At 47.4% G+C, this 107,835-nt stretch overlaps 3 protein-coding genes across 6 annotated transcripts; 1 reads left to right on the top strand and 2 right to left on the bottom strand.

Moving 5' to 3' along the window:
• Positions 1 to 23,129: 23,129 nt before the first annotated feature.
• LOC144719003 (TBC1 domain family member 9B-like) lies at positions 23,130 to 52,560 on the bottom strand. Its single transcript, XM_078594720.1, has 24 exons — positions 52,234 to 52,560; positions 46,932 to 47,042; positions 43,681 to 43,799; positions 41,982 to 42,225; positions 40,752 to 41,199; positions 39,819 to 40,026; positions 39,345 to 39,626; positions 38,865 to 38,963; positions 38,204 to 38,354; positions 37,515 to 37,729; positions 36,725 to 36,842; positions 35,999 to 36,072; positions 35,585 to 35,695; positions 35,092 to 35,192; positions 34,701 to 34,830; positions 33,240 to 33,338; positions 31,983 to 32,051; positions 31,324 to 31,639; positions 30,870 to 30,935; positions 30,007 to 30,099; positions 27,079 to 27,162; positions 25,018 to 25,101; positions 24,672 to 24,772; positions 23,130 to 24,157 (listed from the first exon to the last, which is right to left on the bottom strand). The coding sequence occupies exons 1-24, from the start codon at positions 52,349 to 52,351 to the stop codon at positions 23,177 to 23,179; spliced, it is 4,422 nt and encodes a 1,473-aa protein (XP_078450846.1). The 5' UTR covers positions 52,352 to 52,560; the 3' UTR covers positions 23,130 to 23,176.
• Positions 52,561 to 59,057: 6,497 nt separating this feature from the next.
• On the top strand, positions 59,058 to 75,962 carry LOC144719002 (cleavage and polyadenylation specificity factor subunit 6-like). Its single transcript, XM_078594719.1, is given in 11 exon segments — positions 59,058 to 59,144; positions 60,258 to 60,482; positions 65,656 to 65,759; positions 67,888 to 68,027; positions 68,652 to 68,867; positions 70,003 to 70,400; positions 70,402 to 70,772; positions 71,764 to 71,900; positions 73,198 to 73,351; positions 74,623 to 74,807; positions 75,187 to 75,962. Coding segments are annotated over 10 exon segments (1,989 nt in total). The 5' UTR covers positions 59,058 to 59,084; the 3' UTR covers position 74,807; positions 75,187 to 75,962.
• Positions 75,963 to 86,139: 10,177 nt separating this feature from the next.
• Positions 86,140 to 107,400, bottom strand: LOC144719001 (bestrophin-2-like). Of its 4 annotated transcripts, none has more exons than XM_078594718.1 (11): positions 107,309 to 107,400; positions 106,258 to 106,345; positions 96,946 to 97,102; positions 95,780 to 95,874; positions 94,323 to 94,556; positions 93,133 to 93,287; positions 91,519 to 91,596; positions 91,165 to 91,317; positions 89,621 to 89,701; positions 88,957 to 89,111; positions 86,140 to 88,141 (listed from the first exon to the last, which is right to left on the bottom strand). In XM_078594718.1, exons 3-11 carry the CDS (start codon positions 97,095 to 97,097, stop codon positions 87,166 to 87,168), a joined length of 2,079 nt encoding a protein of 692 aa, XP_078450844.1. In that variant the 5' UTR covers positions 97,098 to 97,102; positions 106,258 to 106,345; positions 107,309 to 107,400; the 3' UTR covers positions 86,140 to 87,165. The 4 variants fall into 4 exon arrangements, with proteins under 4 accessions (XP_078450844.1, XP_078450842.1, XP_078450840.1 ...); XM_078594716.1 differs by having other exon boundaries at positions 106,258 to 106,412; positions 107,309 to 107,380; XM_078594714.1 differs by lacking the exon at positions 107,309 to 107,400 and having other exon boundaries at positions 106,258 to 107,301.
• Between the last annotated feature and the right edge of the window lie 435 nt (positions 107,401 to 107,835).

The following is a 107,835-nucleotide window of genomic DNA, read 5'->3' as shown; positions in this document are numbered from 1 at the left end:
TTTTATTCAGCCTGGAAGAACGATGATGGGTAGTGGAGATGACTACCAACTGGGATTAATGCGCCCTATATAGAGTACATTCATCTTTGGTGTTAATGTATGCAGATTTTATGAATAACAGTACTGTGCAGTATTCAAAATTATAATTACAGGTACTGTACTCTGTAGCATAACGTTATCAAGGCAGGAGGGACCCTCTAAGCAGCAGTGCTTTGACAGGGATGACAATCTAAATGTACTCTAATTAAAGTATTTTTTTAAGGTGTATGTTCCAGTAATGCATACAAACATCATAATAATCTAAGTAGGATTTGTCAAATGCTTTTAAATTTTACTCTATCCTTGTCTGAGATTGTATCATTTCATTTTCCAATGCCGTGTTAGGAGTTTCCTTAATTATTGTTGTATATTACAGCATATAATTGATGTAATTAATATAACTCTACCAATGCAGTACTGTGATACTGTAAGATATGCAATGCTTTCATTACTTCTAGTAGAGAACTTAAACCTAGGTACCGTACTTTTTTCCATTACAATGTTTTATTCGCGTTGTATTAACACAGCAGTATTCATACAATACTGGACAATGTATTAATATATTATACCACTGTATTTTAACACAGGAATACAATCATTTTTTTATATGATTTCTGTTATTATTGTCAATCTTAGAATGATTCTTAGCTGTATTATGTGTACTGCAAAATGTATTAATCCTGTATGACAATTTTTTTTATCTGCATCACAGTACTGTACAATATTCTAAAACTGTACATTAAATTGACGATGCACGTTTGATCAGGAGCTACTATTTTCATCTTTACGCAATACCATTACTTCAGTAACAAATTAATCACGGATTTAAGGGCAAATTTCGCAAATTTGCGATGTCTGTAAAGGTCTAAACCACGCAACCTTAGGAAATCCAAATGCAATATTTGCCTCGTCTACAATAGAGGGTTCAACATTTTAAAAGCGGATTATCGTGACTATGAAATGGAATCCCTTATGCACATCCGTGCTATGGTGTTGGATAGCAATTACTTGCGAACACCACGCAATGTGACGGACGCTTTATTTGTGGCATCAGATGAGTTAAGAGACGCCAGTCACGCAGAGAACACCTACCTACACACACACATTATGAAATATCCCCCCGACTGCACGTGTGCTATGGGTTCGAACAAAATTATGAAATACGTATTTTGAGAATTAAGAACATGCACGTGTGAAAAGAGGGCCCTTTAGTTGAGATAAATGCAGCCAATTAAAACCCCCATCTATTGTTTTTTTTAAACTGAGGGTCAGGCATACTATTAGTGCAGTGTAAAATTAACAGCGTAACATAAATGCTGGTTGAACATTAAAGTTATTTCAGTATTACCAAGACAACCTTTACGATGAAATCCAGAGCGTGTAAATCGTGAACACAAGTGCACAATGATAATTGTTTTTTTACCCTTCTATCTGGCAACAAAACTGACACCTTTTTTTACAAGGAGTCATGTTTACATAGACCACAATACCTGCAGTCATAATGCAAACAAAAAACATAACTCTGATAATGTGCACTGTCCTTGAAGTTGATTGGTCCACACCCGAGACAGCTTTCCTTAGAGCCTAGTCTCACATGGTGTTGGACCAGATGACGCCAAAAGGCGCACAACTCAAAGACAATGCACCATCAGAGTATGAGAGCTCGGGGTAAGCATTTACACCATTGGAACCTCATTTGCCAGTAAAAAATATGATAATTGTTTTTTTACCCTTCTATCTGGCAACAACACTGACACCTTTTTTTACATGTGAGACAAGGCTCTAAGGAAAGCTGTCTCGGGTGTGGACCAATCAACTTCAAGGACAGTGCACATTATCAGAGTTATGTTTTTTTGTTTGCATTATGACTGCAGGTATTGTGGTCTATGTAAACATGACTCCTTGTAAAAAAAAGGTGTCAGTTTTGTTGCCAGATAGAAGGGTAAAAAAACAATTATATTTTTTACTGGCAAATGAGGTTCCAATGGTACAAGTGCACAATGTGCGTGCTAGACACGGGCATTGCACTATAAATGATGCACAATAATTTATAGTTGTCCAGTATTGCACATGGATTCATATGCATAGCATGTAGCTACAGCAGTTCATACCGTGCGGCAATCCATGTGACAGTACGAATTAAGCCACTGCACTCATACCCGTATAGAGACAAAGACATCCCCGTAAACACACATTCACACTCACTCCACACTTCTACAATTAGACAAATACATCCATAGCCACATGCACCACACAAGTGCACCGTTATGGTTGATGAGCCATTTTGCTATGCGAGACATTGGCTCTCACCCATATGCAAAGCGAGTAGGTTTAGCAATTGATAAACACCATCACCACTACAACCCATCACTACATAACCACAATTATCATCAATGAAATCCAACACCACTGCAACGAATCACTACATAACCACCTATTCACACATTGCCAAAAACAACCATCACCATGAACAACCTATGCCATGACCACCAACAACCCATCACTACAAAACCACTATAATACCCATACATAACCAAGTAAACCCATGATCTAACCATCACAATTACCCATAGCAATTGATAGGGCAGGGGCCTATACTATTCGTTCGTTGATAATGTGCCTACGTTGTAATACGAATATGTTGAACAATACTGTACTAATTTATAGAATGTCAATCCACTGCTGGATGAGGTGGTTGTCTGGCGTTCCACTCGTATATGTTTGTCAGCAGCATTTGTTTAAGCGTGAAGATACTTGAGAATGGCAAGCGCGGTCCAGAGTTTTGGTGATTTATTTAATACAGGGTCTATTTTAATGTATGCACTACAATACTGTGGTCCAATATATATTTTGCTGTATTCGACTATCTAGGTTCCCACGATACACCAGAGTGTTTTGCAAGAGAGATCTGGAATGAGGGAAAATATGGTTCAGGGTACAGTACAACAATTAATTACAAAATAAATCCGTGCAAACGTAGACAATACAGGACAACTCCCCTTACCCTATTATCTGCGAAATGTTCACGGACAAATGGGAGTCACGTGGCTAAATGTATCCTGTTATCCATCATGTTTTGTGATTTGTGAGAAAATTAAATAGATTCGCGGATACAATCGCAGATAAATGAAGTTTGTCCTAGACATGACGGATACACATGTACTCAATTTAAATATTGTACCGTGCGTAACACATATACAGGGGCCACGTGGTGGGCAGCAGAGGGCAGTGCACGCACATTCCATTGTTGTACTCTACCCCTATGCGTCCCACGTGTTCTCCCAAGCGTTCACCAACCCACACTGACCAGCGTGGTAAAGTATGGGGAGGCCCTCATCCAGAAATGGGTGGACAAAAGGCTATTATTATACACGTCTTGTCGTTCAGTACCTGTACTTGACAGTTGGTTACCCAATAAAGGAGACCAAGAATTAGATATTTTTTGGGTCTTTCAGTAAAGCCACGTGGAAAGAAAAAAAATCATCAAAATAATAACAATATCACGACGTTTCGATCACAACACAAGCAATCGTTTTCAGGTGAAAAAAGAGGCTTTACCGAAAGACCCAAAGAATATGAATTCCTGCAGTCACGAAAGCTTTAAGTCAAGAATTAGATGTTTATATTGTACTGAGATGCCTATACTGTACGTACTAAATAAGGACAATTGTGAATTAGGATACAATTCACTCCACATAAGGACACGCAAATTAAAGATGCAACCCTCCAAGTACTTGTTCACGCCACTGCTGGTGCAAGGGCCCCTACTGAAAAATAAACTAATTTTATTGTACCAGGTAAGGCCCTCAGAGCTAGACAGTATAGCTTTATTTTCAGAAGCGACCTGACCACGAATGATAGCTCAACGAAGTGGCTTATCACGTGGAAATGTATATCAGCCAAATACTCTAACCGCATATTGATTCTAAATGTGGAGGCTCCTGTATACCAGGAGAGGTAGTTAACATCATGCGACCGTGGCACTTGATGGCGCTCCAGAGAAACCCCCTCGAGTCTAGAAGGTTAGATGGTCTATTCTTCCATGCCGGCAAGACGTCTTGGCATAGGAATGAGTACCCACACTTGACCCCACACCACGCAAACTGCAGATCGCGTGGTGTAGGTACGGTGCGAAGGAAGTTCAACATACCGTACATACATAGATCAGACTATGGCATTGCTCATTTATACTTCTGTGTGGACAGAAGCAGGGGGATTTAAAAAAAATACCTTCCATTAGTTCACCTGCTGCGCTGAGAGATCGAATCAAACCGGTGACATCTGATTTTCTGGTCTATGCACGATTGATGCTGGATATAACCACATTTGCTCATGTGATTTGGAACTTTGATCCTTACCCATGTATCGATAGTTACATTTTGATGCAAAATTTTATTGAAGGACCGGATGCTGTCTTGGTGTGGTCTGGGACTGTTTTTGTTGTTTTGCTGCCTTGCCCAAGCTTGCATTTAGTGTTGAAAATCGTCAGGAATTTATGTACTTCTGCAATTTATACTGATATACTCGTGGCTCGCTTACCTTTTCTCTATTTTGTATTGTTTGTTGTTGTAACTTGCTGACCTGCCACAATTCCTCCAGTCTAAATAAAGATTCCGATAACTGAATTGACCGCTATGAACCAGTGGTGAAAATTCTACATTACCTTGTAATCAATCAGCCTCCTGACCACTAACTGCTTTTCTAAAAAGTTATACCCATTTTATACACTCTAGACTTGATTATAGACTGAGTCAAACGATCATTTTAAACTCAGTTTGTATTGCGTATACCAAAAATGTGGGTTCAATCTGCACCAACACATGTCACGTACAATAGACACACATGGATTTTAAATACATGTATAAAGACAAATATCCCCCGTATAGCCTTGACAGATTGTTGGGGCAATTGCTGTTAGCGAGCAACTATGAAGGCTGGCACGGCACACGAGGGGGTGGGTGCACAACACCACGCCCGGCCGCCTTTGTCTCCCCAGAGACGATGTTTACACACTACACCAGGTACTCATTTAAGGCTGAGTTGGCCTAGGGGAGGCCCAGGATCGGTTCAGATAATTGCTATCACTGGTGGTGACAGTGAGCTGGAATCAAACTCAGGTCCCTTGGTTCGTAGTGCAGCACGCTAACTGATACACTACCACTCCCCACATACACACATCTATACATACACACACTTAACACACACGTGTGCGCGCACACAATGAATTTCAACACAAAACCCCATGCAGGCTCACAGATGGGGAGTTCACGTGACCTACATTTGAGACTGAAGCCATATCTACCACAATGGCCCATCACAATTACAAACCCATGCCATCACCACTACAACCCATCACTACATAACCACATTTACCCATTGCCAAACATAAGCCATCACCACTACAACCCATGACATCACCAAAACCCATCACTACATAACCACCACATTTACCCATTGCCAAATATAACCCGTCACCACTATAAACCCATGCCATCACCACTACAACCCATCACTACATAACCACTACAATTACCCATCATGAATTTAATCCATCAGAAACAATCACATTTACTCATCACTAATCAAATCCCATCACCAACCACAATCACCCACAACCCACGAATATTAACCCATCGGTCAGTACTACAATTACTCTACTGTATTCACCAATATGTGTAAGCCATCAAGGGAACCTGCAATAGCTAACATCAGTGGCGAGCCATTTATGAACCGGTCCTGGGCCCACCTTCACCAATATACACTCACCAGCGTGTTTAGACACTGTAAAAAAATCCACGTAACTAACATAGCACTGGAGCTGTAAAAAGAGATAGTATAAGCCATCATCACTAAAACCCATCACTATAAGACCACTGCATTTACAAATAACCACTACAACCCATCACTAACCACCACATTCACCCATAAACATAATAACCTCGGACCACTACATCCCATCACCACCACACAATCTTCTCTACAACCACCACAATGACCGGGCCCTTCGTTGTTATAATCCATGCCAACACATCACTCTCACAACCCATCACAGCACAAATCCTACCCACTTCTCGCCGCAAAGAACACAGCAACATCATCATATCCATCGACATAAACACACAACTACCCATCATTACGTTCTTTAAAAAATCTCAACCCCAAATACTGTATGACTCTTAACCCACCACACACTGTCCCATTACCACCAGTCACCATGACAACCACAGCTACCCCACATGGCAAAGTCAGCCGGCACTGCAGCCACCACCACCATCACAATGATCACCTACCCATCACCACAATTATACAGGAACTACCATTACCACAATTACCACCCCCACGGCCACCAAAAAACCCACGGCACTCACCGCAACCACATGACAGTACCACCATCACAGCCCACAAATTTGAACTGCCATTACCACAGTCGCTACCACAAGGCAAAACTGCATCACCTCTGCCACCATGAGCAAACACCCAACACACCAATCCTCCACTGCATGTGGCACAGAGACACGTGTGTTGTGGCGAGTGTACATGCGTGCTACATGTGTGTGTGAAGGAAATAAAAAGGCGCAAGCCTTGAACAATCACTTGGTGATACCGCTGCTGGTGGTGGAAGCACCTCCCGTTAGAGGGGGCTCTGGGGGCCAAATCTTCCACGATGTGCCACGTCTTGGAAGACGACGATGGGAGGATACCCACGCAATGATGCAGTGCAATTGTGTGTATGCAGTGAGTTGGATACCACGGGTGTCCATTAACAATGTGCTGCGTCAGCAGCAACAGGGCATGGGTATACACCTAATTAATACAAATGACTATGCTGGTTTTTTTTATTTAAATACGAAAGACGATGTTATCAGCATAATAAAAAAGATCGTTACTGTATGCCCAAGAAGTGTGATGTTGTACATGGTGTTATATATTTTTACACATCAGAGCTGTCTAAACATGTGTTCACATGTATGTGTACACATGTATGTGTATGGGGAGCGGTAGTGTAGCGGTTAGCGCGCTGCGCTATGAACCTGGCGACCCGGGTTCGATTCACGCTCACGGCTAACACCAGTGACGATTATCTGAACCGGTCCTGGGCCTCCCCTAGGTCGACTCAGCCTTAAATGAGTACCTGGTGCGGTGTAAACATCACCACTGGGGAGACAAAGGCGGTCGGGCGTGGTGCTGGCCCACCCACCCCCTCGTTCGTGTACCGTTCTGGCCTTCATAGGTGCTCGCTAACAGCACTTGCCCCTACAGTCTGTTAAGGCTATTTGGGGTATCTTTGTACAGAGGGCCCTTTTCATAATCCACTGCTGTACACATACGGTGTACAGAGTCTCGACTTAAAGCTTTCAGGACTGCAGGAATCCATATTATTGGGTCTTTATGGTGTACACAGTATATAAACTTAGAATTGCACGTGTGTGTATACTGTATAATTAAAATAAGTGCTCGCTGACAACACTTGCCCCAAACAGACTGTTAAAGACGACACAGGGGATATGTTTTTGGGACTAAAAATGACCACACACGCAATGTGTTGCCTGTGTGACAAACACTGTACACAATGGAGCAGCACATGCACACAAGACCGCGTTACATACCTAGAAAAGCAATCACAAACGGCACGTGCGTACACAATTTCACATCGCATCGTGTCCTACTGCATGCCACGTGCACACAACGAGAGCACGTGATCATTTGACGCGTGGTCACGTGACGCGTGGCACGTGACGGTATATTTGCAAGTGACGGTATACTGCACGTGCACATACACCGTGCGGGGGATACCGTCGTACTCATAATACATAGCGTACCTATTTACTGAATTGTGCTCAACAGTTTATAGTGATGTGTATTATGCAATTGCATACTGTATGATTGCAATGCATTTTAATATGCAACACTATGCTGCAATTAAGTTTGCACTGTACAGCATAGCCATCGTGATTACTTTAAATTAGTACGTACTTACAGGATGTTACGTATACCGTGAAGTATATATGCTCATAGCATAGACGTGCACTTATTACTGAAATTAATTGCACACACGCACGCACGCAATATTGCGTTGACACATTTCCGAATTTGGACATATGCACACAAATACATACCTGTATGTACATTTTCCCTGTAGCACCCTGATGTACGCACACACACGCACTGATACATGCACAGATGCAAACACAACACACACAGATGCATGCAAAATTAAGCACGTTTTTACTCAATTGTATACTTTCCATGGAACGCATGCGAACGTATCTTCTACACATACACGGCGACTCAAAGATCCTTGATGCATACCGCATATGAAGCATAATTTAAACACTCGCACAGATGCACTGCATACAGATTCAACGTGAATTGCAGGTCTGATACACAAGGATACGTACATACATTGATGAGACGTATACATCAAATACATACACCTAATTGCCCACTTGTGAATTACACACGAATGTATCAATTATTATTTTATGCACGCAAAGATGCATTACAGTAATACACAGATTCAACATGACATACAAGCAGGCACATTTGATCATGCATGACGAGACCTGACGTATACTGGAGATGCATACAGGACACACACAAGCACGGAAATGGCACACGGCACACTGATACATACGTGATAGACACACTGAGCACACACAACATGATACACCACACACACACTGTACGCACACGACACAAAGACAAAATTACATACACAGATAGATACAGGGCACGGCATGGCTGGATTGGTTGATAATGGTCCACGGTTCAGACGTGGAGACGGAGCCATGGAAATGGATCGATAAAACATCGTGAGAGGCCTTCATCCAGCAGTGGATAGATTCCGAGTTGACCACGATGGCATGACACGAGCATGTGGTACACGCATCTCACACACGTGCATCACACACACGTGCACCACACACGTGCATCACACACACGTGCATCTCACACACGTGCATCACACACACGTGCATCTCACACACATCTCACACACGTGCATCACACACACGTGCATCACACACACGCATCACACACACGTGCATCACACACACGTGCATCTCACACACGTGCACCACACACACGTGCATCACACACACGTGCACCACACACACGTGCATCACACACACGTGCATCTCACACACACACGTGCATCTCACACACGTGCACCACACACACGTGCATCACACACACGTGCACCACACACACGTGCATCTCACACACACGCATCTCATACACACACGCATCACACACACGTGCATCTCACACACGTGGATCACACACACGTGCATCACACACACGTGCATCTCACACACACGCATCACACACACGTGCATCTCACACACACGTGCATCACACACACGTGCATCTCACACACACGTGCATCTCACACACACGTGCATCACACACACGCATCACACACACGCATTACACACACGTGCATCACACACACGTGCATCACACACACGTGCAACACACACACGTGCATCACACACGTGCATCACACACACACGCATCACACACACGTGCAACACACACACGTGCATCACACACACACGTGCATCACACACACGTGCACCACACACACGCATCACACACACGTGCATCACACACACGTGCATCACACACACATCACACACGTGCATCACACATGTGCATCACACACACGCATCACACACACACACGTGCATCACACACACACGTGTATCACACACACGTGCATCACACACACGTGCACCACACACACACGTGTGATACATTGGCACACTGTAACAATTACACACATATAGCTTGCGCACTGACTTGATGACGTGATACCACGAAACGTACAGTGATAAATCACACTATTCATTGACAAGTGATAAGAGCACATCATCAGCCATGATCAATCCACTGCTGGATAAGGGCGTCTCCATGTCCCATTGCTGATTTGGCACTTACAGAATGATACACCACGCACTGAACTGACACACAGATACAATGGTACATAACACTGGACGGACACAATGATACACTGCATTGACATAATGCTACATCACACACCGATATAATGATGCATCACATTGAATTAACACACAATGATACATCACATTGAATTTACACACTGATACATCACATTTAATTGACACACACAATGATACATCACATTGAATTGACACACTGATACATCACATTGAATTGACACACAATGATACATCACATTGAATTGACACACAATGATACATCACATTGAATTGACACACAATGATACATCACATTGAATTGGCAGACTGATACATCACACTTAATTGACACACAATGATACATCACATTGAATTGACACACAATGATACATCACATTGAATTGACACAATGATACATCACATTGAATTGACACACTGATACATCACACTTAATTGACACACAATGATACATCACGTTGAATTGATACGCAATGATACATCACATTGAATTGACACTGATACATCACATTGAATTGACACACTGATACATTGAATTGACACACAATGATACATCACATTGAATTGACACAATGATGCATCACATAGAATTGACACAATGATACATCACATTGAATTGACACACAATGATACATCACACTGAATTGACACAATGATACATCACATTTAATTGACACACTGATACATCACATTGAATTGACACACTGATATATCACATTGAATTGACACAATGATACATCACACATTGAATTGACACACTGATACATCACATTGAATTGACACACTGATACATCACATTGAATTGGCACACTGATACATCACATTGAATTGACACACAATGATGCATCACACTGAATTGACACACTGATACATCACATTGAATTGACACGCAATGAAACATCACATTGAATTGACACACTGATACATCACATTGAATTGACACACTGATACATCACATTTAATTGACACACAATGATACATCACATTGAATTGACACACAATGAAACATCACATTGAATTGACACACAATGAAACATCACATTGAATTGACACAATGATACATCACATTGAATTGACACACTGATACATCACATTGAATTGACACACTGATACATCACATTGAATTGACACACAATGATACATCACATTGAATTGACACACTGATACATCACATTGAATTGACACACAATCATACATCACATTGAATTGACACACTGATACATCACAATCAATTGACACACTGATACATCACATTGAATTGACACAATGATACATCACATTGAATTGACACACTAATACATCACACATTGAATTGACACACTGATATATCACATTGAATTGACACACAGTGATACATCACATTGAATTGACACACTGATACATCACATTGAATTGACACACAATGATACATCACATTGAATTGACACACTGATACATCACATTAAATTGACACACTGATACATCACATTAAATTGACACACTGATACATCACATTCAATTGACACACTGATACATCACATTGAATTGACACAATGATACATCACATTGAATTGACACACTAATACATCACACATTGAATTGACATACAATGATGCATCACATTGAATTGACACACTGATACATCACATTGAATTGACACAATGGTAAATCACACTGAACAGACACATACACCACGATACATCACACAGATGAACTGACTCAAAATTATACATTACACTGCATTGACACGCAATGGTACATCATATACTGAATTGGCACACAGATACATGACACATCGAATTGACACTCACGGTGACACAGCAATACATCACACGCTGAAATAACAGTGGCACACGGTGATACAGCACACTGTATTGACACAATGACACATCTCACGCTCGATTGACACAATGAAACATCACACACAAATTGACACAGTGGCACACATTGATACATCGAACTGAATTGACACACACACACACAATGATTAATCACACGCTGAATTGACACACAATGATTAATCACACGCTGAATTGACACACACAATGATGCATCACACGCCGAATTAACACACAATGCCACACACTGCATGAACACAGAGTGACACATCACACACAGATTGTATGTGGCACACACACACACAGACACGTGTGATGTTGACACATCCACACCGACCTTGTATAAAAAAAACGTCGCCTTCTCGCTGGTGGCTTCCTTCCTCCTCACTCCCTCGTCTCTGTGTAATCGTTCATATATAGATATAGGAAATTCATTTGGATTTATTTCAAATATATAAATAATTGCTTACATTTATTTGTAACGTTTACAAATTTTTTTTTCGCCCTCCCCTCTCTCTTGGCTGCCGACAAACCCACGATTGTTTTTTTTTTCTCTCTCTCTCCACTTTCACGTAATAATTTATTTTTCGTATTAAAAACCTGCCTGGCCAGGATTTACAAAACGCGACCGAATCCCACCACCCCCTCGCTGCATCATCGCCCCGTGTGTCTCAAGCCACTCAAATGTTTGTTGCTCTTCCGATGGTGACGACGACGAAGACGACGATGTTGGTGATGGAAGAGGAGGAGGAGGGGGTGTTTATATAAAATAGAAGCTAGCTTGGACGTGTCTTCCGTCCCTCTGTGATGATCTCTCTCTCTCTGCTGACCGGGATCTTCACCACCACCACCCACCCCCTCCCCAATGGTAATCCCCCCCCCCCCTACTACCACCACCACCACGCCGCCAAATCCTTGTTCATACTACACCACGAGGTGGCGCACTAACGTCGACTACCGATTCTCATTATACTGCTCGGTCATTGGAATCGATTCAAATTTAGGCGATATTCCCCAGTGCGTTTGCGTCGATTTCGATGCGTGCTCTCTGTAAAATGGATCGATTCCCTGGATAATTTAACGCATTTGGTGATGCTGATGCTGCTGCTTCTTGGTGCACAAGGAGTAAAATAATAACCCAGCGCTGTGGCCCTTAATAGGAGACGTTTCGGGCAATGGCCCTTCTAACATAGCACATGATTTCCGTCGTAGAATGAATACTGCTGGGGTGGAATACGTGGGAATATGCGCTTAAGATGAGTAGATTGGACAGCTCCCTTTTGCCAATGCCCTTTCAGCATCAGAATATTTAGACTGGAAAATCCTGAGCCACGAAACTCTTTTTAATAGATGTTTAATAGAAGTTACAACATGAAATAATAACCACAATGATCGGAGTGCAAAATAGAGAAAATGGTAATCAAGTTACGAAATATTAATAGTTATGAGTCCCATTCATCAAGCCTTGGGCAAGGCAGCAAAAACATCAACAGTCCCAGACCACACCAAGATAGCGCGCACTCCCTAAATAGAATGCTACATGAACTTTGAACTATCGATTAGCAAATGTGATTGTATCCAGTCACATTTGCACAAACCTTCTGCTGAGTGAATCTACGCCATACGGAGTCCCGGAGAGGATTTCTGACCATACTTCACCCCGCTGGTCAGTGCGGGTTGGTGAGTGTAGGGGGGGGGGCATAGAAGTATAGTACAACAATGGATGTGTTTGCCCTGCCCTATGTTGACCGCCACCTAGACCTAAGACCTGATTTATGTATAATTATAATTGCCCAGAATTCTAATTGTAATTCCATTATAAAGTATTGATTTTGCAATTAAATTACAGTACAGTGCTATTATAAATTAATACAAGTGTCTGTATTTACAGACTACCGAATGATCATCACTCTGACTTTGGTGTGTGGAGGGGGGGATGATAAAAATTTGGTCAATTTTGTGGAAGGTCCCAACAGTTTTCGTTATTACGGATGGACTCGTCCCAGCCACTTGAACGTGGAATTTCCAACCCTGTCAGTCATTCGTGTTGCCTATAACCAAATCACCCAGGACCTGCGCCAAATTCCTCAATCTGGGCCAGATATTTTTTTGACCTGGACAGCGTTTGGGGTGGGCGACCACCTTGAATTTTAAACCAAAAAAGGCAGGAAAAAGCCACCGATGTCATCGTTGCTACGCCGGTGCTTCCCAAATGTCCATGCTTCGCCACCGGCACTGACCGGCGGTGGTGAAGTAACCTGCTAAGGAGTGCGTGGGCCCCTTCATCCAGCAGTGGATTGGCAAGAGAGCCGCTGCACGTGCATCGTTAACGACGCAATGGTCAATTGTTCGTGGGCAGGTAGTGCGACTCGTTTGGTGTATTGTTTTTAAATATTGACAGCATTGTAGGATTCATGATATTAACCGGATAGAAGTCGTGCCGTGTAATGTAATATCAGCTATTATATATTTGTTTAAAATGATACTGTTATTTTTCCGTCAATTGTAAACATCACTGCATTGATATTTTATTAACGTGTTGTTAAATAAATGGCAACGCCTTAAAAGTGTAATTTATGTATATTTTTAAAATCTATTTCTATTATATTTAAATATCGATATTTTATTTTGGAAATACAGCGCTGTAATAAAACCATTAACATTGCGATCGCCCGATTTTAAATCGATTCTTGAACTCTACGAATCGATTCCCGGCGAACCCGTCGTGCCGAGTGAACACTGACGTCATTGCAACCCGGATCGTGACGCTCCCGTATCTCGTGGTGACGTCAGGGGGACACGCAAATGACGTCATAACCCAACCGATCCAGATTGCGACGACATTGCGTAACTGAAAAAAAATGGTTGACATCGGAAAGCGCGCGTGACGTCAGGAGGAAAGTGGCCGATGCTCCCGTGCGGTGACGTCATATCACCAACAATCCCACCACTATATATGACCCAAAATACGACAAACATTTTTCAATAACTGCCTAAAATAGAAATGTAGGACAACGTTTCTGGCAATGTCCGAAACGAATTATCACCAAATAATTTGTGAACGACACTGCTATTAGTGCCAAGACAGTTAAAATAAAAAAAATCTAAAAAACCCACAAAAAACTAAAATCGTTCAGGAGCGAACAAAAAAACACATTTAGACTGATTCTGCGCAGTGTTCTAATTTCCTTGACAAGCAAAGCAATGCATGTCATCACGATACACAGTGACGTTAGAATAACGAGAATGTTACTGGTAGGAACCTCCTGGTTTACACCAGCCCACAGCTGATTATTGTGTCTGTCCGTCCGTCGTGCATCCAAAAATGGGAGGGGTGGGGCTGGGTGGAGAGGGGAGGGTGGGGAGGGGCTGGGTGGGGTGGGGCTGGGTGTGGAGGGGCTGGTCACCCCGTGGTGCCCTTATAAAACTCAACGTTTAACCTACTCACGCCGGCTTGTGCCCGCCCTCACAGTCGGGCATATTTGCGGAATACACCACGCCGCCGTTGACCTTGGCCATTGACCTACCAGCTCCCTCCGCAGGAATGTGTTTGTAATGGGGCAGTGCATTGGAAGTGGGGGGGGGGCAAAGTAAAATTAAGTCGAGGGCCAAATTTCCTCAACCACAAAACTCACAGTGCAGATACACAGGGGTCAAGGTGAGAGAGGATGGAGATGCCCAACAACAACCAAAAAAGATGGAAATGCATAGAACCAGAACCGGCCCTGGACCTTTGGGGGCCCTAAGCAAAATTTGGTTGGAGGCCCCTTTGATGTATGATTGTTTTCACCCACTAGCTAGCAGTGACTCTAGGGGGCCCTCTGCTGGCCACGGGGCCCTTTGCAATTGCAAGGGTCGCTTAGTGGCTGGGCCGGCTCTGCATAGAACCGCTGTGAAATCACGAAGACTAGAATGAAGAAATAATGATTAACAAAAAAACAACTAAAGCTTTAAATCGAAAAATGAACGAGGTTGTCAGAACAAACAATGGGATCATGAAACCAGCAAAAAGTCCACTGGTGATTGGTAAAGCGCGAGTGATAACCCTGAGCACGATGGAGCCATGACGAGTTTACTACTGCAATGAGCCAAGAATGTCTGTGTGTCCCGGGCGTGACGTCACTCCACGTCGGCCAGCCCCCCTCATTAATGATCATGATCGAGTGACGTCACTCCACATGTAGCACCCCCCTCATTAATGATCATGAAGAGGTGACGTCTTTGTGAGAGACGTCACCTGCTCATGATTTTTAATGAGGGGGGCTGGCCGACGTGGAGTGACGTCACCTACTCATGATTATTAATGAGGGGGGCTGTTAAATGTGGAGTGACGTCACCTGCTCATGATTATTAATGAGGGGGGCTAGCCGACGTGCAGTGACGTCACCTGCTCATGATTATTAATGAGGGGGGCTGTTAAATGTGGAGTGACGTCACCTGCTCATGATTATTAATGAGGGGGGCTGTTCAACGTGGAATGACGTCACCTGCTCATGATTAATAATGAGGGGGGCAGTTCAATGTGGAGTGACGTCACCTGCTCATGATTATTAATGAGGGGGGCTGGCCGACGTGGAGTGACGTCACGCGCGAGACACACTGACATTCTTGGCTCATTATAGTAGTACATTATTAACAGGTGACGTCTTCCAAATGGACACCTCCCCCTCCTGAATAATAATTAGATGATGACGTCACTCCACATGGTGGGGGCGAGGCGCCTCCTCCCCCCTCCTCGGCGTCAACTCACAACCCTCACTACAAAGGCAGAACCCTCACTTCACGTGATCTCCGTAGCGCTGTTGAGACATCAAAGTAAAAAGGACGTCATGATGAACAAGAGATTATAACCTTTACATGAAATAAGTCCGTGTCACCGCGCCCTTACAAACTGCACACGAATTGATGCGATGAATATATCACGTCGTGGTCTGATTTTCGCTTGCAAGTTTCAGATTTACTGCAATACACCAGTCCTTGGACGGGCAAAAGGCGAGTTGTAAATACTAAATAATCCGGATCTCTATAGCAAGGTGCTGGGGTTGGTGAAGGAGTAGGGGGCTCTGCACAGTGCTAGGGAGATATTGGGGGGGGGGGGGCTCTTCCCAGTGCTAGAGTGATATTGGGGGGGGGGGCTCTGCGCAGTGCTAGAGTGATATTGGGGGGGGGGGGGCTCTGCACAGTGCTAGAGTGATATTGGGGGTGGGGGGCTCTGCCCAGTGCTAGATATTGGGGGGGGGGGCTCTGCCCAGTGCTAGAGTGATATTGGGGGGGGCTCTACCCAGTGCTAGAGTGATATTGGGGGTGGGGGGCTCTGCCCAGTGCTAGATATTGGGGGGGGGGGCTCTGCCCAGTGCTAGAGTGATATTGGGGGGGGCTCTACCCAGTGCTAGTGATATTGGGGGGGCTCTGCCCAGTGCTAGAGTGATATTGGGGGGGGGGCTCTGACCAGTACTAGAGTGATATTGGGGGGGGGGGGGGCTCTGCGCGGTGTTTGGTGTTTGGGACAGTGACGAGCCTCTGCTCGCTGCTAAGCTCCAGGCAGTGCATATGGAACTTCAAAAGGAACTCCACATTCCTGAGAAACCTCCTCACCTGGCACCCAGACAAATAAACATCGGTGAGCACTCATTGAGTACAACACATCCTCGCACCATCGTTAAAAATAAACTCATACAAACTCAAATAACCTCAGTTTTAATGTCAGAGTAATTTTATTATGTAAATCAGTGGTTTGAAACTTGTGGTATTTGGAGGACTGACTCGTGGTGCACAAGGCCATGGGAAGTGGTCCGAAAAACTTGGGAATTTATTTGCAAAAAAACACAAATCAATGTAATTTATATTTTAATGTATCCGTGCGTGGTGGTCTGCGACAGTCTTTCGAGGGTTGACAGTGGCCCACTGGTCCAGGAAGATTTAGAACTGATGTTAAGCAACATTCTTTGGAATTATTCAGTTAACAGGGCCTCTCAATGTCACAATGGGGAAGAGCCCCAGAAGACGAGTTCCTAGAGCAGTGGTTCCCAACCAGGCGTACGCAGACCTCTGGGGGTACACGTAGCAATGTCCCAGGGGGTACGCGAGGTGATTTATAAATGTGAAATTATATCATACACGAGTCATTGGTGAATAATCATGTGTGAATCTGCCAATAGAAAATAACTATGATAAAATGTAAATCCATATGGTAACCTAGAATACAAAAGATATTTCTAAACTCAATGATTGTGAACCGTGTGTTTTCCAAGAGTAACCAGCGAGTGTGAACAAATGACGCAACGCATGCAGAACGTTTGTTGAATTTGTCTCTATTCACTAGCAGTTACTAGTTAGGATACCTCACAAAAGGCCAATTGGTTAATATATTGATGTTCATTATTCATACGTTTATTTCTCAGAACCATGTTGGGTCAACAAGGGGTAAATTAGCCAAAAAAGGTTTAGAACCACTGCCCTAGACTACTTTATAAGTTGCTTCAATTAAAATCTCTCATCCAACACTGAACCGTGGACCTTCCCGCTTTGTAAAGGGTTGTTCACCGAGTCAGTCACCTAAGATACTGCAAACGACAGCGAATCGCTGTGCGACGTCCAATTCTTCCAGGTGATCTCGAAGCGTCAGATGATGCCGAAGCGAGGAAGACGCCACATGAAGATGGGGCTTGGAGTCTTATGATATCTCAGTTGACAAGTTCTCACGAAGCCACATCTTTATTCAGCCGTCGTTACATCAATGTAGGACATATGATTACAAATACAATGACAATAAAGCAACCCTCTTGGCAAGGTGTCCTGGTTGTTTTTAACCGCTTGATGCTGTCAATCGTTGTAAGCCTTGCTCCTCGACCTCCTGGTGTTGTTGATGGGATTACAACTCCTGATACATAAAGATGGGAGCTCTTAATGAACCTCCTCCCCACAAGAAGGGGGCTTCAAAGTCCTGCTACTCATCCGTCCACTCAGTTGCAGGCCTTCTTCCTCAACTATCCACTCAGCTCCAGGTCTTCCTGCTTCTCTTTCACTTGGCTCCAGATGCACCTATTCCTCATCAGTCCAAATTTCAGGTTCGTCCACCCCTCTTTCAACCAACCATACACACGCATGCAGCCTTTACAGTCTCCCACCACACAAAACAAAGGCAGACCAGGAATTGTACTCTTTAGATATAATTTTAAGAGTTTAATTACCGTTCATGTGCCATTTGCTATGAATAACAAGATGCCGACATTAATATGATGTACAAAGAACCGTAATGATTAATAAGGTACGATGTTTAAAGGTGCATCTACACGAAGGTGTAGCGGTCGTGACATGCCCGAATGAACAATCCCAATGCAAGAGGTCGTCTGACCCCTCGGGAACCTAAGGGCACCCTAATCTTAACAACAGGCCATAAGAAATCTGAGGGTGCTAGTCTCGGCTGACCTATTTCCAGGCATTAGCAATGAACCCTCAGAATCCCAAATGTTGCTTCAGTATGGCACTCCTAGCCCAGGCAATAACACTGAACCTTAAGAATCCTAAAGGTGCTTTAAGTCCGACTCCGAACCTTGGGCCATAACATGAATCCCTCTTGTGCGTCATTTACTCAAGGCTGAATGCCACGTGCAGCAGCCACATTCGTCGTGTAGCACATGAGACACAAATTATGTTTCCACAAACGTTTTCTTTGAGCAAAGGTGCAGCCAGATCTGGACTAGAACCAGTCTAGAACCAAACCACGATCGCAAAAAGATCAGAGCCAGAGGGCCAAAGCTATAACTGGACTAAAACCAGATTGAAACATTAGGCACTGCTCGAGCTGGGCTGCATTTGAAGTCAGAGCAAGAATCACAATTGGAACCGGAGGTGGAAAATGGACAGAGCAAAAATTGGACGGAATTTAAAGATGGAGTTACAACTGGCTCAAAACAACACAGACACAGCAGGAGCAGAGACCACAACTGGCTTAAAACAAGACAGAGACACAGCAGGAGCAGAGACCACAACTGGAACTGGAGTCAAAGGAGCCTCTGTATCAGTCCACCATCTCAGCACCTCTCTCATCTTGCCCACCGCAACCCAGTGACTGACCCACAAATAACAAAATGTGCACAGGATAGGTTAGGGGAAGGGTTTTTAGAGACATGAAAGTACCAGTACAGTACCAGTTAGTGGGAGGTTATCTACTTGGTTAGGTGTAGGGCAACATTTGATTTCCCTCCTCCAAAGTGTAATGTTTGGCTTTTCAGCTGTGGGATTGCTTTTTCTTTTCTGGTGTTAACCTTTGCAGAGGAATTTGGGTGATCTTATGTCCGAGGCCAACAGAGCACACCGAGTAGTTTGACGAGTATTCGCACACCCTGTCGCTTGTGCGCCGGTATAAACCTCACCACAAGATGTGGCCGGCCCACAGGCCATGGGTTTCACACTCCCAGCTAGATTCTGCAGAGATTCTAACACAGCTTGTAATGTTGGGGCCTCAATGCAGCATTGGCACTGGGAAGGGTCTGGCCAAATTGGAACTGGTCACGGAAATAGGGTAAGGGAAGGCAGCATCGTCGGCCTTGACTCAGTTTGATTTTGCGCAGCATAAGTTTACTTTGAGTAGTTTGAGTGCTGGAGTCAGCTCCTAAATCAGACGCTAAGGCAGAGGCACAGAACCGCGGTGCCACTGTGCATGGGAAAGAAACAAAGCCGTTTGATGCACCATTTGAGAAAACCACCTGTGTGGGGATGAGGAGAAAAAACAATTAATCTCGCTTACAAAGTTGCAAAAAAATACATCAAGGTGCCGTATTGTTCAGAAAACGTGTTCAAAGCGGTTTGTATAATTTGCTTAAAAAGGCGTTGCTCGTGTTGCAGTGACCGTTTCTCTGAACAATGAGTGGTGTCAGGTGCTTTGCCTGATTAAATGAAAAATGTAATGGCTTGATGTTGCAGGCTTATGGATAGGTTTATGGCTAAGGTTGTAACCAGTTCTGGGAATAAGGCAAAGAAGGTGGCAGTTGTGATTATGGTGAAAGGTAATGCTTGAATTATACTCGTACGAAATTTTTACTTAAGGTTTAGAATTCCTCTTTAGGTTTAGGGTTATAGGTCTAAATGTGGTTAGTGTAAATGTGAGGGCTTTAATAGGGCTAGGAATGTGGCTATTCGTGTTAAAAATAGGATTGATTAGAATTGTGAACAGGACCTGTGTTTACATTAGAATCTGAACTGAAGGAGAGTGGTGCGTGTTGCGATGGTAGAGCAGCTAGTGTTCATTATAGAGCAAGAAAGATAGTTGGGGTAAGGTTTGTGGTTAGTGCTTGGGACATAAAAGGAACACACAACACGTTGTGTGTGTCCAGCAGCGTCGATCTTCGTGTAACATCACTGCGTGTGCGCGGTTACCGCGAGAGAAGCACACACGCCACCATGGATTCGCTTCCCATCAGGAGGTGCTCACCCACCTAAAGGAGCCAATAAACTGGAATTGGGAAGTTTTCAGAAACTAACAGATGAAAAAAAAAATTTCAATTGCGACTAAATGTTCTTTAGTTAACGGTTTGCATTCCCACTGACAAGTATTAACATGTGAAAGTTTACCCGTTTGACTGCAATGTCATGGTAACAGTTACTCTAACAAATTTTAGTGTTGAATTTGGAAACTTGATGACAGTTCCAGTGGCACTTTACAGATGAAGGCATGCTTGAATTGGTGATGATGATATGATCATCAAATCAACACTTCCCTCTTCATTTTACGTGGAGCTTGTGGCCGTAGCGGAAATCGGACCGTGGGCCATCTAACCGTGAACCGGCACGGGACGCAGAAGTGGTGGGTAAACTCCACCGAGCTGCGTGAGGTTTATCGGTCCACCGATGAACGCGAGTCTTCTGTTGACGACGGGGGCGGGGGCTGGAACGCGCGGAGCTGGGAGGAATTCAACCCCCTCACCTCACTTGAGCAAACAGCATTTTGTCATGGTGCAATTAACAATATCATCATAGTCTCTACGTGGAGACAATTTGTACGCTTCACATCACTGTTAATATTTACGATTATATCTGTACACGTTATCTCAGGTGAAATAAAAAACACAATTTCTATACGAGTGGGATTACTTGTTTTCTTTAACCGATAGTTAATTGTGATTAAGCAATTAGCTGATTACCAAAAAGCTCAGCTAAAATAAAACAAAAACAATGATCGCCGCAGCGTGCAGTTTTACGAGACAAGAAACACGAAAGGAAAAGTCACTGTGCAATTGAATCGAATTGAACCCTGTGAATCAGATCAAACTCTCAAACTCTCTCACTTGATCGATCTCCGAGATCAGATAATGATCTCAGATTGGACATTGTGAACTGTAGGCGAGTCACAGTTCATTCTCCCAGCGATTTCATGATTCGATTAAAGAATTACATTTCCGTCTACTTTTTACCAACTCAGTTTGTCTAATTTTGCAAAAAAAATCACTTTCTGTTAGCCTAAATTTAACATGAGCATATAATTAGCATATATTACCGAAAATGGTACATAATCGATTCTTACACACATGATTCAATGCAATTATGAGCACTCAAATCTATTTGAATGCTGAGTAAAAAGCTCTAATAAGAAGTTGATATTGCAGATCAAAGATATCCAATCGGACCAGTCTCCAAAAGCCAATCAATGTTGCATAATTGGACTTGCCTCCTGAACTCGATGAATGTTGGTTGGTCAGCAGGAGGGCATCGGCAAGGCAGTTGCACAGCGCAGATTATAAGAGACACATTTGCATTCCGGGATCTGGAGTAACTTCGGAGATTCTCAGGAAATTAATTCGGAATATAGAGCACGTTGCAGAATCTTGAGTAATTTACAGGATTCAAAACAACAATCGGAATCTGAAAGAACTTCTCGCATCTGAAAATACTTATGGTATAACGGCATCTGGAGAAAAAAAATTCCAGGGTACAGCGCAACTTGCAACAAGGAGATTAACATTTGGTATCCAGAGAATCTTCCGTTTCAAAGGCTATGACCACTAACAGAGAAACGTACAAAGTTTTGCAGCAAACCTAACATTCATTACATCCCGCCATTCACGATACAATGATCAACCCTTCTCACACTTTCTGCTGCGGTCCCACCCCTTGCCTCAAGACAATGCTACACAGACCTATCCTACGACCTTGGCATGAAGGGAATGCTGGACAGGACTTCACCAACACTGGAATGAAATGGAGGCCAAACTGAAGCCCTGATTGATTCAAGTTCCTATATTCATCTCCCAACTCTGCCTTTTACATTCTGACCACCCCCCTCCCCCCCTTAACACCCCCCCTCCTCCCCGTATACAATCTCCTCTCACTTGTCCCCCCTCCTCTAGCTTACCCAAACTTCTAAACCGCTAGGCTGGCAGCGAAGGGATCGGCAACACCGGGGCTTCCGCGACCTGGCGTTTTGCCGTCACCGGACTCTCCCTGCCCTGGCGACATGGCCCGGCCATCCCCGGGAAACCTCACGGCGTCGACGGCAGTGGTCGGGGATGGCGAGGGGCACTCGGGGATGGCACGGCCCGTCTTGGCGGACCGCACGCGCTCCATGAGGCTGCTGGGCGGAGGCGTTTCCTCAAAGAACGACACCAGCGCCGCCTCCGTGAGTGACGACGCCAGGAACTGCTCGAAGCTCACGGCCCACTCGCGGTCGGGGCGCCCGCGAGCCGGCGACCGCCGCGGCGGCGTCGGCGCTGCCGTTGCCGCCAACGACGATGAAGCGCCTGCAGCTGCAGGAGCGGCTCGAAGAGGGCAGGAGCCGTCGGTCGCAGCCTCACCCCCGCCGTTACCGCTGGACCGGCGCGAGCCCCCGGCGGTAGGTGCCGCCAGCACGACGGCGCCGTCGTCAGAGGAGCAGCCGTCGTCTGAGCAGGGGATGGAGCCGGCGCTCACGACAGAGTAGGACGACACCGACGTGTCATCCTTGGAGTTGAACTCGTCGTCCGACACGACGAGGTTGTTGAGCGACGCACGGTCGCGCTCGTCCTTGCGCGGCATCGTCGGAGCCTCTTCCTGGCCGCCCCCGATCGCAACGTCTGACGCCGAGGCCACTTCCTCCGCCATTTCGTCCACCATCCGGTCGATACTGTCGTCTGTGCTGTTCGCCGTGAGGTTCATCTCGGCGGCGGCATTTCCGGAGGAGGCAGCGTTGCTGGCGGTGGCTGCGTTGCCGGCGGTGCGGTTGCGGTGCTGGCTGAAGCGCTTGCCGACCTCGCCGAGCTCCAGCAGCAGGCTGGCCACCGTGGCGATGGAGTGGTAGAGCTGCTGCTCGTGTGGATGCTCCGCGAACAGCGAGTACAGGGACTTGCACAGCAGGATGAACTGCTCCTGTGGTTGGGTGGGGATGTTAAGGCGGCCAAGAAGGTGAGAGGAGGAGTGAGTGTTTGTGATTGTGTGTACTAGTACGCGCGCGCGCATGTGTGTGTGTCGCTCTTAAAGTGCGGTTCCCCGTGCACCTGTTAAGGCTGGGATTTTCAGAACATTCCAAAACAATTCGTTTTTTTTGGATCATCTGGAATTTTTGATATATCTTGACCCAATTTGCAAGATTTTCAGATTAGTAAGAAAATCGGGAACGCATTCCTAATTTGTACATGGACACGAACACCTGAATACACGCAATGTATCGATTCACTCCGCTGGAGAGGAATTGTTAAAATTCACATTTGCTATTAAATTCACAGATAAATTTTTGCCATGCATACAACGTATATGTATTGAAAATAATGTATGTTTACCTGCAGGTTTTTGACACGCGTTATCGTGCGCAGAATAATCGACGTGTACAGTCGCTGCACTGTTACACGCCTGACAGACACACACGCTGCAGGCGACAACGCACCTGGTTCATCTTGGGCAAGTCCTTGATGCTCTCCTTCTTGAGCTCTGTCTCCTGGGCCCACTTGCGCAGGTAGTAGCGGTAGTCCCTGGCCTCTGCTCCACCTGTGTCGGTGACTGCACGTTAGACGGAGGCCGGCGTGCGGCCTCGCACAAAGGAATAGCGATGATGATGATGACAATAAAGGGTGATATGACAATAATGATGAAGAACATGATGATAAAAAAGGTGATGACTTTAAAAGATTATGATGAAGATGCTGAGGATGATAAAGGTAATGATGAAGCTAATGATGAGGATGATGAAGATGAGGACAAGAACGATGATGAGGACTATGATGATGATGCACCTTTGTCTATGCGTGTGTTGTCCACACTCAAGGAGCCCTCAGTCAACTCTGCCAGGTGAGCGTCGTCCACGTCGCTCACCATCCCTGGGGTGCGGGCATCCGCGTACATGGTGCACGGACACGCGGGTACATGGATACATGGAGGGACAGACACACGGGTACACAGACACGCGGGTACACAGACATATAAACAAACGGATATGCAGACACGCGAGTACACAGATGGGTGAGTATGCAGACGACACAGAGGTCCATAGGTAGTCAGACACACGGATAGACAAACACGTGGGTAAACGGGCACGCAGGTACATGGGCACGAGAACATGAGGGTACACGAGCACAAAAACACACATGTACACGAGTACACGAACACATAGGTACATGACCACATGAACACAAGGGCAGGCAAGTACAAAAGTATATCGCACACACAAGCACACAGGTATACGCACATACACACAGACACACAGGCATTAGGCAAGGGTATGCAGGTACATACATGTACAGATGCAGACACACAGGTACAAACACACACAAGGACAAATGCACAAATGTACAAATGCACATTGGTCGGTGGATACACATGTATGCAGGTACTCATACAGGTGGGTAGGCAGGTGCATTGCACACACAGGGGTGACACCAATGGGGACACACAACGATTAACAGGTACATTTACACACACGCATGCACACAGTGAGATATAAACGATTCTAGCAAAGTGACAGACTGGCGTGTTACACGGAATCGGAGCGCGTGAAGAGGCATTCGCATAGAGCCCACAGGAGTGTGTTACCGGGTGCCCTATGCTTGTATGTACATGCACGGAGAGACACGCGCGCACACACACACAGAGCAACAGCAATAGCAGCAGTAGCGAGCGAGTGAACCGATGCAAGCGAGGTACGGGTAAGCATCGGGGTGACTCAGAAGTTCATTAGGAGGTAACTACGGAGCAGCGATTAAGTTATCCAGAGCATTTAGCGAGTGCCGAGGGCTAGTTATCGGTTTCATCAAAAGATAGTCATCTGGTTCAGTGTACACTGCCATCCAGTTCAGTAAGAGCCAGTTGTCTGGTTCAGTAGAAACTGTAATCTGCTAAGAGCCAATCATTTGGTCCAGCAAAACGTTCCATTAAGTTCACCAGAGGTGCTCATCCAGTTAAATAAAGGATGCTCATCTGGTTCAGTTGGAGCTAATAATCCGGTTCAGTGGGATCTGTCATTAGATTCACTTGAAACGGTCGCCCGGTCAATGCAGAGAGTGTCATTTGATTAACATATGTTTAGTCGAAGAAGGTCATCTAGTTAAGAGCTGTCCTATTGTAGTAGCTGGTTATCTGGTTAATAGCTGCCAACTGGTTCAGTAAGAGCTATAATTTTGTTCCATGTTACCCATTATCCGGTTCAGCTGGTCGGCATGACCTCTCAACAGCCTCGGTGCTCCTTGGTTAGGGCGTTACGTTAGTGAGTTAGTGAGCTGTCCCCACTCAAGCGTTAGTGTTTTCATTAGGTGATCGTCTCGAGGAGGTTATAATGCGGCAGCTGGGGTTGGGCGGAGGGTGCTCGGTGTCGGCTGGAGGGGATCAAGGGTTGCTGGGAGGAGGGGGGTTATTGAGGGAGGGGTGAGGAACCTTTTCCTTAGCGAGGGTCCCATGGGACTTTCAAATACCATTGCCGGGCCACACATCGGTTGACACTAAACATTGATCAGGCTAGGACTGTATGCACTGTGTTCTCAGCATGACCAGAAAAACAACAAAGGGTGACTGAGCACACTAAAATCAGAATCACGTTGTCGCCAGATTGAAAATATTCCCCTCCAGTACCCCGATTAGTGCCGCTAAGATGCCTCCAAGCGATGGATAAATATTATTGTTTGCGGGCCGTTTCAAAGTGGTAGACCTCACGCGAAGTGAGGTCGTGGGCCCTCGTGGGAAGCAGGTTCCCCACCCCTGGGTTAGGGTCAGGGGTCAGGTACGGGGAAGGTGGGCCCAGTGTCAGGTGACGTGGAGAGGGGGGGGGTTTGTGGGGTACGGGCGTGCGGTGGCGGCTGCGTTACCACGAGAGTGCCACAGTGCCCTGTGCTCGGGGGTGTTAATGTCGAGGTCGCTGTAAGCGTCGCCCGCCCGCTTGGGCACTCCCACTGGGCGTGCGGGGAAAATGGGGTAAGGCGGCGGCGGATGGGGGGGAGGGAGGGGGTGCGGGGGGAAGGGAGAGAGAGACGAGAGTAAGACAGGGCAATAGACAGGGAGCGAAGAAGAGAGGAAGAGGAGGGAGGAGAGCAGCACAGTCAGGGATTGCGGATCGGGAAAAGAGATGGAAAGGCAGAAAAAGGGATTCGTCTTCAAGAGAGGAGTTGAGATAGCGTGTAGGAAAGAGTGGGAGAGAGAACAGAAACAAGGGATAGAAAAGGCAGGACGGATAATGGAAGAGGGAGGCAAAAGTGAAGCGACGAGAGTGCGACAAAGGCAGAAACGCATGCACTCAGAAGAAGGGGACCAAGAGGAAGCGAGAACAGCAGAGAGACACAGGAAGGCACACATGCTTATGGGAAAAAAACGGTGCACAATTCTCTGTTAGCGTGAAAGCTAGCATGCAGCAGCACACTACGGCACAACTCTGCTCGATACAGGCACATGCCACGCCACAAAAATTATATTGAATCTTTATACAGTGGAACCTCGGTATACAACCGCTTTGGAATACGTCGAATTTGGTATACGTCGTGTTTTTTCGAGAAAAAATGTCTTTGGATACGACGTCTTGCTTGGGATACGACGCGCTTGCTAGAACTTGTATGGGTCGGGATGAGTCACCGCGTACAGTACCCAAAACAAAGCGAGAGGGGCGGGGTGGCGTGGGGAGAGGGGCGGGGTGGCGTGGGGGAGAGGGGCTGGGGGCGTGGGGGGCTGCCCCCATGGAGGGTGGAGCCCCGGGTCGAGGCGCGCGCGACGTGCGGGGTTGAGGCACGCCACGTGACCAGCGCAGCTGGCAGCAGCGCGGTCACGTGGCTTCTGTAGGCATTTTAGTAACAAGTAGTGTCTAAATTATTTTATACAATCCCATTAATGTATAATATGCCATATAAAATATAATTTCTTTCCCTCTGGAACGGATGATTTCCTTTCCCTTTATTTCTTATGGGAAAGATTCGTTTGGTATACGTCATTTTCGGTACAAGTCCTACCTTCTGGAACGAATTAACGACGTATACCGAGGTTCCACTGTATAGCATAATTTGCGCAAATGCAACACACATCGCTTCACAATCCGCAAGCAAAGAGCAGCATAGATTACAATGTTTTCGGCTAATTAATGAGTATTCATTACATGCCACAGCTGAGCACCGTACAGCACAACACACACCGGTGCACGGTACCTTACACTGCAACAGGACAGCACAACAGCAATGAGAGCAGCATATGATGGGAAGGACACGTCGCTAGAAGGGACAATTGCCGATGGTCGTAACTAACGATGGAGTGACAGCCAAAGGAGGGAATGCAACCGATGTGTGGATGTCCACCGAGGAGATGGGAGCGATCAATGCCGCTCATGTGCTGGTGGTGCTAAACGGATTTTAACATCGCAGAACCGTGAGAGATGGCGATGGCTTGCCGAGCCCTTCATCCAACAATGGATTGGCTGATGATGATGTGTTACACGCAAAGGCTGCCTTTCTTAACCTGGCTAGATTGTGTTGGACTAGGCGCTGTCATCGCGATACTATTAATACCTGTACTGTGGTCGTGGTGTAGGTCGCAGTGGTAAGTGTATGGGAGAAGCACACTGGGCGTTGAGCGTAACCAGGCAATGGCTCAATAATAACCGCTACTCAGGGCCAATGTGATACTGTAGGCTACTGCAAGTCTGTGAGTGGGTATAGCTCACTGATGAGCTCAAACGAGAGGTCACTATTATCACCATTATCACGTGACTTTGAACCAACAAGATCCCTCAGATCCTCTGGTTCCGATCTTTTAGTCGTCCCAAGGGCCAGGACCAAAACTCAGGGAGAAGAGGCCTTCTTCAGTGTGCATGGTCCTCGCCTGTGGAACAGCCTGCCAGCGGATCTGAGGGCTTTGCAATCATTAAGCAATTTTAAGTTAAATCTAAAAACTTACCTTTTTAAACTTTCTTTTACTTATTTTTTTTATATGCCTTCGATAAGAATTTATTATAATGGAATTTTGTTTGTATGGAAATTTATTTTATTGTTCTTGCGCTTTAATATTTTAACAATGTTTCATTTTATCTGTACAGCACTTTGAATTGCATCTTTTGCACAAAATAGTGCTATAGAAATAAAGGTTTTATTGAATGATTGACCATCACCACCACAAAGACCACCACACCTGTCACCACCACAATCACCATTACAATGACCACCGCCACCCACCACAAAGACCACACCAACTACCCACGACTGTCAGCTTCTCAAAGGCCACCACAACCACCGCAACAACCACCACCACGGGGACCGAGTGCTGTCACCGCTACCCCTCTACGACCATGTTAAGTCACCTTTGTCTCCCTGGTGCTGATGTTTGTATATTATTAATATATAAATTTATGGCTGAGTTGACCTAAAGGAGGCCCAGAACAGGTGTGGAAATCATGTGCCACTTCTGAGCATGGCGGGGAAAAGTTACACGATGTGCTAATCCACGGGTCGGCAACCAAAATAGCAAGAGCCATTTTTTCAAATTCTGTATAAAACTCACTATTTCAATATCCGCAATGCACGTGAATACAAGACGGTCCTTAATGAATAAGGTCATGAAGCAGTCCTTGGAGAGCCGCATGCGGCTCCGGAACCCCAAGATGCCAACCCCTGTGCTAATCCTTGTACCACTGCTCCACAGACACGCACAAAACGAACTATACACACAAAAAACCATAACAATGACACACACACACAACCATATACACAACCGCACACACACAGACCCTCCCGGCCCCACCGCGAGCAGGCCGACGCTCCTACCGTGCTGTGGGGTGCATGGCGTGATGTCCTCATAGAAGAATCGCGTGGCTTCCAGCGCTGACTCTGTCTCCTCGTGCTCCGAGGGACTGAGAGCTGCACAACAAAGACAAAGATCCCCCATATAGCATTCACAGATTTTGTGGCAAGTTAAACTACAAGTATTTAAAATAATTTTATGTTACCAAGTAAGGCCCACTGAGCTATAAAGCAATTTTTTGGCTTAATAAAGGGGCTTATCAAGTTGAAATTTATACCAACCAAATACACTGAACGCAAGTTGATTCTAAATGTGGAGGGAAAAACCGGAGGACCTAGAGAAAAATCTACGCGATCACGACAGAGAGACGCAGACTCCAAATATACAGCAGGTGTCATCAGGGTTGGGATCGAACGCACGTCCTCATGTATACCAGGCGAGGTATTTAACATCTCGCAACAGCAAATGCTGTTAAGCGAGCACCTACAAAGGTTGGCACGGCACAGCACACGAGGGGATAGGTGGCCAGCACTACGCCCGGCGATCTGTCTCCTGATTGGTGATGTTTACACAACGCACCAGGTACTCAGCTGAGGCCCAGAACGCAGTTCAGATAATCATCACTGAAGTTGGCCATGAGCTAGAATCGAACGCGGGTTGCCAGGTTCGTAGTACAGTGAGTTATTTACTGTGCCACCGCTATCCACACATATACATACATATACACATCGGTACGTGTACATATATCCACTAACAAATGTTCAGACACACTGGCAAAAGTTTACTGTATAAACAAACCAACATCAAGTACAAACCAATGTCAGCTTCAGTTGACCTCGCAAAGACCTAATGCTTACCTGGAAATGAATCAACACGACAATGTTACCTGGTGGAAGATGCAACTTGTAGATCAGTTTCAGCTTCTCGGTCAGGTCTCCATGGTACATTATCCCTGTTGAAAACACACACACGTAGGCTTTTATCTGTGTTACTGTTTGCGGTAGTACAGTGGTGAGCGGTAGTGCTATGGTGAGTGCACTGCGCTATGAACCCGGTGACCCGAGTTGAATTCCCGTTCACGACCAAAAACAGTGGCTAATAATAAAACTGGTATTGGGCCTCGCCTAGGGGAGACAAAAGCTGCCAGACATGATGTCTGCCACAAACCCCACCCGTGTGCTGTGCCTGCCTTCATTAGTGCTCGCGAAAAGCACTTGCCCCAACAGTCGTGAAAAGGCTATACGGGGTATCCTTTGTCTTTGTTGCTGTATGCAAATATCTATTCCAAGATTCGTTCACGTTGGGTTCCCCTCATCACCACGCTCGGTGAGACCGCTCACCGAGCGCGCTGACGAACTCCTTGAAGTTGATGAGGCCGTCGCGGTTGGTGTCGAGCAGGCGAAAGAGGCGCGGCGCGAGCGGCGGGGGGTGCGGCCCCCGCACCCACGGCGACAGCGCTGCGAGCAGCGAGTGGAGCTGCGCCGCATCCACACGGTACTGCTCTAGGTAGGGCAGACTCGGGTCGTGCCGCTCGCTGACCGGCACCGCCGTGCTCCCGCCGTCGCCATCACTGCCGCCGCCGCTAACACCAGCGCCGCCGTTGCCGGTAGTGGCGGCGGTGGCACTTCCCCAGTAACAGCTGCGCAGGTGCTCCCACTGCGGGGGCACAGGAGTGGGGGAATGGGGGGACCGCAGGGGGAAGCAGTAGCATAGAGGGCTGAGCAGCTGTACAATGATTCAAGTAATTCTCCACCAGTGGAGTGTGATGGCTACCGCTGAGAGAAAGCAGGTGAAGCTGACCGTGTCCAGAGTGTGATCTAGTGATGTACTTGGTGCGAGGGGTGTGGTGTGGTGCATGGGATGTAGCGAGGGGTACACAGTGCCCAGAGCGTGGTGTAGTAATGTACTTGGTATAAGGGGTGTTGTGTGGTGAGTGGTGGATGACGCGAGTGGTGTGGTGTGGTATGGTGATCGGCACAGTCAAGTGCAATGGTCCCACCTTGAAGAGCACAAAGAGTTCCTCTAGCTCTTCCAGAGTGAACTGAGTCTCAGTCATGATGGAGCGAACCTGGCACAAAGATACAGGCAAAGCGAAGAATAACCATACAGTTTGCACAGACTCTTGGGGCAAGTGCTGTTAGTCAGCAACTATGATGGTCTACATGGCGCAGAATGTCTGGTCGCATTTCTTTCCACAAGATTGATGTTCAAGGTCCTCATTTAAGGCGGAGTAGACCTAGGAGAAGAGACCCAAGACAGGTTCGAATATCACTCGACACTGATGTTAGCAGTGGTCGGGAATCAAACCTAGGTGGGCCAGATTCGTGACGCAGTGTGTTAAAAACAACACGGCCACTCCATTAACCCAGGAAAGCCTCATTGTGCTTCAAGGTTGTCAGGTTCAACTGGCGAATGCTTTGGCTTCTCGTGGGTGGAGTCCAGAGTACCCAGAGAAAGACCACACATGGGCGGAGGTACCGCTCGATTCAACCCATTGCTGTGGAGCAGTGGTTCTTAACCAGGGGTACGTGGACCTCTAGGGGTAACGTGGAAAAGTCCCAGGGGGTACGTGAGGTGATTTATAAATGTGTGAATTTATATCATATATGATGAAAGTCATTGGTGAATAATCATGTATGAATCTGCCAATATAATAAAACTACAATAAAATGTGAATCCATATGGTAACCTAGAAAAATATAAAAGACCTTTCTAAATGCATTGATCGTAAACAGTGTGGTTTCCAAGAGTAACCAGCGAGCGCTAAGAGATTACGTCATGCATGCAGAACGTCCGTAGATTTTTTTATTCGATTGCAATTACGAGCGTGTTAGGATACCTCACAAAATGGACAATTGGTAAAAATATGAATCTTCATTATTCATACATTTATTTCTCAGAACCACGTTGGGTCAGGCAAGGGAGTACTCGGTTGAAACACAATTCAACAAGGGGTACAGTAGCTAAAAAAGGTTGAGAGCCACTGCTGAAGTGCCATCTCCTGGCCACCTCGCAGCCCACGCCTACGACATCTGTCATTCCCAGGCAGTCGTGCATCCAAATATTAACCAGTAATAGCATCTTCCAAGTGTCTGTTCCGTTTATAAGATGTGATGGGATAGAGTACATTGAGGGTGATTGTATTATAATAGGCAAATTATGATTGACGCTATCATTTTAAGAACCCTAATCACTCTAGAGTTTGGTCGATGATGAGTGAGATGCTTGTGGTGGTGAGGTTGTTTGTGGGTCTTACAACGTTTCTCTTGGTGGTGTCCTCGAGGGTCTGGATGACTCTCAGACGTTGCCTGAACCTCATCTGCTCTATCACCTCAGCCCGGATGCAGCCGAACCTCTGCAGGCCACACCACGCAGCGCCGCACAGCAGTGAGTCACAGCTCATGGAACAACACCAGACTCGTATACTCATTCAAGTTTACTTTGTATCGCCAGGTGAAAACTTAACAGATCAGGATATATTATAATTTGCAAGAGTAACCTGTCCGTAGGGGGTGCTGATTGCTGTGTGTCATCCGAAATTAGTCATTTGCAGGTCATTTAACTTGACAAAAGTTGGACCCCGATGCCCACACACAATGGCATCATCTTGCACACGTCGGGGGATCTTTAACGCCCACTGTGAAGTGGATTGCGCGTAGAAATAATACTGTTACACCCACAACATTAACCAGGGCGGCCGCTGGATTCAAACCGTGAACCTCTGCAACAAGTGGTGAATGCGCTACCGCTAAGCCATGTCCCCGCAAATTAACCGCCACAGGGAACCAGCACCACAGTGACAAAGCTTCTCTTTACCTTTTCTCCCAATTACATTCCAACTGTGCCATTGGTGTCGTCACGAGATGAAGACATTTCCAAGCAGAACTCTGAGCTAGCAGTGCATCAACCTGTGTCAGAGATTGACCCCGAAATATGACAGCACTGAACTACTTTCGAGGTCACCGCAGAGAATGATTTCCGCCGGTGTACGTGGATGGCTATTCAACTCAAGTTGCTGGGATTGAAGTGCAAACCACTGCATCACCATTCCACACCCACACACATGTACATACAAATACACACGCGAACACTCTCTCACTCAAACTGAACACACACAGAAGCACACTTGCACACACCAACTCTCACACTTGTACAAGCACAAAACAACAGCCGCCATTCACCACTAAGTGGCAGTGACGTCACCGCAGTGCTTCTGCCAGGTGCACTCTGAGGCCACGTGAAGTGTCGAAGGCCTGCTGTCAGGTCAGTGGACAGACCCAGGTGCCATGGGTTGACTGACTGAGATGACTGGCAGATGCACCAGCTGTGCACCCTACTGTACCAACTTACTGCATTTTAGCCGCCCAGCACTCTGCTCGTTGTTGTGAGCATCGTTCCTCTACCCATGTCAGAGGGTGACTGCCTTTAACTGCCCAATAGCGTCCTTCACGAGCCTCCTCCAGAGGCCGATCTGGACACCGCTGGTACCAGTCATTGCCAAATCCACTGAGCTCCACATCCTCCTGTACCGCATCAGTCCATCTCTTTTCCAGCCTGTGTCACACCCATTTATACCCTCTATCCGGTCAAAAACACAAACACACTTGTGCGCACACATGCTCACACTTACATGCACTCACGCAGACCGGCACACACACACACACACACACCCGCACACTCACACTCATGTACACATGCTCATGTTCATGCCTCGGACCTCATAAGACGTGCGGATGAGCTGGAAGATGTCCACTTCCGGCTGAGGCTCGGTGTTCTCGGACAGCAGCGCGTGCAGATGCGTTATCGGTGGCAGCGTGCTGTCCTTGTTGGTGACACTGTCCAGGTAACTGCACGCACACGCACGCTTGTGAGGACACAAGAACTAACATAAACCCGCACGCACACACACAAAAACACGCACAATGCATTGGCACGCGCACAAGCATGCAACGCACGACTACGCACAACACAAATACGCTGACAGACATGACCAAAAGCACACGCGCGCGTGCACATAAATACACGTACGTACACACAGGCACACAATTACACACGTATGCACATACACAAACACGCTCACAAACGCGCGCGCACACCCATACACACACCTGCCCAGGATGGTCATGGCCTCGCCATCGTCGTGGCACGACAGCAGCTTGCCCATGTTGGCGTGCAGCACGGCCAGGGCCAGCTGGAAGATCATGCGCACCTGCAAGGTGCCGGCACCAAACACACAGCACGCGATAAACACCACACAGCCTCGAGTGGTGGGGTAGGTGAGTGGGTGGGTGGTTTGGGTGGGTGAGGTGGTGGGTGGTGGTTGTGTGAGGGGGTAGGTGGGTGGTTGTGTGAGGGGGTGGATGGGTGAGGAAGAGGGTGGGTGAGTGGGTGGGTGAAGAGAATGGTGGATTTGGGTGGGTGAGGGGAATGGTGGGTGAGGGAATTGGTAGGTGGGTGGGTGAGGGCAGGTAGGTGGGTGGGTGAGGGCGGGTAGGTGGGTGGGTGAGGGCGGGTGGGTGGGTGGGTGAGGGTGTGGGTGAGGGCGTGGGTGGGAGAGGGCGTGGGCGGGTGTTTGGGTGAGAGTGTGGGTGGGTGAGTCACCCCGTCCAGCATGAAGCAGTCGACCACACAGACGGCGCTGGAGAAGGGCAGCACGGACAGGAAGAGCGTGAGGAACCATGACAGGGAGATGGTGGAGATGACACCCAGGTCCTGTCAGGGAGGATCATCCGTATCATCACAACCATCATTATCATCATCACCACCGCCACCATCATTATCACCACCACTACCACAAACATTGACATGCCCCTCACCATCATCATCATCATTGCAATCATCATTATTCTCATCGTAATTACCATATTAACCATAATCATCACCATCACTGCCAACATCGTCATCCACATCACCATGCTCATTACCAGCACCACCATCAATGTCATGTCCACTATGAAGTTTGGCAGGACCATCACAACCAGCACCACCATCACTGGCGCTGCAGGGTGTGTTCACCTGCATCCGCTCGCACAGCTGGGGCAGGTGCTCCCGTGTCAGCTCCTCAAACACGCCCTGGTCCACAAGCGCTCCTGGATTCCGGAGCACAAAGACAAGACAAAGAACCACCCGTATAGCCTTAACAGACTGTTGGGGCAAATGCTGTTAGCGAGAACCTATGAAGGCCGACACGGCACAAGAGGGGGTGGGTGGCCAGCATCACGTCCGGCCGCCTTTGTCTCCCCAGTGGCGATGTTTACGCACTGCACAAGGTACTCATTTGAGGCTGATCGCCGTGAGTGGGAATCGAAACCGGGTTGCCAGGTTCATAGCACAACATGCTAACTGCTACACTACCGGTCCAGGAGCATGCACACACCATTACGCATGAGTACAGCATTCACACGCACACACACACGAGTACGCACGAGCAGAGAATACATACATGAGCACGCACGAGTAGAGGACACACAAGTATGCACATATGAGTATGCATAGAGTACAGCACACTCATAAACACGAGCACACACGATCAAAGGATACACACACGAGCATGCACGGATACGTATGCACGAGCAAACGTACGCAGTGTTTAAACTACAGCAGGTGTTTATACTACAGGCTGATGTCTGGAAGGATCAGGAGGCAGAGAAAACAAGCAGACGAAGCAGAATAAATAAATGAATGGAGCGGAAGAGACAGAGTAGAGAGAGGAGGTCATTCGGGTTGGGGTGGCGGACATACCGACGACGCGCGTGTTGTAATAGTCGGGCAGCATGCGCTCACACAGAGCCACCAACAGCCAGAAGGCCTCCTCCTCCTTCGTGTACAGAAGCAGCACGGACGTCACGATGTTCATGGCCTGTGGGCGAAGGGACGGAGAGGGGGACCCAGTCAAACCACTGTGCCGTGCAGCTCGCAGCATGCGCAGCGCAATGTCTGCTGCATTGCTCATGTCATTGTACATTGTGACTTTCGGGCGCTCTGTAAACATAAATTGCATTGGGCAGACAACACATTGAAAAAACAATGAATGCGATGCAATAAATAGCACTGCAGCACTGCAAACTGTGCAAATCATCACACAATGCAGTGCACGTGAATGCGTGCGTACCGATATATGCATGAATATATACTTGTGTGTGAGCGTACATGTGTGTGCATGCCACCTGGCAGTACTGTATCTGCAACAGGCGTTGCAGTGTGCGTGTGTTTGTGTGCGTTTGCGTGTGTGTGTGCGCCCATGCGTGCGTGGGGAGTGGTATTGCAGTGGTTGGCATGCTACACTACGAACCCAGTGAGCCGAGTTTGATTCCCGCTCACGGCGGGTCGACTCAGCCTCAAATGAGTACCAAGTGCAATGTGTAAACTTCGTTACAAGGGAGCCAAAGGCAGCCAAAGGCCGTGGTGGTGGCCACCCACCCCATCGTGTGCCATTCCAGCCTTCACAGGTGCTCGCAAGCAGCGCTTTGCCCCCACAAAGTCTATTAAGGCTACACGGGCGATCGTTGCCTCGTATCTGTGCATGCGTCACCTGGCAGTATCCGATGGAGGGGTTGCGGTGTGCGTAGGCAGTGAGCACACGGCGCAGCGCGGCGATGCCCATCTCTGACTGGAAGGCCGGGTGCTCGGGTAGCGAGCGGTGCAGGTCGCGCTCGATCTCGTCCGTCACGAGGCTCATGCGGCCCATGCTGCTGCGCACGAGCTCCGCGTAGTAGCCTGGGTACGAGTTCATCTCGTGGATCGCGCCTGCGCCACATCAGGCGACGTCAAGGTCAGTGCGTCGCACCTTTCAACGCAGGGCCACGCGTGGGTTTTTACGGTCTGGCCGCCGAATTTTTCTAGGAAGATGCAACGGTTTTTTTGTGTAGCCACGCTCAACTCAATCAATTGAAAAGTGAAAGCACACGACTGAAACCACCACAGATTACACCTCAATTCTGGAACACAATCCAATGCGAGAGTAGTTTCTACATAGCACAGTCGTAAACTGAGACTGCCTGGCATGTGACGTGTCTGCAGCATGGACACGCAGCTAACAACAAGTCAGGATTACTTTGCACGTTGTTCAGTTTGTTATCTTGAGTGCAATTTAGTATTTTTTCCAAAACATTTTTTGGGTTTCCACAATCAACTTAGTCAATATGTGCGGGAAGCGATATGACCGCCCATGCTAATTCCAAGACCGCCACCCCCCTCCCACCACAATCGCCCCACACGCACCAGAGAAGTGCATCCAGAGTTCCCCGCGCAGTGACTCAGGGATCCCGCGCATGACGAGGTCGCGTGTGCGCTCCGTGCGGTACATGCACACGCCGCGGCCAAACTCCGCAAAGTGGATGCTCCACGACTCCTCCTTCATCAGCTCCTTCGCCTGGGGGGGCGGGGAGGAGGTGGCGGGTGAGTGAGATGAGGTGGAGAGGAGGTCAAAAATAAGGTGGTAGGGACAGCAGCAGTTACAGGAAAAGTGACGGAAGCAGATAAACAAGAGCAACAGCAGCAGACAAGGAGCAGCAGAAGTGGCAGCAGTAGCAACGCGAGAAGCAACAACAGCAGAGCATCAATAGCACAAGCAATAGCAGCAAATAAACAACAGCAGCAGCAACACAAGCAACAAAACCAATAACAGAAGCAGCACAAACAGCAGCGAAGGTAACACAATCAGAGACCATGTTAGCAATTGCAACGACAGGACAGATTAACACATCACTGCTAAGACAACATCCTGTATTGAACCATGTGGGATCCCATAGAGCTGGGGATACCTAAGTCCCATGCAAAGGTGGAACTGGCTCAGTGGCGGCCGCGGGGGCAGCGTTGTGTGGCTGACGAAGTGAGGGGGTGGGGGGGGAGAGGTGGGGGGGGCGGTGCCCAGTGATTGTACCTGCTTGAGGTCAATGGTGTGGCTGTCCGAGCGGTGGAACATGGTCATCAACGCCTCCGTGGTCTCCTGGGGTGTGTTGCTGGGTGCTGCCCCTCCGTTCTATAGCAACAGCAGCAGAAACGGCAACAGCGATAGCAGTAGCAGCAACAACATGAGTGGTGGCATCAACAAACAAAAGGTGCCACGGAGCCAGAGAGCGGAAGACAGCGAGGAATGGTTATTAATGGTTGACTAAGGTTGGGGTTTCGCACAGTTATTTCTGCAGAAGGTTAAGTGAGCTATATTAACAGGATTGTGCAGTGAAGCAAAATCCATTGTTGTAGTGTACTATGCTCCCCACCTTCACCAAAACGCACCGACCAGCGCGGAAAATTATGATCAAATCACCCCGATGGCCCACACGGCAACACATGCACACAGCTATCGCTGCTACTTCACAACTACGTGGACAGCACCGGTGGGTATGCGGCAGTGGCGCACCTGACTATCCACGCCAGATGCCGCGGATCCAGCGTCAGCGGCGTTGGGCTGCGGCTGGGAGCCTTGCTGGGAGGACGGCGTGCCCGCGGTTGGCGTGGGGGCAACCGCCGCACCCTGCTGCTTGCCCACGGCGGAGCTGCTGCGCAGCAGCTCGGAGATGCGCTGCAGCAGGAAGGCGCGGTCGCGCAGGTTGGCGAAGAGGAAGTTGGTGCGGGAGCGCGTGCTCACGCTCAGCGGGCTCGGTAGCACACTCGAGCTGTCCGCCTTCTCCACCACCGTCACCTGGGGACGATGGGGCGACGGAGGGAAGGAACGAAGATGATGTGTTGTAACACGACCTCGCTCGTTCACTCGACAAAGGAGAGATTGGCTCGCCCATTTATCAACGCGCTCACTGGCTAAAAACGCATCACTCGCTCGCTCAATCACTCGCCCCTCCACTCCCTCCTACCCCTCTACCTCCTCCCTGCGCACCTCTCTGAGTGGGATGACGAGGCTGCAGAGGCCCTCCTCGCGGCTGGAGAAGCACAGGTAGTTGGAGGAGACGTAGAGCTGCCCGGCGGCGTGCATCTTGCTGAAGGGCAGCCACAGCGTGCAGTCCGTGTGTCCGTCGAGCCGCTCGTCGCGGGGCAGACGGAACGCTGAGCAGTATGCCTCGCTCTTCACGCGCGCATCCAGGTCTCTGCATGCCCAAGGGCCCGCACATACACACAAACAAGAGACAAGGATTATCCACGCATGTACACGCACCCAAGTGCACAAAACAAAAACCCATATCGCGTGCACAGACTGGTGGAGCAAGTGTTATTAGCGAGCACTTACGAAGGCGAGCACTGCACTCAAGGGAGTGGCGTGTTTTCCCACTGCTGATGTTTACCCACTGCATGCGGTACTCATTTAAAGATGAGCTGGCGGAGGGGAGGCCCACAACTTGTTCTGAAATCATTCACCACTTGTGTTAGCCGTGGCGAGGAATGGAACTAATGTCAGCGGGTTCGTAGTGCGGTGAGCTATCCATTGCTCTAGCACGAAGGCCCCGCCGCTCCCCACAAAACAAAGAGCTCCCCCATAGCCATACAGACTTGTTGAGCAAGTGCTGATTAGTGGTACGGCGCACAAGGCGGTGGATGTGGCTAAAACCACTCAAGTACGCAGATCAATCAACTAGTCACATCCAAAAGAACCTCCACTCCACCCACTCCATCCGACACTCTAAGCAACATGCTCAATGTATCAATTGTTATCGAGTCATTAATAATAAAATTTAAATACGTTACTCTACTTGTAATTTCAGCTAACAATGGTGTTGTAATTATAACGGACCCCACTTCTGCCCATCACCAATCCAGGACTACCCCGCACTACGATAGCAACAGCAGCGAGAAGTCACACAAGGCGGCGTCTCACCGCTTGAGCGCCGACACCTTGCGCGGGGACCTCGTGTTGCCCCCGCCACCCGCCCCGCCACCCCCCCCCGCAGGCCCCACCCCCCCGGCGCCGCCACCACCACCAGCAGCGGCCCCAAGGCTCCCGGGGAGGGACCCGGCACCAACAAGCCCACCGCCCGCACCTCCGCCACCACCACCGCCAATGCCGCCGCCGCCACTTCCGCCGCCTGCGCTGGCGTCCATCTGGGAGGCGCTGGAGGAGCCCGGGGCGGCGTCGCCGCTGTTGAGCAGGCGGCGCACGGCCATGTCGGCGAGACGCTCCATGAGACGGAACGTCTCACCCACGGAGAGGAACATGGAGAAGAAGAGGTCGCCGTCGCGCGTCGCCACGCGCACGCTCTCGGGCAACACCACCGTGGCGGTGCGCTCCAGGCACATCACGTCCGCCCAGCGCACCACTAGCTTGGCTGATGGCAGTGGGGCAAGGTTTGGAACGAGATGGGGGTGGTGGCAGTGGGGATTGAGTGAGAGGCAGTGGGAATATAATATGATGGCATGGGTGGATATGTTGGGTGGCATTGAGTAAGGACAGGAGTGTGTAATAAGAGGTGGCGGGTGGCACATGGGTGGCATGGGCCATGAGAAAGCAGCAATGGACATGGGGGGGGGGGGGGCATGAATAAGCAGAAAAATTCATCAGTAAACTTTCTTAGGTGAGAAGCCCATACCACAGAGCTACCTCTAAAATTCCTTCAAGTGATGACTAGTCTACATACCAGAAGGCAACATTTTCCTACCTGCTCTTCAACTGAAAGAATAATGTTGATCGCATGACAATTAAGCTGACATTTTAAATAAATTTAGCTAAATTAAGTACAGACCCAAACTTTGCGTGATTGGTCACCAAATTGAGACCATCATCAAGTCGCCACATTTGGGAACTCAGTTTAATCATAAATCTATAAACGTGTCTTGGTCTCTAGATGAATATCAATGTGCATCTATGGTTCTTCATGTGAGTTTATGGGTCTCTATGCAACTCATTGCTGATTGGGCTGAGCATCCTCTACTCACTACAGCTTGAGAAACCAGTTTAACTGTGGGCAGCTAAAACCTCATTTCAAACACTCTATATCAGCGGGTGCCAGTTCAGTGCTCTGACCTCTCAGCCACCGGGTCACCTCCACGCCACCGTAACGTTTAATTACGACCAACCCCAGGGGCGTGTGGGGTGTGGGACTGCACCCACCCTCCTTGCCGAGCAGCAGCGAGTAGAAACAGATGTGGTTGACGCTGAGGTAGAGCCAGCCCTGGCGCGGCACGCGGCCCTTCCAGTAGCTGCAGGAGTAGTAGTTGACAAGGCGCTCTTCCTCGGGCATCCCGAACAGCTTGCGGAACTTGGCCACGGCCTCCATGAACTTGTCCGAGTCCTGTTCGGCTCCCGCCGCACCGGCCGTGCCGCCGCGCTGCCGCCCCTCCTCTGCCATTATACCCTGTGATGCAACGGAGCGAGCGGATACATGGGTGAGCGTGTGTGCGACAAAAGTGGGAGCGGTGGCGGAGTGGTGGAAACACTGCGCGATGAACGCAGCGCCCTGATTTCATTCCTGGCGACAACTAATATCCATGGCGAGTGATATCTGAATCAGTTGTGGGCTTGCCCTTGGTCGACTCGCTGCCAGAGTTAGTTAATAGGTTCTTGCGAGCAGCACTTAGTCCAACAACCAATGTAGGTTATACATGGGCGCTGCAGTGGCGAGATGTTAACTACCTTGTCTGTTATGCAGGAGGTCGTGGGTTCGATCCTGACCCTAACGCCTATATGTTTGAAGTTTGCATGTTCTCCCTGTGGTTGCGTGGATTTTTCTTAGGGTCCTCCGGTTTTTCCCTCCACATTTAGAAAAATTGCATTTAAGAGTATTTGGCTGCTGTACATTCCCACATAAGCCACTTTGTTGAGCTGTCATTTGTGGCCAGGTCGCTACTGAAAAAGAGATACATAGCTCAGTGGGCCTTACCTGGTAAAATAAATAGTTTGAATAGTTTTTTTAGTTTAAATATAGGCGGTTTCTTTGTTATTGTTTAGTCTGTGACAAAGCAGGGAACAGCATCGCAGCAGTCAGTTAACTCAGAGTCCCGAGTTTCGAGCCAAGGCAAACCTTAGTGGTGCATGAAATCCGAACTGGTCATGTGGCCTCCCCTAGGTGGCCTGATTTGTAGTGTAGTGTTGTGGTGTTTGGTTTATAATGTGGTTTAGTGTAGTGTTATGGTTTCTCGTATAGCAATTGGTTTGTAGTCTCCGCTTCTTCTGACGCGGTTATCAGGCTTGACCACCTGAATGTGAAATTTTTAGTTGTTGCTCTGCATCTACATCAGCCATACGAAAGAAGAAGTTCATGTATCGTGTCTGTGTGTTGAACATGCACGACAAAGAAGTAGTCTTACAATTTTTCGTCCAATAATTGACGAATCACACCAGCTCTAGCGTAGTGTGTAATGTCGTGTGTGGTGCAGTGTGCGTATTGTGTTATTTAATGTATCTTTATTATGTGTCACTATTATGTGATGTAGTGTGTCAGGTTAAATTGTGGGGAGTGGGGGTGTCGTAGTTAGCGCGCTGCACTACAGATCTGGCAACCCGGGTTCGATTAGCATTCACAGCAAACACCAGCAATAATTATTTGAAGCGGTCCTGGGCCTCCCCTAGGTCGACTCAGCCTCAATTATTACTTGGTGCAGTGTGTAAACATCGCCACTTGGAAGACAAAGGCGGCCAGGCGTGGTGCTGGCCACCCACCCTCTCGTGTGCCGTGCCGACCTTCATAGGTGTCCGCTAACAGCACTTGCCCCTACAATCTGTTAAGACTATACGGGGGATCTTTGCCTTTGTGTTAAATTAGTAGGGCAGTAACATCGTGTGCAGTGCCATGCGTGGTTGCTGTGTCCACCTGAACTTTGCCCTTGACGAACTCCGTGACATCCTCCTCCGTCTCGAACACGCTCAGCGTCTGCAGCAGGTTCTGTTCCAGCCAATCCCAGTGCCGCGTTGCCTCCTGCCGAGAGCTTCCTGCACGGCACAGCGCAGCAACGCACTGCCTTTCCGCAACACCCAAGTATCCCTGGAACCCAGTGGCGCAGCATGGTTGGCATGGGCTCCGGTTCAAGAAATTAATTGTGTCAAATATCCCTTCTCTTCATAGCCCAGATCAGGGGTTGGCAACCAAAAAAACAAGAGGAGCCATTTTTTTGGAAATCGGTAAGAAAACTAAATATTTCTAGAGCCGCAACGAATGTGAATACACGAGACGGTGGCCCTGAATAAATAACGTTACGAAGCAATCCTTAAAGAGCTGCACGTGGCTCCGCAGTCGCAGGCTGCCGACACCTGGCCCAGAGCCTTGACCTCTGTTACCCACGGACCCAGGTGCAGTAGTACTGTGTGCATACTTAATGGAAACACCCATGTTTGAACCCCAAAACCCAATACCATAGTTATCTCAAAACCCAATTACCTTTGATCACTGAAACAGTCACTAAGGAACCCTGGGATTTCAGCAACACCCAGAACTCCAGAACGCCAGCGATCATAAATCCTCAACCCCAAATTGCCAGAACCCTGGCGATCAAAACCAAGGAATCCACAAACCCCTTCCACTCTCAGAACCCTTCAACCACTGTGAAGAGAAATTTAGAAAACGTGCAATTACGTATGTGAGCGTGAAAGAAAGTGCATGTACGTGGGTACACGTGCTTGTGGGGAGCGGTAGCGCAGTAGGTTGCGCGTTGTGCTACAAACCTGGCAACCCAAGTTCAGTTTCCGCTCACGGCCAACACCAGTGAAAATTATTTGAACCAGTCCCGGGCTTCCCCCTAGGTCGACTCAGCCTAAAATGAGTACCTGGTGTCATGTGTAAACATCGCTACTAGGGAGACAAAGGTGGTCGGGTGTGGTATTGGCCATCGATCTCCTTCGTGTGCAGTGTTGGCCTTCATAGGTGCTCGCAAACAGCACTTCCCCAACAGTCTGTTAAGGCTATACGGGGATTTTTGTATATTTGTTTGTCTTTGTATGTGAACTTTATCAGTAATATCGGAATCCTAAAAAGCTTGGAACCCCATACAACCTGACTCAGCACTCCAAATAAAAGCTGCTTACCGAGAATTTTAAGCATTTAAAAAAACACTTGAAGGATGATGATGTTTAAATTTAATGTGTCACAATACATAGAGGGAATGCTCTGCACAGATTGAGTTCGCGTGATAGACTAACTGAAGAGCGTTCGGTGAGGGCACGGTCGCATGATCCTCGGGACTCGTGAGAGGGCAACTGGGAAAATACATAACGACTAAACCACAGTACTTAGTTTTTGTTTCTATTGGAGTAAAATGTTTCAAAAGACACTCATTGAGGAACTTACTCAAGTTTTCTTCCTTCCTTTTCGCAGTTTTATTGTTAGACCAACTTCATGTACAGTAGCCCAAAGTAACATTGCAATGCATATGCAAGGCTCTATACAATGCATAAACCATACAAAATAATTAAAGATTTTCCAGTATTTATGTAAACTGCTGATTACTTCAAGGCGATGTTACATTTTATCTCCTGAAAATGCATTTTACATTGTGCCAAAATTGGAGGGTAAATTAATTAAAGACCCAAAAGCTCATCTGGAATGCTGGCCTCATTGATTCGAGACAATGATCTGAACCCCGAACGTGACTTAAGAAACCCAATGAGCACCCACACATAACCTGATGGGTTGTGTAGTCATTGACGATTGGGCAGAGACAATTAATTTACTACACTTGAGGGCCTAGTTTAATCTAAACTAAACTAAATTTTTTATCATGTAAAGCCCACTGAGCTATACAGCTATTTCTCAGAAGCAATCTGGCCACACATGATAGCTCAAAGAAGTGGCTTATCATAATGGACATTTATAGCAGCCAAAAACTCAACTCTTGATTATAAATTTGAAGGGGAAAAACCGGAGAACCCAGACAAAACTCCACGCGATCACAGGGAGAACATACAAACTCTAATTATATAGGCGTCAAGGTTGGACCAAACCCACGACCTCCTTATAGCAGGCGACATAATTAACATCTCGCCACTGTGGCACCCATCAGGGCCACTGTGGCACCCATTGTTGGCAGCGGAAACCTCGATTTGTACCCAGTCTCAACAGCATCAGCTCACCGAGTCTCTGCCCTCTAAAATCTCTGCCCTCCGAGTCATATTGGTACTTCAAGAAAAACAAAACAGTAATTATAAACCTGATTTTCCAGAACATTCAGCCTGGAGGTAATCATGGAAGAATATGGATGAACCGCCTGGGCTCGTTTTTGGAGGGAGGTACGGCAATGCCACCGGACATCCGAAACGCGCTGGAGTGTCCCTCAATTCTGTGGTCTGTGCGAGAAAAAAAGCCCATTCAGGCTTGTCTTCCCACATTATCTAAAATTTGTTTCTTTACTTATTCTTTTTTAATTATTTATTTTATACTTAACCTTCTTTTCCTATTATATTACCATTCCTGTTGCTCTATGTCCCCTGTACTGTTCTCATTCTGCTGTAATTTGCATTGATGACTACTTTTATTGATGGCGATATTGACAGGTAAAATAAACATTGATAGACTGATGCTGGGTGGGCACCAGGATTGCCTTAACATCGTGAAAGTGACACTGGTAGATCGTACGATATAAGTTCCATGATAACAGTATTGGCCGTTTTTGAATAAACATTGCAATATCATTGCTCTTTGTTTAAAAAATATTTCCTGAAAATTATTTGTGAAATAACAAAGCAGTTAACCATCTGAATAAATTATTACATTATCCCCATTAAACATGTTTATTTTCCTGCATCATAACTTAAAGTAGGCCTCAAATATTGTCACAGTAGACTTCACGATTTATTGTGTAACTTACCGCATTGTGTGTTTTAAGAATTATAGATCGTAATGTTGCAATGATTATACTTACAGCAAACTTGTGTTGAGTAAATTACAGTTGAATGACTTTGAACATAATCTTTATTCATGGTGAAAGTAAAGAAAAGCACAAAACATATGTCATGTACAAAGTAATGGGAAAGTGAGATCCTAAACATCTTCATATTGTGTTAATTGATTCGATATGGCATCGTGAAAAAACGATATCGTGGTGAACCTAGCGGGCTCTCGGTGGCACTCACCGGTAGCAATGGCCCAGTAGACCTGCGACTCGGGCGTCTGGTGCAGCACACGGTATGGGCTGATACGGGCGCTCGAGTCCAGCACCACGTCCAGGGTGCCCACCAGCAGACCTAGTTTGGGGCACGCGCAGACACGGACACACACGCACGCTTTTAACCCACACGATAAGGAGTACACAGAGCAGACTCGACAGGCCCTTGTACTACAAACCACTACACATCATACAACACAATTCCATGCCACTCACTACACACGACAAATAGTATTTTTGGGCAAGGGCTGTTAGTGAGCACCTATGGCTGGTGTGGCACACGAGAGGGTGGGTGGCCAACACCACGCCCGACTACACACCACCAAACAAAGACTAGGATCCCACGTATAGACTTAACACACTGTTGGGGCAAGTGCTGTTAGAGAGCACCAATGAAGGCCGGCACTGTGGCACACGAGGAGGTCGGTGGCCAGCACCACATCCGGCTACTGGGTGGCTACACTACGGCTCCCCACACTGCACCATACACCACACCACTACAAATCACTAGAGGCTGTACACACAGCAGACCAGCCCAATGATGTAAGCCAAGGGCAGGAATTGATCCACGTCCCTAGGTATGTTATATGCTACCCACTCACTGTACCACCACTGCCACAGATACATATTATTGTACATAGAGGCTCACAGAAATACACTCTGTACAGATGCATAATTGTGCACAGAGATGCATGGTAATGTTGAGAGATTAGAAGGATACAAGGGAATTACACAGGGGGTAGAATCCTATTTCTGGAGGGCCCTGCATTGGGATGTTACCAATCTGCTTAATGAGCATTTTTCACGTGGGAGAACTAGATTTGGAGTACCAGAGGAGACCGCACCGTACATAAGAGTGGGTAAGAGTAAACGCTGAGCACAGATAGATGCAATAATCCACTCCCGTTCTGCCACCTCCTGGACTCCTGACAGCCTATTATTGTTGTTGCATGTGTAGGATTTCAGGCACAATGGTGTATGGCACAAAAACGGCAGCCATTTGCCACTAAGTGGTGGTGACGTCAACACAGCGCTTGTGCCAGGCTAGGTGCACTTTAACGCCACGTGAAGTGTAAATGGCTCGCTTACTGTTAGTATTATGGGTTGAATGAGATGACTGCCATTACAACTGTGTCAACTTGCGTTGTAGCTTATTGTTTGTGAGCATTGCCCTTCTGACGTCCGTTGCTAGAGGGTGACTGTCTCCAACTGCCTAGTAGTTTCCGTTATGAGCCTGCTCCACAGAAGCCGATCTTGACATTGATGGTACCAATCTTCAGAAAGCCTACTCTGCTCCACATTCTCCTCGACCACATTAGCCCATCTCTGCTCAGGCCCGTGCACTGATCATTTAGCCCCTCTATCCAGCCAGACAAAAGGTCCTTGGGGATGCGATGGCTGGGCACAAACAGGGATCCACAGACATCCATGGGTAGAGAGGAAAGCATGGGGACATTTGCGGCTGTACAAAGACAAATGGGGATGTATAGATGTGCATTGAGGCCCACTGGGATGCAAGGCAAAACATGGGGGCATGGAGGGGTAAATGGGTAGGTACATACAGGAATGTTCTTGTAAATTATCATCACCATCATCACGATCACACATCAATCATAATCTACCGTCATTGCTGCCACCAGAGCATCAGTAAACACCGAGCATCCATCATCCTTCAATGTATTAGTGTCATCACTGCATCATCTTTTTATACGCTTGTTCGTCTGTCTGCAACGCACCGGGACAGAGGAAAAAAATAATTTGGCCCGGTGGGGAGCGGGGGTTTAGGGGGGGATGTTATGACGTCACATCACGCTGGTGAGGTGGAGGGGCTGATGACCTCCGAGGCAATGGGGCTGTTGGGGAGAGGAGTACTGACGCCACGCAAGATTGGGGTGATGTTGTGAGGTTGGGGAGGAGAGGTATGACGTCACGGAACGTTGATGGTATGTTGAACCGTGATCATCGAAGGCAGTGAGGAGAGGGCAGGAGTGATGACGTCACGCGACACTGACGAGTTGGAACAGCAGAAGGGTGATGTCGTCACGTGAGATTGGGGTGCGTTGGTGAGGAGAGCAGGTGACGTCAGACGCGGGGTTCCTGCTAGTTATCATTCATATATTTGCCACCGTTATTGGAAATCTTAATGGCAAAAAATCTGAATCAACAAACGACCAAAGTGTGGATGAAGAACACAAATAATTATCTGCGGTATCTGAAATGTTACAATCGTCGTCGTCATCACCACCACAACGAACCACACGCAACCCATTGGGAAATCACAACACATCTACAATGATTAGTGATTACCGAAAAGGAACAAACGCACAGTTATTTTTCAAAACACACATCTGTAGCATTGGGCATCATCAACATCACCACAAAAGGCACGTGTGTACGCTGAATACAGTGTGACAAATTGCAAGCATACGGTGAGAATAATCTAAAGGGTAAAAAACAGCACATACCAGCAAATGCTCCTGCACAAACATTCTTACCATCTATTCACTTCCGCCACCAGACGAGAAATATTATATATACAGCCCGTTGTAAATGCCCCCGCCACAACCCCGCACGCCTCGTCAGTCGTTTGGGTTGATTGACCATACTTCACCAGGCTGGTCAGTAAGGGTTGTTAGCCATTGGTGGGAATCGAACTCTGGTGGCCAGGTTCACATTGGCAGTGCACTAACCACTGCACCACTGCTCTACCATTACAGTCTCACCCTATATATATATTTGTTTATCTTACCAGATATCTTACCAGATAAACCCCACTGAGTTGTCATAGCTCTTTTTCCGGGCCACAAATGATAGCTCAACGAAGTGGCTTATCACGTGGAAATTTATAGCAGCCAAATATTGAACTCTAAACAGCCCGTGGATTCTAAATGTGGAGGGAAAAACCGGATGACCCAGAGAAAAACCCACGCGACCACGAGGATAAAACATGCAGACTCCGAATATACAACAGGCGTCAGGGTCGGGATCGAACCCACCGACCCCCTGTATACCACCAGGCGAGGGAGTCAACGTGTCACCACCGAACATTCCTCTCGAATTAATTGGCCAAAACAACACCGGACAGGGGCCCTCGTGAATTTGAGGTTTGAGACTCATTTCACTGGGTTTGCAATTAGGAGGAATTCATTTCATGCAAAAAAAGAGTAAGAGTCATGTGCCAGTCCACTGCTAGATGCACGCCGTGTCGGCCTTTGGGGTTGCAGCACCATACGTCCACGCGCTGGTCAGTGCCCAGCACATAAGCTCAGCAGCAGCCTATGGCACCTGTTATGCACAACTATCCAGAATCAATCCTGCTTGGCTTCCAAGATGTGACGAGATCAGACGTATCCCGGATGATTTAGTCTTAGGTCAAAATGCGCGTAACAGTTTACGATACATAAATATTTCTCATATTGTGTCCTAAACATTTAGCACTTAGAAATGTGTCTTTTAAAAGGTGTGTAAACATTTCCGCTCGTCTCGGGTGGGATCATTACTAAAGGTGTAATTTATCCATCACGTAGACTTTCACAATAACCTTCATTAAAAAGCATTGATGGTGATGAGCAATGGTTATGTGGAATTGATGGTGATGCCTGATGGTGATGATGATGCTTCCAGCGATGATGGTGATGACTGATGGTGATGATGATGCTCCCAGGGATGATGGTGATTTGTTTTGGTGGTGTTGATTGTGATGTTGCTGGTGATGAATTTTACGATGATACTGATGATGAAAACAATGATTGTGATTACTTTGCTAATGCAGCTGTTCATCGGAATAACAGTCGTTGCGATCGATGCTCGTGGTGCTGCTGCTGTGGTGATTCTAAGTGATGCTGCTGTAATGTTTTGCTCGTGCGATAATATCCCTACTGATGCTTATATTGGTGATGTTGCTGATGATGGTGCTCATGCCAATGGTGATGATGCAGGCGATGTTGATGATGGTGGTATTGATGCTGGTGATGGGTGTTGATTAGCATTCTGCTGGCGCTGATGACGATGCTTTGATAATCGTGCTGATAGCATTATTAGAACGTCTCGTTATGCTACTGTACTTAGAATGATAATATTGTCCATACTGCTATTTATGATGTTATGCTGCTGTTTCTCATGTTGATAATACTACCGATGAAGATGCTTCTGTTCCTGCAGGTAACAGCTGTTGACGACGACGATGATGATCATCGCGTTGACGCTTCTGCTGATAATGCTGCTTATGCACGACACGTATCACAATGTGGATGATGCTTGTTCCTGATGCTGCTGCTGTTACTTCTGTGGATGATGTTGTTAATATTGTCACTCACTGCTGCTCATGAGGCTGCTGCAGATGCAACTGCGTCTGCTGATGATGAAGCTGCTGTTGTTTTTGTTGCTACCTACTTGCGATAACCGTGATGCTTCTTCCCCTACTGATGATAAAGTTAATGCTGCTGCATTTGAATATGCCGATTATGATCTCGTTACTGATATTAATGGCATTACTGTTGATGATAATCATGTTGCTGCTTCGGATTATGACACTTTGCACGATTTAATGCTGTTGGGAATATTAATGACGCTGTTGATAACGATGATGATGCTTCTGTCAGTGATGATATAGCTCCTGGCGTTATTGCTCATTAAGTTGATTGTCCTGATGATTTCTTAAGCTCCTGTTGCTTGATGGCGATGATGCAGTTTGTGAAATTAGCACTACAAGGTGATGATTCTACTGCTGCTGTTGCAGCTAACAGTGACAGACACGAAGCTACTTCTGATGTTGCTGATATTTGTTGTCCTTCCCCCGCACCTCCGATTAGCGCGCTTGGCTCTACGTACGGTGCGAAAGAAGTTCAACACTTGCATGTTACTGTAACGAGACTGTTGCAGGCGATGTTACTCATGGCAATGACGACGCTTCTGTCCCTGCTCATGTTGATGGCGACGCTGCTGATGAGGCTTCTGCTTAATCTGCTGCTACTTCTGATGGTGACGATGAGGCTTCTGATGGTGACGATTCTGCTGATTTTTTCTGATGTCGCTGATAATGAGACCGATGATGATGACGACGATCCCTCAGTTCCTGTTGAATATGAAGCTACAGTTTATATTGCTGCTGATGATGGTGATGATGACAACGCCGGTGGTTAATGGAGCTTCTGCTGCGGATGACGATGGTGCTGGTGCCTGCTGCTGCTATTGTTGTTGTTATTATTGTTGTTATTGTTGTTGTTATTGTCGTGAGCTCTGGGCAGGTGTTGTGGGTGGGGGTAGGGGACCTGTGAGACCGCCTCCGTCGCCGTGGCCGCGTCGCCTCTGCATCAAGAAGTACGGGTTGGCGCGCTCCGTCACCCACAGCGCGTTCGCCAGCAGAACCTCCTCCGGCTTGAGCCACATCCTGGCGGCGAACCTCCTCGACGATCTCCCCCCTCCCCTCCCCTCCTACTCTTCTCACTCGTGGTTTATTTCGATGTTTTACACGGAGCTTTCATTTAAAAAATCACCTCCTTCGTGGCCTCGTCTCGGCCTGCCGAAGCCCTCCTCCACTCATCAGCTGGTCTCAGAGAGGGTGGGGGTGCGGAATCGATTCCCGTTGTTGCTTAAATCGAGAAGGCGATTCTTCCCATTGTCTCGCGGTGAGAAATGGAATCGATTTCTCTAACGTGGAATCGATCGAGGTGATTCAGGTGTTTTGTTGGTGTGTGGAATGCGAATCGATTTGTTGTAATGTAATCGATGTCGATTTTTTAAATTGGTTACAAAAAACATTTTACGCAATTTTTTTTTATTTTAGATTGCCAAGGCAGGAGATGGGGGCGATGTTGATCTCTCCTCGTCCGTCCATGCGCTCTCGAGGATTTGTTGCATCAGCGACAAGCCTTTGGGAAAGGCTTTCTTCCAGCAGTGGATAGATCACGACTATCATTATAGAATGTATTGGAGTTTTTTGCGTTGTAAATGTTTATGATTCAAGAAACACTTTTGAGAGTGACAAATCGATTAAATGGGCGAGGAATCGCGAGCTCGAATATTCTGGAATCGATTCACCGAGTTGCGATTCGCTCCGTCTCAAGAGTTATCGTGGGCACTGTGCACCACCAGAGGAATCGATTCCTCTGCGAATATTGCGAGCTATCGATTATTATGCCACGAGTGCTGCAGGAATTGGGAATACCGAGGGCATGGTGGCACACGCCACCACCTCGGCTCCCCCCATCGTCATCGATCATGGTCAATCCACTGCTGGATGGAGACCTCGCCAAACCTATGAATCACCACTCTCACGGACCTGCAATACCGCAAATCTTATCCAGCTCCTACGGCGTGCTATCTTGGCGTGGTCTGGCACTGTTTTGTTGTTTTTGCTGCCCTGCCCAAGCTTCATAATTCGGACATATATATTTAAAGTATTATTTACTTTATATTTCGTGACACCATTTTCTCAATTTTGTACGCCTATGTTTTGTATTGTTTGCTGTTGTAAATTGTATCACTGGACATATGTGCAGTCCAAATAAAGATTCTGATTGTGACCAAATGATTTCATTGCTCCGCCTTTATAAGTCTCAACACCCGGGTCATCTTCCCGCCGTATCGACATGTCTTGTTCAGGTTTCACTTTGGTGAGTTTCAATGATGCCATTCAGTTTCAGTTTTCATTTCATTTATTTGGTATCACCCTGTGAGCCATTCGGCTCTTGAATTGGGTGCAACCGCAACAAACAAAAACATGAACAAGAAACATCTTAAAGTGACTATGCGTAAACAGAAAAATCCAGGAAAAAACTGCAAAATATTCCAGAAAAAAGCACCGTACACCAACGCTGTGCAAAAATCCCAGTGGGATATAAGTCAAACAACAACAACCACAAGACAACTTAGATTAAAGCCATGAGTCTAACTCCGTACTAATACAAACAAACATGGCCAAACCAAAAAACTTTTCGAAATCACCAAAATAAAGCCATAAAAGCAATGTAACAGTGAACATAGGAACTGTGACTGACAAATACACGACAAAAACAACATGCACCACCAAACCCTGCAAGCCATAGCTGGCTGCATGAGTCACTCCACAACAGCAGGAGCATCAGTAGGAGTATCAAACATTTTCAAATGCACCTTTAACGATCAGCACACTAAATCAAAATACAAGATCATACTTTGCAGCGGTCATCCGGAGCGAAACATTTGATTTTAGGCCACTGAATATCAGTGACCATTAACCTTCGTGTGTTCCAACCCGCGTGTTCCTCGTTCTGTGTGCAATAATTCCCAGCAATATAGTTCCCTCCAGGTATCTTGTGACCCCCATTTCATTCTCTAAAACAATTTTTTAAGTAAAGTTTATTTAAAGGAGAAATGAATATGCGACGGGAAACATGTTAGGGGTCAAGTGGAGGCCACAAGACATCTGGACCACCGCTGTACACAATGGGAACAATAGCGTGTGAGGCTTCTCGATGTAGATTTTGAAGATTAAATGTTCAAGGGTGTGTACACAAGCCGCACGAGCATTGTTAGCAAAAAATACATACTCGAGGAAAACTTTCCTAAATGTGTCTTTCCGTAAAAAATTTACAAGGTGTTTTAAACAAGCCCATCGGCCACAGATAGCTCTTCATCAACAGCATGATGAAGCCATTACTATTAAACATTTTATTTTACGAGATAAGGCCCACTGAGCTATCCATTTTCAGTAGCTCTTTTTCGAAAGCGACATTGCCACAAATGATAGCTCAACGAAGTGGCTTTATATCACGTGTAATTTACAGCAGCCAAATACTCCAAAAGCGTGTTTCAAAATGTAGAGGGAAAAACCGGAGGACCCGGAGAAAAATCCACACGACCATGGGGAGAACATGCAACCTACACATATACAGCAGGGGTCAGGGTCGGAATCGAATCCACGACCTCTTGCATTCCTGGCGAGATAGTAAACATCTCGCCACCGTGTTTCGACAGAGTTCGAACCAAACAGTTTCGACAGTGTCCCATCAGCGGTCAGGTTTGCTTGAACCAATTGTGGCGAAGTGCATGGTATATAGACATTTTAAACATGGACCCTACTCTGTAAGATGGATCTGCAAGGAACTGATGCAAGATGGTATTTGTATGGACTATCTTACAATTGTCTTTGTGTGGCTTATGTGCATATTCAGGGCGGTACAGCTGTCTTGTGACCCCCCCCCCCCCCCATGAATTCTCTATAACTTAAACAATTTTTGAAGGTTTACTTAAAACAAAAATGAATGGGCAAAGGAAAAACAAATATGAGCAAACTCACTGAGGGTCACAAGACATCTGGAACACCCTGTGGAGCAAAACAACAGTAATTTGCCCATTGTACGGTACACGCGTGAAATTAAATCGATTCAAGATTGTGGTGCAGTGGAATCGATTCCTCGATTGCGGGAATTGGAAATCGTTTTGTGAATCGCGATTTCCTGGCCGGTGAGACGATAACAAACATCGAAATGTAAACAAAAAACAAAGAATGAGAAGAAACCTTTTTGAATATCTTGCAATTCATTCTATATACAGTAGTGGACGCAACTGCTGAAAGGACGTAAAAACAAAGGATGGAATTAACTTCCGGAATATACTGTCCTGTGCAGGCTGGTCCAGATGTCTTGTGACCCCAAATGTTTTCCCTTTGCACATTTCTGTTTTAAATAAACCTTTAAAGATATTGAGTTTTACGTAATTAAATGGGGAAGCACAATACATCTTGGCCACCCTGTACGCGTACAATAAAGGATGGAAGACGCATTATACGGAAGACGTTTATTCTTGAAAGCATTTTAACACGTGGGCTTTCGCGACCAATATTATCGTTAAATATTTTTTGGAAAAAGTGTTACTTTAAAGGATACGGGAACGCGATGTCTTGTTGCTTTGACCGTGCACATATAAACGGTACAACTGTTTAGGTTTTATTTTAGCACGGGTCAAAACCCATTGGGCAATAATTTCCCATTTTGGATGGGCACCTGGTTACAGAAGCCTGGTTACAGCAAGCAAACACGAACAAAATGATCAATTAAAAAACGGTGCAGGGTCAGGTTCCGAATAGCAAGGTCGCATATCAACACGGGACAAGCAGCACAAAAAAATAAAGGTTAACAACAACGCATTTGAAGCAAAAAAACAACTTAAAAGTCTGCAAAGCAGAGCCATACATTTCACGTACATTTTAAAGAGAATCTGAGGTCCAAAAGTGATTTAAAGTAGGACAAGATGCTAATCATTACTGTCCCAATCTCTACACAAACACTGGCTTGTTTAAAGTACAGAGGGGGACCTTCGACCGTAAGTAGATTGCAAGGTGCAGCATGCACGTACACACAAACGCACACAGCTGTTCTCATGTTTAAATTAAGTAGCCTCATGGAGGCAGTATAATTAGATTTAGATAATTAAATGCGTGGGGGCGGTCACAAGACATCTGGACCACCCGTGACAGAGTACACATCGTATGGTGCTGCTGCATTGGCACAAAGTAGAATTTTTAAAAACTCAACACCGTCATCACATCACCACACCGTGGCCTTAAATAAAACAGACGTTTCATAATCTGCGTTATGTTCAAGTCGTGGGGTTTATCTTCTTGGTTCTTTCGGTAAAGTCACGTATAAGGGAAATAATAAAATAATACAAATAAAACATAATAAAATTCTCACGACGTTTCGGCCACAACGCAAGCAGCCGTCCTCAGGTGAAGAACAGGGCTGTCGGAAAGACAGCGTCCGAATGAGCACCACCATGCTTGGCAGCGTATATTTAAGCTGGGTTAGAGGAGAGCGCCTTGACAAAGGAGTTTACATATCAACAGAGGAATTTAGCATATTTATGGAAAATGCAGATATGGGATTAGTCATTACTTGTGGAATGTGTAGGTGGTGGGGGGGGGGTCTCAAAGTCATATTATGCTCGTGTATTATGTTGGGTTTGTTTGCTCCCCCCCCCCCCCCCCCATTGCACACGGGGTTTCTCAAGGAACGTTTTGTGTTATCCCACGCGAAAATAGGAACCCAAATAAAAGTATATATTTTTAATGGGTTAGATCGCGTAAACATAAATGTGTCGTTAAACCCGCCACCACCAGACACGGCCAACTAGTAAATAAAACATGCCAATTCGTCACTAGTACAACACACCGGTGTGTTGGAGAGAAAATCCACAGCATTTACAATATGAGTACGACGTTTCGCCAGTAATTAAAACTAGCATCATCAGGCGGGCAGCCAGATTTGTGTAGAAATCTTCCTTCTGTTCGTTCCTTAGAGGGACAAATGTGATGGCGTCACTTGTGAAACCTTCACGTGCGAAGGGGGGGGTGGAGATGAATGAATGCAGTATTGTTGACGAATACTTTTGAAGAATGTCAACAATTCTGTTGTGATTGTGCACCACTAACAACCGCAGTATCACAAATGTGTTCGTGTCAAATATTGTAAACGCAAACTCGTTGAGTTTCCGTGAGGCATGAAAACAAAAGGATACACGAAGCATACTCTTTGGTTCTTTCGGTAAAGTCACGTATGCATAAAACAATAAATCACATTTATACCTACGTGACTTTACCGAAAGAACCAAAGAGTATGGATTCCTGCAGTCACGAAAGCTTCAAATCTAGATTGATACACGAAGCAGTATTTTTGTGGGTCTCCACATACAAAATTTTAAGAGGCATGATTTGGTCGTTAATATTGTTTAACTATTTTTATTTGACCAGGTAAGGCCTTCTAAGCTATACAGCTCTTTTTAAAAGCAACATAGTCACAAATAGCTCAACGAAGTGGCTTCTCATGTGGGCATTTAAAGCAGAATGGCTCGTTTCGAAATGTGGAGGGAAAACCCCACGCGACCACGGAGACGTGCAAACTCCAAATATACAGCAGGCGTCAGGGTCTGGATCGAACCTACGACCTCCTGTATACCTGGTGAGAGAATTAACATCTCGCCACCGGAGTTGCTTCAGACAGACCCAAAACATCAAGGGTCTAGAAACCGCAATATGAAAATTGTAATAAGAGCGAATACGTTTCTTAAATTGGCAATGTTATTGTTATAAATATGCGAGCTTGGGAAAAGTTACTGAGAGGGAATTTCAAAGACGAGCTATGAAGGACAACAAACCACAAGCCAAACATTTTCGGTGCACGTGGTGTGTGGTGGGGGGCATGGAGAGGCGGGGTTCCGGTGGATGTGGTGTAGTGGGGGCATGGAGAGGCGGGGTTCCGGTGAATGTGGTGGGGAGCATGGGGAGGCGGGGTTCCGGTGCACGTGGTGTGTGGTGGGGGGCATGGAGAGGCGGGGTTCCGGTGGATGTGGTGTAGTGGGGGCATGGAGAGGCGGGGTTCCGGTGAATGTGGTGGGGAGCATGGGGAGGCGGGGTTCCGGTGGATGTGGTTAAGTGGTGGGGGGCATGGAGAGGCGGGGTTCCGGTGGATGTGGTGGGGGGCATGGAGAGGCGGGGTTCCGGTGGATGTGGTGAAGTGGTGGGCACGGAGAGGCGGGGTTCCAGTGGATGTGGTGTAGTGGGGGGCATGGAGAGGCGGGGTTCCGGTGGATGTAGTGTGGTGGGGGGCACGGAAAGGCGGGGTTCCGGTGGATGTGGTGTGGTGGGGGGCATGGAGAGGCGGGGTTCCGGTGGATGTAGTGTGGGGCATGGAAAGGCGGGGTTCCGGTGGATGTGGTGTGGTGGGGGGCACGGAAAGGCGGGGTTCCGGTGGATGTGGTGTAATGGGGGGCATGGAGGGGCGGGGTTTCGGTGGATGTGGTGAAGTTGGGGGCATGGAGAGGCGGAGTTCCGGTGGATGTGGTGTTGTGGGGGGCACGGAGAGGCGGAGTTCCGGTGGATGTGGTGTGGTGGGGGGCATGGAGAGGCGGGGTTCCGGTGGATGTGGTGTAGTGGGGGCATGGAGAGGCGGGGTTCCGGTGGATGTGGTGTGGTGGGGGGCATGGAAAGGCGGGGTTCCGGTGGATGTGGTGTGGTGGGGGGGCACGGAATGGCGGGGTTCCGGTGGATGTGGTGTAATGGGGGGGGGCATGGAGGGCGGGTTTCCGGTGTAGTGGGGGGGGGGCATGGAGGGGCGGGGTTCCGGCGTGTGGGGGCCGTGTGAAGATGGCGGACGGCGTGGACCATATAGACATCTACGCCGACGTCGGGGAGGAGTTTAACCAGGTGCGGCTGCTCGCGCGCTCCTCGCGTTCACTCTCCCCAGGTTCCCCCCTCGGTCTTCACGGGATCGCCTCCAACCAACCCTCACCCACCCACCCCCGGGGTGAAGGGGAGCGAGATTGTGGGCGGTGGGCAGAGCGCGGCGAGGGAGTATGAAGGGAGGATTGTGAGCGGGAGGAGGAGGGGAGCAGGCGGGCTGGGCCCCGTGTCGGCCATCTTAGTCCCACACAAAGACGGCGTCGTCGTGTCCTCTCACCTCTCGTCCTCCTCTCAGTGGGTCCCCGCGATGTTCTCCGCGTGTCTGCGAGGCCCTCTCGTCCCCGCTCGCTCCGTGTCCGAGTGTCGTCTTCACGGCGGCGCGGGTGTCATGGTGCTCCGTGTCAATGTTATGGACCCTGTGGGGGTCACCCGTCTCCTCCCCTGGCTCCTGACTTAGGCACCTTGCGTCTGCAGATTCGCTCAGTCCACGCCGTGTGTGATATTTAATGTTTGCGTGCGTCCGTGTGTAGTTTAACTGTGGATGTCGGTCGGTGTGTTTCGTCTCATGAGCGTGTTTGCCGGAGCATGTTTAGCTGTGTGACTGTGCATTTTGGAGTCCGTGTTTATATTTGTCTCGCTGTGTATCGGGGCTGTCGCCACGACACTTGGCACAAATGGATCATCGATAGGCGGGTTTGTACCAAGGCTTGAATTGCCAGGGCTTGTGGACTGTTCTCAATGTGTACTGCCTGGCATGGGACGTTTATCAACGAGGGGGGCAAATTTACCAGCGCGGCCCATGCTTTGGAGTGACAAATATACTGCTCCAGCCAATCCGCATCAGTTGTGTACGGCGATGGTGGCCGCAGCGTAAATGTATGTCAGAGTTTGGAGGAGGGGGGGTGGGGATAATAATGCCATGGCCAGCGATTGCAGCACAGCTTTTCAGAGCCACTGCATTAACCACGACCATCGTCAGTCAAGTCAGTAGCAAGCGTCATCGTCTTTTCGAATCACACTGGCTGCCAGAAGTAGAAGCCCTTACAGCGTTGCCGGCCGCAGTGCCCCCCCCTCTTCACGGTTCTCCAGTGAACGCACGAAGCACCACTGTTGTGCTCGTCTCTTTTTCCCCCACAGGAGCAGGAGTACAGCGGCCACGACAACGTTGACCTTTACGACGACGTGATCGTCCCGACCGCGAGCAACGGCGAGGAGGCAGACGAGGCTGACTTCCAGGACTCTCTGACCCCGCTCGACCAGCCGGGGAAACACACCACCACCGTCGCCCTTGCCGGGGGCCGCCGTCTAGGCTATATCTATAACGGCAAGCGCGTGGCTCTGTATGTAGGCAATCTCACCTGGGTGAGTTTGATGGCTGTGAGCGCAAAAAAATACCACCGTTTGCGTTTGCACCGCCCTTTTGTAACTAACACTGGCCGGTCCATCTGTGTTGAACCTGAACTTTTCGTGATCGATTGAAGTGCACTTTATTTTCTCTCCCTCCCTTGTGTGTTGTAGGGAAACGCACCGGGGTTTTGTTGTTGTTTTTGAACTGCATGTGAGTAAGCCACTCAAATGTTAACAGAGTCTAATGAACGCGCCTTCTCTCTCTCTCAGGTGTTGATAACGAGAGGGCCCCTTCTTAAGCAGTTGTAGAGCGGTTCTCTCTTATGGATAGGTTCGCTCTTGCTTTGGGAATATGGAGGTTACAACTACCGACGAAAGGGCTGAGTCATTATATAAACATGCCCCATTGCTACTTTTTGGGCAAGAGAAGACTTGAAACAATGTTACCTAAAAGTTAGTACGTGGACATATATTTGAATTTACATGGCTTTTCAGTGATGTTTACAAATTGGTTGTATGAAAGCTATTTTATTAACACTTTTTGCAGTTTGACATATAATTCCTCCGCGTTTGATTTTAGATTACTTTATGCAACCATATGCACACTGTCGCATTGAGACGTGAATATTGTAATGTTTCATGTGTAATGTAGCAGTATACATAATACTGTCATGTTAAGATTATTGTGTAAATGTTTCCATTTGGAAACACTCGTGCTTGATTCACCAAAAGTTCAGGTCTCAAGTTATTTTGTAAATAAGTATTTGTTATTACAATATAATAGTGCAATGTTAATTTAAATATACTTTACACGAAATGTGTTTTTGCAATATATGCTGATCACAAGGTACCATATTCTGGGATTCAAATTGTTTTTATATAAGAATGTGAACATATCCTTAAAAATTGTTCGTGCTGTTATCATGACCAAAACATGTATAAGATTAATACTTGCTAAACTCCATCAAATATTTCAATGTCCATCAATTACAAGTGAACCAAGCTGAAACATTGTGATGTTTAAATGACATAGCACAATCATGCGGTCCTTTCGAAAAGTGTTCATGTTAATCTAAGCCTTGGATCATTGGTTTATGTACAAACGATTTGCGCAGAAACTCAGTATTTACGTGGTAATTGCCATTACCCTTTGCTAGCCCTGCTCGGACCCTGCTCTTAGAATGTTCACCAAAGGCCCTCTCACTTTCCGGTATGCGGTTCAACAAATGCAACTCAAATTTAGCTGATGCATTATTTGGTGGCTGAACATCTGGGCGTTTTTGTTTAAAGGGAGTAAGTTAATGGTGTGATTCCCGCTACAGCGGCCAAATATGCTTTACAGGGAATTGCCAAAGTGTGCAATCTGCTGTAAAGTAGATACTAAACAGCTTATGGTGGCGTTTGCTCATACCATTAAGCCGTTTTCCAAATGATGCAAATGTAAAGTTTTATTTTAAACTGTAATCATTTGTAAAAAAAAGTAATTTTTTGCACATCTCCCAAACAAAGAGCAAAACCCCAATGTGCACTCATCGTTGTTGAAGCAATGACTGCTACATTGCAGTTGATATTCTTCGTAGCCGAGCAGGACCATCAAAGCTGGAGCTCGTGCTCAGAGCCACTGTTTATGTGAAAGGAGTGCTGTGAGAATGCTTTGCTGCCTTATGTTGCGTGCGAATGCTTCATGATATGACGCAGTTTACAGAGCTTATCGGGTTCACTCATGCTTCGTTACAGGGCCGTTTCTGTTTCACTTTCAAGGATGGGGCTGGGCATATGTAACAACAAAGCAGAGCGTAGCTGTACCGATGACTGCACAGTTTTACCGACCTAAGCTTGGTTGTAGTTGGTATTGCATCATTAATTGCTGGCTAATCATGCTGTATGTATTTTTCTGCTGTAACAGTTTGTGTTACCGTGTTTATGGGATGCTGGTGTGGTGTAATGGGAAACACGCGGGACTTGCAAACCAGGGTTGCGGGTTCCTCTTGGCGTGGAAATCAAAAACACTGGGCAAGGTTCTTAAAACTCAACTGCCTCTGTCCACCCAGCAGTATAAATGGGTACACCATAGTCGATCTCCAGGTCATGTGGTGCCAACATGGAAGAGTAGGATAAATACCCTTGGGTGGGGGCCCTTCTGCCAGCAGTGGTATGAGTGAGCAATTGCAGGGATGCACCTTGACTTTTTTTTTTACTTTTACTCTGTGCGAGTGGCTTTGGCCAACAGAGCACTGTGTAATCATTTATTTGTTGTGGATGGGTTTCTATGTTGCATGTTCACACCAGGAAACCGTGGTGCAATGTGTTCTCTATGCGATGTGTCACGGTTTCTATATTGAGAATAAGGTTCTGTATTAGAAGGGTCAATTTAACTTGCCCAGAGAGGAGTGTGGTGTTTCTAATACTTGGTTAAAAGAGATGACCTGTATCGTTATGGTTCAAGGATTCTGTATTGGTAGACGATAATGCTCTTGAAAGGGTCAAACGCCAGCAGCATGAAGAGATAATGGTTCTATATGGGTGCAATGTCGGGTTTTGTATTTAATGCCCAAGCTATGGCACCCAAACAATACGAGTTCTCGATCTGATGGGTAAAGAATTAGGTATTGATGTTAACGAAGGCTCCATGTTATACGGCTTAAATATTCCATGATGAGTGGTAAAACTCAAGGCATCACAACAGTGAGTTTTTTTCTGCTTGTCTTGCATCGAGAGTTGAGTGTTGCAAGAGATTAATGTTCTGTGTAGGAGCGTTAAGCAATTCTTGATCAGATAGTCAAAACTGTCACATGAACGCAACAAGGGTTCCAAATCAACATCATGGTTGTGGTCACCTGCGATGTGGCTATATTCTCAACTGAAAACATTTGAATGGATAATGTGCTTAGGTCAACATTGGCCAATAACCACTGGTAAAATCATTAAAACGCTAGACCAGATCAACTTGCTTTTGTCTTTAAGCTGTGTTCCGTTGCGTGGATTGTGTCTTGTTAAATTGGACAAGCATAAGTCACAAATTATACAGAAAAGCAAGGCAACTTAGTTCCGTCGTTTATGTTAAGTGTCCAAGTTGCCTGTTTTGCATAGTAGCATGTGTAGAAGCAGGGACCTGTAGATAAGTTGGGGAAATTCAGGGGCACACATTACAGCTGTTGACCTTATGGAGTGGGCATTTTTTTGTAGCATCCCTGTACCTTTATACATTACTGTAATTTAACCCTTTATGTTATGTATGTGTGTAATGTGTATCAGACCAATGTACAATCATAAGGACCGGTTTCAAAACGTGTTTGGGAAGTGGGGATCAACTCGGCCCATCGTCCCTCCAGTGGCAGTGTTGTGGCCGGGAGATGAGATAACCGCAAAGAATGAAATCCAACTGTAGCCTTGAGCGTGATACCCACGTATGGGAGGTTTACCTGTCGTAATGTTGCAGGACCCTTCTAAATAAGAGTACGTAGACTCGGCAATGCTTTCCTTGAGCAAGGGCATGATTGTTGTCATAACACTGCTTATCATTTTCAGAGATTGACTACTGTAGAAATGTGGAATTTCCACTGCTGGCCCAAGGGCCATGAATGGGCATGAGTGCTACTCCTCGTTTACTGTAATGGGGTGACATGTTTACAGGTTTATGTACGTGTATTTGTACGATGGCTTGGAGCCGTCTTGCAGTGTATGTAGTTGAATCGTGAGTGTATAACGGCTGCAGCATTGGTGCCCTCGGCCATTCACCACAACCAATTGCCAAGCGATCTCATTTTTTTCTTCGCTCACAACAGCGTGCCCGATCCCTGACACCTGCGGCTGTTTGCAAACCGACTTGAACATGCTGTTTCACTTACGGACTGATGACACTCAAATGTAGAGTGTGGCAGTGACTTGTTAGAATTTAAAAGAACTTTTTCGGTGCTCTTGCACACACGCCAAAGCTGCATATGTAGTGTTTGGACACCACATGAACCACTCGTCCTTGAAAGTTTCCGCACTGCCACGCGCACGCCCTTAAAATGGAAGCTTTATCGAAGAGACACTTTGAAAGAAAATCCGTGCAATATATATCTGTTGTAATGTGAGTAATATATTACTTTGATATCATGTTTTAATAAGACATGCAGGACATTGATTATTTAAGTTATTCTAAATGTTTGCTTTTGAAAGTGCAAGTTTTGAATTTGTATGCTGCAAATGAAATTTATTCATGTGCAGAGTAAATGTTACTTTTCTGATCAGTGCACATCTTCACAGCACTTGTGTTTTGGCGTAAAACCTGCAGATTGTCAATGAGGTCATCGTCAGCTGTGATCAGTCCACTGTTTGGATGAAGCCTTTCCCAAGCTGCTGCTACCTGAAATATTTAAAGATATACTAAATTGTACCCTGCAGTGCACATTGACAAAAACCACCGCATGCTTAAAACGACAAACCCTGTAAGAAATGTGTAAACGTGTATTTGTGTTCCCAAATAGAGTCCTTTAACCAAACCAAAACGAGCTTTTCAAGAGCGGACTCTTTTGTGTGTGCACGAGTGAGAATGTCAGTGAGTCGAGCGCCTGCGTACTTCACACTCCATTCACAGGGGACGCCGTGGCTGTGGGGCTAGAGTTTAGTACCCATCTGTGTACCGTGTTGGTTTGGAGGAATCCGGGAACTGGTGGGGATTGGACGTGACGATTCATTCCATGAATTTTCACAATTTGGGGTCACATTTTTACTGTTTGTATTGTCTGTATTGTATGGTTTGTCTCGTTCCGTCCCATTTGATCCAGTGGCTAAATTTTTTTGAACAATTAGTTAGGCATGTCATGGTCAACCCCTCGTAATTTAGCTCATTTCCGAAATTCAGGTTCACTTACGTTTAAGGATCTGTTTTGGTCTTGTTTTGTATGTCTTAAACCGTTCTGTCACATCTTCCTTTAGCCCAATATAACGTTTGTACATAATTATCTAGGCATGTAACGTTTCACTGCGTATCGATTCGGTGAATTGTCACATTCCACGGTCACTTCCATTCCAGAATATTATTTTGTCCCATTTATTTCGCTATGTGCGCAGCCGACTTTCGGCAAGTATGGCCAAATGCTGTGTGAGAGGGTGACAAGCACGTGGATGTGTGAACGTTGAGCTGGGGGGTGGCAAGCCATGTGGGATCCGCGAGCCCATGTTGAGTTTCTCTCTCCCACAGTGGACAACCGACGAGGACCTCGTGAATGCCCTGCAAGGGATTGGCGTCACCGACATTCAAGAGATCAAGTTCTATGAGAACAGAGCCAACGGACAGTCTAAAGGGTAGGACGTCAGACTGTGAGTGGAGAGCCATCGCCAAGCACTACCGTGGCCTGGCATCCTTTATTTTTTAATACATTTTTCGTATCTTTTCTAGTTTTATTCCAACTGCTTTTGGTGTCATGTAATGAGAAATGTTCTCCAAGTATCGGTGAAAAGCCAAATTAAATAAGATTGCTTATTCAGGCATTGATGGCTGATTGCTTCAGCTTGCTGCATTTGACAAGCCACTAATCTCGGGTGGCTGAAACCCATATTTGAACCCAGGACCTTAACGATACCTGCTCATTGCCTCTCAGCCACTCAGACCTGTGGCATTGTGGGGTTACACTTTGCCAATGAGACTCGACAAAACCAGGTTGGAGGCTAATTCATTTAATAAATTAATGCTGCTGGAAAAGACTTAATCTGGAAATAAAAATGTTAGGACAGATCTTCGGGGTCACGTGTCGATTGCGCAACAGCTGCGGGATCTGGCGGGGGGGTTGAAAGCATTGGTGTGGTGTCATCAACGGCTTTGGCCATGATGACATCTTGAAAATGTAAGATGCTATAAAAAAACGACTGCTTTTGAAGATACATGATCGTCTATCATCCTTGAAAAATTTCACCACTCGTTTATCATAGAATCTACCATCTCCCATCAAATCATAGACTGCCTCCGTTTATGCTTTCCTCATTGGCTGTTTGCACTACAGAAACGGTTCAAGGTAAAAAAAATACTTAAGTTTACATTCATTGTTTTTACTCTTAAACACCCCAGCACCCAGTCAGGTACATAGATCAGTAGTCGTTTCATGCAGCTTTAGTTAAAATCTGCTAACCAACATTCCATCAGTGATCCCAGGGAATGTCCCACCTAAACAATTGACGACATTTAGTAGTGTTACGACTTTTCCATAGTTGTGTTTTTCATCATTGTACAAGTGAAAGATGAATGTTAAGCCAAAGTGCAATTGTCAGGCTCCAATACAAGCAATGGAATGCATCATAAACGTCTACACCCATCCGCTCCTTTTCCAGGGGGAATCTGATGAAACAATTACCATATTGTTATATAAATTAGGAATTTTATATCATACACCGTCGTTCGTGCAAATAGTATCTCATATGCCAAACCACATTAATGCAAAACATGATAGGCGATGCACCACAGACAACACAAACATGAACCATGTGAAGCCAACAATAAATAGTTAAGCTGTTGACATGGGTGAAAATCCAGAGAATAGTAATAACAATGATAATAAATAGATTGCTTTGATACTGTCATTCCTGTCAATATCCCCCCTCAGACCCATAATCTTCAGTCCCCGAGTCATATCAGCTACCTATGTACTTGGCCATCAATCGGAATCTCACCTTGTACCTAAAATTATAGATTCTGCAATTCAACCCCGTCAGCCGCACAGAACACGAGGGTTTGACTCTTGCCCAAGTCTCATGGTGATGCCGTGGCATAGCTTGAAGAAGCCATCGCTCTTTAAAGCAGATGTCGTCACCACACCTGATGGCAATAAGCTGCAGGCACCGCAGCCCAAATTGTAAATCAAAGGGGCTGTGTTGGCGGTGATGTACAAGCACGGACAAAATAATACCCACAAACACTGCCTCAGAGTCCGCATCGGCTATGATCATCCACCATAGGTATTGAAGTATTGTTTGGCCCACAGGGAAAGGTTCCCCAGCCCATTCGTTTATCCAGGAAAGCCTCTCGAGTCTCAACGATATCAGTAGGCTCTCTGCCAGTTTTTTGCAGTCGGTGTGCAATGTTTTTACGTGTAATACCAATTGAGTAATTGGCATGTAGTGTTGAGCATTGAGGTGTTTGGCCAGTATCAAAAAATTTTATTTTCACTGGGAAGAAACCAGAGAGCCCGGAGGAAACTCATGTTAAGAGAACAGGGAGAGAATGTAGAAACTCCATGGAGAAAGGCAGCAGAGTTGGGAATCGAACCCATGTTCTTTATTGTGAGGCACAAGTGTTACCACTGTTCCACCCTGAACTATGTCAGTAAGCTGCGTAAGTTCCTTCAGACACTCGTGACGGTTGGGTCACTTGAGTGGCAGGGTATATTGTGTTTTGTAAGGGTCCCAACCAACCCAGATCCTGCTGCCCTCTCACCACCAGGTTTGCGTTGGTGAGCGTGAGCCTGGAGGCCTCGTACCGCAAGGTGATGGACCTTCTGCCCAAGCGCGAGCTCCACGGACAGAACCCCATCATCTCCCCGTGCAACCGCCAGTCTCTCAACCAACTCGAGATGCAGTCTCGTAAGACAGTCTCGCAAACGTCACGGCGTCCATACCGCCACGCCACGTGTTTGCACCCGATCCTTGCTGTGCCAGCACAGTAACGGCCCAAGGCTCTTTTGGTTAAATCATTCAGCCAACAATTAGAAGGTTGTCAGTTCAAATCCCAGTCACCATCACTTCTCACAATTTTCTGAAATAAATACTGGTTTGTGTGAATTTGACATTGGTCATCCTGTAGACATACCGACCCCCATCATAGGAATGTGGAATTTCCATTACTGACTTTGGGCTGGCGAGAGAGAACGGACCTGATACACTCTCAATTGGTGAGTTTATTCTGATCAAATTTACCACGGTGTATGAATTGCTGTTAACATCACTTCACTGTTAATCACCAGCGATGGCCCTGGAGATCGACTCATCCTTGCCATAGGAATCTGGTGTTTCTATACCCATCAATCACTTGATGGGAAACCACTTCTCCATTCTTTTCATATCGGAGAAGGCAGAAATACACCTGGTGTCTTAGTGACTACAACTCGCATGATTCACTTTCACCCGTCCTTTTGGAATGTGGAATGTTCCTTTGCCTCCTTTTCTGCCCGCTCACCCTTACCCCCCCTCTATCCTCCGGGAAAACAGGTGGGCCAAGTGGGCAGATGTCCGGGGAGGGCCGTGCTGGTCCCCCAGGCAGCGGCCCTCGCGGGTCTCCCTTCCCTCCCCCGCCCGTTGGGCCTGGCGGCGGTGGTGTGAGGGGCCGCTTTCCTTCGCCGGGCCCAGGTCCCGTTGGGCCCAACATGGAGAGGCCATTCCCTGGTCACCCTGGGCCTCCTCCTGGAGGACCCCCGCCATTCCAAGGTGGGGGGGGCACAGGACTAAAACCACAACCACCATCGTTGTCAGCGTTAATAATTACAGCGTGATGATCGTCATGTTTGATTCTGTGGAGACTTAGCCCAGTGCTGCTTTTTCGAGGTTCATGGTTGGAATCTGGAAAGTCACCCTGGTTATTACTGCAGGTGTATTAACCATAAATCTATACCTTCAGCTTTATTGGACGTTAAAGAGCTCTCGAGGTTCAAAATGAGTAGGCCATTGTGTGCCAGCATTGTGGTCCAAATTTGCAAAATTACAAAAATTACCTGCAAATTGCTCTTTGAAATAGACAGCAATCATCGCCCCCTGCTGGCAGAATGTCTGCTTGCAGGCCAGATGAGTCGCCTTGTATTGCAGAGGGACAGTTGCCACGGGCTGCCTTTCCAATGTTTGAGATGAGAAGTGATGCAAGCCACTTGTTGCACACACTGCGCTCTATCAAACCTATTATTATTGTTACAATTTTCACCAGAGTCATGATCATCGTCGTAATGATCATCGGTCATCTTTATAATTCATAAACTCAATTAAGATAATTACTTGCATTGTCATCATCCTCTTGCGATTATACATACTAACATACACCTTCGATTAGCACTGTTGGCTACATACATACGGTGCGAAAGAAGTTCATACATACATTGCGATTATCAGGGTGGTTGGCATCCTTACAGGTCATCCTCAGCATTGTCCTCATCTTCGACATCATTGTAGGCTTCATCATCGTGGTCAGGATTGTCCCATCATGAACATAATCCTCAAAATCCTAATGATTTTCATCATATTCTTCCTAAATGTCATTGTGCTTATAATGACTGGGTGAAATCAAAACAATCCCGCTAATTTCTTATTATGAACAATGAACCCGGCCACCCAATTTCGATTCCTGGATATGGCTAACATTAGTGGAGAGTAATATCTGAACTGGTTTTGGCTCCCCCACCACCTTAACCATTCTGCAATGACCCAGCATGGTGACTGACAAGAGAGTGGAGAGGCTTTCATCCAGCAGTGGATTGAAAAAGGGCTGTCAACTAAAATGAAACTATTATTTTGGATGTGAATGTATGCATGTGACTCAAACGGCTCTTCTATGTGCATTTTTGTGCCCCCACAGTGCAGGGCCCCCCCCGCGGGATGCCCCCTGGCCCTCCTGGACCCATCGGTCCCCCCATGCCTGTGCATGGCCCGCCTCCCATGGGCCTCGTGGGTCCCCCGCCTCGGGCTGACCGCCCCCCACCGCCCGTAGTCTTTCCCGGGCAGCCTTTCCCCCACCCAAATCACCCCCACCCTCACCAACACCCCCACCCCCTTCAGCACCCCCACCCTCACCAGCACCCCCACCCTCACCCACAGCAGTTCCACGGGGAGCCCCCCCGTGGGCTGCCGCTCCCACTTCACCCCCATGGCGTACCCCCCATGGGCCCAGGGGGCTTTGGGCCAATGCCGCCTGGCCCCCCTCAACAGGGGCCGCCACCGCCACCCCCCGCCCCACCCACACGGGCACCCTCACCAGCCTCCCCCAGGCCTCATGCCCCCCAGACCGGGACCTCCGTTGCCCCCGCCTCCCTCCTCATCGGCTCCCCCAGGGCACCCGCCGGGGCCGCCCCCCCACATGGGGCTGCTGCCCCCGCCGGGGCTGCCCCCTCCCGCACCGCACGTCAACCCTGCCTTCTTCCCGCCCGGCAACCACGGTGGTGGTGGTGGTGGTGGTGGTGGCGGTGGTGGCGGCGGCGGCGGTGGTGGCGGTGGAGGTGCTGGGAACAACGTTGGGCCTCCCGGGGGTGATCCGAGAGGCCCCCCGCCCCCCGAGGGGTACGGGCAGCCCCCACAATTTGAGCGAGGAGATTTTCGCAAGCAAGAGTTTGGACGCACGCCCTCGCCATCGTAAGTCGCTCATGCATGCACACACGCACAGGGAGAGAGACACCACAGGGTGGGGGTGTTGGCTGCTGCCGATTTGCTTTCATTGTCAACGTTTGTGTGTACAGCCCCTTTGTCAGTCGTCTGCTTGGTGAGAGCCTCCTCAACACGCCTGTACTGGTCATAGGAGTTGCTTGACCAAACTTAACCATGCTGCTGCTCAGTGTGGGTTGGTGAAGGTTGGGAACATTGACGTGGATGCGACTTCAGCAAGAGATCCTTATGATCATGCACATCATCGTTGTCCTCTTTGTCGTCATGATTGTCGTCTTCAACATGGGGCGCCACGGTGACGAAATGTTAACTACTTGGCCTGGTATACACGATGCCTTGAGTTCGAGATCTCAACCCTTGACGCCTGTTGTATACTTGGAGTTTGCATGTTCTCCCCGTGGTTGCGTGGATTTTTCTCCAGTTAAGCGCTTAACCAGTTGTGGTAGTTCAAACATTTACACCTTTTAGCTGTTCCAAGATGAGTTAAAATATAACCGTCGTGATGTTTGTCTTGTGAAATCACTGGTGACGGCTTAGACTGTCCAAACGCTCTTGAGAACCCAGTTTAATTGAGAACTCCGTTTATTTCCTGCCAGGATCTTCGCAGTACCCTGCATTTCTCAAACCCTCCATTTATCAAACCCTGCATATAAAGTCGTCACTAAATGTTTTGACACAACCATTTCTCCCTTATCATGCTTGTCTGAGTAGGGAGATGCTCCATTAATTCGGTGATGTTACGTAGGACTTAGGGGTGGACAAGTGGCTCGGTGGCGAACACTGCGCCGTGAACCGGGTGATCTACATTCGTTTTCCCGGACACGGTTAACATTGGTGGAGAGTGTGATGTTTGCATCAGTCCTGGGGGCAATCCCCTAAACCCCTCGGACCGCACAGCTGCCTCTCATTTTCAGTTAAACTATTTGGTTTACATTTTTTTCTGTTGTCGATGTCATCGTAGTTTGGGGTACCGCTTTCACACGGAAATGGAGCCAGCGAACAACAGCCTGAGCGAGGTCGAGTTTGAGGAGATCATGAATCGCAACCGAGCCATCTCGAGCAGCGCAATCTCCCGCGCCGTGTCCGATGCCAGCGCAGGTGAGCCGCAAGTGGTGACTGGATGGAAAACGGCTGAGGTTTTAAAACCTAGCAATTGTAATGATGGTCATGTTTTGTGCGGGAGTAACATTTTTGTTAAGTGTGATATAAAGTCAAGCGCTTCAGGGAGATGTGTAGTGAATTTTAGAGATGTTTGATTGTGTTGGGCAGTGAATGATTTACATTTGGCATGGCATGTGCCACCAAATCCACATTTAACCCGCAACACTGGGACATCATTTACGAGGCATGTAATGGTTAATCGATTAAAATGGATTCTTAGGATTGCCGTACATTAATAAAATGTTGCTTTTAAGCATGTCTTATTTACAGTAAGTCCAGAAATTATACGCTTTATATACCTTTGGACTTACAGATTGAACAATACAGAATAAATAAGATGGGGAATACAACTGATGAAATAAAAGTAGAAGAAAAAAAATGTAATTCTTAAATTGAACCGCAGCTGAGTATTGTAGCAACCCGGTATTATAACAATCTATTCGTAAATTAAACGAGTCTTGCATGCATCGAATAATTTGTGTAAACATTTAATATTTGTGCAAATGTATGCAGAGTTTCTCTTAGGTGAATGGCACGACAAACACAACACAGATGGGCATTATAGGCAAGACAGAGCACGAGAGCGGACAAGTGTACACACATTTGAACGTGACGGCACACGCGCGCAATTAACAGCACACGCAAGGCCACACTATTGAACACAAACACATCAGACATGACTGGCAGAACATAGACAAGACAGACAGTGCAGATGAAACAAACAGTGTCGGCGAGACGGTACGGACGAGATGCAATGCGCATGAGACGGTACCGTACCAATGAGACATTGCCAACAAGACGGTACTGTCCAAACATGACCCGTACACACAACGAACGGGACATGTGAATTGCAAGATGGCACAATTCTTACCCCGAGTTGTGCCGATGCGTTTAATTTCAGGAAGTGTGTGGTGGGGAGATGTTATCTCCCTCGCCTGGTTTACAGGACTTCATGGGTTCGATCCTGACCCTGACCCCTGTATATTTGGAGTTTGCATAATCTCCCTGTGGTCGTGTGGATTTTTTCTGACTCCTCCAGTTTTTCCCTCCACATTTAGAATGGACATGCATTTAGAATGTCTGGCTGCTATGAATTTACACGATAATCCACTTCGTTGAGCTATAATTTGTGGCCAGGTCGCTTATGAAAGGGAGCTGTATAGCTCAGTGGACCTTACCGGGCAAAATAAAAAAAATTAATTGTTTTTCCTTTCACGTTTCCTCCGTGCTGTAGGCGAGTACGGAAGCGCCATCGAGACCCTCGTCACGGCCATCTCGCTCATCAAGCAGTCGAAGGTGTCGAGCGACGAGCGCTGCAAGGTGCTCGTAAGCTCGCTGCAGGACTGCCTGCACGGCATCGAGTCCAAGTCGTATGGCTCCGGAGGGAGGTGAGGAATGGCGAGACTCCGAGATGGAGGGGGTGGCGGGGTGGCCGCCGCGCTTGGTCGGCAGGGGTGTGCTTCTTTTTCTTGTGTTAGGTATCACAGATCCATATTCAGATCTCGCAAACGCACAGTTGTTTTAGCCGGCCCGTCGTTGCACCCGATTTTAAAAAATATATATATAATTTTGTGCGCGCGCAATAATGCCCGTTGCCAGAAAATGTAAATAAAGTAATGGTGGTCACTGGAAAAATATAAATAGAGGAAAAGCAAAGAACAAAAACAGTGCATCAACGAAGTATGTGGTGATAACACACAATCTTAAGTTTTTTTCCCCCCATCTTACTCTGCATGTGCGGTGGTGCGTCTATGAGTTAAACATTTTATACAGGGCGAAAAACCAAATTGCTTTTGCAGTCAGCCTTCTGTGCACGTACAGCGTGCCCTCAGTCGCCCAATGGCAATGGCTGCCGCAAGAAAAACTCTGGTGCCTTGGATGGCAGATCTGTTTTAAAAAAACGCCACAGAGTAATTAATAATGAAATCGACTCTACTCAATTTCGACATGTGACAAATTCAAAACGCTTGATCTCTAAGTTAATACGCTGAATTTCATCTGTGTGTGTGTTGTCGTGTGGAATTGTGTGTGCTGCCTTGGACGTCTGTGCGCCGTCTGGTCTGGATGGCTTTGCGCCATTGCATTCACACGCCGTATATATGCTCTCGTACGCAGTGTTGCTTGTCTGCTGCTCTGTTTCCGAGCTTGTCGCTTCTGTCCGCCAACTGTGAAACACAAACTCACAAGGTGGCTGGATGACTCTTGAGGCTAATTCCGTGTAAGACACTGAACCATAACCAGTGAGAAATCAGAGTTCAAATCTGGGTTTCAGTCATTGGTGATTAAACAAGATTCTCAAGTTTAGCGAGGTCACCAGTTACATAAAAAAATAATTTGTTTGACTTTTGTTGAACACTTCCATAGGAGGCCATGTATGCAGAAGCACTACAAAGTGGGGGGGGAGATAAGCAGCTACGGAAGATACGGCGACACACGCACTTGTCAAAGGGTCTTCAAAAGTAGTTCTACGATGTCATATTCCAGACAACGTTTGATAGCACAATGCGGCACAATGCTTGCCGAGATCTTGCTGAATGCGAATGTGTTTGTCCCCGTGACAACGTGATGCCAATAGCACCATCGCAATCGCGTGTCACTTCGGTCGCTCGAGAGCAATTGAAATGTAAACGCTCGCTCGTCTCTCACTGTCGGTCGTCAGGAAACGCGAGAGGTCGCGTGAGCGCGATCACAGCCGTTCGCGAGAGAAGAGCCGGCGGCACAAAGAGCGATCGCGTAGCCGCGACCGGCACGAGGAGTACTACCGGGAGCGGAGCCGCGAGCGAGATCGCCACCGCGACCGCGACAGGGACCGTGAACGCGAGCGCGAGTACCGGCACCGCTGATGTACGGGCACGGCGCCACGGGGCGGCGGGGGGGGGGGGGGATTGCAGCACCACATGGGTTCATGGGGGAGTGGGGGGACAATTCGTTGGGTCACTGAGAAACGGTTGGGGGGTCTAATGCACACCCCAACTTGGGACGATATTTAGGCCACGCCACTGGTCTGCACGCATGGGGAATCGGTCGTGCGGTGTCTGTTAGCTAGAGCCTATCTGCTTTCACGTATCATGCGGAAGCTTCCATCTCATTCAGTAGGTTCCATCCACTCACATTGCACCATCCCTTCTAGACAACTCCCATCTGTATATTGTTTTTAACTAATGAGCGAGCGTGAATTAATTTGTTCACCGAGCAGCTCTTCACAATGCATTATCGTTTGTAGGTGCTGCATCGCCCCTCATTTCCCGGCCGTTCAGCACCAGCGATGGCGGCAGCAGTGGCGCCAAACAGCACCGAGCGTCAGCAATTGGCGCTCTTTCCTCTTCGTGTGCTCTTGCTCACGAGATCTGTTGTTGTAATAGTTATTCTTCTCATGTTCTTTCGTGAGTATTTTCTTTCCTCCTCCCCGCTGTTGCGTATTGAGTAGAACTGCCCCTAGCACGGCTTAGAAGCATTTCGGCGTTGTCTCGTCGAAGCTGGGGCAGTGGACGGGTGGAGAGAGCACGTGAGTGAACCGTGCAGTGGGTGTCACGGTGAGATGCTTGTGACGTCGAGGAAAGGTTAACGAGCGGTCGTCGGTCGCCGCATGCAATCTCTTCTCGGTGCCGAGGATCACCAAGAGGGATTCCCTCGCCCCCCCCCCGACACAACGCGCTGCACTGCAGCGTCACGACACCGCGTGTGGATGTCCCCCCGCACGCAATTATCGGCTTCTCGTATGAAAACATTTATGCATCGTTCGCTGATTGTTGTGTTAATGATACGTTAACTCTCTTTCAGGAATGTTTTGTGTCCTTTGGCTAGTCGTTGTACCCCGCTTCCATCCCTCCCTCGACCCACTTTTCCCAGTAACGGCGAAGCTTCGATTACCACTTGTTAAATCTCGATTTCTATTCCCTTCCCATCGTAATCAAGGGCAGTTACGTAGTCTTTTGTTGAGTAGATACTGTTTTAATAATTGTATGGACTGACTTAGAATTAAAAAAGACTTGTTAAGTGTTTAAGTGTTGTCTCTTTAATGTGTGATAGAGGTTACTGATGAAATGTTGGAACGATATTGCCTGTGATTTATGTTTTTAGACAGGTGCTGTGCATGGTAACCAACGGTGCACTTTAATAATGCCTTAACAGACTTTAATGTTCGTTTTACAAGCTAGCAAAGCAATATTTTCATTATGTAATGTCTATTTTGTAAGGTATATACGGCAATTGCATTATTAAGTGTGACCAAAAGCTTGCACAACACCTGTTTAAAAAGCTCTAATGCTTAATTTGGTGGCTGATGTAACGTAACAATTTTTTATTTTTGTATCATTTGATAAGGTTGTTCATATTCTACCTCGTAATCGATGAGGTTGGCCTGCCCTCACTTGACCACCAACTCGTTGTTTACACAGCCATTCGCTATGTCACAGTGGGGACCGGGTGTCAGATTTTCTCAGATATTTGTACAATCCTCCCAACATATAAACAAGGCCACTGTTAAAGAGGTTCAAAGCAGCAACGTCTCCTTTGTAACCGAGGTCAAGGTTCTTCGTTTCTACCGGGTTTGTGATGAATTTCAATGAGCTATCACCTGGCTACACAAGGCACATTGCAATGCAATGGGCTCATGTGCAGTGGTTCACACGGGACTTTAACAACCGGAGGATTTGACTTGAATGTTTCACGAGGCCGTTATTTACAGTTTGCCTTCAATGGCCGAATGACTGAGCAGTTAAAAGCGATGGTCCACTTCCATGCATCGAAAATACATGGCAGCCCATTACACTTGCCACTGAGTTGATGGTTTGATTCCCGCTGCAGCGTCTGTTATTGTTAAGTGTACACACTGCTACAAAGTAGATGTTAAAGACCCCGTTACATTAAGAGTAAAGCATCGTTGGCCTGTTTCATAGGTCAAATACTAGTGTTTACAAATTAGTAGGAACTTAATTTTAAAAAAATAAGTCATTTTATAACTGATAACTACCTTAATTAAAATCCGAGGATTTCCTTCCATAAGGGATAGCGAAACTCGATGGGCTAACAGTTTCATATTCTTCTGCCGAAGATGGCGTTTATCTGAATTCTTCGAAAAAAATGTGTTTTTGTTTTGATGTGGGGTGTGAGCCTCGTTAGCTTTTGGATGGCCAACCACGGGGGCTTGCCCGGTGCTGCAGGGACACGTGGTGGTTGCGTGGTCGCCGTGAGATGGCAGAGTCGATTGCCCCCCCCCCCCCCCCTCATATGACTGAGTTTTCTCTGGCTTCTGTTCCTGTATAATTGGCATATTACAGTTGCAAACAGGCACCATCAGTCCAGAAGAAGTTTGTCACTTAAGGACTGTTAAGTGATAACTTTTTTCAAGTTTTGTCCATTGAGGACGAAAGGTTTTCCCTCCTTTCTGTGGTACCTTTAAAAGGGTGGTTCGTCTCTTTAAAAGGGGCATGCGTGCACCAAGCGCACGAGATGGCGCAAGCACAAGTATGTTTATTGTTTTGTGAGTCCCGACGGGCAATGTGTTTCTGAGCGTCATCCGTACTGAATACCTCTGCACTGGCAGTTGTGTCATGTGGGTGCCGGAGAGACCCTTTGCTGCCCTCGGCTTCACAAGTGCCGACGTGCCGAAGCTTAAATGTGAACATCGTGTGCGACTAAATTACTATAACATAAGTGACCTCATCTAACTACATAAAAAACTCAGGTTCGCAACATGGTCATGTTTTGCAGATCATTACGGTTGATTGCCTTTCCGGGCTTAAGTTTACCAGCAGCAATTTTTCAAGTAGGTAAAAACTGCACAGGTTTCAACATTGTGGGTCTCGTCAGCAGCTTGTTAAATATACTGCCTGGTTGCAATACATTGGTAAGAGCACTCTTACAAATGGGGCCCTGTTTTGGATGATGGTAAATACTGTATAAACACACTGCGTTCTTCTGGAGGATTGAGTGCGCAGGAAAGGTTTATTTTCTCTTGCGTTTAAAGGAAGGCATAACCCAAAAAAACTGTTCTTGTTGGACCGACGTGTACTTATTTTGTGGCGCTGACCATTACGCGTGACTTTGAAGCTTTGTCAATGACAAAGAAGACTTCAAGTGGCAATACGGAGCTGGTCGATCACATGCAGGAGTGACGGAACTGTTACGGCTGCCACTGCAGTGTCCCGCCGTTCTTACGCCAGTGGTAGTCCTCGAACGTGTGCTATGTCATTGTCTTAAGTCACGGTCAAGTCTTTGTTCTCATTCACTAAATGTCACGGGTCGGAATGCCTAGGAGGGACAGCCTCGGTGTGCGTCTGCAAGATGAGAGCCGATTGCTTTTTTGGTTTGTCTTTAATTGCGAGCTATTTTTTTTTAAAGTAATGTTTAACAAAGTTTTTGGACATTGGAACATTACCCCTTCCAGTTGGCTTCATTGAAAAGAGGGTAAATTGATATACTTTTCAAGCAACTGATTAAACCTGTTTTCAAGTATTTCAGACGACGGTTACTCCCATTGTTTTTTTTATAAGTGAGGCTTGAATTTCGTAATTTTCGGTGGGCCTTATTGAGTTATGTCGAATATAAATGGTGCCGTTTTATTCAGATTGGTTTTCCTAAAACGATGTGTATAAAGTTGCAGCATGCAGTTATTTCGCTCTGTCGATGGCAACACGATTCGGCCGTTTGGTTTTTTGAGGGTTTAAATCCCGCTGGTTTATCAGTGACCTCATCCTATCATCCCTCCAGGGTTGATAAACTAGGTACATCTTTGTGGGATGTTCGCAGAAGTGGCCGTCCTATAGAGAGAACCGGCTCCCACCATGGTTGTATAGAAATGCATTGCTCATTTGGACTGGGAGATCTTTAAAGTTTGATTCCTATCGATTTAAAGCTTTCGTGACTGCAGGGATTCATCTTCTTGGTTCTTTTGGTAAAGTCACGTAGAAGGGAAATAATAAAAGAATAAAAATCAAACGTAATAAAATAAGTTTAAAAATAAAGCAATAAAAAATTGTTTAATTATTATTTTATTATTTCCCTTCTACGTGACTTTACCGAAAGAACCAAGAAAATGAGTTTTATTGATGTAAGGATGGAAAGAAAATAACTGCATGACGTTTGTTGGAAAGCATTCTCAATAATTCACATTGCATTATTTAGTGTCACTTATATAAGTGTGTCTATTACAGACTGTGTACTGTACATATTGCATGTTTATGTGTTAAAGTGTATATATATATGTATATACACTATAGGTGCTGGCAAACAGAATTTGCCCCACAAATTTGAAGGCTTTACAGGGGTATGTGTATATTCGGTACACACACATCTGTGTACACTGGGTTTCCAATTAGTCAAACTTTTCTCAAATTGATCATTCTTTTAAATGCACTGCGTGCTAAATGCATATATTAGGGTATAAATAATCGTCAATGTCAGTTTGATATTCTTCCACGAGTTACTGTGCATTTTTTGTATTCGCCTTATCGCTAACTTAAGAAACACTTTGACCAAAATAACTGAGGAAATTCAGTTTAACACGTGATTCGTTGTAAATCTTGCTCCCGTAGTAGCAGTTCACGTCCGCCTGTTCTAGTGTAGCCACCAACAAATGTGCTTTTAAAATGTTTTGACTATTTAACACCTCGAGTGTTCGCATTGCACAAGATGTGTGTATTGGTTGCGTGCGTAGGTGATGGGCGTGGAATTTCACTGGTCAATTGCGATTTGGACGTCAATTTTTCCTATCCACTCCGCCAATTCGGCATGTATCAAAATCTGCCACCAGTCCACCCATCGGACAATTCGTCGAAATTATTTGTTATTAAACTCCAATCATAGACAATTTTAGCAAGTGTGTGTGTGTAAGTATGCGAGTGTCTAACTGTCGTCTGTAATTTGTATTGATATGCATTTTTATGCATGTGATTGAGGTGAGCGTTTGTGACCGTGTTTGTGAGTTAGTAGTGTGTGCGCGCGTACATATCTGTGGGTGTTTGTTTAGAATTAATTTTAATAAAGGATACCATCGTAATGTTGGATTCCAACTTTGGACAAATCCGGTGGAAATTATTGCTAATGTTTTGGTATGTTTGGGTCAATGCATGTCAGTTCTCAATTCGCCAAATCAATATATTCCACGCCCATCGCTCATTAACGTGTGTGCACCGAGTGGAATGTATGCGCTGCACAAGTGCAATCTGCCTGCTTGAGCAAGTGATGCTTGGTTCCAGTGACCTCTGACCTGAACGTGGAGCCATGCAAGTGAAACTGTACAGATGTGTTTTATAAACTCTGATCGCACCCCTTTGTCTTAAATGTGCCAGGCAGGAATTGTAGGGTTTTCCCCCATCTCCTTGTCCTCTGAAACCGTTAGAGCTCATAAGGTCTTGTTTAATGTTGTGGTGTAAAATACAGTTTGTAAAATAATGCAAATATTTGAAGTAATATTAATATCGGAGATCCTTTGAGCCATTTCAGTTTACTTTGCGAATACACAACTGACATGTAGTGTTTTGCACAGCTTCCAATGTAACAGCCAATGGCGCATTAAGAGGCGGAGTTTATGCTGATATAAAATTAAGTGTCTTTGACAATTCTACAAAGTGGATTTGCCGACCGTTCAAGAGGCTTGAATTCTGAAAACGTTCATTGATATTTTAATGTTCAGCTGTGCCGATGTCTCGGTACTCCCAAAAAATACCTTTGATAATCGTGAATGGCAAGTGCAACAATCGTCGGAACAACTTAAATGGTTTGTGTGGTCGTGATGTACAAGTGGAGTGACGTCGCTCGGATGGGGTGTAAGGGGTTTGTGTGTTCTGCCATGTGCTGAAGCTCTCGCTGGTTTTTCCCGTTACAGGAGGGGAAGTGTTTTTGGTCGTGAATGGTTTAATCCACCCCCAAGTGTTGTATTGAGGGAGTTCGTTTCCAGATGCCGAGTCGGCACTAGAGGTTCTGCCATTTAGGCACACGTGGTGAGTTAAATTGGTCTCGGTGCAGTCGCCTATAATGCCCCATCATTAAAGATCAATTTAGCAATTATTTTGAATTGCCGGTACCCAGTGCTGAGTTAGCTTTTGTTGATGTGAAATATGTTTACTTCAATGAGCATTGGATGGCACAAGTATCCATAATTTGTTAATAGCCAATATAAAATTGCATGTACCAATGACAGGGGGAAATCCATGAAGTGGTAATCAGATTTAGTTTCGAGTTGACCCATGACCAGGATTTGAATTCGCGACTTTCCGATCATGAGCCAGGTGCTCTAACCACTGCGCTTGCCGGCCAAGTGTCTCTTATTCATATTACGACGGTAAATAAATCTGGGGTGTCCCATGACCCTGTCATGCACGACTCGCGTGAGCTGCATGGTGATGGATGCAGTGGAAGAGAGTCGCGTTGGGAGAAGTCCTGCAGTGTCCTGTTCCGTGCCAGTTCCCCATGAAGACGAAAGAGTCCTCTGATGAAGGAAGGTTGCTCACGCATATATGTACAAAACAAGCTGCACGCTGTCATTGTACAAGCGTAGAGTAAAACATTTGAAAGATTGAAAAGTTAATGTTGGTGGAAGAAATAGATGGGTAAAACAATGTAGAACCATTGAAATCCTGGTGGTAATCGTGATGTCGAGTTTTTGGTTTTAATGCAATTGCAACCGTGCCTTGAGCTTATGTTTGTAAATGACAATATGAAGTGATTGTGTTTTTGTTGCACAATTTGTTGTGGGCACCATTGGTCCAATTTTTGTATTCGGCTCATATTCATACACAGTGGAAAATGTGTTCATAGCTCACTAATCGTTAGCAGTGGCCTTCACTAACATACAGAGTAAATGTATATATGTATTAAATAGAGTAGATTTTAAATTGGGCTGCTACCCCACACATCTTTGTTTCGTTGGCATGTGCTCAATCACGTTGGTGGCAGAAAAATAACGTGAGCATATGGTTGTTTAACTTTGTACTCAAACCGATGTATATAAACTGTTGCGTTCGGTCAGGTTCAGCAACCAAAATAACAATCGGAGCGATTCTTTCGAATTCCGTAAAACTACATTTTTCAAGAGCCGCAATACACATAAATACGAGACGGGTGGGCCTTAATAAATAACGTCATCAAGTGGTCCTTAAGGAGCACTTGATGACGTTATTTATTAAGTCACACACGGCTCGAGCCACGGGTGGCTGACCCCTGTGTTAGGTGACCAGCTTCGGGGCTTTGTAATGGCCATGTTGCAGTCATCACTGATGCTGCTGCTGAGTGCTGCATGCGTTTGATTTCAGGCTGCAGTAACTTGTCATTAATATCGAGTTGGCAGGTGTAATTAGTTTGATCTCAGTCCGGTCACCAATAACTGCACAAAAGCCCATAATTGTACTATTTGGTTTCACTTAATGTGTAATTCTAGCTCTACAGATTAGATGTTGTGTTGGTTCAAGGTCACAATTACATTTCAAGAATGAATTATTTTTCATTTTTTACTGGCTAGTTTTTGTGCCGGTTTATTTGCTGCATTAGTCCGATTGTAACAAACATAATTCACACAATTCCTGACTTGATGTATATATTGTGAGTGTACGAATCTATAAATCAATGAATTGTTTACATACATGTTGATCGGCATGTGACAAAGACTGCAGAACAAGTGGCTGGGCTTTGTCAGCCGCTAAAAGTGAGTCCGGGAATTAGTTCTGCGGCGTTATCTTACAGGGCCGTTCCCCAACACAAGGTGCCCTCCTACCTAACAATTCTGGGAGGAGATGTGTTTGTCTTAAGTTCCTGTGACAGCACAATCGTGATATAGAACATTTATTTAACATAATCTCCATGTAGACTGCACGTGTATAGAACATTGATTGTTCATAAAATATGATGCGTGGCGAAAGGAAAGTTGTACAACTCTCCGTTGTGTTATTTAGCGATAATGTGTGTTGCTTGGAATGGTGTCTGACGTTTTGCTCCGCGTGCTGGGAACTGATTTGGAACACGTGAAGCGAAATTTGGGACGTGATGTCCAACATGTCCGATCCGAATGCACAGATGGATGTTTTATTTTCTACTTTTAAAAAATGCAGCTCATGATATGAAGTATAAATCTTGACTGAAAGTTTTCGTGACTGCAGAAATTCATACTCTTTGGGTCTTTCGGTAAAGTCACGTAGATAGAAAAATTCAAATCACGACGTTTCGATCGCAACACAAGCAGTCGCCTCCAGGTGAAACAATACAGCAGGCGGACTGCTGAAGCAGGAAAACATAGAGCGAGAGAGCTACTGCAGCCAAAGGTTTTATAGGTTTGAGATGGGTACAACCCAATGGTAAGTGGGCGGGGCTAGAGATGGAATTTGCATGTAAATGTAAGATCGCAGAGCCAGATATACCCTCGGCTAGTGTGTGGCTAGAGATTAGCATGCGATCTGCCGGGTGAAGGACAACAAACTAAACACAAAGCACTTATAAAGAATTGAGTTTTCATTCTATATTTAAAAGCGCTCGTGTGGCTTCGTATCGGAAGAGCGATCCAGACGGCCGCAGAAGCGCGCCTGTGAAAACGCACGATGCAATGAAGCTTTCCTCTTTGGTTCTTTCGTTAAAGTCACGTAGGTATCAAATAAAATAAACCACGACGTTTCGATCGCAACACGCGCACGATGCAATGACGCTTTACTCTTTTGTTCTTTCGTTAAAGTCACGTAGGTATCAAATAAAATAAACCACGACGTTTCGATCGCAACACAAGCGCACGATGCAATGACGCTTTACTCTTTTGTTCTTTCGTTAAAGTCACGTAGGTATCAAATAAAATAAACCACGACGTTTCGATCGCAACACAAGCGGTCGTCCTCGGGCGGAAGATGTTTAATCCAGCAGTAGAACTGCTGAACCAGCGAGAGAAGCTTGTTGAGTGTGCCGGGGGGCGGCGTCCCGTGCAGGAACCCAGACGCGGTGGGGACTCGCAGGGCAGAGGGCTGCGACCGCGGCTCGGGAACCACGCACGCAACCGCCCGCCCCCTCCCTCCCGCTCTTCATCGATTTGGGGTCACGATGATTCAATTTGTCGGCTGGTTCCTTCGTTTTGCCCTGGTAGTGCACGGCGAATACACGCCTGTTGCAGGGTTTTCCGTGAATTGGTCGCGTAAAAAACGCGCAAATCAGAAATAACTCTTCCAAAAGCGCAATTCCCGATCGTGAGCGAAACGATTGACGTTAAAGAATCATCGCATGCCGAACGCCTACATTGTCACGTTCGTACAAGCCCAGTGGCTTTTTTGTGGATGTGAGATCGTAAAGCAGTACAGCAATTCGGCTGCTGCCCCATCCGCATATTTTAAGTGCCTTTTCTTCGCGCCTGTGGGTCGTCCCAGGACGTTCTTGTTTCAATTGTACGCACAATTAGATATTCCGTAACGAATTGGCCAAGCATCCTCAATGGGGACGTTAGGAGGCTCTCTTGAGTAAAGATTTAAAATGATGATAGTGTTGACATCATCAGGGACGCAGCCCCAGCCTGTAGCCCAACCCCCCTAACTTTGGCTTGGCAGAGTGGGTGGAAGGGGGGGGTTTCTGAACGTGCCTTTGAGTTGAGCACATTTTTATTTTACCTGTGAGAGAGAACAATTTGCACCAGCCTAGGCAGCGTATACTTTTTTATTTACAAGAAGCAATAAGTTGTGACGCAATGAAAGACACGAGTGAAAACATTGCTAAACGGGTGCACGCAAGGGTGTTGCAGATTACTTTGTCAAATCTGTAAATCTGTAACTGTTGTTCCGACATAGGTTCTGCAGAATTTGGTCACTCAAAACGTTTCATAACTGAATGTGCCAAAGGTATGTAGCAGTACAACAACAACAACAAACAATGAGAGATTTTCTTATAAATATAAAGTGTAGCTTTATTGCCGTAATTGAATTTAACGCGTGTTTTAATTTTCTAAATTGTGTAACGTTAAAACACAGCGGGCAGAAGGCGCTTCCCCATCCGTGTCCCTCCAGGGTATGACCTGGAATGAGAGGTCCCCCACGTATTGGTGTGGTGTGAGACGTTTCCCCCCGTTCCGTAATGAGCGAGATGTTTTGTGTTCGTGGGATGGTCCTGTGTCGTGATGGGTGAGATGTCCATCCAGTAATTCGTTTGAGATGTTCTTTCCTGCGCGCGTCGGCCGAGAGGGAGCAGCAACAAGGTAACGGGTGCCGTCGACAGGTGAGTGATCAGTCTTCCCTGGTGCTGCTCTGTGTGCACTGCCGTTGATCGCAACTGCCTTGAGCTTTAACATTCCGTTTTTCTTACAATGCAGTTGACCAAATAAACAAAAACATTCCAGAATCGTGCCTTTTCATGTTTTCTCGTGTTTCTGGCTCTTTTTTTTAATCACAGTTGATGTTACTCGTTATTTTCTCTCTGTGCAGCATTGGTTTGCCTCCGAGGAGAAAACGTCGGGTTTGTTTTTGTCAGGGCCCCAATCCCGGATCACTATTTAGGGCCCCTATTCCTCCGATGCTTGGTTTTCAGTGTGGGTCCCACCAATCGGTGCTTGCTCATCTCACGTGGTTCCAGCCCGGGTACGAGTTGGCGTCTTCACGCGGCCAAAAGTAACGAGCATTTTAGAATAACATAGCGAAACGGTTCCAAAATTTGGAGAGGAAAACCACCGATGCTATTTAGAGGAGAAATTTGCTCAACATGCGATGGAACACAGCTCGTCTCTCGTGCCGTAAGATTTTCTGCCGGAACATTCGACAGTGTGCGTCAATCTACCGGCACGCGTGCGCAAGGTTCAGCAGCGAGAACATCGTCACTGGGTGCGCGCATATCTACCTCGCGGCTGCCCGATGCCACCCAAAGGCTCAAACCTCCGTGCATTGGGGCCGTCCACAAATGACGTCACGCGATTTTGGACGATATTTGACCCACCCCCTCGTCACACGGCGTCACAAAAAGTCAGACCCCCCCCCTCAAATATGACGTCACAAAGCTCTGCACCCCCCAAAAAAATAAAACATGCTTCAAATCGCTTTAAACTATTGTCATTGTAGTGCGTATTTAATGTGGCGCTGCACTCTGATGTTGTAGGAGAAAATATTTATTAAAAAGTCTATTTAATTAAGAAGAACCTGTTGTCTATATTTATTCAATTTGCGCATTTTGATGTGACGTCACATTTCTCAACCCCCCCCCCCCTCGTCACAAATGTCTGACCCCCCCCCCCGCCCAGGTGCGTGACGTCATTTATGGACGGCCCCCTAGTGGTTTCCTTAAAAGCGAATGTGGATACAAAGTATGACCCCAACGATATCACCCTTACCTGCAACGCAATCTTGACGTTCTGTTTAAAAGGTAAAAAAAATAAAGTGGCTGCCTTTCTGTGCGAAGGTCAACCCCAAAGTTCAAGATCCACCCTGGCCGTGCCACACGTGTCGAGCCAGAGTCCTCCGTGCTCAAGCGCCGGGGTGGTGCTCGCAAGCGCCGGGGTGGTGCTCGCAACCGTTGGCGTCCCTGAGCCAGCGATGCAAATTCCACACTCCTATAGCTAGTGTCTCCATGATGACTGATGATAGACGAAACTGAACCCGGCAAGGATTTGAACTGCCAAGTTGAACGCCTTCACTGCAGTGTCACCAGGTTAGACATCGACATTTCATCCATAAATTTCAGTTACTGCCAAGGTAGTTTCAAGTAGTGTTTGTCAGTGAACGGAAAGTGTCTCTCATCTGAACTCTGTTCAGAGGCGACTGTGGTTGTCTGCAGACCGCTATGGGTATTGATCAATTCCATATACTATCAGCCCGATGGTTTTAACTGCCTACAATCAGCTGTGTTTATTAGCTTAATTTACAATAAACTACGGGTGTTATATTATTACACAATTCAGGCAGCTATGGGTGTTACTCGGGCCAACACTGTTGGCTGTGAGCACCTAAAGACAAAGATCCCCCTATAGCCTTAACAGACTACAGGAGCAAGTGCTGTTAAAGAGCACTTATGAAGGTCGGCACAGTACACTAGGAAGTGGGTAGCCTGCACCATGCCTTGCCGCCTTTGTCTCCCCAGTGGTGATGTTTACACACTGCACCAGGTACTCATTTGAGGCTTAATAGACCTAGGGGAGGCCCAGGACCGCTTCATATAATCATCACCGGTGTTGGCCGTGAGCGGGAATCGAGCTCGCGTCACCGGGTTCGTAGCACAGCGTGCTAACTGCTACGCTACTGTCAGCCCCGAGCAACCGTGTTCACAGGCCGTCGGGAATGTTGAAGATGCAGCTCCCGCTCGCCGAGGCCGCGGGTGCTCTCCCCGCGTCGTCGCGTTCCGCCCCCCCGAGTCGCCCACCCGGCACCACGCTCCGCCGCCTCCCGGCCTCCTCCTCCGTCACCACGAGCAGCGCCTGCAGTTCCAAAGGGGCATCATTGCCAGTGCGGCCACCACCGACAACGCCGCCACCGTCACCGCCGACATCAAACACCGTGGTCATCGTCAACATTTCCGACCACGGGAGGAGGAGGTCCGAGTCCTCCCCGTCCCTCCCACTACCGGCGACACCATCGCGTCGAGCGCCACAGCAAGACGACGCTGGCAACGTGGCGGGAGCTGCTAACCCCACGCCGGGACCCTCGTCAGAGTCCGCACTCAACAGAGGCCTCTGGCTCCCGTGCCCCGTGGAGACGCTGCTCTGGCTGTTAGTGCTGCTCTCCAACTTCGTTGCCTCGTGTTCCACATGCGGCTGCTGCTGCGGGTGCTGCTGCTGCTGTTCCAGAGGCTGAAGCGGAGGCAAAGGTGGCGGCGGCGCCAGCGACGGCCGCGGCGCTCCGCGCCGTCCGTCGGTATCCAGGCACGGCACGACGATGTCGGCCGCAATGGAGTCGGGCCGCTCGGTTCCGTCATCGGCGTCGACCCTGGGCACCGGCGTGACGTCCCTGGGCCCTTTTTCCCCGCAGCCGCAGCCGTTGCAATTGAGGGCCCCGTACTCGCCGGCCTCGTCGATGCCCGAGCTGGACGAGGCAATGCTGTCCATGCGCCGCACCAGGTTCATGCGGTGCGTGATCCTGGACGTCTGCACGCCCTGCGCGCCAACGCTGAAGAGCGGCGCCTGCGGTGGCGATGGCGCAGAGCCGCGGCTGTGGAGCAGCCGCTCCAGCAGCTGCGGCACTGGCATGCCTGGATCGGATAGCTGCTCCATCGGCTGAAACTCCATGTCGTCCTTGTGCATGCTGATGTGAGAGAGGAGGGAGAAAAGAGAGCAAGGGGACATTGTTGATTGTGTGGTTTAAAGGAGACCACGCATTAATAACGGGGGGTGGGGGGGTGTCAAATCTAGACAGAGGGGCGCCAAGATGGGAGGGCACACAAACGAGGTTGTAGTCTACCCAAAAACCAAAAACTCACAAAGCGTCCGTGTAAATAATGCTTCTGGCATACACCCTCCCTCCTCCCCCATGCTCCCCCTAATGTGTTCCATAGGGGTGATGGGGAGACGACCTGCCCCGTCTTTCCACCTCGCTTTAATTGCCGAGTCGACTGATTGCACGGTTTCTCCATCGTGGATCACTGAAACCACCAAACCTCAAAGTGAAGGGTCAAGAGGCCACTGCTAACAAGACCGTTTATGCCACTGTGCAACGGCCATGGATTCCTTCGGTGGTTTATTACACTGCGTTGGCAAACACAGACTTCTGCTTCGTTTTATAACTTGCCGTGTTTAAAGTCAGTGGTGAGAGTGGTGAGGTGTTTGTTTTTTTTATTTACCCTGGTGAAACATTCGACCATTTTCTATAACTTTGTCATTATCAGACCTGGACCTAATAGACCTTGGGGCCGGTGGTCAATTTGCATGAATTATCTCGACCAATATTTCCCCTTGGTTTGCAACATAAGTGAACCAAGGGGGAAATATTCCACTTCAGGAATGTTCTGCAACCTGCCACAGGCCTAAGTAGGCCTCAGGGCCTTGATTTGGGCCTGGCGAGGGAGCGAGTGGAAATGTGAGGGGGGGATGGCAGCAAGGGTCCACTGCTCTTGGCAGGACCTCATGTCGAACGCAGAGCCCAGGAAGGAAGGCTTGTGCAGAGTGGACATGGTGGCGGCGGTGTACGGAGGCCTCGGGTCGCTCGCGTTCCAGTACATGTCCCTCTGCAGCAGTGGAAGGTTCTGGTACATCTCGTCCACGGCCAGCATGGACACCTGTCGTGGGGCACGCCACAACAAGCAACTCGTCGCAACATGCTGGGGACCTTTACATCTCGTTTCCTTGGCACTCATTGCTATGGCTAATTAATTATGTATGCACCACCATACCCATTGTTTCCATTGTCGGCCCTAACACAGTAGAGTGTCCTGACCCACCCATACTGGGCATGTGAAAGAGAGCTTCAAGCCCGCAGAAGATGACATTTCAGAACTACTTTTGGATTCACTTTAATCGCAGCCAAAGGGGAGAACGCGCCAGAGATTGTATCCAATGTGGAGATGGGAGTGATGAGCGTGTGCGCAGAGTAGGACTGTGAAAGATGGCGAGGGCCTGGGGAATCCTTCATCCAGCAGTGAATTGATCATGGCTCATGATGATGATGATGATCGAATTTAGTAAATATGGCAAGTAATCAAATGCTGCATTTAATTTTTGTTGGGGGAGGGGCGGGTAAAAAGAGACGATGATGACGGATGGAACAGCCGAATTGTGCGGGAGAGACCTGGAGGTTGCGGTCGATGAGGAAGTTGGTTTCAAAGTCGTCGTCGTCCTCGCCGAAGGGGTTGATGAGCTGCTCCGCCACCTTCATGAGCACCGACCACGCACGACGGTGAATTCACACGCAACGGAGAACACGCGTTCATCAGGGAGGCCATTCTGGTAAATATGAATCATCTTATGATCCCCATCCCCCACCTCTCCCACCAACCCCTTGCAGAGATTCTGTAAATATTCACGATTTCAGTCACCATTCCTGACACGTTTGTGTCACCTTGTCTGTTGTTGTTCCTCCTTCTTTGTCTGATTTTGATTGCTCACCAATTGCATAAATGTAACAGCAACAACAAATTCAAAGTAATTTCTCTCTCGAAAGAACACCGACGAAGTGCTCGGCTATTTACAGCGCCGAGCTGGTGGTGGAAATTCCACTTTGCCATGAACAACCGCTTTTCACTTCCCGACAGAGTTCTCGTAATTTTATCGACATTGAAAGGACGTTGAGTCGAGTCAGTTCCCCCCCCCCCCCCCCCCCAACAAGATTTGAACTTGCAACCTTCGAACCTGCTGCCAGTTGCTCGCCCTACCGTGGAGCCAGGTGGCCGTTTGACGAAACATCAAAGCAATTGCTGTACGCAATTTCCATAACACCAAAACCCATCATTGTGCCCAATTCAAAGCACGTATCGTGTTGGAACCGATTCAGGTATATCGTGGTTTTACAAATAAAACATTGTTAACACGCCTCGTACATAATTACCAGTGCTGTTGTCATGATAAAAAGTATAACTGTTATCCTACTCTTTGGGTCTTTCGGTAAAGTCACATAGATAGCATTTTTTTTTTATCACGACGTTTCAATTGCAACACAAGCAATCGTCCCCAGGTGACATTTTTTCACCTGAGGACAATTGCTTGTGCTGCGATCGAAACGTCGTGATTTTTTATTATTCTATCTAAGTGACTTTACCGAAAGACCCAAACAGTATGAATTCCTGCAGTCACGAAAGCTTTAAGTCAAGATTTAACTGTTATCCTATTTGAGATGGTCACTCCCATTTTAGGAAAAATGTGGAATTTCCACCACTTTTTTTTACAAGGTAAGGCCCATTGAGCTTCATAGCTATTTTTCAAAAGTGACCTGGCTACAAATGATAGCTCAACGAAGTGGCTCATGTGAAAATTTATAGCAGCCAAATACTCTAAATTAATGTTTCTATATGTGGAGGGTGTGGAGGGTGTGGAGGGTAAAATCGAAGGCCCCAGATAGAAATCCACGCAACAGCGGGGAGAACATGAAAATTCCAAATATAAAGGCGTCAGGGTCAGGATCGAACCCACGACATCCTGTATACCAGGCGAAGTAGTTAAAATCTCGCCATCATGGTTTAGGGTCATCAATGTAGAGGAGCACCGCCCTATCGCTCGACTGAGCCGGGAGACACTTTGACTGTTGACTCATTGGACAAGGCCAACTCGGCGGAACAAAACGGCTCCTCAGCCGTGGGGTCGAGGGTTCAAATCCCGGGCAGCGTGCACGTCCCGAACCTTGAGCCAGCCGGCGTAGAAGAAGAACTGCAGGAGGGTGAAGACGGGGATGTAGAGGTCCATGTCGTGGCCCGGGTAGCCCTGCGCCGGGTCCAGGAACTGGCGGCCGATGAGGCAGGCGAGGAAGAAGCTGTACACTGCCACCGTGACCACCTGCAGCACCACACAGGTGAGTCAACTCGGCACCACACAGATGGTTCATTGTTGTACCACCACACCTGCACAGGCACCTTCCACCAGCACAGGTGAGGCATCGGCGCAACACACCGGCAAAGGTGAGACCATCATAGCACGAGACAGGGTGCATACACCACCCACTGCACCGGCAGGTCCACAGGAAACACCAGAGCACACCTGTGTGTAGACGAGAGGCACGCTGATCCAGTCGTAGTGAAACAGCATTCCACAGTTCCCCCGGTACACATTCATTTCCTGCGCAACACAGACGGGGTCGCCATCGGCAATAATCATCAGTAACCATCACCACCGCCATCATCATCATCGGCACTCCCGAGGACTCGTTCTATCAGACTGAGGGTCTCCTCTCATCTGTGCCACGTTTAACCACCACATTTATCCGGAAAAAAGTCTTTATGTTGGAGGAATCCGATGTTGCTACAAAGCTCTTTTTCACAGGTGTTCAGTCGGGGCAGGTCATAACGTTACAACAAAAAACAATACTAAAACACGATTAGAGTGCAAAGTATAAGCAAAGTAAGCAGATCACGAAACAAAATACGATTTTTTTAAATCTTACCAGGTAAAGTCCACCGAGCTATTAACTTATTTTTCAGAAACGACCTGGCCACAAATGGTATCCAAATGAGTGGCTGATCATGCAGGACACAACACTTCTCTTCCTCCTTTCTTCGCACTGCTCGACAGGGGAAATTCCCTCCATCGTCTCTCTTCCCAAAATACGATAACCTTGATCGATTCAGGTCGCGCGTTAGTTCCTATCGACTGTACCTGACATTGGATTCACTCGGTCCAAGCGTCACTGTTCCCATGGTCAGCTCAAGTGGGAATAGTTGTAGATCAACAGTTGGTTATTCTATGGGTAGACGGGCCCCTGTCACAATAATGTGAAATTTCCAGCACTGGCTCAGGGCTGACATTGGTCATTAGAGCCGACCAATGCTTTTTTGAACTGTGAGACTTCTTTGACTTTGAATTGACTCTATCGTTACAAAATAAACATATTTGCAGAATATGTCTACTTTGGTCGTACGACAAACACAACCAATGTCATTTGTATATTTTAACAACACTGCCTTGATATTTACTCAACACACCCCCGTCGCCCCTTCGCTAACTACGTTGTGAGTGAACCGGCCTATGCCACGCCCTCGTGCCCACGTAGGACCTTGAGTTGACCTCCAGGTGATATATACCGGCGAACCCCCTACGTGTGATTGTCGTGGTCCGCTGTGCGGGCGCTAGGTGGGTGAAAGGGATCAGGGGGTTAGGCCAATGGCGAACGATGATGGGAGCTAACATCAGTGCCTGGCGGGGCAAGGTGAAGCAAGACAGGGCAAGGCAGGGTGAGTCAAGACATGGCAAAACAAGATTAAACAGGGCAGGGCAAGATATTAAAAATGGGGCAAGACAGGACAGGACAAGGTAATGCAGGACAAGGCAAGGCAGGATAGGGTAGGACAGGGAAGGGGAGGTCACGTGAAGGCAGGACAGGGCAAGGCGGGTGCACGGCAGGGAAGGGGAGTTGGCGTCAAGGCAGGGTAGGGTAGGACAGGGCAGGGTAGGGCAGGGCAGGGTAGGGCAGGGCAGAGTAGGGTAGGGTAGGGCAGGGCAGGGTAGGGCAGGGCAGAGTAGGGCAGGGCAGAGTAGGGCAGGGTAGGGCATGGTAGGGCAGGGTAGGGCATGGTAGGGCAGGGTAGGGCATGGTAGGCTAAGACAGGGCAGGGTAGGGCAAGGCAGGTGCAGGACAGAGAGGGGAGAGGTCCTCACATCGAGCAGCAGCTTGAGCGCGACGTCATCGCGAACCCGACCCTCGGCCCGTGCCTGCGCCGCCAGGCTGGAGAGCCATACGCACGGCACCCAGTACTTGTTGTAGGAGCAGCGCAGACCGTCGAACCGCTTGCGCTCATCCCGCGTCATGAAACCTGCACGGAGATGACACGGACGCACCAGGCCGGCATGGTGTGACCGTTAGCGCGGTGGAGGGCACCCGGCATGGCAGTTGAAACAATAGTGCGAGTTTCTTAGCCCTTTCCTGTTCCGATGACGTACGCACGTGCCGATGACGTACGTGTACATCATTCAAACGAAACCGGAAGAAAAGCGAAACTAAAATAACTTTATCGGTACCGAGGCTCCCACAAGTGCATGCGGGAGGGCGTGTGGCACACTTTGGCGCCGGCGATCATAATGTGTGGTCATATCACTACAGTTTTCTGCAGTGAGTACAATGTCTTTAAAAATGGCACTATGCCTGTAAGCAAATTTAACGCTGAGCCACTTCCACGTTTTGAGATTCAAAGGTGAACGGGACCCACACCCTGCAACTTGCAGATGTCTCGGAATGGGAAAGGGTTAAAATCCGCCCCCCCCCACCCCCGCTTGTCCACCTGGCAGTATAAGTAGGTAAAAACACAGTTTAGTCGATATTCAGGTCATATACGGTGGGATAAAGTATAGGTACTCCTACATCTTTCGAGAGGAGATGAAGCGACCACCCATTCAAAGAGAAAGAGAGAGTAGTGGTGGTGGGGATGGTACCAGGGAGATATGTGGTCGTATGAAGAGGAGAATAGGATTTGTTCAAATACTTGATTAAGGCAACAATGCAGACAAACATACGAAGTCTAGACTCGGGACCAGCAGAAGACAAGAAGCAACCGCCCAAGGGAAGAAAGCAGACGACCACCCTTTCGAGCAGAGGTGGACATGTGGGTGTCCGCTCAATGTGGAGAAGCAGAGGAGATGAAGCGGTCACCCACCGAGAGAGAAAGTCTAGTGATAGTACGATAGAGAGACGAGTGTAAGCTCTCATTCAAGGACTTGACTAAAGCCAGAAATGCAGACAACCAAAGGAGTTCTAGACCCGGGACCAGCAGAAGACGAGAAGCAACCGCCCGAGAGAAGAGAGCGGACGACCAGCCTCTCGAGCAGATGTGGACGCGAGGGAGTCCACCCACCGGCTTCAACGACGTGGTCCATGGTGGGGAACCGCTTGTAGACGGCCGTGCTGACGGAGCGCAGGATGAGCAGCGCCGACAGGTTGGCGTAGCGCATGAGCGTGCGGCGCAGGAGGCGGCCACGCTCGTCCACGCCGTGCACCGTGCCCGCCACGGCACACATGAGCCGGTCCGGCGTGGGGATGCTGGTGTACTGGCTCCACCAGCGTGACACCACGAGCGCCACGTAGAAACCTGCGCCGCCCCCGTCCAGCAGAGACAGGGAGAGGCACGGGGAGGTTACGACTTGGGTCTCTTTCTCACTCTCTCGCAACTCTTCAAGCGAGTCCAGGGATAATTTCAGCCGTCAGATGCGCGAGCAGGTTCGACAACAAGAGCATCAACAATAACAAGACGGTACCCCGATTACGCAACGCGGAATGCCGTTGCCAAATACCGCAAATGATCTCTGAAATGAGATGCGATTTAATTCAACGCAAAAATGTGACTGGCCCGGTGACTTCTGGGTCGAGCTGGCGCAACACGGGCGCAGGTGCTGTGGGTGCCGTGGGTATCCGCACGAGACGCGCGATAAATCTCGCACAAAAACCACAGTATTTACGAGCCAGTTTTCCTTCCTTCAGCTGTATGAAATTGATTCGTTTTATTTGTTTACGTGGGCAATAAAAATAGAACCCTTAAATACTGTACATGGTAACGTACGGACAGCAGCATCAGTATTCGGCCAGTAGTCGCGTAGATTGAATGTCACTGTTGTGCGAAGAACTGAAATCGAATCAATAGCCAACGAGGAGGGAGACCGCCCCCCCCCCCCCCCAAGCTTCTAAGGTGTGGGCTGTGGCCCTGGTCTGCACCCACACAGTGAGCAGTACAAGACGACTGCTGCACGTTTCTCTTTCAAAAAGAGACACCAAGTTGCAAAGTTTTAAACTATTTCAAAACTCATCTAAACCATTTTTAGTTTTACCAGGCAAGGCCCACTGAGCTGTACAGCTCTTTTTCAGAAGCGACCTGGCCACAAATAACAACCCAACTCAGCGGTTTATATCGTGTGGAAATGTATAGTAACCAAACACTCTAAATGCATGTTGATTCTAAATGTGGAGGGAAAAACCAGAAGGCCCGGAGAAAAATCCACGCGACCACGCGGAGAGTGAGAACATGCAAACTCCAAATATGCAGCAGGTGTCAGGGTTGGGATCAAACCCACCACTTGCTGCATACCAGGTGAGGTAGTTAACATTTCGCCACTACGGCGCACCCAGTAGAGTAAACAAGTGTAGCAGACAAAACAAGTTCACAATTACATGGCGCGACTGCCAAAAAAGTCAACGATTTCTCTGCATTTGGTCGCAAAGGTACGGGAGCTACGTAACTGGGGGGGGGGGGGGGGGGGGGGTAGCAAGGGGGGGGGGTTAGCGGGGGGTGGGGGATTGGTGTGGGCCGCGTGTGCGCACCGAGCACGAACGACACGGGGATGAGGTTGGCGTAGTTGTTGCAGTAGAGAGAGAGTTTCTCAAACAGCCGCTTCTGATCCTCGCTCAGAGCAAACCTGCACGTTCACACAACGACAACAACCGCGACATGAACCACAAACGGCAGCGGCAACAACAAACAGCTGCCCCCACTAGCACCACCTCCATTACCGCAACCATTAACCACCACAGCCACCAACCCAACAACCGCCACAAACTACCATTAACCACTATCGTTCCTATCATCACCACTACGACCCCATTAACCACCGCCAACCACCCCCACCACCATCAACCACCATGACCATGTACCCACATTGCATTCAGACTTTTCCATGTGATTCATTGTGGGTCTGTGTTCACTTTTAAGATCCCACCATTTCCGTCCAGTGCTTTCTGAGCTGCATTGGCTTCCGGTTGCTGAATGAATACATCCTAAGGTCGCACTCATTACACACGAAGTGCTTGCCACAAATGAACCACAATACCTTGCTGATTTCGTCAAGATGTATAAACCATCACGCAAACTCCGGTCATCCTCGTAGCAGCTTTGGGGTAGCCATCGAAGAAGATGGTCACCGCATCGAGCGCTTTCAGATGCGCTTCTGTGGCCGTCTGGAACGCTCTTCCTTCCAATATTAATAAGGCACTGGAGCTATGCACTTTTAAATCTGGACTGGAAACTAATTTCTTTCGGACTGCTTTTTTGTTTTTTGTGTTTAGTTTGTTGTCCTTCCCCCACACCTCCAATTAGCACGGTTGGCTACGTATGGTGCGAAAGAAGTTCAACATATATATACACACTGCCCACAAAATGGTACCTATTTTATCGACCCGTGTTAGATGCTGTGCCGTGCCACCTCCTGACCAGAATTGTAACTCGCAACGCTCCAATTGAGGGAGCTGCACGCTCCGACCACAACCCCAAGCAGTTTATCTGAAATGTCGCGACCAGCCCAGGCCTCACCAACGATCTCTAAGTGGCGCGAGGAGTTGAGGCTGGGTAAGTAGTCACCTGTAGGTGATGCCGAGTCACCTGTAGCTGAGGCCAAGCGACGAGTCACCTGTAGGTGATGCCGAGTCACCTGTAGGTGATGCCGAGTCACCTGTACGTGAGGCCGAGTCACCTGGATGCGAGGCCAAGTCACCTGTATGTGAGGCTGAGCGCGGCGTACATCATGAAGTAGATGGAGAACTCGCGGTACAGCAGCTTGTAGATGCTACCGCGCCATTGCAGCAGAAGCTTCGAGAAGCCACACAGTCGCGCGTTCGCGACCCGGTTCGTGTACGTCACCGTCATCGCTGCTGGAGTGGGGCGGGGGCGAAGGGAGGGGGGGGGAGGAGATGGGGACAGAGGGGATGTGGGGGATATGGGGGTGAGATGTGTCTCATAATGGATCTGTTATGTCCCAAGAGTGAAATCTTACATTTGGAGAAAAATTAATCCTTCTATCATAACACTCTCTGCCTGAGGCAGAAATATGGTGAGGAGTGCAGTTCCTGGGGTCACCAGCATGACAAAAGCAAAACACATAAAATAAAGTACAGCATTGCAGCCAGCAAATAGAAATCAGTGCAAAAACAACTGCATCATCATGGGACCTCCTTTGCCAGTATTAAATTATGATAATAGGTTTGTCCCTTTTCTGGCAATAAAACAGGCATTAAGATGTCCTTTTGGCGCCAAAAGGCGCCAAAAGGCATCCTCTGGTCTAACACTGTTTGAGACTAGGCTCTAAAGAAAGCTGTCTCTGGTGTGGACCAATCAGCTTCAAAGACAATGCATCATCTACTACCAGAGTATGTTTTTTTGTTTGCATGTTCACCACAAGTATATGTGGTTAATGCAGAGATGATTCCTTGCAAAGGTTTCAATTTGGTGTTTTAACATCTTAACACCTGTGTTATTGCCAGAAAAGGGAAAAACATATTATCAACAACTGCACCGCATGAGAAATCGAAAATGTTGCACAAACGTAAAGCAATATTAAATATTAAATTCCCTGTAGCGCATTTCGCCTTGGGCAAATTATTTTTAGGCTGCTTATAAAACAATTGCAAAATACAGCAACAGACACAATGAACTCAAAGAGGGTGACTATTGTATAGATATCCCTGGATTTACCAACCCAGCGGTGGCAAGATGTTAACTACCTCACCTGGTACGCAGAAGGTCGTTGATTTGATCCCAACATGATACCTGTATATTTATAGTTTGCATGTCCTCTCTCCCCGTGGTTTTTTCTCCGGGCCCTCCCGGTTTTTTTCTCCACATTTAGAGTCGACATGCGTTTAGAGTATTTGGCTGCTATAAATTCCCACGTGATAAGCCTCTTTGTTGAGCTATCATTTGTGACCTGGTCGCATCAGTGGACCTTACCTGGTAAAATAAAATGGTTTAGTTTGGTTTTATGAACGTTTGGTGTACTAAATTTCACGTTAACGCAATTGACAAATTATGAACACTTTTCGATTAACGAAACCATCGTCATACGTTGTTACGGTCTGTTCTGGATGACCACGGTCGTACACTAGAGAGATTTTAATTATCCATTTGTGCATCATCATCGGCTATGGTTTGTGAATTATATTGATGTGCGTTCATCTGTGTTAGTTGTGTCCGTGTGTGGGTAAGCGTGCATGTTAGTGTGTCAGTGTTAGTGAGGGAGAGTGTAGCCCGCATGCCCACCCACTGCATGCCCAAGTAGCTTCTGTTCAGCCGGATATATGGGGCTAAACGGGCACGGCACGGGCTAGAGAAGAGATGGACTAATGTAGAGTTTGTTGGACTTGCTGATGACTCGTAACAGCAGTGTCAAAATCGGCCTCTGTGTTGGAGGTTCGTTAAGGATGCTGCCGGGCAGTTGGAAATAGTCGCCCTACAACAACAACGGAGGGCAGTGGAGCGACGCTCACAAGTAGTGCAGCAGATTTGCGGCTAAAATGCAGAGATAGCACGGTGGGGAGCACAGGTGGTGCATCTGCCAGTCTTTTCAGCCAGTCAACCCATGGCACCTGGGTCTGTTCCGTGACCTGCCAGTGGGCCTTCGACACTTCACGTGGCCTCAAAGTGCACCTAGCATGGCACAAACGCCAAGGTCATGTCACCGCCACTTAGTGGTGAACGGCGGTTGTTGTTGTAAGTGCATGTTAGTGACTGAATGTGGGTGTTTGTATGTTCGATCGCTGCTCACAGCCAACATCAGTGGTGAATATCTGAACCAGTCCTGGGCCTCTCCTAGGTCGACTCAGCTTGAAACGAGTAGCTGCTGCAGTGTGTAAACATTAGCACTGGAGAAACAAAGGTGGTTCTGGCCACACCACCACCTCGTGCTGGCCTTCATAGGTGCTCGCTAGCAATCTTGTGTAGGTCACATGAGACCTTTGTCTTGTTCGTGACTTGGTATGTTCGTGTGTTGGCTAATTTGTATTCGTGAGTATTATAATATATGTTAGAAAATGTGTGTTAGTATTATTATGAGTGTATTTTTGCAACTTAGTGACTGTTAGTACGAGTGAATATTAGTGACTGTGTAAGTTAGCGAGTATGTGACTGTGTGTAAGAGAGAGGCAATTCATCGTGGAATGTGAGTGCACGTGTTGGAAAGAGCACGCGTTTGTTAGTTATCGGCTGCGGTATGCTTGTGTGAGCCTTTTTATTGTGCTTGCTTGTGTGTAAGGAAACAAAGGCGTTCGGGCGTGCCTCTGGCTACACCACATCCTCACAGCGTGTGCGTGTTGTACCCTACACACTCTCAAGGCCATCCCACAAACAGGCAAATCAGTCCGTGAATAATAATGGGAACCATTTCCTGGGCTGGGTGACGATGGCATCACCACGACAATTAAAGTTCAAAACGGGAGCTTAATTGGGATTGAAGTGGCTTTCCTGCGCTAATCCTGGGTGTGAGGTCACAACACTGGCCGATAAAGCTTTTGTAACGCACGACGGCATACACGTGCACAGGTCTGTTCTCCTGTCACGGCGTGTTTTCATAACGAAAATTGGATGTAATGCGATTAATGTATTCGGGAACACGTTTTCTATAACGTGGATGCGAATTGGATATAACGCGATTGAGTGAACAGAACTACGTCGTGCGACAAGGAATATGCGGTTGTGCGGCTGCCTCGGCGTAGCATCACACAAGGCGGGATGCTGCTGGATACTTCCAGATGCTACCCACGCAGCTCGGTCTATGTTCAGCCTTCGTACGCTTCTCACGTGTTATCGTGGACTGTGCTTTACCCCCTATATTATAACGCGCTTTTTCCATAACGCGGTGTTCTTCAGGAACGCAACTGCCGCGTTATAGGAGAACAAACTGGACTGTATACACGAACATCCCTATTGTCAATCCACTGCTGGATGAGGGCCGATACACACGCCGTGGGGTTATTTGACCATACTTCGCCGCGCTGGTCAGTGCAGGCGGTGCAAACTCCACCGGGGCCCCAAGGCCAGGGCCCATACCAACAACGTTACAGAATGAGAATACTGTTTGTATTCATACTGGAAGAATCTGATGAGCTATAAAGCTCTTTTTCACAGATGTGAACAACAAACAATAACAAAAACACGATAGGAGTGCAAAGTATAGAAAAAGCAAGCAAATAGATTGTTTTTATACGATGAAATGTAACTTTGTATTTTACCAGGTAAAGCCCACTGAGATATTCGCTTCTTTTTCAAAAGCCACCTGGCCACAAATCATATCTCAACGAAGTGGATCATTGATGTGCAGCGTTGTGGGATGCTGTTGCATAAATTACGCTATATAAAATGAAATTGTTATTATTATTATTATGTAGGAGGATATAAGTGGGAGCATAGAAGCAACTATTAACTACGGATTTTACTTTGGCCACGTAGTCGCACAGCAGACTACATAGCACCTGGTAAACATGGTGGTTGTAAATCCAAACACTATCTAGGCTCAAAGCTGCCGAGCTTCCAAGATCTGACGAGATCGGGCCCATTCGAGGTCCCAGGGCAATACAGGGAAGCATTCACAGCGAATCACTTGGTGATGATGCTGCTGCTTTGGCAGTTGTGCACAAGCGCAATAAACAATACACACTCGTTAATAACATTGTGGCCTTTTAAATATCATTTATCGTAGGTGACGTTTTGGGCAATGGCCCTTCACAGCACGTGATTTTGTTGTTGTTATCCATAACAGTGTTGACATGGATCTCTGCTGCGAGACGGGAGAGGTGGCACTGCCCGGGTTGGTTCATGATGGCCGTGTCACTGTCAGAAACAGCTAGCAACCACTGAGAACCTGAGTTCCAATCCTGGTTTCAGCCGCCCGCGATGAAACCGGATTTTCCAGTGTTGCGATTTGATGGTCTCATCACAGTCACTCGCGACTGCACACAAAATAAATCCGCATTTGTATATTTTTTTTATTATTACGACTGTGAACTTTGTTTTTAACCCGTGGTTACGCCACGGTAAGGGGAACAGAGTCGAGGTTATAATGAATGGATATACAAGCATGAGGAACGCGAAAGGGAAGAGAGAGGATGTGAAATATTTTTTATTACATTTTTGTAAGTAAGGAGAAAGAGGATGGAAGGGCACGGAGATGTGGGTGAAAAGGGTCAGGCGAGATGGCAGAGAGGAAGATGCCGGCCTCGACGCTGCTGCACAGATGAGCAGCGTCTGTTTTCACAGAGGGCAGGGGGAGAGCAGTGCTGTTTAGAGTGCGAGTGGCCACACAGCAGTGGGTTACGGGAAAGCTTGAGCAGATTGTTTTTGATAAAAGATTACTCGACCCCCCTCCCATACTCAATGGCTGAATTCATCAGGCCCAATCTCAGCACTGGAGCATCGGAGTTACAAGCTCAGAGACAAGGAAGAGGAATGCACCACGTGCATGTGGGGTCAATTCCGAAACCTTAGAGCAGTCTTAAATACCTGAGTCGAGAACGGCAATAATCTGGCCAACCCCCCTTCCCCTAACAAAATCCTTTCCTCGCCTCCTCCGATGAGTCCGGTATGCCTAATACAGTCGATGTCCCTGTGAATACCGTCCAGAACTTCAGGATGTTGCAATGTAATGACTGTATGATGCGAGGGAGGATGTGGAATAAAACATATTTTATCTACATAAAAAAAAGATTACTCGAGGTCTGACATTTCAAAATGTTCGGTTTGACTGGCATGCGACGAACACTCTCTGCAAGGCATGCAAGAATGTGTGCTCCGAGTGAGCTTCAGGGACCAATGGAGCAAACAGCTTGATGAGCTCTCGACATGTGTGACACACTGTGGTGTACTGCTCGCCACGAGAACTGCGAACGCGAATGGGTTCGTCTCGCGAAAGCGTGACGTCAATGGATTGGAATCTAATTGGAGAACAAAATCAGACCCCGAGTTGTAACACGAGCATTGCGTGAGATTTATTAGCAGCGGTGTGAGGCCAGACTGAGGCAATACAGTACTATACTGTGCAGGCTAGTTTCTGAATAATATAATATGAAGGTAGACCTAACGACGACATGAGATTGGTGCAAGAAAGATGTTGGCACGAGACAGAGGAAAGTGGAAACAAATGACGAAATGTGCAGTGGACACCTACGAGCTGTCTACCCATGGATCGTGATGATGATGATGACATCAAGTAAATAACTATATCGTTCGTCACGCTCGTGACATGCGATAGGCAGGTGGCCGACGCGTCAGACTTAGAGCTCGGTGATGCCGGAACGAGTCAGTGTCTCCCTCCTCGAAGGAGCGGTGCTCATGTATGTTGAACTTCTTTCTCACCGAACGTTGCCAACCATGCTAATCAGAGGTGCGGGGGTGGGGGAAGAAGAATAAAATAAACACAAAAAGCAGTTCTAAAAGAAATTAGTTTTCAGTCTAGATTTTAAAGTGGATAGCTCCAGTGGCTTCCTAATATCGGAAGAGCGTTCCAGACGGCCGCAGAAAACGCATCTGAAAGCACGCGATGCAGTGGCCGTCTTTGTTCGATGGTTATCCAAAAGCCACGACGAGAATGACCGGAGTTCGCGTGATCGTTTATCCTCCTTGACAATATCATCAAGGTATTGTGGTTCATTTGTGGTAATTACTTTGTGTCGTCCTCCATTGGCCCACGGCGGAAATTCCACATTGTCATGATAGGGGCAATGCCATCCAGAGAACGTCCGTTGTTGACTTTCCACAATTTGGTACTCGTTTTGTCTACCCCATTGCGGATGATACTGCAATACATATTGTCTTATTACGTGTTTGCGTTTGTGATTGTGTGAACATGGGTGAATGTATGTCTGTGTATGCTGACATGCATGTCCGAGTGCCTATATATACTGAATTTGCGCGTGTGCTCTGCGCGTTCAATTCCTCGCCACGACTAAGATCAATTGTGAGTAGTGTCATATCTAAACCTACCAAGGGGGGTCCTTACACTCGGTGTGCGGTGCCGACAAGAAAAAAGAAAAGCTTTGGCGGGATGCAAGGCCGTAGCCATGGAGTCAACATTGGGGGGGACCAAATCTTCCGGCGGGTCTGGGGTCCCCCCTCAGAAAAAAAAAATCTGAATTTGAAAACGAATTTCCTGCCTAAAATATTTGAAAAATTCACTAACACATAGGATGGACTTTATTTATTATTTTTTTACAATAATGTCTAGCAGTGTATTGTATTACATTGCTCTGTTTTTTTTTACCTTTTCTTGTGTCATTGTATGTAATGGCAGAGATTAGGGATTAATAAAGTACAACCATAACCACAATCATATAAACAGAAATCTATAGCAATATATCGGGGGGGGGGGTCATTTTTAGCATATTTGAATATTATATTATAATTACGGCCTCGGCAAGATGACAGGGTGGGCTGAGCGTTATTTTCTCACAACCGGCATTTGCCTCGCTGCAGCACTTGCTGCAGCAGTGATCGCGCAGGGCTAGACGGCCACGACGCTTGGTCGGGGGTCTTTGTCGTCAAGTGAGCGAGCCCCATCCTGATCCAACCAGCCTCGACTCGCCAACTCCGGGCCGGAGCGGTGGAAGAAGCTTGCCCCGCGAATGCAGTGGATTCGCCATCCCTGCGTTCGACTAAGAGCTTCTCGAAAATGATTGCTGTGATTAACACTGTGGGGTTTCGTTGGCTTTAGAGTGTGCGCATTAAAACAAAAAGTGATTGACGCTCAAACTTGGTGTTGACTGGTTTAAGACAATAGCATGACAATGGGGCGCGTGCGTTTGAAAGTGGAGTGCGCGTGCGTGCTGTGTGTGATCTCGCCAAGAGCACTTAACGCAAACGGCACGTGTTGGCTACACGCGGGGATCTTTGTCTTTGTGTGTGTTGTGGGGAGCGGTAAGTGTAGTGGTTAGCGCTACGCCGCGCTAGGAACCCCAGCGAACCCAAGTTCGAGACCCGCTCACGGCCAACATCAGTGACGATTATCTGAACCGGTCCTGGGCCTCCCCTAGGTCGACTCAGCCTCAAATAGTACCTGGTGCAATGTGTAAACATCGCCACTAGGGAGACAAAGGCGGCCGGGCGTGGTGTTGGCTACCCACCCCCTCGTGTGCCGTGCCTGCCTTTATAGGGGCTAGCTAACAGCACTTGTCCTAAAAGTAGACTCGGTCTAATACGGGGGATATTTGTCCTTGTATGTGTAATAGGGCTGACCGATTAATCGATTTCAAATCGAAATCGCAATTTGAAACAATGCGATTAGCAAATTGCAAAGGCTGCGATTTTATGCGCGTCTTAATTTATTTAACTTAACAATTGTTCTATGTTTGATTGTTCTATTGCAATTAACATATTTGAATATATACATGTTGGAAGCAATTAATATATTTTAAGTTATCATCCTTGCATTAGAATATATAGAGGAGTTCATATTTTTCATGGTATCGTGTGGTAATGCTCCATCACATGTTTGAAATCTATTACACAGTGAATATTGAACTGAAGCTTGAATAAAAAAAAATTAATCGCAAATCAAATCGCAATATCTGTCAGAAAAAAAGCAATTAGCTATTTCCCCAAAATAGTTCAGCCCTAATGTGTAATAGGTGTTCGCAAACAGTCTTAAAAGCTATGGGGGGGGTTATGTTTTTTTGTTTGTTCGAGTGTTAAACCCAGCGACCTGAGTTCGATTCCCGGAACACGGCTACCATCAGTGGCGAGTTGATAACCCCAACTCAGCTCAACATCAGGAGCAGTCGCTATGCAAGGGCCAAGCACGGGGAGACAAAGGCGGCCTGGCGTGAAGCTAATTGACCAACATCAGCCCCGTTGTGCGCGCCGTGCTGCCTTAAGAGGTGCTCGCTAACTGTGGTTGCCCGAACTTGCTGTGCAATGATTTTTTTCTTTTGTTAACGCTTCGCGGTGGCCCTTGCTTCTTGTGTCGGTACGAAATGAAGTTGTCAACGACAGAACATGCTGAGAATAGATTAGACTCACAAAGACAAAGATCCCCCGTGTAGCCTTAAACTTGTTGGGGCAAGGCCAGCACCACGCCCGACCGCCTTCGTCTCCCCCCGGTGACGATGTTTATACACCGCACCAGTAACTCGTTTGAGGCTGAGCCGACCTAGGGGAGGGCCCTGGGACCGGTTCAAGATATTCGCCGCTGGTGTTGGTGGCCGTGAGATAAGAAATCGAACTCGGGGTAACCGCTTACACCACCGCGCCACACAAAGACAAAGATCCCCCGTATAGCCTTAGCAGACTGGAGGGGCAAGTGCTGTTAGCGAGCCCCTATAAAGGTCGGCACGGCACACGAGGGGGTGGGTAGCCAACACCACGCCCGGCCGCCTTTGTCTCCCTAGTGGCGATGTTTACACATAGCACCAGGTACTAATTTGAGGCTGAGTCGACCTAGGGGAGGCCTAGGACCGGTTCAGATAATCGTCACTGATGTTGGCCGTGAGCGGGAATCGAACCCGGGTCTCCAGGTTCGTAGCGCAGCGTAGCGCTAACCACTACACCACCGCTCCCCACCGCCCCCACAACTAACACGCTCTCAAACTCCACACAAACTCCAAACTAAAAACTCCCCCACATAACCTTCACAGCCTGTTGTTGGCGGTAAGTAGTCAGCGAGCACCTATTTAGACAGCCGGTACGGTACACGAGAAGGTGGTGGATCAGGCCGCACCAACCACCCAGCCCGGCCACCTTTGTCTCCCCACGTGCACGTACAGTCTAACACGACACCACATCCCGGCACTTTCAAACTCCCCACGAAGACGGAGAAGCTCGCAATTATGGAACTTTGGTGGGGGTTCTTTTTTTCGAAACCGATACAAATCTGTAGTTACATTACAGAACTCTGTACCCCCGTGTAGGCTTCCACCACGGGTCAAAAGACAACAAATCGTTCAACGTCCCCCCCCTCTGCCTCTCGCATGACTCAGAAGCACGCGAAATCCGCGGTCACCGCATGGAAGATGTGATGATGACGATGATGATCGCGGGAGCGGCTCACCTGTCCGTTGTCTTTGTCTCTCCTTCGGGTACGAGGAAACATCCGCACGTGTGGTGTGGCTCCTTGCCCTGTGTGTGTGTGGTTGAGACTGGATGGAGCGAGGCTGGTGAGATCAGGTATACTCGGGAGACACGTGGCTCTTACTCCGGGGTAGGCTGGGGGATGGTGCGATTAGTGATGCGACGTAATATTGGGTAAACGCACAGACATTTCGATAAACACGAGACAAAAGTGGCTTAGCGCCACGCCCGACCCGCACCTCGGTACAGATTTAAGGCCGAGTCGATCTAGGGGAGGACCGGTGCAGATAATCGTTACCGGTTGTTGGCCGTGAGCGGGGATTTAAACTCGGGTAGCTGAGTACGTGGGCACGTAGCGCAACGCGCCACCCACTCACCCACTACATATGCATACACCGACACACGTACAACTATACTCCTACACACATACAGATAGATATACACATGGAGACGCATACAGCCACAGTACACGCACAAACGATTACAAATTCCCACACACGAGAGAGAGAGCAATGCTCGCAATACGCCAAACAACCCTGCTAAAAATCTGCTGGCTTACAAACACATTGGATTTGGTAGACAAAGACAAACACACACACACACGCGCATGATCCCACAGACCGCCAGACAGACACTCTCATATAGCGTATACTCTCACACACACAAAGATCCCCGGTATAACCTTAACAGACTGTCGGAGCAAGTGCTGTTTAGCGAACACCTATGAAGGTCGGCACGGCACACGAGGGGGTGGGTGGCCAGCACCCACGCTCGACCGCCTTTGTCTCCCTAGTGGCAATGTTTACACACCGCACTCGGTACTCATTTGAGGCTGAGTCGACCTAGGGGAGGCCCAGGACCGGTTCAGATAATCATCACTGGTGTTGGGAATCGAACTCGGGTGGTCGGTTCCGTGGCGCAGCGCGCGAACAACTACACTACGGCTCCCCAACAATACTTACACATACAGTACACTGTCACATACAATCTAACACACATGCATACCGACACATAGACTCGCGCACACGCACCTCTGGAGAGACAAAGCGAAAACAAGACCGGCGAGTGATCCAGCCAAGCCAGACTGCGGCTGTTATTTCAATGCAACCACTGAACCATCCACTCAAACCCACCCATTCACCAACTAATTCACCCACCCACTCACCCACCTATTCACAGAAACATCCACACCCCCCTACCTTTAATACACACACACACACATCCCTATTCATCCACGAATTCAAGCACAATTGACAACAACTCAACAAGTTCGCCTTAAAAGGGAAGTTATATAATCGACGTTTCGGGAAATTGCCCTTTTGTGTTGAGTTTTTATTTTATTTTCGCGTATTCACCACTGCCAACGCAGGGTACCCGATAATGAAGTCACCCACCAACTCCCCCACTAATTCATTCACGCAACATTTAATTCGCCTATCCACCCACTCACGCACCCATCATACTCCGTACGCCGTCCACACAGCTCCATTGTTGGGATTCGTGTGATTTGTGGTGGGGCGTAGGTTGATTTACGTGATTGTATAATCCACAAAAGTTT

This window comes from Lampetra planeri, chromosome 5 (genome assembly GCF_965212315.1).
Source record: "Lampetra planeri chromosome 5, kcLamPlan1.2.h2, whole genome shotgun sequence".
Classification (NCBI taxonomy): Eukaryota; Metazoa; Chordata; class Hyperoartia; order Petromyzontiformes; family Petromyzontidae; genus Lampetra; species Lampetra planeri.
This window is presented reverse-complemented; position numbering and strand designations above follow the sequence as displayed.

Excerpts from the sequence above, each read along its gene's own strand:
- LOC144719001 (XM_078594718.1), bottom strand. The coding sequence starts at position 97,097 with ATGACGGTGACGTACACGAACCGGGTCGCGAACGCGCGACTGTGTGGC. Across the intron at positions 91,318-91,518 it reads TGCCTCTCGTCTACACACAG|GTGGTCACGGTGGCAGTGTA; the intron begins GTGTGCTCTGGT and ends GTGGTGCTGCAG. Across the intron at positions 88,142-88,956 it reads GGCTCTGCGTTCGACATGAG|CATGCACAAGGACGACATGG; the intron begins GTCCTGCCAAGA and ends CTCTCACATCAG.
- LOC144719003 (XM_078594720.1), bottom strand. The coding sequence starts at position 52,351 with ATGTGGCTCAAGCCGGAGGAGGTTCTGCTGGCGAACGCGCTGTGGGTG. Across the intron at positions 31,640-31,982 it reads AACTCTTTGTGCTCTTCAAG|TGGGAGCACCTGCGCAGCTG; the intron begins GTGGGACCATTG and ends GTGCCCCCGCAG. Across the intron at positions 27,163-30,006 it reads GCCATGCACCCCACAGCACG|TGGGAGTGCCCAAGCGGGCG; the intron begins GTAGGAGCGTCG and ends CCGCACGCCCAG.